Raw genomic sequence first — 144179 nt, 5'->3', positions numbered from 1 at the left:
AAATTCAAATTCAATTATCAGAATCTGCATGAAAAATCAAGTGAAAACTATAAAAATAACATGCACTACTAATTCAACATATATATAAGCGAAAATTCAATTGAAAATTTTGAAAAAGTGATGAAAAATTTAAGTAAACACACCTTCAACATCTGAAGACTTCTTTGTAATCTTCTTCTTAACCATTGCAGAATAAAATACTACGAAAATCGAAAACAAAACAAAATCCAAAGACCTAAAAATCGAAGAATCAAAACAACTTAAACTAACAAAAATCGCAAAAAAAATAAGTAAACGAACCTGAATATAGCAAATAAACTTCGAAATTCAAACGCAGAGAGCAACAATCGATTGTAGAAGAGAGATTGAAGAGAGTGAAAATGATGTTCGAAGAGAGAGAAAATGGTGAATTGAGGAAGAAACAAGAGAGAGAAAGTAGTTTGCTGAATAATGAAGAAGAAAGAGAAAATTTTGCTTTTTGTTAAATTTAAAAAACCTGTCACGCACGTGTGAGTAAAAAAGGAAACAATATTTGTTTCCTTTAAGCAGCTGATTTACACTAAATTAGTGTAAATCCGCCTTTAATGAACATTTGTCTTTTTCGTATGTGTTAGTTTTTTCATTTGTATTACTTGTAGCATATATATTTATCTAATCTAGTAGGTATCTAACCCACGATTAACTTCCGTTTAAAAAAAAAAAAAAAAAAAAAAAACGATTGACTTTGACAACAATTATATCTTTAATTACGTAATAGAAAATTAATTGATAAAACATTTCACAATGTTGAGATCATTAACATGAGCATCTAACAAGTATTTCACAAATGGAAGTATTATTATAAGGTACCAAAAATCCAATGCACGTAACAATTGATGATATGGTAATACTTGTACAAGATAGTTTCTTCTTCCAATAATATTACAAGAACAACTTAATAAACTATGCCAGTAATTATATAAATTGATTTATATATGTATAGGTAGAGATCAAATAGATACAGAATAATCATCAAGAACCCGAATTATATTACCAATCCATGGTAATTAATTCTAATACATACTTCGTATATAAAAAAAATAAGGTAACATAAGTTATATATGGAACACATATGTAATCAATATTTTAAATTAATTCGCGTGCCATACTTAATTATAGCTGTTAAATAATTGCATTGCCCAAAGATCTTCATCAGGAGAAACCCAAAAATTCTCAGTTGTCACAGGATGCATTTGAGGCGCTACAATGTTATAACTTGTAGCCTCCATGGCATGATGATCTATATGAGGGTACGACGATGGTGACATGGAAGGTAGATAGGGTGTATTGTGTTGATTCGATGATGTGCCATAGTTAAGAGGTGTAGATGCTGAAGCATTTGATATCTGGCTCACACACGCTTGCTCGTGGTTGTCGGAAGGGCTCATTTCATGTCTTGATGTTGTACTAGTGCTGCTTACTGCTTGCTTTAGATGTTTCTGAATCCTTGTTCTCCAATAGTTTTTTATTTCGTTGTCTGTTCTTCCTGGCAGATGTTTTGCTATCTTCGACCACCTATATAATCCATTATATAATCAATACTAACATCTTGTAATAATCAATAGTAACAATGTAATGAAAGTCGTAATAATAATAATAACTAATAAGTTGTATACACACTTGCGTAGGACACGCCTAAAACCATTGTATCCACGAAGGTTAATAATAACTAATAATGTAATTTTAACCCAACATAAAAGAAACTATAAAATAAAAATGAAAATTACATAAATAAAAATAAAAAGTTGATAAATAAAAAAAAAATTTATAATACTATAGCTATTTAATAGCAAAAATAAAGTATAACTTTCGTATAATTTATTACTTAAAGAAAAATATGTCAATTATGAATTACATATCATTAAAACATTATATTAGTCATATTCCAAACATCCAAAAAAAAAAAAGTTTGTATCCACGAAGGTTAATCTAGAACCACTAATATAATAAGAGTTCATCAACTAGCTTAGTCTAGTTAAAATGCCTAAAAACTAAGTGTAACTATTTTCTCTTTTGGAACAAGGAATAAATGAATCTCATCAAGCTTTTTCCAAAGAAGGAACAAACGTATAATTAGTAATAACTTGGTGTTAGTAAACTTGGTTATAAAGGAATCTGCATGGAAATTGTGTAGCTACCTAGCGATTGATGACTAGCGAAGCGTGTTGATAATAAAACTATGAGGCTGGAGACGTTCCACGCCACGCCGCGATTGACCAGTACATGTTCACTACTATAGTACATTAGGACGGCATATAGGTTAGGCATCAGCAGTTTTCAAGTTTGTGCAACGTTTTCTTCCATACATTTTAAACTAGAATGCATGCATCAACTCAAAGATTTTATGCAATGTATGTTGGTAGCCTTTACACAAAAAACTACGCTAGGAAAAAGTGGTGGAGATTATTCAACAGGGCCAAACGAGTAAACTAGGTTCCATCTTAATACCAATCAATAATAGTAAAATTCAATGTAACCATCGAGTCATAATAATGTATACTTCACACAAATCGTTGTCGAGGAGACTAATACCATCACTACATATATCTTTTGTAACCAACATACCATGACTCTATGTTATGACCATGCCGTCGTCAATAAGCAAAGTTTCGATTCTCACACGACCAAAGTTTCAACGTACCCTACAAAAACCATCAATCATTCAATGACTCTATAGGCTTGCACACGCGCTGTCGAGCTAAGCCGTCGCCATAGAGTGAAACTAAGCTGCACGTAATGATGCAAATGGATGTAGTCCATGTAGATATGTTTGTGTGGGTGTTATTCCAACGGGAAAATTACGATCCCGGAACTAAAGGAAATGGACGCGAGAAAAATAAAATGATAAATAGTTGAAAGTTTGAAGAATTACTTTTTCCTAATTTCTGCCTTTTATTTTTTTACCACTTTTGGTTAATCGTGTAAATTTTCTAAAAGATTGAGGATGGGATATTTCAATGAAGGTTCAATGCAATGGAAACTAATCATAATAAGATAGAGTTGTCCCGTTACCTCAACCACTCATATGACATGTTTTCTTGTAGTTTTTTGTTTTTCGTTTTTGTTTTTTTTTTTTTTTTTTTTTTCTGAAAAATTTTAAAAAAAGAAAAATAAAAACTTGAAGATAATCCAATTTACTATCTTAGAGTAAACATCTAAAATTTATAATTTATTTGTGTGCGGATAACCTGTTATAAAATTACAAATTCTTTTATGCGGTCATTCAATCACAATATTAGCAGTACTTCACACATAAGACATATATTCAAAGATGGAAGTCAAGGTAACCAATCAAATTGGGTCAACCTGGATGAGGACTTGCACCAATGGAAAAACAAGTTGTTCAACCAAAAGGAGAGGGAGTACTCGTGTAGTCATGAATTGAGTGAACAAAAATGGTCACATCATGTGGTTGGCTGACAGTTTGACACGAAATTTCTTTTTTTTTTTCATAAATTTTCCAAAAAGACGAGTATACATTAATTTATTGTAAAATGGGATAAAGTTTTGTTAAAAGTATTTAAAGTTACCCTTTATACTACAAAAGTTATTATTTTTTTAATAATAAATTTTACCTTACAAAAAACTTATAATGTATTCGATTAATCATATTAGTATCTATAGTATGTAATCACGTATCTATAAGAAATCTATACTAATATATTAAAAGGCGTTCCTAAAAAGGTCTATGTGCCATGTAGACTCCTCATTACGCCACGTCATATACTCAATTCCACAATACGCCACATCACCAACTCAATTTCTCAATACGCCACATCACCCATGAAACCAACAATAACACTATATGATGCCTCAACTAAATTAAAAAAATATATGGATAAAGAGGTTCGAACACTCAACCTCTACGAAGGAAAATCATTGTTTAACCATCTAAGTAATTGTCACTATGTTAAAATCTTGCACACAATTTTATGTTATACTACAAAAGTATTGAAAACACATACAAACTATTTAATGTCTTTCAAAAAATTAACAGTTGCATAACTAAAAAAAAAATAGCTACCCAGGACAACGCCCGGGCTATACACTAGTTACACATTAAAATAAAATTCAAACTAACGACAAATTAAATGTTACCCTTTAAGTGGTTAAAGTTACCATAAAAATAGTTAAAAGTTATGCTCAAACCGACCGTTTTACAATAAAGTTAATATACACCTATTATACATAGAACTTATTGTATTTTTTTTTTTCCTTATGTATAGACCACAAATGAGGGGGTAAAGACATATAGTTTAAGTCAATATCAAGAATAGAAGAAAAAGACGCAACAAAAAGAGGTACTAAAACATTATGGCAGATTTCTACATCAAAGACAGCCGAGAACGAAGTATTTTTCCTTTATTGTATTTCTTTTTAAAGTAAAGATTAATTATCATGTTTCTATTCCAATGGTTTATTTTGCCGTCATTTTAACAGCCGTACTTGATGCAAATGTATTTAAGACACAAAAAGCTGTCACTTGTACTTGGTTACTGCAACTTGTAATAAAATCTATGTCACTAAATTCTACGGATTATTAGAGTTAACCACTTTCATAACTTGTAATAAAATCAAAAGTTTTCTTGTTTTGTTCTTAGATGAGATTATCCTTAATGTGTTTAAACAAAGACTAACAATAACGACCAGACAATGAGAATAATAATATGTAACAATTACGATCATAAACCAAACTTTTATAATTTTTCTAATTTGTATTACATGAATAATTCATCTATAAACCACTTTAACGATCTGAATGTTATATTTAACTAATTTAAGTTATAACTATTCATTTCAAGTCATTATATTTACTCGTAAAGGCTATATATGTACATTATTTCTCTAACAAATAATATTAACAATAATAATTGTAATGGGGTGGAGTATAATTATTATTATTATTATTTGCCCTCAGAAAATTATATTAGTTTTATTTTTTAAAAAAAATTGATGTTATTATCATATTTTGAGTTTAATTTTGATTTCTTGTGAATGACTTGATGAGTTTTACTTGTACATAGTATCTACTCGAGAAAAAAGTGAGGGAATCCATATTTGTGTAAGCATTTATAGAAGAAAGTCAAATACTCTAGATGAAAAAGGAAAAAGAAATAAAGGAAAATATAATTACAGTGTACGATGTAGCCACTAAAAACATGCATGACAAAGATGCCAAGACCAACATGAGTGCAATAGTCTATTTCTAGCCAAAAAGAAAAAAAAATATTATAGGCATCATTATTGATGCATGGCCTTGTGTGGGAATGATAGCCAAGAAATATACGCGGAAGTACTTCATGAAGGAGCGTTTAGAATGATAAATTAGAAAATGAAAGAATCAAATATGTGTTGAGAAGTCATCCAAATATGTATCTCAAAGCCGACCTTTAATATTTAATTTTGAATTGATTATTGTTCATTGTTGGGATGGTGTTGTTTTTCGATCTATTGTATTCCATATTAGATTATATTGAAGATTAAAGAGGAAAACATTTTTTTATTGTAATAGTGTAATAGATAAATGGTAATATTACATACTCGTAATAAATAAAGCAAATATCTAACATCTAATAGAAAAATATTAGATATACAAAATGATAAATTGATTTTGTTATGACTGCTTAAATACACCATATTAACATGATCTCAAACATTCTTTGTTACTTGCATTCACATATTTAATATTTACTTTAATTGTTTCTTAATCAACTCGTCTATTTTAGATCCTGCTTAAATTAAGATTCTACGATATTTAAGTAGGAAAAAAAAATATTTGAAAGGACTGCTAAATATGTATTCTTTTGGTAAAGGTGAAAAAAAAAATTAAAAAAAAATGGTGAAGAAATATTAATAGCCATTATCATTTTAAGAATCACGTGTTAATTTTTTATTTTTTTTTTCGTGATGTTACTTTACTTAGGAAAGCACATGTTACATCACATGCATGTGATCCCCTCAATGGGAAATAGCACATGTTACACGTTGATCACATCAATTGTAACCTAACAAACGAATACATGATTTAGCTTTTAAAATACAAATCAAATTACTAGGTTAATCCATAGTCTTAATCATCCAAGCTACATGATATGCTTAATTATATTTGTAGAGAAAATCATAGTTCATAATAGATTTAAATTCAATCTTTAAATATATTTATACATTTCAAGATTTTCCTAAAGGAAACTTTAAATTAATATGAATGACTAAATTAATAAATACTTCGTATGTAATGTATAGTGCTCTTTTGAAGTTGTTATAGACCACAAAAAGAATGCTAATACGATTAAATAGTTGATTATACTACCCTACTACATATATATGTTTAGTTATTTAATTAAGTTATAAAAGAGTCAATAATAATAAAAAAAATAATAATAATCATCATAATTTAATAAGAAAAAAATTAATTAAAAATAATAGTAGTACTACCGTGCCTAAGATGCACGTAAGTTTTTAGCTCTGCATTTGATATGAGGTTCCCTTGAGAACAAGGTGTATTTAGGTAGTGAACTTAGCCATAAAACCAAAGGAAAAAAAATATAATGAATTAATATGCATGATCTTTACAAAAAAAAAAAAAAATGCACGCATGAACGAAGTAGTGTACCTGTTACCCCATTTAGCATGCAACTCCATGATCAATAGCTCCTCTTCAGCAGTTATATTACCACGACGAACATCCGGCCTTAGGTAATTCAACCAACGAAGTCGACAACTTTTTCCTGTACGTTTAAGGCCTGATATGAAATTACACGTACAAAAACTGTATCAGTACGTAACAAATTTTTTCAGGTACGTATAAAGCCTAATTTAATTAAGCTTCTTAAGGTAAATTCAAAATAATAACTATAGGTTAAAAATCATAACATCGATAATACATAACAATCGGAAAAAACGTACCAGCAGATCGAGCTAAGGAATTCCAAACACCTTCACCATGATTAGCAATATAATTAATGAGAATTAAGTCTTCTTCCATGGTCCAAGGACCTTTCCTTACTTCATTATTTTCATGAGAATTGTTTGTATTTGAATCCATTTTTAAGGAATTTGAAGTAATTAAAGAAAAGTAAATAACAAAAGTATGGGCAATAGCTGAGAAGAAAGGTAAGAGAATAGAACAAGCTAAGCTAAGCAAAGGTATGATGCATGTGGGCAAGAGACATATAATGAATGTTAGGACCAGTATTTATAGAGGAAATCTAACCTCATTTTTAAAACTTAATTAAACCTATGCTACTACTTTAATTAAATTCATGTGGTAGCTGCATTATTATAAGTGAATTTATGGTCCATATTTTTTTGTATTTTGTATTAAACTTGATTTATTTTAATTCTGTTTCATCTTGCTTTTTCTAACTGGCAGTCATTTTTTTTTTTTTTTTTTTTTTAAAAAAAAAAAAAAAAAAAAAAAAAAAGACTAGCTTTGTTTTGCACCACGTATAATTAACTTAGCTTAAGATTTATTTTCATTCTTTTAGGAAATTATAAGTATTTGTGAATAGCTAGCACCTTTGTATGACAATATTATTTTTGTTGTAGAGTTGTACAGTTACAGAAAAATGGTGTATAGTACATTTAATTTAATCATTGGTCTTGTACTCTTGTATACAACTCTGTGAACTTCCGCAAAAGTTTTAACCAAACTAATCTAGCTAATTCACATACATGTACATGGGTCATTGTTCAAAATGACCCAGTTACACAATTTGGAAGCTTCGTATGTTTATCAAAGATTTTTTATTAATAAAATGTCTCTCTGCACATTGAAGCTAAGATTTCTAATGGGAAAAAAAATTAAAAAAATGAAAAGGAATTGATGAATGTTCATAATCAAATCTATGCATTGAAGTTATATGTATGTACGTTTGATATAAAACAAAGGAAAAATAATGTAGAAAACATTTAAACGAAGCATGATAACTTATAATATGATATAGGGTGAGCGTGAGAGAAAAATACAGTTAATGGAATAGTCTACTTCGTATGAGTTGAGTAAAAAATTTACACTGAATTTTTGTGGACATTTAGAATAAAGATTATTTGTGGTCCGATTACGATTATTAAAATAACTGTGTAAGAGACTAAGAGTTAACCTTGATGCATTATATGAGCACATAATTTCATTTAACTTCATAATGCCCAATTTTCCTTATTACGCAAGCAGTTGCCAATTTCCACAAAATATTAACACTCTATTTTGTTCCCTCCATTTTTTTAAACCTATTTCAAGCTGATTCACTATTAAAAAATCGTCATTGTTGCAGTCTTTCTTCAATTTCTTCCTATTTCTGCCTTTCCACTCCTTTCAAATCATTAGTTCGTACCAAGTGCAGCAACGTGCTTGAGCCGCCGTGACAGGTTTATTGATGGTCTCTCTGCTTCAAATTCATTCAAAGAAGAAATTGCACAAAATATGTACAAGTTGCCATGAACACAATCTACTAACAGTAAAATGGTAAAAATCTATAAGCTCCGACATTGGTCTGCTTTCCTGAATCTGCATCCACTAAAAATCATATCTTAACAGTAGCTCAACTGCCATGAAAGATCTGGAATTTCATATGGAAACTTGACATCTTTTAATGCCAGTATTAGTTGGCTAGTTGTTGTAAGACTTATAAACCGCCTTTGTGATATTTGATCCTTTACTAGCTTAGTTGCTTACATGGAGGACCTCCTCTGCTTCTCATAGATGCACATTCTAATTGCAGCACCAGAGAATGTTATCTACAAACTTTCAGCTACTGCATCAAAGGCCGAGGCTATCTCAAGGATAACACCTGTCACCTTGGTAGCCTACAGAGGAGTCCTTACAATCATCTGCTAATTGCACCAAATTCAACTCAACCCCCTAGAACTCTTGTGCCGATAATAATAATAACAATAACAATAAAGATGAGGAAGTACTACGTAAATGATAATGCACTTTCTCAACCTGACAATTTTACAAAAATGCATATACACTCTTACATCATACATACAAAAGTTTCACAGATTGAAAGTTGTATTTAGAATAATAATCTGATAAATCATGGATGAGTTAAATTTACAAGTATTTTATTGTTGGGCGATGAATGTCATCAACACCAATCAATCTTACAACAAATTACTGTGATGCACGAGTACGGCCGAAGTGTAGCAGTTTCCCGTACCGGGGACGGGTACGCCAAAGTGTGCCTACTAGTATAATGGGAATTTTGCAGTTGGCATCTTTATTATTAATCAGGTATAAAATTGCCAACTTCCTGCATATCAACATATCACAAACAAGCAATGGCTGTAGTGATTTTCTAGATTCACTCTCTGGGTACAGGCCTCATTGCTCCAGAAGATACTGCTGGGTTAAAATATGCTTCCTCAGGACCAATTTGAAGCTAAGCTCTAGTTACTTCCAAAGACCCTACACATATGCATCGCACTCCGCAATGCATAAATCAACCCATTATGGATCAATCGACCACCTAACGAACAGACCTATAATAAGTTTGTGGTAGTACCATCCTGAATCAACCCCTTACACCTTCCAATTTTGTTCATCATCTGCTAGAAAATGAAAAAAAGCAACATAAATTAACAATGTTCACTTCCTCATCTTTTGTGCATTTTTGATATGCTGCATGAAAACAGAAACAGGAAAACGCAGAAATACAATACCCAAATGTTTAGATAACGTGGAAACAATAAAGAAAAAGGTTTCCATCAAGTTTTATTGAAATTATGAGTCTCCAGTTTAAGTGATGAAAATATGAACTTTATAAGAGTTTTAGAATATCAAAACATGTTTGTTGGAGGGGGAAAGATTATTTAAGAGTTGTTTCCTACAGATTAATCAAGACTACCAACAAAAGTTTGTATAAAGCATTGCTCTGAATATCAAAGACCAACCAGCAATGTTTCCGGAACACTCTTGCATTAACATACAAAGTCTAGGTAAACTTAGATGGACTTGCAATCGCCTAGGTAAACTTATATGAAATCGCAATCACCTAAGGGTTCTAGTATTGAAACTTGAGCACTAGAAAGGCTTCAATGAAAGAAACACAGATTTAACTAATACAACTTATTTCTCATAAAGGTCTACCATAAACATAGCCATGAGCTTTGTCTATATAGCCTTACAGCTTGCCTTATGTCTCCGAGTAGTAGTAGGATAACACACCCCAAAAATAAATAGGACCTTAAAGCCCAAAGTCTAATTAAACAACTTGGAAACCAACTATATGGTCCTTATCAACATAATTAAAACCAAGTAGCTCCTAAATGCAACAGATAAAATAATGGCTAAGCTCAACTAAGTTTAATTGGAACAACACATAAAAGGAAGGTAGACTATTCCATTTAATTCCAAACCTAAACCCAAAGTATCAAGCATTATAGTTATGGGTTCATAAGACAAAGAAACATAATCGTCAGGAACAAGAAACGTTTTCCCGGAATGTGCAGTCCTGGGATGTATAATATCGTCTCACTTCATCATGCAGACCATAATTATCACTTATCAGGGGCATAATATCAAATGTATTTCATGTGGAGGCAGTCCCAATTGATATCGCATATCAACGAAGCTTGTTGATATAATAACATTTTCAAAATTATAAGAGTTGCTTTTTAGAATGTATTGATTGTTTAATGGTTCTACTGAGTTGGACCCCGTTATTTGACTTTGTTGTCCCCACCTCTCTCCCTTTGACAAACAATGGAGGAAAGAAATCAGAAGACCCACAATCCCACCTTTCTCCCTTTGACAATGGAGGAAAGGAGCCAAAAGAGAAGACCCAAATTCATTTGACATTGGAGGAACGAAGCGAAAATTGAAGACCCACCTCTCTCCTTCACAAGCATTCTCTCTCTTCTGCCTCATTAATTTCCACCGACCACCGTCACGCCCAATAGCTCATCAACCCGACACGCCTCCATACTCAAAGTACAAGGTGGTATTCTCATCTCAAACACTACCATTTCTGGCGGCTTCGACGCCGAATTAAACTAAAAACCCTAAGACAAATGGAGAAACTAAGGGTATAATTAACCCCAAAGGGTAGGTGTTTCACTCCTCCATTGTTTTCTGTCTGTCTTGCTCTGCGCAATTTCTCCTTCAATCCCTTGACTGAAATTAATCAAAGCTCCCATTGTCGTGGAAAAGGAATTGAGATTTTGGACAACTTGTCGTTAACTTTGCTAACTCTCAAAACGGGCAATGAAGAACAAGATGTCTAAGGCCAAGATTATTTGCCCGATTTTACCCCCATTTAATTTGTGAAAAGACAATGCCGCCCCTATATCAACAAGTTTGGTTGATATGCGATATCAACTTGTATTTCCTCATTTCATGTGATATATGTTAAGGTAAAGGCTAATGATTTCTAGGGCTAACCTAAATGAGTTCATTGCAATACAATACTGCCTTTGTTTCCCTAATAGCGCACCATCTTGACTTTAGACTATTCACACCATTGACTATATATTGTGATGTATATGCAACAAAAGATATGATTTTGTAGATTTCATTTAGATTCTTCCCAATTTATACTTAAGGAGTAAAAAAATGTCAACAGCAGAAAAATATATTGTTTTCATTTGGCCAGAAGTTCACATTAGGTTATTCAAAAGATTTCAAAGAAAATATCAAAACAGAGGTCTCTCCACACATGTTATCCAGATGAACTATTACTCTGTACAAAAGGTGTTTCAATTCAGAGTTATAAGTTTCAATTGATATAAAAAAAATTCTAGTCTTTCAGGCATAATAAAACACCTGAACTAGTGAACTGTGAAGATGATTATGAAGATACTTTTGGCTTTTGGGTGGTCAGTTCTGACATAAAACAATATTCTCAATTTGAAATCATCAGTATTCTTTTAATTTCTTCTCACCCTGCCTCACCAAGCAAAGCTGACAGAATTCATCCATCCAACATAGGGGGTGATTTATCTATTTAATTTTTATTTATAAAAAAGAAAATTAGAGGCAAGGCCTCCATTTTAGAGCGCAGTAATTATACTTATGTCAAGAATGAGTGCCAGCTAGAAATTAAGGAAGAATTGACCTTAACTCAATGAATTGATTTTTCCAGCTAAAAACCCCCTACTTACACCCTCTACACTTCTACAGCTCTACCTCCTATACAGTTCTTTTGCTGGCCCTGCATCAAATGTGTGTTTTCTTTTGCTGCCATTTAATGTGTTGAACTTTGATGATCATTATCAGTATCTATGATTTTGGTAGTCTTAAAGTTTGCTCGAAGTAGAAGTACAATAAAGAAGCTGAGCTTTTTAGTCATCTACAATAAGGCAAATTTTACCTGGTAAGAGATACTAGCTGGTAAAAAGTGAAATGAGAAAGGTTAATTTAGATTAATCTGGCCTATCTAATATTGAATGCATACACAAAAGCACTCACACACGTAGATGAGGGATATATGAGCCTATGAGGGCTGATAGATAATTGATATCTGCCACAGAGGCAGCTGCTCATTCGGAAAGACCCAAAAAAAACTAAGCCGCAGCAGAAAAAACCATAAGCTAGATTTGCATATTCATATGATGGCATAAATGAAAGCATAAAGTTGATCACCAAAAGAATCATCAAAAATAAATAGAAAGTGATAAAACACAATATACAACCCTAACCTGAGATGTGTGTTTTCAACTTCTTCCTCTTCGCACTAGGTTCACCAACTCTCATCTCGTCTACCGAAACATTTTGCAAGGGATGATACTTCATTAAATTTAGCTGTTCTTTTGCTACCTCAAGCCTTCGCTTTTCATCTCTCTAATAACAAACAATAATAAGTTCATGGCAACCACTTTAAAACAATTCATTAATGAAAACAACCCACACTTTTGATGCAGCAAAACAACTCTTACATAATTCTTCTCATGCACAATAAGATGCTGCTTACAAAGCTTCAACTCCATCTCAAGTGCATTGATACGCAAATCAACCGGAACAGCACATTGCTCCACTATTTCCTTCTGTCTTCCCCGGACAACTTCTGGCTGCCACACATTCAAAGCTACCGAAGCTTGCCTAGAAAACGCCAAGCAACCCAATAGAATCCATCAATTGACCATAATTTGTCAATCTTTAAACAGATATAATCACAAAAAACAATGCAAAGTCCAGGAAAAATGAAGAACTACTAAAGAAATCGATACAACATCGAATCACAGCATTACCGAAAACTCGGTTTGCACAATTCCTCATTCCATAGCCCTTTATCACCTGCTCTAATTCACAATTGTCTATAAAATCTACTTAATAGTTCGTATTTTTGTTGCCACAATTCGCTTAAGTAGTTAATACTGTTTCTAATTTGATTCAAACATTTCAATCAAATAATAAAACAAGAAATTAATCATTACCTGACTCTACGCAAATTCGACAACTCGAAAGCAACCGTCTTCATTCTATCACTTTCTTCTACCAAACGAGTTCGCAATTCCTCGATTCTCCTAGAATTCTCAGTAATCCGACTCTCAATTCTAAGCACAGCTCGCTTATGAGCAGCAACCCTTTTTGCCTTATCTTTCTCATACCTAAAATTTTCACAATTCAATCATCAATTGAATTCAAAACCATAGATTTGAAAAATCCAAACAATTCAATTCAAAACCCTAGACTTCCAGGCAGAGACCAAGATTTGTAGAGTGATTTGGGGGGAATTGAAGAAGATGAATTGTTGTTGTTGTTGGTGAGGCGAAGAGGGAAGTCGGAAGAGAGCAAAGAAGACCAAAGTGAGGGTTCGTTGGATAATCGATGAAGGCGTTTACAGGAGATTGCGATGCAGCACAACTCTTTGAAGCTGAAACCATTGTTGTTGTGATTGTTTGAAGTTTTCACTCCCATTTCTAGAATTTTCCGCCATAGTTCGTCAGGAAGCTCCGCCATTACTGTACTGACTTGCTTAGGCCCTGTTTAGTTTGACTTATATTTACTTATTGTATGCTCTGATCTGATCTGAATGTCATATTTGATCAAATTTTAACCTTAAATATAGGATAATTTATACGGAAAAAATATATCAAGTGGGGTCTTGTTAGATTCGTAGTAATATGTTTTTTTATTAATATGTGATTTTTAGAATTTTTTTCATTACAAAATTAAAGATAGTTAGTGATAAAAAAACTGCACATAAAACGATTATTTGATTTGAACTCATTTTTTCTAATCTGAACTTATTTTTTCGGATCTGATCTAAAATTATTTCTTTATAAATAAGTAAAAATAAGGTGAACTAAACAAGGTCTTATTCGACTTGTATCTCAAGTTTCAAATAGAGTTTAGTAATGCCTATTGCCTAATGCTTGTTTGCGGTTTAATTTCAGTGTTTCTTTTGCTGTACCAAGGGTAAGGACTTGTTTTCTTCAACTTATTTCAGATACTTATTAATTATTTCTTAATAAATTCAGATATGATCAGACTAGATAAGAAAGATTCAAATCAGACCACATCAGAACTTTTGATAATCATTTACTTATCGTTAAATATAGTTAATTGCGTATTAAAAAAAATTTATAAAAATTACATTCAATATTTGAAAAGTTCAAAATGAGACGAATCTAACAAGATTCATTTTTAATAATATTTTTCTTTATAGATTAGTACTCCATCCGTTCCCATTTGTTTTTTACGTTTCCATTTAAGGTGTTTCTTTTTATTCTTTACATTTAGTATCCTTCCCTTTTTAGTCATAAATTTTGGACAAAATTACACTTGTTTTACAATATCAATACTTAATAGTCCTTACTATTCCATGTGCTATTGTACTTTTTGTATTATTTTAATGGTTTTTCAATACTTATTATTACTTTCTCTTTCATCTACTTTCTTCACCCCACATGCACAACATTGTTTTTTTCAATATAATTGTACTTTCAATTATTGAAATATTCTAATATGTCCCTACTTTACACAATTTCTTTATAACTGTGCATAATTCCAAACATAAAAAACATAAAGGGAACGGAGGGTGTATTAAAATGCGGTTAAAGTTTAGTCAAATTGTCAAACCAGATTAGACAAGATTAGATAATAAAAATTCAGATCAGACCAGATCATACCTTTAAAAAATCAGACCAAATCTACTTGTTTCAGGTCAAGAGAACAAAGTCCTAATTGTTATTGCTTATGTGTTCGTAATAATGAGGGAGTTCATAGACAAATCAATATTTCCTCCATTCTTTTTTACTTGACCCGCTTGACTTTTACACTATTTACCATCCATCCTTTGTCCGTCTTTTCATGAATAATAGATAAGGAAAAACATATTCATGTTGGATCTTTTTGAATTCCTCTTATAAGTACTATCATAATGCATAATTTTTATAATTTTTACTAATAGAGAATTAAAGTTACTGATCGTTAAAGTTTTGCATTGGCAAGCGCGATAAAAGAAACACGTCAAGTAAAAAAGAACAGAGAATGTATATATCAGTGGCAATTTCGTAAATAATACTTCCTCCGTCCCATAATACTTGACACAGTTCTCATTTTCGTCCGTCTAACAATACTTGACATGTTATTAATAATAAAATGGGACTACAAATAAAAAAATAAAATATTCTCACATGTTCTCTCTCCTCACCTAACCCCGCTCTCACCCCACTTGTATTTTTCTTAAACTTCGTGTTCACCCCAACATCCCAAGTATTATGAGATGGAGGGAGTAACAAATTGAAAATGTTAGTTAGAGGTAAAAAATTACTACTAAATATTTTCATTAGTACTTTTCATGCTCCCAAACCCTAGTGGTACTGGACACTTGTTAGCAGTACTATTGAGAGGTGAAAAGTTTGTTGTGTAAGTTTAGTTGTGCAAAACTATGATGCATTACAACTCCCTTTGTAATATTAATCGCAACACTTTTCTTTTAGGTCTGTTTTTACAATAATTCTAACATCTTCTTATTTCACGACAAGTAACTCTTTCTAAAACTCCGGCTATGACCGAAACAACTGCTTGTGCAAAATACAAGAATGAATAATCAGAGTTAACACAAAATTAAAAAGAGGACTCCTATGACTAGTTTAGGAAATAATAATAAAAAAATGATTAAAAGTTGCAGAGAGATACTTCGTGGTGGAATATAATTAAAAAGACGAGGACTGCTATGAATATTTTAAGAGATAAAATCAGAAATGAGGTTATTCGCAAGAAAGAAAGTGTCACAGGCATTATTGTAGACAAACTAAGAGAAAATCGCCTGCGTTTGTTAAGGCATGTAAGACGGAGAACCGAGGGTGCATTAGTGCAAAGAGTGGAAGAGTGGGACTATGGTGGGGTTAAATGAGAGAGAGGGTGATTGAAAATGACTTGGTTGGAAGGGGTTAAGAAAGATATGAAGTATATGGATTTGCATGAGGGTGAGACATTGAATCATAAGGGATAGAGGAGGAAGATTTTTGTTGATGACTACTCGGAATAGTCACTTTTGGTTCGTGTAGCCGACCCCACTTATGGGATTAAGGCTTTGATTGGTTGATTAAAATATGCACACATAAGCACATAGTTTCGCATGATACAATGAAGTCCCACAACCTAGCTAACCAAGGATCTATGTTCGTACTAATAATCTACTAAATTGGGTGTCAAAAAAATACCACGGTTTGAGAAAGCAAAGCAGCCTACCATGTGGGTTTATGCATGTTTTCGGATTGCTACATGAGCTCGTGATAGGGGATATATTACTCGAACACTAACCCAAATCAAAAACAATTTATAACCTTCACCAAACACCAAACTAGTTTTGTAGTCCCTCATGAGAGTTATGTCACCAAGACTGGTCCTATGCGGTCTGTACCTGCAAAATACGGAGACTCCGGTTGGTAGGAGCTCCGCTGCCGACGATCAAGTTAGTATCGGTCGAAGAATACGAAAAAGTGCGAAAAAGGTAAAAGTGAGATCTTCTCGGATTCCGAGATCAGGTGTTTTCTCTGATGTGATAGAATGTAGGTATGTTGTAATAATTGAATGTGTTCCCAAAATGGGGGAAATCTCCCTATTTATAGGGTCATTGCAATACGTGCTCATTAGGTCATTTTGACCTAATGGGCTGCGCCATATTTGCGGCTTTTCTCGGGAATTGGGCCTTGAAGGCCGCCATTCCCATTTGTCATCTAAAGCTGACATGTGTCAGCTGGGGAGTGGTCCACGTTGGACCTATCCAAGGATGACACGTGTCCCTCTCTGATTAGGCCATGTGTCTAGGGTATTTTTACCCTAAACATTTTCCCCTCATAGGGGTGACGTGGCAGGCCACGGGGCGCCTGTGACACGCATCCCCCTGTAAGTGGTGAACATTAACAAACGGTTCACCTTCGGTTAAAGTGACGAAGATGCCCCCGTTTTAACCCTTCTATAAATAGGGTTTTACCCCCCTCCTTCTCCCTCATTGTTGACCCATTTTACAAGTCTAGAGAGAGAAAGAGAGAATTTTCTAAAGAGAGACACTTTGTTACCGCCTGAAGCTGTTTTCCAGAAAGTTTTCCGTCTGCAATTTGCGTGGACACAACCAGTCACCGCTTAAGACATTTTCCAGAGTTCTACAGAGGTAACCGTCTCTCCCCTTCTTATCCCTTTTAAGCTTTTACCGTTTGTATTATTATTCTTTTTTCAATAAAATGGATTCTCCATCGACACACACGGCACAGCCTAGGACTGTCAGCCGGTCTCCTGGTACGACTGAGTCTAGAACTGAGGGTGCCATTTATGGATGATTGGACCTGCTTTGCTCATCTCCAAACCCCACCGTCTTTGTGTCTATGCAGAACACAATGGCAAGAGTAAAACAAACGGTTAGAAAGCCTAGGAGAAGAAGGCACGATATGGAAGTTCCAGCTGATGAAGTTACCCTAGATGGGGAATGCGAGGAATCAGATGAGTAGGAAGGTTCTCCGCCTGGGGGTACCCTTTCCACTCCCAATGATGGGATATTGGAAGAGTCAGACAGTGAGGGATCCGTCTCCGCCTCTACCTATAGTGAACCAGATCAAGGGGATGGTGACGAGGCCTCCCAAAGATCAAAAGGCAGAGGCTTTTGGGTCTGGTCAGGCTGAGGCCGACTATGAAGTTAAGAGGCCAGCTAAGTCACTGTCTATGACCAATCCCACCGAAACACACATGACCGCCAGGGACGTTGCTGCCCTAGAAACAAGTTTTAAGGGGTTTTACAATAAGTATCCCATTGGGATAAATTGGGAAATAAGAGTGCCGCCTGTGGAGGCGACTGTGGTTTGGGAGGACGACGTAGAGCACGCCGACAACTATTTCGGCTGCTATGAGTCGGCAATCACAGACGGACTCCGCTTCCCCCTTCATAGAGGAATAAGGAGGATCTTGAAGGGGTACGAGCTAGGTGTCTGGCAGCTCACCCCTAATTCTTGGATAAATATTCTAAGTTACATCGCCGCCTGCGAGTTCCAGAACATTGAGCTAAGCTTCAAGGATTTTCCTCATATGTAATACATGAGTCGGGCTCCAGGCCGTTGGGGAGCGTGGTTACTTTAACCACCCATCCCAAGTACATGATGACTCTAGACAAGTTGTCTAAGTGGACCAACTGGAAGGATAATTTGTACCTCATCTCTTCCCCCACTTTGGCACAAAACCAATTTCTTCGCCAGTACAATAAGGACCCGGCTCTGCTAGGGAAGAAGTGTGCCCTTTCTCGGATCTCTGGAAAGGCCTGGACACAAATAATGGAGCCGGAATTCTTTAAAACAACCACCGAACCCTTAGACGATGGAACCCAAATAATAGTGCCCAAGAACTGGGTACCCCATCCGGACTTTTTGAAAGATCAGGCGTTTCTCTCCGCCTGTGGCTTAAGTACCATGTTTTTAAAACGTATGCAGCTGTGTTTTGCAAACGCTTTAATACTTGCGTTTTTTGTATCTCTATACTTTATAACCATCCGGTTTCCTTTTGTAGAGGACGCCTTGAACATGGTGAACCCGGAAAAAACACCGGCTAAGTCGCCTGCTCTACTCAAAAGAGAGCAATTGGAGAAGAAGAAGAAAGCCTTGGATGCCAAGGATGATGGGGTAAGTTCGCTTGGCCTTTGAAGGCTACTTTATGTCTTTTTTACGTTGTGCCAGTTGTAACTCTTTTTCCTTATCTGCAGAGTGGGAGCAAAACTATCCCTCGCTCTCTTTCTAAGATGTTCAAATGGCCTCTGCCTGGGGGTGAACGTGAGAAATCCCCAGCTAAAGGTAGGGAGAAAAATCCTTCCCAATCTACCTCAACTGCTGTGCCCAACCAACCAAGACCTACAACCGGAGGTAAAAGCCCGGCTGTATTGAAGGCTCTGAGTGAAAGCTTAGAGCAGGCTAGCAAAATGCCGGACGTCTCTACGACATCGAAGGGTAGCTTGCCACCCAATGCTGCAGACGGCACTGCTACAGCTGGAGAAGGAGGAACCTCTTAGCCTAAAAACCAAGGTAAGGAAGATTGCTTTGAACTCCCATGGCCGCTTCACTTCATACGAGTCAAAACCCAAGCTAGCTCATCGGGAGAATTGCTCAGCAGCCGGCACAATATGGGTGACGCCTGTGCTGCTTTCTCACCACATCCTTCTTATAGTGCAGATGTCTATTCCATCCGGCCTGATGTTCAGCAATTTTCCAAACGGATGATGAGGACTCCTACTAGGTCTGAAAAGGACCGGGTGCCTGGAGTGCAATTGGTCAATTTTAACCAAATCCAGCCCTGCTGGCTGAGGTAACTGAGCTTAACTCAAGTTTTTTTTTCTTTTTTTTAACCCCCCCTCTTTTTTTTACCGTCTGTATTCTATAGGCGATGCTGAGGGTAGACGGGCTAAAGACTCCGTTTAGGAGAAAACAGGAGAAGGTAAATGATGCTAAACAAAGGGCCACGAACGCTCTCAACTCTACTCAATACCAAAATACCATGAGTGAAATTGAGATTAAAGCTGTGGAGTTGAAATAAGAGGAGCTGATGAAGACTCTGACGGCTGCAGTGGAGGAGGCCAACACCAAAGCCACCAACCTAGAGTCGGAGTTAAAAAATGCAAATCTGATCTAAAGGCTTTGGAGGAGGCAGACAAGGAGAACACCCAACTTAGGGACGAAAACAGCCGGCTCAAGAATGAAATTGTTCAGATGAGGAGCGAACATCAAGAGGAGATTTCTAAGGAGCAAAACCGGCTGGTGGCTGAGAACGAGAAAGACACCGAGGCTCGCCTGAAGCTGGCAAGGGATCATGTCCACCCTAAAGCCGACTAGGAGTACTTCAACCTGAGGTACCAATACGCCACTGAGGTGTATGATGCCTAACAGCTAAATCAGGCGGTTCCGCCTCCTTTTAAGGAATGGGCCTCACTCCAAGGTATTAAGATTGCCTCAGACGAGGAAGATGAGGAGGAAGAGCCAAACGATCAAGCTCCGGTTGACCCTTACCAGGCTCAACCTGAGCAAACTGAAGCTGACCTCCCGGCTAGCCAAACCCAGACGGTGCCTCCTCCCCAGCAGCCTTAAGTTTTCAGCGGCAGTATGCCAAATGTTTTCTCCGGCCTATGTGCCATGTATTTGAATGTGATTAACAATAATTTTTGTTTTTTCTCGAATGGTCATCCGGTTAACATTATCTCTCCCGACCACTTTGGTCGGGTTTATTTAATGGAATACTGACTGAGTCGGTTTGTTTGATTGATTTGCTTCAGATTCTGCAATTTTTACATCTTTGGATTTTCACATATATATTTGAATTTTTTCCCAACTTTTTAAAAGCATGCGGTAACTAATAGACCGGCTGTGCTTTGCCCTTGGGCGGATGTGTGGTTGGTTTCAACCCAAATACACAGCCATCCAATCGTACAAGCGGTTGAGCCGTTGGCCCAGGCGGTTTGAATAGCTACATTAAACTATTCTTCCACCATCTACAGGGTTTTTAATCTAATTATACCCTATGTCCGTTTTCCCCATTGGGAGGACTTGCATAATTTCGGAAAATAATCTAAGTTAGAACTTCGATCGGTCACCGACTAATGTCTTTAGACATCCGGTTCTTGCAGCCTTGGTTGTTCTTTTAAGATTACATTGGTCAGACGACTATGAGTTGGCCAATTAGGCCGTTCAATTTCGGTCGTTTGTATGCGTTTATAGAGCAATGTGTCATCCAAATGGGAGATGCTCTCTACAACGAATTCACCCGGATAGGCGTCGCCGGACACCATACTCGTGTTGGAGCAAACGAATTTATAAATTTATATATCATTCAGCGATTGGCCTCATGGCTTTTTAAGACATTTTCTTAGCCACTATATTCTTAACTTAGCTTATATTTTGAATATAGGAGTGGGCCATTTGTGAGTTACACAGGTGGCGCTTATGACATTACGCATGCATATAAAGCAACGAAATAAAAGAATTGAAAACAAAAAGCAACTTCTTCATTGATAGGCTTTTTATTTACAAAAATTTACAAGTCTCGGGAGTAGTACTTTTTCAAGTTGTCTACATTCCAAGTTCTGGGCAACCGTCTACCGTCTGGGGTTTCCAGGCGGTAGGTGTCGTCTCTTACTTCTTCATAGATCCGGTAGGGACCTTCCCAATTAGGAGTTAACTTTCCTTGCTCATTGGCCCTACCGGTTGCCTCCATTTTGCGTAACACAAAGTCACCCACTTTCAAGAGCCGTTTGTGTACTCTCTTATTGTAGGCACAGGTCATTCTTAAATGGTAAATTTCATGACGCAAGGCGGCACTGACCCTGCGTTTCGGGAGTGAGTCCAATGCTAGCCGCATGGCCTCCTAGTTTGCCTTTTCATCGTATAGCGTGACTCGTAGAGTCGGCTCATAATGCTTGATGGACAAGACGGCTTCGGCACCATAAACCATGAGGAATGGAGTCTCACCAGTTGCCCCTTTTTTAGTTGTCCGGATTTCCCATAGGACATGAATTAATTCCTCTGCCCATAAACCACCGGCCCTTTCAATCTTCTTTTTGATGTCGTCTGAGATGAGTTTGTAGGCTTCAACTTGGCTGTTTGCTTGGGGTTGGCCGACTGATGCAAAACAATGTAAGATCCCTTGATCTCCCAACCAATTCTTGAGCTGAGGCATCTCAAACTGAGGGTCGTTGTCAAAAACCATAGACATAGGTTGTAATACCCCGTATTTTTATACGTATTTTATTTAAAATAAGTATTTTGTGAAGTATTAAAATAATTTGAAATGTTTTATTTACGGTATTTTAATTATTTATTTTAAATAAGTTGGAAATATTTTATAAAAGGAAAGTTTATTTAATTAATTATTTTATTTAAGTTGGGGTTTAATTTAGGAAAGTTTTATTTTAGTAAAGTTTTATTAGGAAAGGGATTAGGAAAGATTAAAAAGGGAAAGTTTAGGAAGAAGGGTTTCTAGAGAAAGGGTATAAATATTCAACACTTGGGCAAATTAAATTTTGCCCAGAGTGGAGAAAACCCAAGGTAAAATTTCTCTCCCTTCTCCTTTACTTTCTTTTCTTTTTTTTTTTTCTTTCTTTTTTCCCCTTCCCCTTTTATCACGGCCGGCTGGATCCACCACCACTCACCATCGGCCGCCACCACAGCCACCGGCACAAGCGCCAGCAGCCGCAGCGACACCGGCGGGGCGCGGCAGCAGTCCAGCCGTGTCGTGGTGGCTGCTGCCTTGCGGTTTTTCCGAAAAAAAAAATTAATCTTTCTTTTTAATTTTTTTTAAACCTTAGATCTAATTATTAAATATGAGTTTTGTGACTAATATTATGATGTTTGATTATAAGTAGTATGTAATTTAATTTTCAGATTTTAATTTTAATTAAAAAAGCCCCAATTTTGAAACCCTAGATTCACAAATTATTAATTGTTGAAGGATTATGATTTAGGGTGGTTTAAACCTTTGTTTTAAGTGTTTTAAAGCTTAATTACAGCAAGTTTTTATATAAATATAATGGTGGAATTTTTAGTAGTACATTAAAAATCAAGTTTCTTTAAGGAATTTTAATTACCCATTAATTGGGATTAAAGTGTGATGTTTTAAATATAATTTCAGCTTATTTTAATTAAATTATGAGAGCTTTAATAATAGTATACATTGCTGGAAATTTGTGTAGAGAGGATTTTAATACTCTTTTATTATTTTAAATTGTAGGAGACTTCGAAGTGAGTGATTTGTATTAGTCGTGGCGATATTAGGATCATATTCAAGGTACGTTCGCGTACTTGGCATATTTTTTATGATGAAGTAGCATGCTAGATGTGATTAATTGAATACAAGTAGTATCATGCTAGATTTGGAATGGAAATTGTGATTTGGTTGTTATTGATGATTGAATTATGAAGCATGATTTAATTGTGATGGATTAATGGTTGTAAAATAATAGTTTGGAATGTTGAATATGAACCACACTTTTATTTATGGCATGATAGAAAGCATGTTTAATTAAACTAAATGTTTAATTTGGTTTGGAATATTGAAAAGGAATTTTGTCATGGTTCATATAATTTTTATTGATGATATAAGCAAGAGGAAGGAGCTATGTAAGTGTCTATGTACACGAGGTATAAATTGTATGTTGGTGCCGTAGTGCACTTAAGGTGTTTTTAACAACGAGGGATAGGATTTGTGGCGCATTATGCGTTTAAGGTGTCTTTGACACCGAGGTAGATTTAAGAAGGGTTCAACATTCAATATTATGTGGTCACTAATTGTTTGGATAATTATAATGTTTGATTGTGTTATGGTTTGAGAGTCATCACCAAGTTTAATAATATGTAAATAACGTAAAGTGAAAGAGATTACACACTAAAACTCTTGGAACGTATATACCTTGAGTATGAACATATGGGGAGAGTTATGGGGTTTTATATTTAACTATAACTTCTACTGGGAGTACAGGACGCTGTATTTTCCTTTTATTATTATGCGCAGGAATTCCGCCACTTACGAGTGGTTCTTTTATACTGGCACGGTTAGCTCCCGTGTTAGTACCCCTTTATTGGGGCAGGTTAGGGGGAAAACCCGTTCGATGCGTAATCAAAACTAAATAAATTATTTAGTTACTTAGTTGAGAAGCTTTGTGGAATGTTGTATTCTTGAAAAACAGGTGCAACAAGGTAAGTTGTGTGTTAATAGGTAAATGCATGTTAGTGTGTTTAATTACGCTTATGTACTCAGCTGTGCTGATTGTGTGTTTGTTGGCCTTGTCTTTACCTTGGCCCTATGATGACCCATTTTTAATGGAGAGTAGTGGAAACAAGTAGAGAGAAGCTTTTCAGGTGATGAAGCATATTCATGATGGGCATGAGTAAAGAGCGAATCATGCTTGTTTCCACAGGTTTATGATGTGTTATTGCTTTTATTTATATATTATGATATTTCTATTGCGAGACTTACATGAAGGTTTTAAATTGGATTGGTTTGTTAAGGGCCTACAATGGTTCCAAGTTGTAGGTTTGACTTTGTTCTACTTTGGTTTGACTTTACTTTCGTGAGTTGACTTTTTAAGTTGAGTCGTTTTAAAATATTTTAAAGGAGAGTCTTTCGCTGTGTGTCTTTGATAGTTACCTTAGCCGTTTTCACGGTGGCGGTAATATCTTAGATTTTCCTATTTAAAGTTTTAAACAGGGAAAAAAAGGTATTTTAAAAGAAAGGAATTTCTAGGGTGTTACAAAGTGGTATTTGGGAGCTTTGGTTGAGATTTTATTACCACTAAAACCAAACACGTGTTTTAAAGTGTTTTAGTTTTAAACTTGGCCAAGTACTTATTTATTGGTGAATTTTGTTTATAGAATTATTTTATTTTATTTTGAGAAGATCAAATATTTTATTTGATTAAATTAAAAAATCCGCAATTTTTTTTTTAAAAGGGGGGTCCGAATTTTTTTTTTATTTTTTATATAGGTCCGAATTTTTTTTTATTTTAATAAGTGTTCGAAATTTTTTTTGGGGGGGAAGGCCGAAAATTTTGGTCTTTTTTCAGGGGGGGGGGGGAGGGCCGGTTGATGGATAAGCTTGCCAAACCTTTGGTACTTGTCACATTTTTTAACCATCTCCATGGCGTCCGACTCAAGAGTGGGCCAGAAATACCCCTGCCGCCTACTCCTGACTGCTAGTGATTTGCCGCCTATATGAGAGGCGCGTTATCCCACATGCAATTCTTCGAGAACTTCCTGCCCCTTTTCTAGGATAACACACCTCAGTAGAGGCTTTAAAAAACCTTCTTTGAAGAGTTCTCCATTACTCATCTTAAAGTTTGCAGCATGTTTTTTCATGACAACCGTTTCCTGTGGTGAATAAGGTAGCGTGCCGTCTTGTAGGTATGCCCGGATACCATCCATCCAGGTAGAGCTTCGGTCAAGTACTCCAATGGGCTCTTCTTCAATAATACTTCGTTTCTCCATTACTTCCCAGAAGACCGACCGAGGCGTATTACAGGAGGCGGAGGATGTCACTTTTGACAGTGCATCCGCCTGATTGTTTTCAGATCTGGGCACCTGACTCAGATGGAATTCTTCAAGTGTCCCAGCTTCAGCTTTGACCGCCTGAAGGTATTTGATCATACCCAGATGGGTGGCCTCATAGTCACCATGGTATTAGATAATGACCAACTGTGAATCAGAGCAGGCGTCAATTTTGGTTGCACCTGCCGCCTTACACATACGGATGCCGGCTAGCAGGGCTTCATACTCTGCCTCATTATTTGAGGCATGAAACTTAAACCGTAGTGCATACTCATACTTGTCCCCTTCAGGAGACTGACAGATAACGCCTGCACCACATCCGTTCATAGTTGAGTTCCCGTTTACATACACTTTCCAAACCTGATCAGTATTATCCGGTGCAATCGGCCTTGTCATTTCGACAATGAAGTCGGCGAAAGCCTGACCCTTCATTGCCTTTCTTGATTCGAAAGTGATTTTGAGACTTTGCATTTCAATAGCCCATTTGAGCATCCTACCGGATGATTCCAAGGTTATCATTGGCCGCTTGAGAGGTTGGTCTGTGTAGACTAGCACCGGATGGGCCAAGAAGTAAGGTTTCAAATTCTTGACCGCCATGTAAAGCGTAAGGCTAAAATTTTCAACCATGGGGTACCGTACTTCAGCATTTCTGAGTACATGGCTTATGAAATAGACCAGAAACTGAATGCCGTCTCTCTCAGTAAGGAGAACAGCACTGAGGGCATGATTTGAAACAACTAAGTACATGTAGAGCGTCTCTTTGGGCAGAGGGCTAACAAGCCTTGGCAAAGACTGTAGATGTTCTTTCAATTTCTGAAAGGCCGCCCCAGCATCATCCTCCCACGCGAACCTTGTCTTCTTCCTGATTGCTTGGAAAAAATAGAGGCACTTGTCACCTGACCGACTGAGGAATCTTGTAATACCCCGTATTTATACGTATTTTATTTTAAGCAAGTATTTTGTGAAGTATTTAAATAATTCGAAATGAATTATTTATGGCATTTTAATTATTTATTTTAAATAAGTTTGGAAATATTTTATAAAAGGAAATTTTTATTTAATTAATTATTTTATTAAGTTGGGATTTATTTTAGGAAAGTTTTATAAAAACGAAAACTTTACAAAAGTAAGTTTTATTAGGAAAGGGATTAGTAAAGATAGAAAGGGAAATTAAGGTAAGTAGGGTTTTTAGAGAAAGGGGTATAAATATTCAACACATGGGCAAATTAAACTTTGCCTATAGTGGAGAATACCCAAGGTAAACTTTCTCTCCCTTCTCCTTTATTTCTTTTTCTTTTTCTTTCTTTTCCCCTTCCCCTTTTTGCACGCACCACCGCCGCCCACCACCACACTATCGGCAGACAGCCGCGCGCCACCACCAGCAACTGGCAGCAGCAGCCGGCTGTGGTGCCGTGGCTGCTGTCCGGCGCACCATTTGAAAAAAAAAATTATTCTTCTTTTTTATTTCTTTTGTTTAATCCTAAATCTAATTATTAATTATGAGTTTTGTGATGATTTTATGATGATTGATTTTAAGTATGATGCAAATTAATTTATAGATTTTAATTTTAATTAAAAAGTCCCAAATTTGAAACCCTAGATTTGTAAATAAGTGATTATTGAAGGAATATGATTTAGGGTGGTTTAAACCTTTAATTTGAGGGTTTTAAAGTATATTTACAACAAGTTTTTATGAATTAATATTGCTTGAAATTTTGTTAGTAAGCTAAAAATTAAATTTCTTGAAGGAATTTTGACTACCCATTAATTGGGATTAAAGTAAGAGGTTTTAAATTAATTTTCAGCTTGTTTTAATTAAATTATGAGTGGTTTAATAAGAGTATATATTGCTGGAAATTTGTGTGGAGTAGATTTTAATGCCATGTTATGATTTTGGATTGTAGGAGACTTCCAAGTGAGTGATTTCTGTTAGTCGTGGCGATTTTAAGATCGTATTCAAGGTACGTTCGTGTACTTGGTATTTATTTGGTGATGTAGGAACTAGCTAGGATTTGAATAATTGATTCCAAATAGTATCATGATAGATTTTGATTAGAATTTATTATTTGGTTGATGTTGGTGATTGAATTATGAAGCATGGATTATTTGTGATGGAATATTGAATGGAAATAATTATTTTGGCATGTTGTATATGAACCACACTTTTATTATTGGCATGATAGAGAGCATGTTTAATTAAACTAAATGTTTAATTTGGTTTGGAATATTAAGAGGAAATTTTATTATGGTTCATATACTTTTTATTGATGCTATAAGCATGAGAAAAGAGCTATTTAAGTGTCTATGTACACGAAGATTAAATTATATTCTGGTGCCTTATTACACTTAAGGTGTTTCTAACACCGAGGGATAGGAATTGTGGCGCATTACACGTTTAAGGTGTCTTTGACACCGAGGTAGATTTAAAAAGGGTTCAACATTAAATACTATGTGGTCACTAATTGGAATATTTAATTTTTTTGTTTTTTTTGAAAAAATTGGAATATTTAATTGTTTGGATAATTATAATGTTTGATTGTCTTATGGTTTGAGAGTCATCACCAAGATTAATAACATGTAAATAACGTAAAGTGGAAGAGATTACGCACTAAAACTCTTGTAACGTATATACCTTGAGTATGAACATATGGTGGGAGTTATGCGACTTTATATTTGACCATAACTTCTACTGGGAGTATAGGACGCTGTATTTTCCTTTTATTATTATGCTTAGGAATTCCGCCACTTACGAGTGGTTATTTTATAAAAGCACGGTTAGCTCCCGTGTTAGTACCCCTTTATTGGGGCAGGTTAGGGGGAAACCCGTTCGATGCGTATTCAATGCTAAATGAATCAATTAGTTACTTAATTGAGAAGTCATGTTGTATGTTGTGTGCTTGTAAACAGGTGCAACAACAAGGTAAATTGTGTGTTGATAGGTGAAAGCATGTTAGTGTGTTTAATTACGCTTATGTACTCAGCATTGCTGATTGTGTGTTTGTGTGTTTGTTGGCCTTGTCTTTACCTTTGTGCTATGATGACCCATTTTTAATGGAGAGTAGTGGAAACAAGTAGAGAGAAGCATTTCAGGTGATGAAGCATATTCATGATGGGCATGAATGAAGAGCGAATCATGCTAGTTTCCATAAGTTTATGATATGTTTATTGCTTTAATTATTTATTATATTATGCTTGTGAAACTAACGCAATGATTTTAAGTTGGTTGGTTTTGTTAAGGGCCTACAATGGTTCCAAGTTGTAGGTTGACTTCGTTTTACTTTGGTTTAACTTTACTTTCGTTTGGTTGACTTTTAAGTTCAATTGTTTTGAATGTTTTTAAAGATAGTCTTCTGCTGTGTATCTTTGATAGTTGCCTTAGCCTTTTTCACGGTAGCGGTAATGTCTTAGATTTTCCTATTTTGATTTTTAAAAAGAGCAAAATAGGTATTTTAAAAGAAAGGAATTTCTATGGTGTTACAAAGTGGTATATGGGAGCTTTAGTTGAGATTTTATTACCACTAAAGCCAAAAACGTGTTTTAAAGTGTTTTGTTTTGAAACTTGGCCTAGTACTTATTTAATTGTGTATTTCTAAAGTGAGTTATTTTATTTAATTTTGTTTTAAGAAGATCAAATATTTTATTTAATTAATTTAAAAATTCGAAATTTTTTTTAAGAGAGGTCCAAAATTTTTTTTATTTTTATTAATTGGGGACATCGAATTGTTTTTTTTATTAAGGGTGTCCGATATTATTTTTATTTTTTTATTATTTTTTTTTAAAAAAAAGGGGGCCGAAATTTTTTTTTGGTCTTTTCGGAGCTTATTTTCGAAAATTTTATTGAAGAGGAGTTAAAAATATTTTTTTTTAGTTTGTTCATTTTGCAGGAAAGCAATGATTGAGGTAAATATTATGTGTTAAAAGCTTTTAAAAGCATGTTGGTGAGTTTGGGTAGGAAAGAATTTGGGCATATAAGTTAGAAATAATCATGTTCTTGTGTGCATTAATATTTAGGTTGTGATGTTTAATCATGTGAATGAATTGCTTGTGAGCATGTAATTATGTGATTTGAAATAAGAAACTTGTTCGATTGAACATTGAACCTAATTCATGCAAGAACTGTATTATTTTTGCTTTCTTTGGAAAGGGAATTCTTTTCTAAGTCTTTTTCTTTATAGTTAATCGAACCTACCTAGCAAAAACACCCAAATTGGTACTCTTGTCAAGAAAAACAATGAACACCCCTATGATTATGTAGAGAAAATTCGCTACTATTGTTCTTACATGAGTAATGTCCTCAGAAACAAACTTTATGACCTTCCTGGTCTTATCTCTACTATGATCGTTCATTGCCTTCTGGATGAACCTCCATATCTTGCTGTTAAAGCAAAGTTCTCTGATTTCTACCTTCCGAGGGACATCCCAAACTACTCCAAGCATAAGGATTTCTTTGGTCAGTGGTATCCGGATTCTTGATTCTTCATTACTTATCTCATTAGGGTCGAGAAAGCCCATTGTCAGTGTATTCATATCCCATATCCAGACTACTACTATGACAATCCAGTGGGGAATAATCCCCCTTCTTCTAGCCACCAGTCAGGTAGTTCTTCTTCCACGGGAAACCAAGCAAGGGCAAATGGAGAGTAAGAGGAGGGAGAAGCGATGCAAGAGATTAACAACACTGTTGGCAGTTCCTTTATGGAGATTTCTAATCCAAATCCAAATCCACCTCCAACTCCAATAATAATTGATATTTTATCTGATGAGGAGGAAGAGGGAGAGTTCGTTCAAGTGGAGCTTGAACCAGAGTCACTTGAACCCATGGAGGAAACAGATGATCCTGAGTTCGATCTTGGAAGCTACAAATAGTCCATAGATAGGAGGGACAATGTTCAAAAAGATTATATCTTTATGTTTCATTTCATTAAGGATTCTTAGTTTCATTTCCGCTTATCATTTCTTTCAGTTTTAGTAAAGTAATAAGTGGCATGACCACAGTGAGTCAGTGAGCTTATGTAATGCATAAGTTTTTAGAACTCATTTTATTTCAGTAATTCTATTCATTTCCTTTATTTATTAATAAAATTCTATTTATTTCCTTGTCAATTAATTTATTTTATTGATAATTAATTCATTTCACTTCCCAAAATTATTCATTTTATATCACTATCCCAATGAGCCAATCCTCAATCAAAAGCATTCCAATAAATTATTTCTAAGCTATGGGAGTTTATGGGAATCATTTTTATTTATCTATGTGATGCTTAATGTATGGTTGGTTAGCAATCAATAATTGATTGACAAAGCTACAAATTTAAGAGAATTTTTAGCTCTTGCTATCCCAATTTGTTAGCTTCAAATTTATTGTGAATGTTTCAAGGGTGTTAATCATAGATGAGTGTATACCTTGAGAGCTAAACAAGACCATATTTAATATAGACCCTTGTTTTAATTCAGGCGAAGAAAGATGGCAGGGGGAAGTGGTAACAATAATGATGGAGGAGAGTTGAGTGAATTTGTGAGGCAATTGGCGGCTGTTGCCCAACAGTTGACAAGGAATTCAACTAATAATGGGGATGCTCAAGGAGAGCTTTTCAAGAAGGTGGCACAAAGCAAGCCACCAACCTATCAGGGAGAGCCTGACCCTACCATACTGGAAAATTGGTTAAGGGAGTTTGAGAAACTGTTTGGGGCAGTTGGGTGCCCAGAAAATTCTAAGGTGGGTTGTTCTCTTTATTATCTGAGAGGTGAAGCTGACCTTTGGTGGCAGCAAAACGAAGCTACCATTAGGGCATTACTTGGATTCAATTGGACTAAATTCCAGGAGAAAGTGAGAGATAAGTTTTACCCTAGCTTCTTATAGAAGCAGAAGGCTGAGGAATTTTCAAACCTTAAGATGGAGGAGATGTCAGTCACTGAATACTACACAAAGTTTATCGAGCTGTCTCGTTTTGCTGAAGAGTCTGTTGCTACTAAGAAGGCAAAGGCTAGGAAGTTTTAAAGTTTTTGACTACTGATTTGCAGCTGAATTTGTGTGGTCAAGTGTTCGAAACCTTGGATGAAGTGTCTGGGAGAGCCGCACACCTGTATGCACTAGAAGTGAAGAAAAAGAAAGAACTAGCTGAGATAGAAGGGAAGGAGAAGAGAAAAGAGGTGGAGCAAAGTTCTAGGAACCAATAGGGTAACTAGAACAACTTTAAGAAGTAGAAATACCACCATAACAACAACTTCCACAACAACAATAATTCCTAAGGTAACAATCGTCAAGGAGGACGAAACTTCAATGGATGGGCTAGGAACTATAACCAAGGGAATAACAAGAATGAAAGGCGTTATTTTTGCAAGAGGTGCAAGAATAACCATCCTGGGAGGGATTGCGAAGGCAATCTGGTTACTTGTCTTGCTTGTTATAAACTGGGGCATAGGGAGTACGAGTGTTTCTCCAAAAATCCTAATGGGAACAAGCAGAATAATAATTCAGGAGGGACCCAAAGAAACTTTCAAGGGAACAACAACAACTTTTCTGGGAATAAGGGAGTGCAGTAGAATGGAGCGAAGGGCAACAACAATAGTAATGGGAATAATCAACAGAAAGGTGGAGCTATAGGGAAACTGAATGTGTTGAGTAGGCATGAGGCCGATTCCACGAAAGATGTCATCACCGGTACTTTTTCTATTAACTCTTTTCTTGTTAAAGTTTTGTTTGATTCTGGTGCTACTTTTTCTTTCATTTCAAAGGGTATTGTTTCGAAACTTAAAGACTGTTTGAAAACAGTAGAAGTAGTAGACCTACCTATAACCATTCCTACGGGTAGGGTAGTGAAATGTACCAAAACCTTTAGAGACGTGCCTTTAGAAATTAAAGGGAAAGTATTTCTGTCTGACCTCATCGAGTTTGGATTGAGCGGTTTTGATCTCATTCTGGGAATTGATTAGTTGAGCAAGTACAGTTCAGAAATCCGTTGTCGATCGCAGAAAGTGAAAATGAACACAAGTGAGAATGAGTCAGTGACTTATTGGATGCATGGTGAAACCAAGTGCCCAAGGTTAATATCCGTGCTTAAGTTGGCAAAGTACATTAAGAAGGGACATCCAGTGTAATTTTGCAGTGTGAGAAACATGGAGTTTCTTAGGTTTAGCAGGGTATTATAGGCATTTTGTGAAGGATTTCTCGAAGATTGCTAAACCTATGACTATTCTAATGAAGAAGGACAAAAATTTCGAGTGGGATGACAAGTGTGAAGAAGCATCCTAACTGTTGAAACAGAAGTTGATTACAGCACCAGTGCTTACACTGCCAGACGATAGTGGGATCTATGATGTGTTAGTGACGCATCCAAGAATGGCTTGGGATGTGTGCTTATGCAAAATGGAAAGGTGATTGCATATTCATTAAGGCAGTTAAAGACTCATGAAGTAAATTACCCAACTCATGATTTGGAATTAGTTGCAATCATATTTGCACTAAAGATTTGGTGGCATTACTTGTGTGGGGTGAAATGTAGGATTTATACAGACCGTAAGAGCTTAAAATATATCTTCACTCAAAGAGATTTAAACTCATGCCAAAGAAGATGATTGGAGTATACGACGAATTATGACTTAGACATACAGTATCATGAAGGGAAAGCGAATGTAGTTGCGTATGCTCTAAGTCGTAAAACCAGTCACAGATTGAATACTTTAATAGTGGACGATGAGTTATGTAGATAGATGAGGAAAATGAATCTAGAAGTTGTAGAATGGGGAGTGCCAGCAGGCATACTTACAAACCTAACCATCTAACCAACAATATTCAATGAAATAAGGGAAAATCAGGAAGGAGATGTGAAGTTGGATAGGATTCACGAGAAAATAAAACAAGGAAAAGCTACAGATTTCAAAATTCATGAAGATGGGAGTTTAAGGTACAAAGGTCGATGATGTGTACCGCAGAAATGTGAGGAAGTTAAAAGAAAGTTAATGGAAGAGGGCCACAATACACCATACTCGGTGCACCTAGGAATGGATAAGCTATACAAGGATTTGAAAAAGGTTTATTGGCGGCCTAGAATGAAGAATGATGTTGCGGAGTTTGTCGTAAAGTGTTTGACTTGTCAAAAGGTAAAGATAGAACACAAAAGACCCCAAGGGACTGTGCAATAATTAGAAATTCCTGGATGGAAGTGGGATTATATCTCAATGGACTTTATGACTTGCCTCCCAAAATCAAAGAGTGGAAATGACACCATTTGGGTAGTGGTGGTCATACTTACAAAATCTGCAGTGTTCATACCAATGACGGAGACTTGGAAGATGAAGCAACTTGCAAAATCTTACATCAAATATGTTATGAGGTTACATGGAGTTCTAAAGGAAATTGTGTCTGATAGAGATTCCAGGTTTCTTTCAAAATTCTGGAAAAGTGTACAAGAAAACTTTGGTACAACACTTAAGATGAGTATAGCGTTTCACCCTGCCACAGATGGACAAACGGAGAAAACCATTCAAACCTTGGAGGACATGTTGAGAGCTTGTGTTATAGACTTCCAAGGGGGATGGGAAGATAGCTTGGATTTGATTGAATTTTCCTATAATAATAGTTACCATGTGAGCATAGGCATGGCTCCATTTGAGGCTTTGTATGAAAGAAAGTGTCGTAGTCCCATTTGTTGGAACGACATAAGTGAAACAATGATTTTAGGGCCTCGAATGATCGAGGATACAGTGAAGCTGTAGACACCCATTTGTGTCTCCCCAAAACCAAACCCAGTGATGAATACCTTTTGCGTCGAATGATTATCGAACAAGGTGAAAGTGTGAAAGGTCAGGTGTTGCGGTAGGTTTTTATTAAAAATTCTTTCTTTCTGTTTTCGAAAAACAACTCTATTTTATGAAAATAGCCAATCCAGTTTATCTTGGTCCACGACAAGGGTCCAATAACAGTGTAGTTGGATGGGGCTTGCAAAGAGCTTTCCAATGATATATTATAAGCCCAATTCCGATGAATAATGAGGAAGTTATGGCCAAAATACTAAACTGGACCCGGTTTGATCTTTACATGTGGCCCGATGATCTAGGGGAGGGCCCAATGTTAATTATTATTCCTAAAGTTATTAGAATTAATTATAGTTTTCTAGAATTCTCTATAAGGTTCTTTTAAGTCCTAATAAAATTAGAATTAATAATTATATTCTGATAACTTTTACTTGGAATAAAATATTATTTTATGAAAAATACGATTTCAGTTTTCATACGGTCTTTACAAGTCAATTTTGATTGATAAGTGGACTCCGTGTTTGAAAGCGCGTAGGAATCCAGGCTGTCGCCAAACGACAGGCCTGTTGCCATGCGACAAACCTTGTCGCCATGCGACAGACCTTGTCGCCATGCGACAGACCTTGTCGCCATGCGACAGACCTTGTCGCCATGCGACAGAGATGGTTTTACAGCGATAGAGTGGAGTTTTATTCCTTATCAAATTCTACCTATTTCCAGACTGTTTTCTTATAAATAGGGTCCTGAACCTCCGTGTTTATTCATCAACAATATCAATTATCATCAATTCTCATCTACAATCAATTCTCATCCACAATCATCAAAAAATCAACTCTCATCAAGAATTTCTTGATTCTCTCTCTCTTTCTAAACCAACCTTTTTCACAAACACAATTCCTCATACATTAGTTCTAGACACACCTAGCCAAGTTCGAAGTTGCTTTCGCCCTAGACGTGAAAGGTTATAATTTCTGAGGGTTTGGTCCCAAATCTCTATTTCAATTATTTAATTTAATTGTTTAATTTTATACTTTTTCTTGAAGCTACTAACGCGTGTATTTTGTTATTAGAAAGAGGTACGAGGCATCAAAGTATGTAATCTTATTGCTCTATTCTTATAGAAAGCATGTTTAAATTTGTTTAATTCCTAGCATCATGTTAGGATGTTATTATTGCTTTCTAGTATCATGTTTAGGGTGCCTTTTACTCTTTTCTAATATCATGTTAGTATCATGCTAGGTCTAAAGCTTTGATCTTTATTGCTTAGTGACATGCTAGGATTTGTTATTAATCTTGTTAGTATCATGCCTAGGATGTTGCTATTATTATGCTTTAGCGTTGATATGATAATGGTTATGATTATGATTGTTAATTATGATTATTATGATTGATTATTATGCTGTTTGATGTTTATTATTTTTATTGCTTGATCACGCCTTTTATGCATGTTTAAAGGGAATTTGTACTTGTAATCACGCTTAATAAGATAATTAATAATCTTGTTTAGGGCTAATATGATTATAATTCAAGTGATCGCCAATAATAGTTTCGCTTGAGAATTAAATTCAACCAACATAGATAAACAGGTTTAGGGTTAACCTATTGTTTGCATGTTAGTCAGAAAGTGCACATGAATACGAAAAGAATGAAGTAGAGGCCTATTTAGGGCAGGTTCAATCTCTTTTAGGTTGTATTTGTACCTTCATCCCCGAACCCTATTTGGTTCAAGACCTTTTGGAGTTGACGATCTCCTGGATCGTTAAGGGGTGTAACCTTCACCCTGTGAACGGTTTACAAGTTCCTAAAACTTGTTGGCGACTCTTTTGCTCTAGCTTCTTTCCCTTTGGACGCCACCATACTTAAGTGTATGATCACAGTGGGGTTCAAGTTTGGGGTAATGCTTGAAATATTCCCTATAGAAGCAAGTAAGGGAAATTCAAGCAACTCAAGATCGTTAAAAGAGCTACGCGGATTTGAAGCGTAGAGAAGAGGAGTTTGAAGTTGGTGACAAAGTGTTGCTGAAGGTGTCACCCATGAAAGGAGTGATGAGGTTTGGAAAGAAAGGAAAGCCTAGCCCAAAGTATATTGGGCCATATGAGATACTACAAAGGATAAGCAAAGTAGCTTAAAGTGCATGATGTATTTCATGTGTCTCAATTAAGAAGATATATCCCTAATAAGTCTAATATATTTCAACCTGAAACCATTGAGTTAGATCAAAGCTTAACCTATAAGGAAAGACCTGTCAAGATTCTTGACAGTAAAGTGCGTAGTACACACAATAAGAATGTTAAGATTGTGAAAGTGTTGTGGGCTAACCAAGAATATGAGGAAGCCACTTGGGAAGCCGAAGATGAAATGAAAAAGAAATACCCAAAGTTTTTTCAGGTATGTTGAGTTACGGCGACGTAACTCGTTTTCTTTAAGGGGGGTAGAATGCGGTATTATTTTGCGCTTTTTCTCTATATTTTTAGTTATTTTTGTGCTTTTTGCACAATTTTAACGAGTATTTTAAGTAATTGTGATCTCAAGGAGACACAAAAAGGTAAAGGTATGACAAAAAGAACAACAATATTATACAAAGTGAGGAAAAAGTTTGAATTTCGTTTCACAAGTTTCGGAACGAAACTTCTTTTAAGGGGGGTAGACTGTAATACCCCGTATTTTATTTTAAGTAAGTATTTTGTGAAGTATTTAAATAATTCGAAATGAATTTTTATGGCATTTTAATTATTTATTTTAAATAAATTTGGAAATATTTTATAAAAGAAAAATTTTATTTAATTAATTATTTAATTAAGTTGGGATTTATTTTAGAAAAGTTTTATAAAAACAAAAACTTTATAAAAGTCAAGTTTTATTAGGAAAGGGATTAGTTAAGATAGAAAGGGAAATTAAGGTAAGAAAGGTTTCTAGAGAAAGGAGCTATTTAAGTGTCTATGTACACGAAGATTAAATTATATTCTGGTGCCTTATTGCACTTAAGGTGTTTCTAACACCGAGGGATAGGAATTGTGGCGCATTACACGTTTAAGGTGTCTTTGACACCGAGGTAGATTTAAAAAGGGTTCCACATTAAATACTATGTGGTCACTAATTGGAATATTTAATTGTTTGGATAATTATAATGTTTGATTGTGTTATGGTTTGAGAGTCATCACCAAGATTAATAACATGTAAATAACGTAAAGTGAAAGAGATTACGCACTAAAACTCTTGTAACGTATATACCTTGAGTATGAACATATGGTGGGAGTTATGCGACTTTATATTTGACCATAACTTCTACTGGGAGTATAGGACGCTGTATTTTCCTTTTATTATTATGCTTAGGAATTCCGCCACTTACGAGTGGTTATTTTATAAAAGCACAGTTAGCTCCCGTGTTAGTACCCCTTTATTGGGGCAGGTTAGGGGGAAACCCGTTCGATGCGTATTCAATGCTAAATGAATCAATTAGTTACTTAATTAAGAAGTCATGTTTTATGTTATGTGCTTGTAAACAGGTGCAACGAGGTAAATTGTGTGTTGATAGGTGAAAGCATGTTAGTGTGTTTAATTACGCTTATGTACTCAGCATTGCTGATTGTGTGTTTGTGTATTTGTTGGCCTTGTCTTTACCTTTGCCCTTTGATGACCCATTTTTAATGGAGAGTAGTGGAAACAAGTAGAGTGAAGCATTTCAGGTAATGAAGCATATTCATGATGGGCATGAGTGAAGAGCGAATCATGCTAGTTTCCATAAGTTTATAATATGTTTATTTCTTTAATTATTTTATTATATTATGCTTGTGAGACTAACGCAATGGTTTTAAGTTGGTTGGTTTTGTTAAGGGCCTACAATGGTTCCAAGTTGTAGGTTGACTTCGTTTTACTTTAGTTTAATTTTACTTTCGTTTGGTTGACCTTTTAAGTTGAATTGTTTTGAATGTTTTTAAAGATAGTCTTCCGCTGTGTATCTTTGATAGTTGCCTTAGTCGTTTTCACGGTGGCGGTAATGTCTTAGATTTTCCTATTTTGAGTTTTAAAAAGAGAAAAACAGGTATTTTAAAAGAAAGGAATTTCTAGGGTGTTACAAATCTCCCTAATGCCGCCAGACAACCGGTAATTTTCTGAACTTCTTTGACAGTGCGAGGTGACTTCATGTCAATTACTGCCTGTATCTTCTCTTGGTTGGCCTTTATCCCCCCTTCGATCGATCAGGAATCCGAGAAAATTCCCAGACTCAACACCAAATACACACTTCGTGGGATTGAGCATAACCTTATGCCGCCTGAGTGTGGTGAAGGTTTCTCGGAGGTCAGCTAGGTGATCCGTTTGTAGATTAGACTTGACTATCATGTCATCAATGTACGCCTCTACGTTCCTCCCAATTTGATTAATGAAGAAAGTATTAATCATTCGTTGGAAAGTAGCAGGCGCATTCTTCAAGCTGAACGGCATCACAGTATAACAAAATAACCCCTGATCAGTGACAAATGCCATCTTCTCTTGATCTTTTTTCCAGAGGGGAATCTGATGGAAGCCTGAGTAGGCATCCATAAAACTCATCAAAGCATGCCTCGCTGTAGAATCAATCTTTGGGAGTGGGTAACTGCCGCACAAACACAACGTTTGTAACCCATTTAGGGAAATTACATGGTCGAATGAACTAACCCTCCGTCTAACAGTTTTTTTACCTCAGCAGCTGCCGCCTGACTTCTCTCCTCGCTGCGATTTCTTTTCTTTTGCCGGATGGGCTTCTTTTTCGGATCAACGGCGAGTCTGTGGACTGTGAGATTCGGGCTGATGCCTGGAATCTCTTCCACTTCAAAGGCAAAGATGTCTTTTAATTCCTTCAACTGAAAGTGTAAGTCTGCACCTAACTTTGCAAAAGCAACCGTCCCCACCTTAACAGTTCGCTCTCGACGGCTGTCATCTAGAAGAATATCAATGTTCTCCAGCCGGCTAGGGACGGAGTTCATCTGACCGTTCCCCAGTCAGTAATTGCTATTTCTTCTCCTTCTTCACCTCCACCAGCTGAGCAGATTTTCTTTTCTTGGCGCCTGGTGGGGATGAATCAGGATCCTTGACATCGTCAAGGTCTATTGGCTCCGACCCCTGTCTAGCTTCCCCAACCGTGGGTTTGACGTCTAAGAGATAACACTCTCTATCCGTCTTCTGATCCCCGTTCAGGGAGCCAACAGAGCCATCATCCCTTTCATATTTAAGCAGCATGAGAATTGGGATGATGACGGCCTTGCACTCATTCAGAGTGGGACAACCTAGAATAAGGTTATAGGCGGTCAGCTCCTCAACCACCAAAAATCGGACGACCATATGACGCTCTTTACCTTTCTCTCCCATCCGGATGGGTAGATTTATTCGTCCGACTGGGTGCACAACTCCTCCACCAAAACCAACAAGAGGGTGGGAGACGTCGCGCATATTGTCTGCTTTGTATTTTAACCTGGACAAGCATTCATAGCTGATGATGTTAGAGGAGCTACCAGTGTCTGTCAAGATCCGGCCAACCAGCTGATAGGCGACCTTGCTCTCAATGACGATTGGGTCATCATGCGGCCGACGGATTGAGGCGCGGTCTCTTTCAGTGATGACGACCTCAAGAAATTTGCTCGTAGACACCTGAGGCTCATCATCAAGGTTAACATCCATTTTCCTCAGGTGGTCCTTGTTGTGCCGGATGGTAGGGCCACCACTCGTGAAACAGCCTGCTATGGTGTAGATCGGATCTTTGTCAGCGTCCAAGCTACTTGTAGGCTGGACAATCCTCTTGGACGACTGCTTTGGATTTGCGTTGGAAGTCACTTTGGACTTCCAGATGTATGATTTCAGCACCCTCTTGTCAGTTAGACGGTCCAACATCCGCTTGAGGCTATAGCAGTCGTTGGTGTCATGGGCAACATCCTCATGGCAGTATTTATTTTTGTTCCGCGACTGGGCGGAACTCTTCATTGGATTCGGCTTCTTAATGGTCAGCCGGTCCTTTATCTCCATGAGGATGGAGTGGAAGTCTTTGTTAAACTCGTACTTTGGAGCATACAGTTTAAACTCTTTCTTCTTTTTCTAGGACGGTTGATCAGATTCATTGACCGCCCAGACTTCTTTCCTCTTTTTGCTCTGTTTAGCTTTAGGAGCCGGCTGAGCAGACCGATTCTCCTTATGTTTGTCAGACTTCTTAGAGTCTGACTGATTATTGGACGTGTAGAGGACAATTGCTTTTATAAAGCTTTCTGCCTCCATCAACGCCTCTTGGAGGGTGAATTCCCTCTTTCTGGGGGAATGGAACTGACTGTGAACTCTCCAATTGTGAAGGCAATAGTGGAAACGCTCTTTCGCTGTGCAGTACTCCTGAAGACATAAGCAAGCAGGGCACCCACGAGCTTGCTGCAATCCTTAGGGACATTGGTGAGCTGCTAAACCGTGGCTGCAGCTTCTGTTTTAGCTATGTCCCAAGGGAAGCCAATGAGGTTGCCCATTATTTAGCAAAGCTGGCTAATGACATGGATGAGAACGTTAAAGATCATGCTACTTATTGTGTCAAGGATATAAATGAAGAGGACATTGTTGACAGCAGGGACTGATTTCAGAGCTTGGGTTTTAAGATCAAAGGATCTTGCTTTTGCAATTGACTTATCTTTTCTTGGTGGAGCTGTGCTCTATTTTGTTGTTGATTTGTTGGCATTTAGAGGATACTTTATGCCTCCCTTAAACTATTGTAGCAGGATGATTTCTGAGTAATTTAATTTAATCTTCCCTTTTTCCTTAAAAAAAGTACATGAGCAGGAAATTGTTACAGGTTGAACAAATAAGGGAATGAGAGATATCTAGAGGTTGAACAAATTTTCGACTACAAGCTACAGTTTATGAATTAAAACCACAACTTAAGAAGATGAAGAGGAGATAAACCGCTACCTTAAGCACTAAAATGTAGCTCAAGTATAGTACTTGGTCTACAGATGAAGAGGAGATTGCTGAAAAGTTTGAACTGAAGTTTGCTAAGACTCTTAACTTTGAATTGTAACTCTTTAGTTGATTCTTGAAGAGAAAGGAATGTAACAGATTCATATATTCTGTTACTAACATTTTTAGAATCTGGGATGTTAGTTAGGAAGTTAGTTAGCTGTCAATTTCAAATCAGCTGTCAAATTATATTTCAAGGCCTTAGCACTGAAGCAAATTTATACATTACAATCTGATCAAAACTAAAATTTCATCTGCTCTATCATCCACAGTAGTCAGGTTCTTGCTCCCAAGCAAAATTGGCTTCGCCACCCACACAACTTCCAATATCTACACTCAATGGATCAGTTGCTAACTACTGCCGGAAAGAATGCATCTGACTGCCATCTCTGATATCCATAATATTGGAAAAGAACTTGGGAGTTGATTGTTCGAACTGTTGACAACACTAGGGTGTCAAGCCTCAAAAACCTGAAAATGTTAAAACAGTTGATAAGTTTTCGCAACAAAGAAATTAATCAGTACAAACTCTGAAAACTTGAGTTTAGTTGTGATTGTTGCATACTCGGTAAAGAATTTCAGCCCGACTTATTCTCAATGGTGATGGAGACTACACAATCTTCTGCTCATTTTTGCACGTGTTTCATAATCATATTATTGCCAGGACACTATTCTTCCGTCATATTTTGTGCATCTTTGTATAAGGATTGGAAGAGAACTGTGGAAATATACCTCTCACCGAAACTTGGGAATATGACCTGCAACATCTCAAAATTGTTAAACTTGTGCCAGGAAGCAAGTATTTAGAAACCTAAATGCATGAAACATTGATTCTAAGAAACAAAAACATGGTATCAAAGCCTTGTATTGTGAATAATGAGTTATTTTAGCCACAGGGTATCAAATACTCGCATTGCAGGGTCAACGACAAAATATTTGAGGGGTAGACTAAAGATAGCAAAGATGCATATGTGTACATCCTGGCCAATGCATTCTCGTCTAAAATTATTTTATACATATTCTACTTTCCATTTGTCACACTATAAGGTCTGGTATTCAGGTGTAGAAATATTTTAATCTATACATGCATTCATGCTATATTCTATCAAATGTGTTGATGGGTGCCCTTGAGGTGATAGAGTTACTTAAATTGAGGAACGATAAACCTCCACTTGGTAGTGTTTGTCCTAGTTAACTTTTCACAAAGATTTAGAACATAGGGAAAGATCCAACCGGGAATAACTTGATACACATTGAGGGGCCGTTTGGTTGGGAGTATTCATCAAAGGGAAAGGGAATCAACTGCCTTTATTCCCTTTGATGATGTTTATTAGGCATTTTTTTCCATTCCCTTTATCTTACCCATTCCCCCAAATTCTTCCAACTTGATTCCCCACCCCCTTGGGTTTTTCCATTCCCTTTCCTTAGCCACCACCACTACACCACCATACCAGGATTACCAGCCACCATCCTACCCAACCCCAACCACCCAGCCACCCTTGCCACATCTCCACTGCCCCTCGTTGCCCCGCCCCACCCCCAAAAAAGCTTTCCCCTCCCTCGAAAAACTTCCCCCACCCCCGCAAAACCCTAAATACCCCCCCTCCCCGTTAAACCGTCGGCCGCCCCTCCTCCCACCCTCGAAACCCTAGGGGAATGCTATTCATGGTATAACAATCAAAACATCACAATACTGAGAAAATCCTTTAATTCATGGACATAAAGTCTGTCTTCCCATCTCAATCAAATTATACTCTGTGTAAATACCATTTACATGTTCAGGCTTCAGCCATTCAAATTTATTTCAAAATTCACGGAGATTCATATTATGATCAGTGGTCAATACATAAAAGAATTCTAATTATCAGGACAAAGGACTCTTAATCCAGAAACTTTTTAATAATTACATTCAGGAAGGAGATCTGGTGGTCCCACAAAGTGAATCTTTAAACTACTCTGAATGTTAGCCACTAACAATCTGCTTCGTATATTTTACAAAAGGCAGAAGACATTAAAGCAATTTTTTATTTTTTGACAAACACACTAAAGCAGGTTTTCCCTCCTAAACTAAAGAAAGAATAATAAATGACACATTGAAGATGTAATCATGGGTCTTTTTTAGTAGGCATTAATTAATATTACAGTGACATAATGCTTATTCTTTTCGAGCTGGCCAGGTTACTCATTCTGAGTAACAAATCTTGTTACTCAAGTGGTGAAGTGGCACGTTCTATTATTAAAAAAAAAATTTAAACCCATCTTCTAGCTTCCACGACTCCATCACAACCACCAACACCACCACAGCCACCACCGCATCTCCATCACAGCCACCACCCAAAAGCCATCACCATCTCTCCGCCTTCCTCTTCGTCTCCCCTTTGTCCTCTTCTACCTCTTTTCTCAACAATGGCCCCACCCCCCAACGCTGCTTCGGGGCGAAACAAAAAAGACACCCTAGTAGCAAAGAGTGTAAAGTAGGGTCAAATCAACCCCTTAGGGAAAGCTATTATCGTGGCAGCATTGTAGGAGGGGGAAGGAAATTTTTTGGAGCCATGAATCTACATCTACAACTACTACTATGAGCTAGTTTGGTAGAAGGAGGAAGACGGAAAAATATCTGGGCTTGACTATTTTACCCTCAACTTACACACTGGAATGACCTCCATATCCCTTGAGTAACATTGATTGTAACTCAAATCGAGTAAGTTGCATTTTCCCATTCTTTTCATATATAAATTAAAAAACATGCATGGCTAGGGAATTTCTAGTAACATATCAGAGCATTCAAGTACCACAAGTCCTTAATAACTAAATAAAACATATTTGTGCCTTTCAAACCAACATTTAGCTGGCTACCATAACAACCAGGACACAATTTAGCAAAACTCCTTTGCTCTTATAAAAAATACAAGTAATTGAAGTTTGTTAGGCGTTCCAAATAAAAATAAGAAAGTTTGCTTACTCATAAATAGCTGCGCCCAATGTAGATTGTGTACCAAATTAATAAAGGGAGTGGTGAGAAAATAACACTTACAACAATTAGTTTTCCAGCATTTTCAGGCCTTTTCGCTATTTTTATTGCAGCAGCTGCTGCTGCTCCTGAAGATATTCCAACCTGCAAGCAAGAGTGTGATTCCCCTAAGGTAGCCCTCTATATATTATTTTGATTATCAATGGTAGCCCTCTATTATTAAAAACTTACATCTGTGGCCTTACTTTTTATTTTATTTTGATTGACTTGGGCGCTGATTGACTTCATAATTTCCAATGCAGTCATATTTATTTTAAAACTTAGGCGTTGACTGACTTATAATTTTGAATGAAGATATTCCAACCTACAAACAGATGTAAGTTTTGACAATACAGAGGGCTATCGTTGAAATTTTCCAAAAAATTTATACAAAAAATAGATGAAAAATAAAAAATGAATACAAAAAATGGAGAAGTCGAAACATTATATTAGGAGATTTAGGTGTCCAAATGAAGAACTAGTAAACATTGACATTTAAGGAACGCCTCTACACATGTATCAAGAAAGAAGTTCTTATAAAACAAATTTAAAAATCGATAACATAACATTACCTCCTTTTTTAATTGCAATGTTTGAGTTTTCAAGCTTGCCAATACACATTTTATATCATTATTATCTTTAATTACACTTTAGTAAAATTTATAAAAAGTTAATATATTGAAAGTATAAATTGAGACGAATTTAACAAGACCCCACATGACTGTTTTTCAAGCACATAAATCACAAAAGATGATAGGCGTGTGTGTGAATAGTGTAAATTATCAAACATTGCAATTTAAAAAGAATGGAGGAAGTATGATTTAGTCCTACTATGCTAACCAGTTTCTTAGTTATACCAGTAAACCTTCCTCCAAAGCCAACCTCCTTGCCATTTCAACTGCTTCACCATTAGAAACCTTCAAGTTTCCAAAACCATACATTAGTGAAAAAGTCCAATAAAATTGCCAAAAGAAAATTCAAAGAAAATATATCCAAGGGGTCAATTTATAAGCTAAAAGATGCATGAAAAAGGAGAGTGTAGTCAAGTAATTAGACGACTCAGATATATACGTAGGGATGTCAATGGGGCGGGGCGGGGTGGATATTGGCCTTCCCATCCCCATCCCCACCTAAAATTTTCATCCCCATACCCATCCCCGTGGCGGGTCCAAAATTCATCCCCATCCCTGCCCCGGCGAGTACAATTCCAAAACCATCCCCGTCCCGCCCCACCCCCCACTTTGATAACCATCCCCACTAAATCCCCACCCCTAAGACCCGCCTAATCCACACCTCCTAATACACAATCTAACATAATTAATATAGATTCAATCAATCAATCAATCAATCAAAGCCTTAATCCCAAAAGTGGGGTCGGCTAACATGAACCAAATTTGATTATTCCGTGTAGTCATCAACATAAATCTTTCTCCTCCATCCCTTACGATCCAAAACTTCATCCTCACGTAAATCCATGCACTTCATATCCTTCCTCACTCCTTCCAACCAAGTCATCTTTGGTCTCCCTCTTCCTCGTTTAATCCCTCCATGGTCCCACTCTTCCACTCTTCGCACCGGTGCACCCTCGGGTCTCCGTCTTACATGTCCAAACCAACTTATATAATTAATATAGATTACCAAAAAAAAAAAAAAATTGTTAATATTACACACTTTTTTAGTTATTATATTAATGTACTACAAATTATTATATCTACTATTTAATTTTACATAATTTTTTTTTTATAAAATAGTACTCAAAAGTATATAATTTTGTTTTTAAAAATATATAGATGTGGGTGTGAGGTGGGGATGAGCCGGGTACGAAGTGGGGCGGGTGGAGTGGAGCGGGGCGGGGATGGGGCGGGGACAATGTAAAATCCACCCCGCCCCATCACCCATGGCGGGTATGATTTTTATCCCCATCCCCGCCCCACCATCCACCAAACCAAGACCCATCCCCGCCCCACTGGGGCGGGTCTGCGGGTCTCCTACTTGACCCGGCCTGTTGACATCCCTATATATACAACTATACAAGACCAGAGAAATAATGATGCACTACACTTATGAAGTGTAATTTGGTGAAACTGGCTTATAGGTCTATAATAAAATTAATAGCTTCTATAAACACTTCTTAGCTTATCTTCTTACCATATGTCCATCTCACTTGCATCCATAAGACAATTGAGAAATCATATACGGTATCTATGAGATGTATGACTCCCAATTGTGGTATAGACAGAAATGGAACAAAAGGAACAAAGCATGACAGATATTTTCTTTCCCTGGTGTAGCGCCACTCTCACTATACACATCCCTTTCTACTTTTCCTCATGACTAGCAACACAGCCACTTATTTTTTGTTCTCATCTCCCCTAAATCCTTTTGCCCTAATTTTCAACTCTGCATTGCACAGCAGACTCAACCACACTGAATAATACCAATTTATATGGTAGGTTCTAAGGGGTATACAAGACTATATAACCCAAATACTCATTGTAGAGAAAACAAACCGCCAAATTTAATAACCTTCTACATCAAAAAAGTTCCTAAATAAATTTAACACTTGTATTGACGGTACATATGGTAAGCAGTCAAAAATTGCGGCAACGGTAATGGATTTGTATGTATTTTGCAAGGAAATTTAATGATCATCATCATGTCAATGGAGCTCCACCTACAAGCGGGTGTTTTTGTACACAATTTTTCATTAACACACAATACCATAACTAAAATGGTAAAGGATGTAATAGAAATTTGTAAAAAAAAAAAAAAAAAAAAAGGTGTTTGTAGAGGAACTATCATTATCATGCACATTGGCATACAATCTTCTTCAAAAAATTATTTATATAATCATTGTTATTATCACTGTTTTATTATAAACAACCAGATGGGCCGTAGGAGCATTAGAATGTTATATTATAAACTATTGGAAGTGGATGCAAAGGATATAGAAAAGGAAGAGGATGTCCAATGTGTGTGTGAGTGTGTGTGTGTGAGAGAGAGAGAGAGAGAGACAGAGACAGAGACAGAGACGGAGATGAAAAAAAAAAAAAGCTGAACCATTTGGCTTTTACTTAAAAAAAAGAGGAGCCTTGTTTGTTTACTACCAGCAACCAAATGGGCTGCATAAGTAGTGGAATGTTAGATAATAAATAAATGGAAGCAGATGCAGAGAAAATAGAAAAAAGTAATAGGATGTCCGAGGATTAACTTAGAAAAGGGGGAAATGTGATGGGGAAAGTGAGAGATGAAAAAAAAAGAGCCATTGGCTTTCACTCAAAGGGAAAGAGGAGCCTTGTTTGGATGGATGTCCCATAATATTTTTTAGACACATGAAACGATATCCTGCCTCCTCCCCCCCCCCCCCCCACCTTTTCGCCCAATTCATCCCATCACCAACACTCGTGTATATATTTACGTATTATTTTAAACACTGCTACATTTTATTAGCAAATTGATACTCCGCAACAGAAAAGACGTCGAAAAGGGAGGGGAGTGTCAATGTTTGAAAAGGCACGTTTCTGCTGCCCAAGTGCTAAGAAAGATCTGAACGAGACACCTTTAATGAGTCATACTGCAGGCATTTATAAATAAATTCTACACAATGGCAGGAGACAGATTTCCAGCATGGCTTCATTCATGGATGTGCCACTGAAATCATTCCTAAATTCTCCAACTTCAGAAGCATTCAACAGATACTTGTAATATCATCATAACTTACAAGACACTTAAGTCTTAACAATTTTAGTTCGTATAATTATACAATGAGGTTAGGCCCACATAAACTGATTAACCTAATTGTGATTTAAGTACAGCATGTAACAATGTCAAAAAGATACAAAGATCACAAGATAGATTAAGAGAATGAAGAGAAAAATGCAAGTGATAATACCTTCAAAACTTCATCAAGTAATGGAATATCCAATATACTAGGAACATATCCTGCATCCACATGATAAAATTGAGCTTAGAGCGTTATAAGCAGAGGGGGGAGTGGACAAAAACAAGCACCCGTTTATATTATGGCTTGCACTACTAAATTAATATTAATAGATAACATAGAAACACCATGGTGAAGATGAGGCATGAATCAAGGCAATCACCTGGGTTTTCTCCGGATATCACACCTCTTTCAGCAGGTTCTACACCGATGACCTAAGTATTTGTAACAAATTATCAATGTTGTCATGTTCGATGGGCAAAATAATGTTAAGAATAACAAAGTAAAGAAAATTGGAGTATAAATATAAAATAATTGTAACAAAAGGTGACTTTTAGCAAATGTAGGCCTAAGTAGTAACCAAAATGCATAGTCAATAACAAGTACCCAGGATGCTAAATGTTAACTTAAATCCTTAGCAAGATAAATGAATTTGGAAGACAGCATTACAAGCCATAAAGATGAGGGTTTAAATTTTGTGGTTTTTCTACCGCTTAAAATTCCCATGATTTCATCCTATTTGGCAACTGCCAAAATAAGCTTTGAGCCTTAGACCTTCCAACCGGGAAATGACTCAAATGATTGCACCATTGATTCAATGACTTAAGATTTCACGAACAAACTACTCATTCACTCAATGCTAGTTGTTTCCTTTTCTTGCAACTAATTGCATCATTTTAAGTCCTTAAGGTTATTGTAATTACCAAAATCACACAAGTTAGGGGGCGTTTGGTTTGTGCAAGGGGCAAAAAAACGAATACAGAAAGGGATACAAGGAGAAAGGAAAGAAAAACCCAAAATTTTCAAGTTGCTTGCTTCTACATAGAAAAGGGAATTAATATTTACAGCTCCTTTCCCTTCCTAACAGTCACCACTTCTGTTCTCTCTCTTCTTCACTATCATCACTTTCCTTCTCACCCTACCTTACTCACTGTCATTACCACAAAACTCACCATTAACCAATTGTCAAACTATCATTATCAATTAGCTGCAGTAGATCACAGTAGTCGCCATCAATTCAACTGTCATTGTCTATTGTAACTGTCAAAATCAACATTATGGGGGTCAAATTTATATAGAGGTTACAGATTTAGGATGCCTGGTGAGTAATTTGATGGTGAAGGTTAAGTATTGTTCGTGGTGGATAGCAAAGAAGCGGTAGCGTTAAAATAAGTTTCTCTCTTACTTCAGATTTCGATGGTGGGTAGTTGTCAGTCAAAATCATGGTGGTCATGGAGTAAAAGCAAGGCCACAATGTTTCGGTTGGACCGTATTGCAACAGATTTTCAATTGTCAGAACCGACATCGTCCATATCAAAAAGGCATATTTCAAAAACCTGTGACCTCGTCTGAATGAAATGTTCCAACCCTAAATCACCCCGCACTGAACATTACATCCCTTGTTTCACTCAAAAGCTAATTCCTATTCATAAAATTAGTGAAAGATTCTCCATGTCTCCCCACTTGTGACTATAATCACTTACTATTCTACTCTAACTATAATAGCGTACAAGTATTATAAAATCCTAATTGATGATACTATGAAAAGAAGTTTGAATCATGACAACCATGACATACAAGCCTCGATCAATGCATCATATTCGTACCTGCAACACTACAATTATTTCCGCGATCATAATTGAAACTATATTTTCGTAACCATGATGGTGGGTTGATTTTAATGGTGATTTAAAGGATTTTCATGGTGGCTGGGTGTATTTTGTGGTGGTTTAGTGGTTCTCACGGTCAGGTGGTGGGCTTAGGTGATGGAGTGGTAAGATGATCCAGTAGGGTGGTGCTGGTGGTTTATCATGGGTGGTCAAAGTAGTGGTTAAGGGTCAAGGATGTGTCAATGGACTTTGAAGTTTGAACAACAAATGGATTCAAGGCTGCTGTTTCCTTTCCCATATTCAAACCCCGAACAAATAATGTCCATTTCTGATAATATGCTACTGACCTTAATGTCTTTGTTCACCATTTTCAAATAACGTCCAGTGCCAGTGACAGTTCCACCGGTACCCATTCCAGCGACAAAGCTGTCAACACTACCCAAAGTATCTTCCCATATTTCTGGACCTGTAGTTTCAAAATGGATCTGCAGTAGCAAGATTTATCAAAAAGCTAAGAGTGAATTATGCAATTTAATATGCAAAATCTAATGATAACAACAAGCAAAAGTCATTTTGAAAATACAAAAAATGACCTTCGTATTGGCAACATTATCGAACTGTTGTAACATGTAAGCATTTGGAGTGTTTAAAACAAGTTCCTCAGCCTTCTCAACAGCACCTTTCATGCCTTTTACAGGATCTGTTAGAATAACTTCAGCTCCAAATGCACGTAAAAGAATCCGTCTTTCAATATTTATATATGCGGGCATTGTGACAATTAATTTATACCCCTTTGTTGCTGCTGCAAAAGCAATTCCAATTCCTGTATTTCCACTTGTAGGCTCCACCAATATGGACTATTATATGCACAGCAATAGCAAGAAATATAAGAATGTGAAAGAATAACAAAGCCATAGTGAACAAATAATCACATGGAACAATTAGTGATTACTTGATGAGAAGTATAATTGACTCATGAAGATTGGGTAATGAACTGTAGAATAACACACCTTTCCGGGAGAAATGGCTCCACTTTGTTCAGCCTCTGATATCATAGCACACCCAATTCTGAAAGATAAAATACAGATATGAAACAAAATTTGATGCAGCTAATATTGTATACAAGGAACAGACTATTATGAAATTCATTAATGATACAGTAATATATAACATGACCGCTATGTTGATCACTTTCAAAATAACGATAGTGATCAGGAGTATATGAATTGCATAATTGCGACTCAATAACTTAATTAACAATGCATTGAAAATTGGTATATAATGTCATGAAGAATCAATTCCCCCAAATATAAGCAGGATGACGACTTTAAAGATAAAAGGTTATAACATAAGTCACATGACAAGGAAGTTCAAGATTTGGAATAGGTGACACACTCACAGTCCAAAATATCATAAGCTAGAAATATCAAAAGCAAAGAAGTGAAGATTTAACCAGCCTAATAATTAAATATGCTTGAAGTTGGCTGCAAATCCAAAGGATGAATTTTAACTGTGCAAGGATAGACTAAAAGACTCGGCCAATGCTAAAGGCACACTCTCCTATTTCTTGAAAGTTGAAACCTCTTGTTTCTTATACTATACAATTTTTATCAGTAAATTATAACAATAAATAAACAAGCATACAATGATGAATGTTAGATGTACAATTTCTACTAGTTTGGTTTGACATGCAAATTTATGGGAAGTTGAGTTTTCTAAAAAATGGACGCATGTGGAATTATCTGTTGACAATGACATAGGAAATAGAAATTCCTAGGAATTCCATCTTGCACAAATTGGAGGAATTAACTTACCTGCTCTCACTAGGTAAGTGGGAATTCCCATGGGTATTAGAAATTCCCACATCCAACCAAACAAACCTAAGCATTTTCTAGAAAAACAAATTTTCAAAGTGTATTGGAGATTCCTACAAAGTCATAGTTCCTACATGTAATTAAAACAACCACAAGAGTCTTGACACCTTTTGATTGACATGCACTAGTGTATGGCTCTGCATAGATTTCACATGAGGTTTTTCCTCCTAGACCTTAAAAATTCAGACCAGCAAACCTTAAATAAGGTGAAGTGAACATACCCTAAATGTTGCTGATAGATGTTTGGTTTATGCATATGAATGGAGAAGGAAATCATAGGGGAAAGAATAATTAATTCTAAAACTCACATACGAGCATTTGCATGTTCAAAAATAGCTAGAGTTTCAGACAATTACAGAGGAAAAAGGCAAGAAAAATTGTGTCCAAAGTAGCCAATAACACTGCAATAAAGAAACTAAGTTGGCAATATACCAATGTTAGTACATTTGGTTCTCAATAACCAGAGACTGCAAGAACAGGTACAACTATACAAAAAAAATCAACATTCAAGAACAATGCTCACCTGTCCTTTACACTTCGGCAAGGTTCCATGGATTCAAGTTTTGCAGCAACGTTTGCTAAACAGCCTTCAGTTACTCTATTGAGATATATCATTGGTGTGCATCCAATTAACTACTCAAAAATAAAGAGATTGATTATTAAGTACAATATTTAACAGCAAGATACTAGAAATTTAAGCTGCAGGCATTTTCAGTGCTATAGCTTCCAAAGCGACTGATCAGGTTGGAGCAAATGCACCAGAACAGAGGCAGAAGTTATAATAAAAACAGCTTTTATTTTCCTGAAAACATATGTAACTACAACAAGAACCTGTGCATAAATGCACACAGAATAGGATGAATGAATATTTGAAAATAATATGATTCACTAAGACGTGTGACTATTGTTGCATTTTACACATAGTACAATTTACAAGTTATATCTATATTACTCTGACTCTTCACTTCTTTTCAAGTACTTGTCTCAGGTTTACAACACTCGGACTTGAGAATGGCACTTAAACACTTCATTTTGGACTAAAAGCATGCAAATATTTATGACTGCATTAGACACTCAAACAGTACCCATGTCCAACACTACTAGTTGTATCCAAGTAATATAGACCTTATCAAGAGAATAAGCTTCCTACACCTCTCAAAAACAAATGCTAAAAGAAATTACTACTTGCATTTGTTTTCCTCACTTCACAGCAAACTCATGATAATCAATAGTTGCTTGCGAAAACCAATGTCACATTCCACAACAACAACAACAACAATATCATAGCCTCAATTCCAACGATGGGGTCACCTCATATCGCATTACTCCAAACCCATCACTAAATCAGACACATATAAGAGTTAACAATATGTAACAAAATCAACATTACACAGAAACTAATTCAGTAATTCCAAAATAAAACCGAAAGCGAAAGACGGAAAATATTTTTAAAAAATAGCCACCACCTGAGTGACATCTTCAGCTATATTGACAGTATCAAGGTCCGGTGCTCTAGCTTGAGTTTTACTGTGGGTGACCAAAGAACTCTTACATTTCTTCAATTTAGAGGGTTTTAGAGTTAGACTAAAGGGTTTTAGAGGTGTTGAAATTGTCAATGAGTTCAACCATGGTGTTGCCGCCTTGTGCTGTGGTTTGCAGCACCAAGAAATGGCTGAAGATGATGATATAGCCGCCATTGATGATACAGGATAAAGTTCCTGAACCACATTTTGAAAACAAATTACTTATTTTTTATGGATAAAAGAAGTGCCACCATTTAAGAAGTTATTTGTATTGCATAATTGAAGAACATAGATGAAAGAAGAAAGTTGTTACCTCTTGCAAATTGGACTTCCTTTTCTTCAACTGTGTGACTTATCCAACTTCTCAAAGTCTTTCAAGTATCAACATAGGCGTACTTTTTTCTTTTTTTTTTTTTTTTTTGACGAAAAGGGTTATGTACTTTTTTTTTTTTTTAAGGAAAGCGCCATAGGATCGGAATCGGTATACAAGTCGGGTTTGGGTCGAGTTTAATCAAGTCTTATGTCGAGTTACTTTAGCTTGTTGAATGATTTCTAAGGTTTATCACTGGTTCAAGACCAGACAGGATTGGATTGATTTGAGGATGGGAAATCTAAAATATATGATCATCCTTAAAATGACCACCACTATTCTTAAATCATATTGGTTGATTTTTCCTTTTATTTTAAATGTTTGGTCAAACCTTTTTTTTTATTTTTTTAATTATTTTGATCATTAACTTTATTTTGCAAAATTATTCCAGATTTAAAAAAAAATAATAAAAAAATAAAAAAAATTCATGATTATTTTATTAAAATCACCTTTTAACAATTTAGTTCACATATACTACCACTTTATTAGGATATTATCAAAATAGTAGTATATGGAATACAATTTAATTATGATAATAAGTACGATAACTCAATGGAAAAATTGTCAAAGATAATACAAACTTTGAGCAGTCCGCTAAAAACAAGTTAATCTTTTGATTAAATCTTAATAACTAGGGTGGCCTACGCGCTCGATGCGCGCAAAGGGCTGACTCTTGCAGAGAAGTTGTATTGGCGTGTATTTACACCTTTGATTTGGGTGGTAAACCTGATAATTTTAATACGTACTATTTGGTATATTTGCCTATGTGGTGGCTTTGTAGAAGTATAAGAAAGCTACCAAAATCTTTTATGAAAATATTTTGTAAAACCTCAAAAGTTTGATAGTGTTATTTCAAAATTATTTTAAAATAATATTTAATTGATTTGCATCCCTTCATAACTTAAGCAACAATTGTTAGTTTAGAACTCTTAATTGATTTGCATGTTTCAATAATATATACCTAATATATTTTTTTTCAAATGAATTTTTTGTGAGCTTTATTCATACGGAGTAATAACATGTTTAATGTTCGTTGCAGCTAAAAGCTTAATAATGTAACTTGTTTAATGTTTTATGACCATCTAATAACTATATTTATATCTAATACTAAAGCAATAACCACTTTGTTATATTTTCCTCTTAAATTCTCTCCATAATTAATACCAGTTTCTTTTCTACCATCAATTTCCCTTGTTTTTAGGATTTTTAAGTTCTTTATACATCTTGATAACAGGACGATTTACAAAAATAATGTAATTTAAAAACTTAATTACGATTTTGGGTTGGAGTAAAACTTAATTACAAAATTAGTGTCCACGTAGGATTGGTAAGAGGTTTGTTTTATTTTTTTATTATTTTTCAAGGCAAAACCTCTATTAACTATCGAAACCGCTATCTTAATATTTAACAAAACCGTTATTTGTCAAATTCATTTAACAAAATCACTATCTCACTACTCCTATTTACTATGGGTTAATTGCTCTCACTATCTCACTATCAAACTTAAAGAACCGAATACTTTAAGTAAAGAAAAGATAATTGTTTGTCAAAAAAAAAAAAAAAAAAAAAAAAAAAAAGAAAAACAGAAAATTGCAGCTCAATTGCTCGAATCTAAGCTACTGAACATTACAACTGAGAGGGGGAAAGAATTAGAGAAAACTAATTCTAAACGTAGTTCTAAAAGAAACAGTTGGTCACATGCACTAAAAGTAAACAATGGACTAAAGATTAAATAATGAATATTTATGCCATTATGTGATCGTGGCTAGTTCCTAGTATAGTTGGTGAGCTTTGGCCATTTTACCATTTTTGGTAGGATATAAATTTGGGCAATGATATAATTACACCAACAATCCTTTCCACAACTCCACAGATTGAATACTCAAAATTCCACAAAACAATTTCACCAACTAATCCTATATATATATATATATATATATATAATAAATATATACAATGATGAGTTTAAAAGTTAACCAAAACAAGTCTAATTGTGAAAGCTAAGATTAAATGTGTCAACTGGTCTGAGTCTGATCATCAGCTCCATGAGACCTGAATAAAAATATATAATAACATTAGTATCACATTAAATATAGATGAAATAGCCTAAAAAGAATGTATAAAAATTAACTTTATTAAATGTCTATACGTACCCTGATTTTCATATACAAAAAAAATTATGAAAAACAGTATGAGTTTAACCTAATTCCAAAATAAATAAATAAATAAAATAAAATAAAAAATTTGAGAAAAAAAAAAAAAAAAAAAAAGACAATCGTACAGCATAATTTGAATGATTTTCATGGTAAAATTCATCTTCTTGTTGAATTTATCATACTAATTTTGACAACATGATGCAACAAGGTAATTGATTTTACCAAACAATAAATTGAGAAAGAAAATTAGGGCAAAAATAGCCTTTTTTTAAGTACTGTGGGTGATAGCTTAATGACGACGGCAATAACAGTTTCTACTCAGCGCAAGTAGGCTGCTCGGTGGCGGAGCTGCTTGGTGGTGAGCTACTCGGTGGTGGACTGCTTGGGGAAGCCAAATTGCTTTGCAATGGTTCTACTCCGTACTTTTACAGTAAAAGAAGTAAATAAAATTCCTTTCAGGGAAAAAAAAAGTAAATGCTTATACATTATAAAGAAGAAGTAAGATAGCGTTTTGTTAAATACTTCGTATTAAGATAGCGGTTTCGATAGTTAATAGTGGTTTTGCCTTGAAAAATAATTAAAAAAAATAAAACAAACCTCTTACCGAGCCTACGTGGACACTAATTTTGTAATTAAGTTTTACTCCAACCCAAAATCGTAATTAAGTTTTTAAATTACATTATTATGGTAAATCGTCCTTGATAACATCTGTTCAATGTTTTTTATACCTCTTGATAACATCTGCTCAAAGTTCTTTATACCTCTTGATAACAACTGCTCAAAGTTCTTTATACCTCTTGATAACATTTGCTCAATTTCCATAACGTTGTTTATGTGCCATCAAACAATGTATATTTCAAAATCTTATAAACCTTAACAATTGTACAATTAAAGGATGATAAGATTGGAAATAAAATGAGCAACCACAAAACAAATCAAGACAAAATCAATTTTTTGATGGATTTTGAGGTTAGGAAAGGGGAGTGGATGAGTTTTTGGTGGTGGGGATGTGGAAGAAGGAAATATCCTCTCCCCTTCTCTCACCTTAAAACCCACTAAAAATTCAATTTTGTCTTGTTTAAAATGAACACCCCTTAATGATTGTATTATTACAAAATAATCAAAAGGTTGTATTATTAAAAAAGAATGGGCCAAAATTAAAGTTGTATAATTTTTAGCAATTTTTCCCAAAAAAAAAAAACCAACCCTCTCCCTTAATAGCCACCTACCCCCCTGCTCCCCTGCCCCTTCCCCCTTGCAGGAGACACCAGCCCCGATATCCATACCCTTCCCTCTCCCTTCCAATCCCCGACAACCACCTACCATCAAAAACCCACGCATCCCACACCAAAACCCCCAACCATGCTCATAAACTTCGTCAAAACTCAAACTCTTCGATATCACCACCGATTCGGTATAATCTCTTGATTTAATATATTTTAATGTGAAAATCATTTTTGTTTGTTTTGGTCAAGGTTTCTGTTTTTTATTTTGAAATTTCTGGATTAAATTAGCTCACTTTAATTAATCAAATGATAAACAAATCAAGGAAAACAACAACAATGGCGATTCTCCATCTCCACTACCATCATCACAACAACAACAATCATCGAATTCAGAGATCTTGAATGTGAGAATTTCATCACCACAAACTCCAATCTATCCATTTTTTGAGGGTCGGGGAAGGAGCGTTTTGGGTTTTCGGTGATGGAGGAGCGAGTTTGTGGGTTTTTCGTGGGGAGGGTAGTGAGAGGTGAGAGCAGCACTGCTTATTGTGGTTGTTCGTTTGCGGTGAGGGTAAACGGTGGCATAGGCGCGATTGTTGCAGTAGGTGGTTGCTTGAGGTGTTAGATGGTGAGAGGAGAATGGGAGGCTGCTACTATTGCTAGGTTTAATTTGGTGGTTGTGGCGGGCAGCAGCGTGAGGTAGGTTTGGTGGTTGTGGATGCAGGGATTTAGGTGTGGTGTAGGAGGTGGTGCAGGAGATAGGCGGGTACCGATGACCTGGTGGGGGTGTAATACCCCATATTTTCATATGTATTTTCCTAATTAATTATTATTTCATAAAAATGGTGTTTTAGTAAATTAACTTACTATTTGAATTTTGGAGCCAAAATAATATTTGAATTTGGGCGCCAAAAATATTTTGAAACCTAATTATTGTTTTTAGATTTCGATAAGATTTATTATTCATTTATTTTATTTTAAAAACTAGATTATTTATATATTTCGAATATTTTAATGAAAAAAAAACTATATTTTATTAATAATTTAAAAAGGTCTAAAATTCCAAAATTGTAGCTGAGAATTTCGGATTTTCTATGTATAGAAAATCCGATTTTCTTAGTTATTTTATTGGTGAATAATTGATATTTATTTAATTAATTATTTTATACAATAAATATTATTTACACAATTATTTTTAATTCCTAAAAACTAGCGAAACAACTTCCTAAATTATACTAGAGAGGTCCGAAAATATGAGCTATGGAAGCTCAATATTTTCGGCCCTCTTGTATGATTTTTGGGGGAAATTATTTTGATAATTTGTATTTATAATTATCTCCTTAAAATTTCTTATTTCCCTTAATTCTATTTTTCCATCTCCTAAATATTTTATCATCTTATTTTCCTACCTTATATTTCCCTTGATTATTCCCCAATTAATCTCCCTTATCATATTATTTTTCAAGACAACACACCTTCCATATTTTTATTATGCACAATTTCCTTAATATAAAAAATTTCCATATTTTTTTATTCACTTCTCCAAGTAATTCCTTAACTCTTTTTGCCATAATTTTTCCTACATTTTTCTACCATAATTCATGCCTATGCTAGCCTATAAATACCCCTCTAATTCATGACCAAATACTCACACAAATTCTCTTAACTCTCTCTTATTCTCTTCTCCTATTTCTTTTCTTTTCTTTTCTTTTTCTCCTCCTTTTGTGCGCCACCACCACCGGCCACCTTGACCACCGCCGGCTGCCACCTGCACCGACCACCACCACCACCGGCAGCCTCCAGCTGCCACCCTTGCCGCCACCTTTCTCCTCTTTTCCTTTGGTTGTCTACCTTTTCTTTTTCTCTTCTCTTATTTAATTAATTATTATTATAATGGGAGATTTATAAACATTATTATGACTAGTTTTAATTAAATAAAATAAGATTTTAATGATGTTTATGAGAAAATAATTTAAAAGGTTCATATACATATAATTAGGGGTTTTTAATTTAATTGTTGTGATTATTTGTTAACCTTATATTAAATAAGGTTATATTTATTTGTAGGGTATGCTCAATCAAGGTTCTTGAGGTTCTTTTTGTGTGGTTTTGCTAGCAAGGATCAAGGTACGTTTAGGTGGCTAGATACCTTTGAAAGTGATTGCACTACTAAAATTCGGCCATTTTGCGACCGTTTTTCTACGACCGTCATGGAAACGGTCGCAAAAAATGATATTTTCGCAAAAAATGATATTCTCAAACGGTCGCAAAATTACGACCGCTATTACCGGTCGCAAAGATGCTTTTTTATTTTATTTTAAAAAAAGGTATAAAAAAGGTCCACTCCTAACCCTAATCAGTTGATAGCCGCTCACTCTCTCTTTCCTCTCTCTCTCCTCACGCCTCTCTCCTCTCTCTTTCCTCCTCTCTTCTTCTCTTTCCTTTATCCTTTATCTGATCTGTTTCCTCTTCTCCTTCTTCTCTTCGTCTTATCCCCGATCTCTTTCCTCTTTTCCTTCTTCTTATTCTTATGTCTTTATGCTCCATTAACCGGCGTTTTCATCACCATTTCCTCCATATTTGTTCTCTTTTTCTACATTATTTTTTCTTTATTTTCGATTTCGAATTTTTGCAACAAACAATTTGGGTGTTCGGATTTTCGTTTAAAGCTGAACAATTTTGGTGTTCATAGTCGAATTCGACCATGAAAATTCCAGATCTGGAGTTTTCATGGTCGAATTTGACCATAAAAACCCAAAGAGGATGAAATATTTGTTAAGGTATGTTGATTTCTCTGGAAATTTTGGGGTTTTTTTTTCGAATTTCCATGTTTGGTTTTGTTTGATTTTCGTTAAATTTAGTTATCATTCATTTTTATGATTTTTATTTATTTTGTTTTTGTTTGAATCGATAGTTTAGAACGCTTTTCGTTAGTTTTTGTTTGATTTATAATGATTAAGTTTTGTTCATTTTGGTTTTGATGTTCATGATAAATTTGTTTAATTTTTGTGATTTTGATTCATTCGTTTTTTTGTTAAATTCGTTAATTTTTTTTTTTCGTTATTTTGATTTTTTTTTTATATAATTTTTGTTTATTTTGACTTTTGAATTTGATATTCATATGAATTTTTGGTTTTATGTTTAATTTTACAATTTTGTTGGTTTAGTTTTGTGGGTCTTTTTTTTTATATATTTATTTTTGTGGGTAAAAATTTGGGTGGCTGGTGCATGGTGGTGGTGGGTGGAGAATGTTTAAGGTGTGCGGTGGTGGTGGGTGGAGTTGGTTCGTTTGGGTAGGATTTTTCGGTGGGGGCTGGGTGGAATATGCAGACAGTTGGTGGTGGTGGGTGGAGTTCGCTTGGGTGGGACCTAACGGTGGTGGAGTTGGTTTGGGAGGGAGTGGTGGTGACGCTGCTGCCTGAGAAGTATAGGCAGTGAATGACTTTTTTTTTTTTTGTTTTTTTTTAAAACTTTTAGCGACCGCCATAAGCCGTCGCTAAATTCAAGATTTGCGACCGTCCATATGGCAGTCGCAATTCTGAGTATTTGCGACCGTTTATAGGTTGGTCGTTGAAAATAGTAAAAACGGTCGCAAAAAATCTGTGACCGTCAAACGGTCGCAATATTGTTTTTTTGCGACCAGGAGAATAACGACCACCATGTTACGACCGTTGACGGTCGCAATTATGTTTTGCGACCGTTTTTGCTATTTTCAGCGACCGTTTGAGGCGGTCGCAATTTCGCCGAATTTTAGTAGTGTTGGTTGAATAACATGTTTTATATGATTTTCATTGGTGATTGAATTAAATTGATTTGAATTATGATTTATGAAATAAAGTATGATTTTAATATATGTTTTAATAAATTGATCTTGATATTATGTCTTGAATAATAGAGTTGTGATTTGTGAAATAAAATCATGTTTAAATAATTAGTTTTAATAAATAAATTGAGGATTGATTTTATATCATGTCCTGATTGATTAAAATTATTGATCATGTTTTAAAGGTTTGATTTTGAAATCATGTGGAATTAAATAAAAAGGAGTTTGAATTATATTGGAATTATTAAAAAGGATTTATTGAATTATTATTAAAGCTTTATAAGCATGTTAGTAATCCCACTATGTGGATTTGGTTGATAAGACTTTGGACTTTGTATAACCGAGTCTTTATTTCCTCAAGAATAGCCTTATAATATAAGGAGACTAGCTTGGGGGGTGTGCATACTTGGGTGAGGAATTGGATTTAAAAAGGAATTGGTTTTAATAATTATTATTGAGTTATTGGAATAGTTTAAAATATTGGAATTGCTTTTGAATCATGAATTTGAATTATTGAATTAATTATTGGAATTGATTTTAAAAGCATGTTTGCTAATAAATTAAGTTTAATTATCTTGCACTTATCGTACTTAGCATATTTTGCTAATTCGTATTTCCTATTTGTTTTGGTTTGCCCTATTTACCTTAATGGTAAGCAAGTATTGACTAATTTCAGGTTAAGTCAATATGTGAGCATATGGAGTCCCGGGAATGTCTTCATCTAGATTAGGAATGTTGGTCTTTGTCTTTATTTTGAGTACTCATGACAATGGATACTATTTAAAGTTTTATTAATAAAAGAGTATTGAAGTTTCCGCTACAAAGTATTGGTTTTATTTAGTAAGTTTGGTAGCCTTGCGTAATCACGTGGCGGTAATACTCCTAAGTCTATCTCTACCGTATAATTATACGTATTTTACTAGTATTTCCGTAGAGGGAGATTTGGGGGTGTTACAAAGTGGTATCAGTTTTTCGATCCTAAAAAGACTAAAATTTGAGTAATAAATAAAAAAAAAAATTGTGAGCTGACTTAAGAGGGCATATAGGATAAATAGAGTTTCACATTGTGTGTGAAAGTCAAAAGGTTTATTTTTATATAAAACTATTTTCTTATTTGTGGAAAGATGAATGAGAAAAGGATTCTCGAGTTCTCTATGGAGGCCTATAATGGGAACGCCTCTCTGTCTAGGAAAGGCTCGCCTCGACGCTGTAGGTAACTTTCCTGGGAGACGCGGGCTCGACTGTCCTATATCATGACTCAAGTACATTATTATTATTTTTCAAAAATAAAAAGAATTGAAATTATTTGAAACTTGAGTATGTGATTATGTGTGCATTAAAGTTGGTGTTAAAACACCTTAGGGTATGTGTAAGAGGTCCAAAATTTTTTAGTTATTACCCATGGTTGGGTGATCTTGAGTGATACTTGGTTGAGTTATGAATTTCTTATTGCAAACGGATTTTGAATTGAATTGGTTATGTGATTTAGCATTGAATTGATTGTTTTGCATGTGTATGTGAAACGGATGGAAAAGATTGATGAAATGAGAAAGAATTACTTTAACTTGCACTACTAGAAAGATAATGGAGTAATAGTTAGTGAGTTCATAACTGGAATTGTCACTTTGGCCTTAACCCTTTTTGAGAATAATAATCTAGAAGCCTTGACCCAACCACCTTGGATGATTCTTTTGGCCTTAGCCCATTTACCTAGAATCAAGAAATATCAACCTCTCTTTGACAAGTATGGGGATGTGATCAATAAGAATGGGATGTGGAACGAAAAGCATCATCATGAAGGGAAATGGTTAGCAAGCATGTCTAGCCTTAAGAGGGACTTACACTATGTGGAGCATAAGTATGAACCTAGGAGAAAAGTTGTCAACATTCCCAAGCCTTCAAAGGATTTCACCTTTGGAGAAGATGACCAAATGTACTACCTGAATGCCCAATTACCTTTTTCTTATCGGAGGGAGTTTCATGAATTTGTAGAATCTAGTGATGAGTCCATACCACCTCTTGGTAGGAGCAAGAATTACTCTTCTCTTAGCCGTACTCCAAGTTATAAACCTCCAAAACGTCCTAGCCCAAAAGTCCATTTCCATGTTGCAAAAAGGCCTTGAACTCGTGCCCAAGCTGCCAAAGAAAAAGCATCAAGTCCAAATGCCCATTGTGTTGACTAATTTCCATGCTTTTTGGGCATGATTACTCAAAATAAAGACAAAGACCAACATTTCTAATCTAGATGAAGACATTCCCGGGACTCCATATGCTCACATATTGACTTCACCTGAAATTAGTCAACACTGCTTACCATTAAGGTAAACAGGGCGAACCAAAACAAAATAGGAAATACGAATTAGCAAAACATGCTAAGTATGATAAGTACAAGATAATTAAACTCAATTTATTAGCAAACATGCTTTTAAAATCAATTCCAATAATTAATTAAATAATTCAAATTCATGATTCAAAACCAATTCCCATATTTCAAACTATTCCAATAACTCAATAATAATTATTAAAACCAATTCCTTTTTAAATTCAATTCCTCACCCAAGTGTGCACACCCCCCAAGCTAGTCTCCTTATATTATAAGGCTATTCTTGAGGAAAGACTCAGTCATACAAAGTCCAAAGTCTTATCAAACCAAATCCATATAGTGGGATTACCAACTTGCTTATAAAGCTTTAATAATAATTCAATAAATCCTTTTCAATAATTCCAATATAATTGAAACTCCTTTTTATTTAATTCCACATGCTTTCACAAATCACAACTCTATTATTCAAGACAAAATATCAAGATCAATTTATTAAAACATATATTAAAATCATACTTTATTTCATAAATTACAATTCAAATCAATTTAATTCAATCACCAATGAAAATCATATAAACATGTTATTCAACCAATCACTTTCAAAGGTATCTAGCCACCTAAACGTACCTCGATCCTTGCTAGCAAAACCACACAAAAAGAACCTCAAGAACCTTGATTGAACACACCCTAAAAATAAATATAACCTTAATTAATATAAGGTTAACAAATAATCACAACAATTAAATTAAAAACCCCCAACTATTTGTACATGAACCTTTGAATTATTTTATCATAAACATCATTAAAAAAAATGATTTTATTTAATTAAAACTAGTCATAATAATTTTTATAAATCCCCAATAATAATAATAATTAATTAATTAAGAGAGAAGAAAATTAGGTAGAAAACCAAAGGAAAAGAGGAGGAGAGGTGGAGGCAAGGTGGCGGCTGTCGGTAGTGGCTGGCGGCGGCAGGTGGCGCCATGGGTGGCTGACGGCGGCAGGTGGTGGTGTACGGTGGTGGTGGTGCACAAGGAGGAGAAAAGGAAAAGAAAAGAAAAGAAAATAAGGAGAAGATTGAGAATAAGAGAATTAAGAGAATTTGCATTGTGTGAGTGTTTGGTCACGAATTAGAGGGGTATTTATAGGCTAGCATAGGTATGAATTATGGTAAGAAAATGTAGGAAGAATTATGGCAAGAAGAGATAAGAAATTACTTGGAGAAGTGAATAAAGAAATATGGAAAGTTTTGATATTAAGGAGATTGTGCATAATAAAAATATGGAAGGTGTGTTGTCATGAAAAATAATATGGTAAGGGAGATTACTTGGGGAATAATCAAGGGAAATATAAGGTTGGAGAGTAAGATGATCAAATATTTAGGAGATGGAAAAATGGAATTAAAGAAAATAAGAGATTTTAAGGAGATGATTAAAAATACAAATTACCAAAATAATTTCCCCCAAAAATCATACAAGAGGGTCGAAAATATTGAGCTTCCATAGCCTAAAATTTCGGACCTCTCTAATATAATTTAGGAAGTTATTTTGCTAGTTTTTAAGATTTAAAAATAATTGTGTAAATAATTTTTATTGTATAAAATAATTAATTAAATAAATAACAATTATTCACCAATAAAATAACTAAGAAACTCAGAGCTACAGTTTGGGAATTTTCGGACCTTTTTACATAATTAATAAAATATAGTTTTTTCTTTAATTAAAATATCTGAAATATATAAATAATCCGGTTTTTAAAATAGAATAAATGGATAATAAATCTTATCCAAAATCTAAAAATAATAATTAGGTTTCAAAATATTTTTGGCGCCAAAATTCAAATATCATTTTGGCTCCAAAATTCAAATAGTAAGATAATTTACTAAAATACCCTTTTTATAAAATAATAATTAATTAATTAATTAGAAAAATACGTATGAAAATACGGGGGTATTACAAGTTACTATTTATAGTTTTCTTAATAAAAGAGTATTGAAGTTCCGCTGCAAAGTATTGGTTTTATTAATAAGTTTGGTAGCCTTGCGTAATCACGCGGCGGTAATATGCCTAAGTCTATCTCTACGATATAATTATACGTATTAATACCCCAAAGTTGCATATAATACGATCCGGAGGTAGTATATAATTATTTTAACTATTAATTAACTATGATTAAAGGTTCACTCTTTTTTTTTTATAACTATTTTAACTATTAATTAACTATGATTAAAGCTTTACTTAGGAGTTAATTAAATTCTTAAATGAATTAATAAAAATAAAAAAAATATTACGGGTTATATTGTTTGTAGGTAAAATATCATGTTTAAAGCGGATACTCACGAAAATTTGTATTATTCAGAAAAAATTAAAAGATTGACTTGTTTTTAGCCAAACACTCAAAGTTTGTATTATTTTTAACAATTTTTCCTAACTCAATTTATTAAATGCGTGATTTTTTTTATTGGCATATTGTAAGCTTTGTAACATAATTTTGGCCTGACAATCTATTGAAGGAATTATGTCTTCGATAAGTGCAATTACTAGATATATCAAGGATCACTATTATGGAGATAATAAGTTCGTTATTTTGGGTCGTCATTATCTGTTGCTAGACTATGATCAATGATCTTTGGGCTAGTCAAATAGTCCAAAGCCCGCTAGAATGGATCCTATGAGGTTACACTCAAGGGTATTGGGTTAAGCAAGTTAGAGGCCCATTTATGGACCTCATGAGCAAGTAACTAATCATGAATTGGATTGGGCTAGCATAGTTAGATTAGAGTTAGGTTTTGGGCTTTGTCATGGACTCTTATTTAGAGATGAGATCTATAAATAAGATCCATGCCTAGTGTTGTATGTGACATAACAATTAACAGCTGATTGTGAATCAAGCAACCAGAAATCCCAAAACCCTCACACTCTCTCTCTAACCCACGACTCTCTCTCTCCTCCCCCTTGGACTCACGGCCGGCCACCCCTAGTGGCGCGTGTGGTGGTTCGTGGTTGGTTCGTTGCTCGTTCTTCTCCTTAGAAGGTCAATTGAAGGGTTCAATTGCAACTAACTAGCATTAGTGGAGGTCTTAATCCGCGCCTGTGGACCAAGTAGAGGAATCACGTTTGAGGTTCTTTGTCTCCCCTGTTCTTGTTCGATGACACGTGGAATCACGCTTCAAAGGTATTAATTCTAATTCTTTATGTGTTATGCATGATCTTGGGATTAGGTGCTATATGTATATGATTCATGTTTTCCGAATTCGTACCTATAAACTCCTACAGTGGTATCAATTATCCTATGCATGTACATGTATTGAATATTAATTCTTTGATAGTCCACAATTTTAATTCAATTAGGAGAGAGAATAATTTAATTATGGGTCAATTATTATTTTAAATGTGATTTAACAATATAGAATCATTAAAAAGTTGTTTAATTTGCTCCAAATTAGCCATCAAAGATCCAAATTTTGCCCCTTAATCACTCGAAAAATTCGAACCCCTCACCCTAATTTTCGAAAATTCGAAAACCTAAACCCTAATTTGTGAAATTTGTGTTTTGGTTTTGATTTAATTCGATTGTTATGTGTTTATAGAATTTAATCTATTTGACACCATGCTAAATTATGAATTTTTCATGATCAAATTATTTAATTTAAGAGTTAAATTAAATTGGGGATTAATTTCATGAAGAACCCTAATTTCAAGATTGAATATGATTTAATTTTGAAATTAATTGGACCACATTAAGATTAATTTAATTTTACAAAATTGTTTTGTTTTTATTTAAATTAAAAAAAAAAAGGGAGGGGGTTTTAAAGCAGCGGCAACCGCGGCTGGGTGGCGCAGTCACGGCGGCTGCCGCTGTAGGTGGTCCGGAGGAAGGGCGCGGCGGGGCAGCAGGCGGGTCAGGTAGGGGCAGCAACAGCAGCACCGTGCAAGGGCTGTGCGGCACTGCTGCTGTGCACCGCTGCAGTGTAACGTACACCTCACGGTGTACGGTCACTGTGGCCGGCTTCGGCTGGCCACACCACGGTGGCTGGTGCATGAATTTCAAAAAAAAAATTTAATAAAAAAATTAGATTTCAAAATTAAAATTAAAAAGATAAGTTTTGATTTTGAAAAAGATAATTAACAAAGTTAAGGTGGTTAATTTTGTTAAGTTTGGATAATTATGGAGCAAAAGATTCTATTTGGATAATAATTGATTTAATGAGATTATCCCATAATTAATTTTGGATAATAATTGATTTAAAATATGTGATTGGCTAGGCAATTAGGATAAAATCTCCTGAATTAGTTAGGATAATCATGGAAAATAAATATGATTTACCTTCCATAATTAAAATATGATTTGATTCTATCTCTTACCTAAAATAAAATATATGATATTTTATGATTGGTTAGAAATAATATATGATATTATCTAATTACAGTAATTAATTAATTAAAATATGAGATATTTAGAGCCATGTTTCCTTAATTATGAACATTCGATGTTGTAGTTTAGGAAAGCATGATGAGTGATTTGTTATGTGGCACTTTATAATGTATGATGTTATTTATTGCTATATATAGACTAGTATGGCCCATAGATTCTAAATACGATCTACGCATCATTTCGTATTTTTGTAATCTAAATACGGTTTGCGTACCGTTAAGTATTTTTGTAATTTATTTTATTTTATTTAAGTAGTAGATAGAATAGAATAATGTTACAGGTTGCAGTTGATCCAAGAAACCTATGGAGTGGAGGCCCAAAGGAATAAGATGGATGAGATCCATGAAGATTCAAGTGGAAGCATTTTCTGCTTTATTAGTTTTCTTAGGATTAAGGGGCCATACTATGTCATGTTTTATTTATGCATTAGTAGATTATGCATGTTTTTACTTTATGTTGATTGATGATGCGTTAGAGTTCACTAAATAATCACAACATAATTGAATCTAGGTCCCAGTAATATTGAGGTTGCTTTTCCAATTGAATACCCAACAATCCTTAGATCATGAGTGATGGGTCGGCCTCAGCAGAGTGTCACTTGTTATTGTAGGTAATTTGGGGTAGATCACGTTCTACACATTTAATTGGTTATACTCAACAAGGTTACCTAAAGCGTTTAGAACCTTGAAGCTAAGTGTAATAATTAAACATGTGATGGTTAATTATTCAACCAAGAATCACAAAGAGTTGTAATTAGTAAAAAGTTTACTCACCTTGAAAATGTAATGCTTGATGGTAGGGCCTCAGTCCGGTCAACTATTACACAAATAAAGGGTCTTGGAGTCATTTAATTCAATAAGGATCATTTTAATATTGAATAAATGCTTTAAAGTTACCAATTTAAATCGTTTATGGTACTTTAAAATTATTAAACATAATTAATGAACTTTGCTTCATTTTGTTTTTGTTTGTAGATGAATAACTATAATGACAACACTATTTTGCCAACGAAACTAAATTTAAGGCTAAATCTCAGAAACTTCAGGGAATGGGAGAACGAGTTGAGAAATGTTCTCATAAGCCAAAAGCTTGAATCTCGTTTATACATACCTATTGAGGGCAAGTATACTGAAGGTTGTGATCCTGAAAGGCATGCGAAAATTGTTTCGGATGCAGAGAAAGTCAGGAATCTCATTTTATAATCTATTCCAAATTGTTGGAAAAGAAGGTTCAGGCAATATGAGTTAACCAACTTGTGTGAATGTCTTCGTGCCATCTGTCGAGGTGGCATTGGGGCATTAGGAAGTGGAGGAGGAAACTTCAACGACTACAATGTAAGAGAGGTCGTTAATTCGATCCCTCAGATTTACTACTCCTGGACTGACAGCATAAGGTATGAGACTTACAATGTCCATTGTAAGATAATGGCTAAGAAACTCATGCCTGGTCAGTCAGTAAGGACCCATGTCAATGAACTGATTGATTTATTCAATCAGATGGACGTCCTTGGGAGACCGTTTGATGATGACTCCGCGCATGACATAATCTTGTTCTCACTCCACGATGGATTTGATATAGTCAGGCTTACTCATAATGATGAGGGCTCGACGGTGACATTAGTCAACCTTTTACTCAACCATGCCGAGGAGTACCTGAAAAGGAGACAAAGTGAATGCTTCTATTGTGGTAATTGGCTTTGCCATACACTAGGGTGTCCCCATTACACACCAGTGAAAATTGAAGGTAAAGAGTTACCTAATGTTTTTGTTGTAGAAATTAATCTTACTTCTTCTTCAACTTGGGTATTCGATACCGGTTGTGGTGCTCACATTGTTAATAACATGCAGGGCCTAGAAGGGAGTAGAGCATTAGCAAAAGGGGAAGTCACACTCCGAGTAGGAAATGGAGCAACAGTTGCTGCACTTGCTATTGGAGATTATCATTTAAGACTTCCGTCTGGTTTAATTTTGGTTCTTAATAAATGTTATTATGTTCCAACAATTACCAAGAACATTATTTCAGTTTCAATTTTAGACACTGAAGGTTTTTCTTTTGAAATAAGAGACAAGTGTTGTTTTATTTCCAAAGAAAATATGTTATATGCTAAAGCGAAATTATTTAATGGCTTGTATGTCTTAGATTATACAACTCATATCTACAACATAGATCATAAAAAGCAAAGAACAGATGGATCAAACCCAACTTACCTATGGCATTGTAGGCTTGGACATATTAACCAAAAGCGCATCCAGAAATTACATAAGGATGGACTCCTTTCAACATTTGATTATGAATCATTTGAAAATTGTGAGTCATGCTTTCTTGGAAAAATGACTTAGTCACCCTTTACGGGTGTAGGTGAAAGAGCAAGTGACCTTTTGGGACTCATACATACGGATGTGTGTGGACCAATAAGTTCAAAAGCTAGGGGTGGATTTAGTTACTTCATTACTTTTACTGATGATTTAAGTAGATTTGGTTATATTTACTTAATGAAGCAGAAGTCGGAAGCCTTTGAAAAGTTCAAAGAATTCCAAAATGAAGTACAAAACCAACTTGGGAGAACAATTAAAGCATTACGATCTGATCGTGGTGGTGAATATTTAACCCAAGAATTTGATGAACATCTGATTAATTGTGGAATACTTTCACAGTTAACCCCTCCAAGGACGCCACAGTTAAATGGGGTGTCAGAAAGAAGAAATAGGACCTTACTGGACATGGTTCGGTCCATGATGAGCTTTACTGATCTTCACGTATCATTTTGGGGATATGCACTAGAAGCAGTTGCTAGAGTATTGAACAGAAGCCCGTCCAAAGCAGTTGAAAAGACAGCATATGAAATATGGAATGGAAGAGTTCCAAGTTTGTCTTTTCTCAAGATTTGGGGATGTGAAGCCTATGTAAAACGTTTACAAGGCGACAAACTACACCCTAAATCAGAAAAGTGTTTCTTTGTGGGCTACCCCAAAGAGACAAAAGGGTATTACTTCTACAATCGCGAAGATAACAAAGTGTTTGTTGCTCGCGATGGTGTCTTTCTAGAAAAGGAATTCCTCTCTAGAAAGCCAAGTGGGAGTAAAGTAGTTCTCGAAGAAATTCAAGACGAGCAACAAATGGATGTGGATAACACCACATCAGAGGCGAGGGCGCATAATCATGTGTCGGAGCAAGCTAATTCAACTAGCGAGACTCCTATCGTCCCACTTGAATCTAATTCTTACGAAAATCTTCAAAGAGTTGAAGAGAACATTTCTATTGTTACTCCTACCCCACGTAGGTCTGCGAGAATCAGAAATAAACAGTTTGTTGAAGTTCTTTTAACTGAGGATTCTGAAATCTTCTTATTGTAGAATGAGGAACCTACAACCTACAAGCAAGATTTGGCGAGCCCCAACTCAAATGAATGGCTTGAGGCCATGAAATCCGAAATGGAATCGATATCTGAAAATGTTGTGTGGACCCTGGTGGACTTGCCTAATGGGGTAAAACCTATTGGTTGCAAGTGGAATTACAAGATTAAAACAGACAAGGATGGAAATGCCTACATCTATAAAGCAAGACTGGTTGCGAAAGGGTAAAGACAGATTCATGGTATTGACTATGATGAAACCTTTTCCCTAGTAGCAATGCTTAAGTCCATTCGGATTCTTCTAGCGATTGCTGCATTTTCGATTACAAAATTTGGCAGATGGATGTCAAAACTGCCTTCTTGAATGGGTTCTTCATGGAGGAAGTGTATATGACACAACCTGAGGGTTTTGAAGATCCAGAAAATCCTGGAAAGGTATGCAAGCTTCAGAATTCCATTTATGGATTGAAGCAAGCATCAAGGAGTTGGAACCTTCGTTTTGATGAAGCAATCAAACAGTTTGGTTTTGTCAAAAGCGAAGAGGAACCTTGTGTATACAAGAAGTCCAGTGGGAGCAGCATAGTTTTCTTAGTCTTGTATGTAGATGACATACTTCTCATGGGGAACGACATACCAATGCTTGAGTCAGTCAAGGAATGGTTGAAGAGTTGTTTCTCCATGAAAGACTTGGGTGACGCCGAGTACATCTTGGGAATCAAGATCCATCGAGATAGGTCTTGAAGAATGATTGGACTGAGTCAAGAGACTTATATTGATAAGATTCTTGATAGGTTCAAGATGGCAAAATCCAATAAAGGATTTCTCCCCATGTCTCATGGCATTATGCTCAGTAAATCTCAATGTCCGGTTATGCCAAACGAGATGAGACGTATGGCGATTATACCTTATGCTTCGGCAGTAGGGTCGATAATGTATGCCATGATTTGTACAAGGCCGGATATTTCATATGCTTTAAGCATGTGTAGCAGATTTCAGGCAAATCCAGGTGAAGCACATTGGACAGCTGCCAAGAACATCCTTAAGTACTTGAGAAGGACTAAAGGAATGTTTCTAGTATATGGCGGCGAATATGATTTGGTTGTCAAGGGTTATACGGATGCGAGTTTCCAAACAGACAGAGATGATTTTAAATCCCAGTCTGGATACATCTTATGTCTGAATGGAGGAGCAGTGTGTTGGAAGAGTTCGAAGTAAAGCACTGTCGCAGACTCTACTACAGAATCAGAATATTTAGCTGCCATTGAAGCAGCTAAGGAAGCAGTTTGGATTAAGAAATTCCTTATTGAGATGGACATTGTACCAAGTGCTCAAAAAGGGATTGAGTTATATTGTGACAACAATGGCACCATTGCTCAATCAAAGGAGCCTAGGTCACACTTCAAATTGAAACATGTTAAGAGGAAGTATCATCTCATTCGAGAAATCGTTGGCAGAGGAGATGTCAAGATGTGCAAAGTTCATACGGATGAGAATATCGCTGATCCACTTACTAAACCCCTTCCATTGCCTAAGCATGAGAAACATGCTAATGCAACTGGATTGAGGCTAATGATGTAATTTAAGTTGTATTTGTTTTTAGAGAAAAACTTATTACATATGTAATACATTCATTGGCAGAATTATGTTTAATCAGAAATTCATCATTTCTCTTATTTAATTATGGTTTTATGATTAAATAAAATGTCCAAAATAATTATGGATTGATGGGCTCATCAGGTTGATGACCTAGTGAATGAAACCCCACAGGTGAACAAAATCCATATATTATTCTTGTTCCTAGTCAAGAGTCATTAAAGTGGACATAAATGATCTCTTTAAATGGACTAGCATGTAAGATTGATTGGATAGCGTTGTTTCTTGGGCTATAGGAGCGTAGTGAAGCTCGGTCAATCACATGGATATGCATGAATGATGCATGATCGAACTATAGACCTACTCTGAAGCTCAAGTATAGAGCTTCCGGATATATTAGTGGATTCCTTTGACATGAGTGGAACATTGATTCCATTCAATGATTGATGTAACTGTGTACATTCAAACGTCTTCCCGTAACTGGAGATTATAAAGGGTGTTTCCTGGTTACTTCATGATTTGAGTGGGAGCCTTGGTTGCCACAAGATTGGATTGAGTCTACCTATTTAATTAGGAATGTGTCTTGGCCCCTTGAAGAGGGAGAATTCAGAAAATGCATGGCCGTGCTCAACTGGATTACATAGTAATCATTTGTTTTGTAATTCTAACTCAGTTTTTCAAGAAAAGATTTGTAGATTGATATGATCACGACATGAGATGCAATCATACTATCAAATCGACACACATTGACGTGAGGAATTTGAATATTGCGCACTTGTCTCAGACAAGTGGGAGTTTGAAGGAATTGTCTTCGATAAGTGCAATTACTAGATATATCAAGGATCACTATTATGGAGATAATAAGTTCGTTCTTTTGGGTCGTCATTATCTGTTGCTAGACTATGATCAATGATCTTTGGGCTAGTCAAATAGTCCAAAGCCCGCTAGAATGGATCCTATGAGGTCACACACAAGGGTATTGGGTTAAGCAAGTTAGAGGCCCATTTATGGGCCTCATGAGCAAGTAACTAATCATGAATTGGATTGGGCTAGCATAGTTAGATTAGAATTAGGTTTTGGGCTTTGTCATGGACTCTTTTTTAGAGATGAGATCTATAAATAAGATCCATGCCTAGGGTTGTATGTGACATAACAATTAACAGCTGATTGTGAATCAAGCAACCAGAAATCCCAAAACCCTCACACTCTCTCTCTAACCCACGGCTCTCTCTCTCCTCCCCCTTGGACTCACGGCCGGCCATCCCTAGTGGCGCGTATGGTGGTTCGTGGTTGGTTCGTTGCTCGTTCTTCTCCTTAGAAGGTCAATCGAAGGGTTCAATTGTAACTAACTAGCATTAGTGGAGGTCTTCATCCGCGCCTGTGGACCAAGTAGAGGAATCACGTTTGAGGTTCTTTGTCTCCCCTGTTCTTATTCGATGACACGTGGAATCACGCTTCAAAGGTATTAATTCTAATTCTTTATGTGTTATGCATGATTTTGGGATTAGGTGCTATATGAATATGATTCATGTTTTCCGCATTCGTACCTATAAACTCCTACACTTTTTTCAAATATTAAAAGGTATTTAGACTTCAATTGTTAAGCTAACCATATATATAATTGTTGATTAGCTATTTTTTTGGAGAGCAAACCCCAGTTTCTCATATTGATAAACATAATTGTATCTCAAAATGGCATATTGGTGAATAAGAGCAACTTTTTAAATATTTTATTTTATTTTTTTTGTACTTTTTTGTTTCTAATCTTTCGTTCTCCCTCACCTTCGGTCCTTCACCAGTGTACTCCATTGAACCACCATCAATCATAAACCACCATCATCGTTTTGCTCATAAACCACCATCATCTTCGTCGTCCTCTATTTTCTTCAACATCCTTAGACTTTCCGGCGGCTTCGCCGCCAAATTAAATGAAAAACCCTAATAAAAATAGATAAATTAGGGCTTGGTTAACCCTTTAGGCGAAGGTTCGACTTCTACCTTTATCGAAGATGTTCGTGCATTCTGATTTCTCCATTGAATTTCATTGATGGAGGTGAAAGAATGGAGAACATATGGAGTAAGGAGAAAAGACGGAAGAAGAGAATGCCAAATTAAGACCAATTCACATAATTAGCCCCACTTATATACCCAAAATGACAGAAATATCCCTTTGAGATGTTAAACTACTAAGCAATAAAACAGAAATTACTTATCTCTTGATGCGTGAACCAAAGTGACAATAGCCGCGTCGTGGAGAACCACTGACCTAAAAGACGATTCCGCGCTACCTCCCGGTGCAGTAGACTAGAAGCGGTCGCCCTCCAGGATAAGCACGGCGCCGGAGTTTATGTGCACTCACAAACCCGAATGGAACTCAGAATACTTGCCCAGAAAACAGAACAGAAAGAACTCGTGTTTAGATAATTTTAGAGAAGAGAGAAGACTGATTGTGTTGTTGTATATTTGACTGGGAAAAGCAACAAGTATATATAGGCAGTAGAAGGGAGACAAGAAACATAAAACGAGGAAAGAATTTGGCTAATAAAACGACCAGATTCATTAAGCCAATCAACAACAGAAGCAATAGACAAGGAATTGAATCAGTCAGCTACAATCAAGGGATTAATGACTGATTTAATTCCGTAACCCCAACAGTCAGAAAAGAATAATCCCAACAGGCAAAAAGGAATATTCTGTTTACAAAGAAAAGGAAATAAAATTTCTCCAAAAAGATAACAAGAACCCACGCATTCCCCAAGACCCAAGTCCCGAGGCCCGAGGCCCGAGCCCGACCCGGCTCGGTGCGCGCGTGTGTGTGGAGTAACACTTACCTCCCACTCACTCAACTAAGTAGTGCTAAGACACTACAATATAAAAACAAGGAAAAACCTTTTCCCCCAACCAATGTGGGATTTTCCCCTTTCATTTGTTTTTTCCCTCTCTCTTGTTTTTCCCCAACTCTCTTATTTTATATCAAGAACTTCCAACATGAGATACTTATCATGTTTATTTATCAATATGAGAAACATGAATTTACCCTTTTTTGGAAAACATTATTATCGTTTTATTTTTGATTCTCAAAAATCACACTGGTGCCAGATAAAATGAATAATTCATAGGCCGTGGTTTGTTGATATTTAATTAGTTGAATCATATTTCTAAATAAATACTTCATGACATAAGTTTGGCATATATCATTTCATAATGTAATGACGTATAATGTATATCCTTCTGTTGATAATAAAACACATTAAAGAAAATGAACAAGAAATGACCTACTCCAAGTCTCATATTTCTAAATAAATACTTCGTGATATAAGCTTGGCATATATCGTTTCATAATGTAATGACATAATGTATATGGTCATAACCTTCTGTTGATAATAAACATGTTAAAGAAAATGAAGAAGACATGACCTACTCCAAGTCTCCAATAATAAGCATTCATCTATTGCTCCTCCAAACCACAAAGAGAGGAAGGATAAATTAGCACAGCTGGAAATAAATGGAAGAACAAGAGAACACGGACAAGACGGCAATGACTGTCCTCGGTCTGGATACCACCTATCTGTGTGTCGGTGTTCTAACGAGGACGAGAAAAGACTCAAGACGGGAAGTGGTGAACCCCTACCAGCTTGAGACACCTTCTCGCGCTATACCTATACTTGACGGTGGCTCCATACGGTATCAAAAAATTCTCATAGCCGTTGAAGTCAGAAAGTTTAAGTTGACCGTTTTAAATGTGAAAATTGAGAGGAAAACTAGAAACAAAACTACATATTTACAATATATTACACTTAAAACTTAAAAGATTATCACTATATTTACTGATTCTACACATAACAATGTACAATTTATTGTTTATGTACATATATATCAGGACTGCTGAGATGATACTGCTTCCAAATAAAGCACTATGGTATGATGGTAACAATTGGAGGAGCACATACACAAGTATTATTTCATTAAGATAAGAAAGTGAGTAATACTCCAGCTAACAGACCCGATAATCTAATCAGAGTTACAGGCATCGTCGTGCAATCCTCACTTCCCCAGTCCTGCTCTTCTGAGTGGTGAACTGAGTAAATTAAATATTCAGCACTATCTTAGCCAATTTGTGATACTTCAATTGGAGTGCTGAATTATCCAACACCAAACTTTATGAAGTTCAATCATAGGCTACTAGTCCAAAGCAGCAACAGTTGACGTGGTCAAAACATCACTTAAAACGAGGATGTTGTCCTGAAAAATGATCCATAGAGAAGAATAATTGAATACATATATCCTTTCACTTCAAACAAGAAAATTAAAAATCAAGAGGGACATACGAACAAGTTTGTTAATAAAGAGTACTCTCCTACATTAGACTCGTCAAGAAGTTTCCGACACGGATGTGTACAAAAACTTTGACCATGTATTGACCCTGTCCAATAAAAACCCTTTTGCATCAACCCTAACCCTACACCATTAGATTACCTTGTCTAATAACCACTCTTAATACAACCTATACAAATACAACTTTGACTTACATAACATAGATCACATCTTACATTGATTTGCATGATAAAACTTGATAGTAAAATTAGGGTTGCATTACAACAGCACCACCCGCTTTAATGCAAAACAAATAAAAAATCAAGAGCAATGAGTAAACAATTGAAGCGTGATGAACCTAAATAAATAATAAGCTAACCTCCTGACCAGGTCCAGGGTCGGTCAATATTTTTGCACATTCCGCCTCATGCTGAAATATTCGGCCACTGAACAATATCAAAAGAAGCACATCATGGATCAGGAATCAGCATCTTAGGCATGCAAACTGAATTACTGGAATTACAGTACAGGATGATACACCTACCAATGATTACACCATCCTTTTGTATACCATAAGCCAGCAATACATCGAGGAAATCAACCAGTCCCCTACTCAATTGGCATCCCTCCCCTGTCCATAGCTTCTTGCTCATCTTCTTAGTCTTTATAAAATCTTATTGTCTCCAAAATATTACTGCAAGACCATGGAAGAAGGTCACAAACATTGATATAAGTCAGAATTATACATGAGTGCTTAAAAACAATAAAAATATATCATTCCAAAACATAGATATAGGTAATAAAGCATGCTCATAATTTTGATGTTTTTTGCAAGATTGAGCAGTAAAGGACCAGGATGAAAAGGAAAAAAAAAAAAAAAAACCCTTTAGTTACTAGAAGCATGATAAAAAAAACAACTAAACATTAATAAAAGTGAAAGAGCACTCAAGCCTCATCTTATATATGCAAATAGGTTTGGAAACTCACGCTGGAAATTCTCCTCTGTATGCGAGTAACATTTCTTCTAAATAGAACTGCCAAGGGCAATTCTTCCCATCCTATGGATTGATCAAGACGCAATTTTCTTTTCTTCTGCTTCGTTACAGCATTCTCCTTACTTGAGCAAGCTGAATCCTTAGGGAGAGTCTCATTGCCATTATCAGATGTTCTCAATTCCATTGCCTCACAGTTGTTATCCCCAAGATTAGTCTTAGCTAAAGAGCTCCTCCTTGGTTGCAGTTTAGAGAATCTTCTTTTCTTTGTCTTAGGAACTATATTCGACATTTCTACCTTTTCTTCACGTATCCTCAATAGTAAATCAGAAAGAGTGGACTGACAATCCAGCATTTCAGGAACATTATCCTGACTTGTGGAATGCACAAGAGTAGCTACATTCATCTCAGTATCATGTATGCCAGTAGCCTGGGACCCACCACAATGACTAATCAGAGGTACCTCCTTCGATCTTACTCCTCGAAGCCTTCTCGATCTGATGCGGATTGGAATGTTCCTGCATGCCAGCATAATAGAAATGATTAGAGGAAAAACTAAATCCCAAGTCCAAAATGTGATTCAAGAACGTTTTTTTCTTTTTTTTTTTTTTGACAGGCAACCAAAGCAGATTCAAGTACTTCTAATGTAACATTACACTGAACAATATAGACATACACACACAAACCATGAATGCATACACGTCATTTATTCACAGATATTTACATACTTCTAGTATCTTATGTGCTCTAGTTAATTTGCAGTTACAGTCACCTTTAGACAATATATATATACGTTGAAAGAGAAAGGAAGGAAAAAAGATAAATACAGATGACTTACAAGGTCTCCGATTCACTATTATCATGTAATTCTGGAATTTCACTGCATAGAAAATTGACATTAGCAAAGACCAAAAGTACTTTTCAATACATTAAGATCAAAAAGATAAATGACTGCTCAAACATTATACCGTGACTTATTGGGTTCTGCTGCAAGACTACAATTTCTAGTCTTTCTTCTTTCTTTAGAACCAGATCTAATGGCTCTTCTTTTCTCATTCGTCCTACGTGCATCATCACAATCATCATTGTGCGTAGTTAATCTATCCCCTTTTTTACACTTTCTTGATCTAACCCCTTTTGGACCACGGCTGTGTTTTAGGAGCAAGTATAGTTGCCAAACAATTAGAGATTTACATTAGAATCCTCAACTCATGAATAGCTGAAAGTTGTGAAACAACAGCAAGGCAAAGATATATATATAGGGGAAGGCTCTTGTGAGAACTCATATATGTGAGAATTTTTCTTATGTGAGAACACTCTTTATGTTTTAAATTTTTACTTTCTAAATTTTAAATTTGATGTTCTAAACTTTTTCCTTAGGTGTTCTAAATTAAATCAAATGTTCTAATTTAGTACTCACATGTCCTAAACCATAAATTAATTAAGTTTGATGTTATAAATTTTAAATAACTTGTTCCAAAATTTTAACCTATATGTTCTAAATTTTAAAACATGTGTTCTAAGATTTTTAATTATCTGTTAGATTTTAAAGCGCATGTTCTAATTTTTACTCGTATGTTCTAAATTTTTTTACTCACATTTTCTATATTTTATATCAGTTGTTCTAAATTTTTATTCACATGTTCTAAATCTTAGATTAAATGTTTTAAATTTTACTCATATGTTCTAAATTTCACACTCCCTCCGTGTTTTAATAAGTGTTACAATTTGACCGGCACATAGTTTTAGGCAATTTAATTGACTTAAATAAAATAAGAGGTAAGTGGGGTAGTTGGAGTTTTTAAAAAATTATAAAAGAGGGATAATGGGGTTAATAGTTTATTAAAAAATAATGAATGTGAGAAGAAAAATATAATAAAAAAAAATAATAGTGGGTTTAGGTGGGGACCATGACAGGAGAGATATATAATATTTAAATGTAGTTTATTGACATAAAAAAAGTGTAACATTTATTAAAACACGGCCGGATTTGGTAAGTGTAACACTTATTAAAACACGGAGGGAGTAAAGCAGATTTTATAAATTTTTAATCACTTGTTCTAATTCTTAAATCAGATGTTCTAAATTATTACTCATATGTTCTAAATATTTACTTATATGTTCTAAATTTTAGATTAATTCTCAAATAAGTATGAATCCTCACATATGGACCTATTCTCACCGGATCCCTCCCCTATATATATATATATATATATATATAGGAAGGGATCCGATAAAAACCCCTCCTTATATAAGAACCCTTTCTTATGTAAGAACACCTTATATTCTAAACTTTTTCGTACGTTCTAAATTTTTTTAAGCTTATGTTCTAAAGTTTTTCCTATATTCTAAATTTTTTCTACTTATGTTCCAAATTATTTCCTACTCCGTATGTTCTAAATTTTTTTAAACTTATGTTCTAAATTTGTTCCTATGTTCTAAATTATTTTTTCAGCTTATGTTTTAAATTTTTATCTATGTTCTAAATTATTTTTTCAGCTTATCTTATAAATTTTTTCCTGTGCTATAAATTATTTTTTCCTATGTTCTAAATTTTTTCGGTTCTAAATTTTTTTTCCATGTTCTAAATTTTTTTCTATTTTTAAAACATAAACTCCTTAAAATTACAGAAATGTCATTACTAAAGGATCATTTTAGATGGTTAGATCAAAACTAATATAGGGCTGAGATTGGTTCTTATATAAGATTGGATTCTTATATAGAGGAGGGTTCTTACATGAGCCTATATATATATATATATATATATATATATAGCATTAACAAAAGCAGCAAAGAACCAGCTAAGAATGCACTTACCAGGAAACACTAGTTGGATCTGCTTTCCTACTTTTCCTGCATTTAAATTTTATAATTGAGTCAACAAAAACTGAAAGCTCTATACAAATTGTGAATCAGCTCGAAAATCAGCGTTGAAAAAGTATACCTAGACTTGCTTTGTTCTTGGGTTACATTTTCAATTTCCTGCCTATTAGTTGAGTCAGTGATACGCAATGGAACAAAGTCATTCGCCCCAAGAGTAGGACGTTCGGACTCCCTATCCACAAAATTTGATATAAGAGCAGCCTTCTCAATATCTTTAGCAGCTTTAAGTCGTAGAACATCATTAGGAAACAACCTCATCCATCTCCTGACATATTTAAATAAAATAACAATCAGAACCGAAACTCATATCACAAAGATTACAGGAAAAAAAAATATTATTACTATAGATAAAATATACACATGCCTATTTGTGAACCAGTGAACGTATTTTCGAACTTGATTTATACATGCTAAACTGAACTGAACTTATTTTAAATTAATTTACTTATAGTGACACTTAATAAATAAATGAACAGAACCTATTCTTTGTCAGCTTAAAGCGTTAACAAAATAACATGCTTAAAGTTTGAGTGTGTCTTTATTGCCAAAAGAAAATCAACTTCATATTTAGGACTTATTTACGAGAGCTGTCTAACTCTCATTCCATCTTCCCCACTAGCATTATATCCATGGTACTAAATCTTGCCCACATCATTGCATTATTTGTTTTTAAACAAAACCCAAGAGTGTTCAGAGTGTGTTTTGTGATAGCCTCTGCTTTCTAATGGTTATATTGAATGGAGATTGGTTTTGTACACATAGCCAAAAATTCTTATACATTATTCTCCGATTACTAGCTGGAATTCATCAATTGGAAGAACTAGTACAAAGCAAGATCAAACTCATAATTGTAGCACATTCCCTACAAGTTTTAATGGATTATCAAGGAGTCCCAAGTAATGTATAACTTGTCAGGTAGGGCTGTAAAAAAAGCCCTAATTACCATATTACAGAAGAAAAAAAAGACTTAAATACAAGAAATAAATAAAATTGAGAACCCAATCGGTGAAAGTCGAAAAGTAACTACAATGGAAACAGTGTTTGTATTTTTATTATTTTTTTACTCTCTCCCATCTCACTCTCTCTTTCTCCGTCCCACCACCATCCACGCCATCCTCCCAGACTAAATCGACCCACGCACCCACCAGCCACCACACCATCGCACCATGGTAAGTTGAACCTAAATTGCACTTTGATCCATCACATCCGTCCAAGGTAATGTCTTTATGAAGTATCAATTTTTTCAATTAGTTGAAGGTGTTATTTGGTGTTTGCGGTGAATTGTGTGATAACCTATTCATACAAAATTCTATCTTTTTAATTAGTTAAACATAAATCGCACTTTAATCAGTAACATCCGTCCAAGGTAATGTCTTTATGAAGTATCAATTTTTCCAAGGTGAAGATGTTATTTGGTGTTTGAGGTGAAGTGTGTGATAACCTATTCATAAAGAATTTTATCTTTTTGATTAGTTATCACAGTAGTGTTTTGGGAGATAGATTAGGCTGAAAATGAAACAAGAAAGAAGAAAATATGCAAACATGACACCCTTTTGTAACGTTATGTTACTCGAATCTTTGCACTTGGACATGGGTAGAATACTTTGACATTTCATTTTGGAACAAAAACATGGAAATTTCTATAACAAAAATAAAAATAAAACAAAATAAAAGCCTAGTTGGACACTTGTACACATACCCACGTTAGATATGGGTAACTGAGTTCAAGTAACATAGTATTAGAGACTAAATTGAGCTCTATACCGTTTTGTTTGGATAGCAAAGAAGGAAGGGGAGTGAAAGAAGAGGAAGGGGAGGCAAGACCGGAAGAGAAAGGGAGGGGAAAGGTGAGCTACATTTTCCCTCCAAATCTCTCCGATTATGGAAGGATAATGCTTAATAAAAAGAGAGAGAGAATGGACCCCTTCCCTCTCCTTCCTCTTCCTATCCCCAATCCTTTACCCAAAAAAAAGAAATTGCCTTCCTACCTTCCTCTTCTCTTCTTATCCTTCCATTTCTTTTGGTCCAAACAAAGTGTACAAGTGACCTCTCTCAAGCTACCTATTATCAATTTCTGTTTGCTTGTGCAATGTGTAATTTTTTTGATTTCTTAGAGCTTAGAAAACTACTTTCTTGAGTGGTTAAAGTGAACATATTTTAAAATATAAAAAATTAATGAGTATAATATCTAGGAAAAATTGTCATGAATAATATGACCTTTCACTGGTGTTCCAAAAATAAAACAACCTTTTGATTATTCCAGAATAAACGACCTTTGACTCTAATCTTCCATAAATAGGGTGTAACCGATTGGTAACCTGTTTAATGGGTCAATGTGACACATGTCACTTCCAAAAAAAAAAAAAAAAATGTTGTTAAATTTTTTTTAAAACAATTGCTGTTAATATTTTTTTCTTTCAAAAAAAAACATCCCTAACGGTCCTTCACCTTATCACAGCAACCCAGCCACCACCATTGCTTCCCCCACTTTCACCTTACCAACAATGAAACCTGAAAACACCTCACCATTTGCCACCATCCTCACATACCAACAAAAAAAAAACCCTTCTTCACCCTCATAACTACTAAAAGTCGTCGAAAATCTGGGTTTAAGGCTGAATTACGAGGGATTTTTATGGGTTAGGTTTGCGGGTGATGGAGAGGGAACGAGGGTGAGTGGGGGTTTCGGAAAAGGAAGGAGAGAGGGGAGGTGTTACAGGGAAGCGGAGGTCGGAAATGGGAGGACGAAGAAGGTGTTGGTGATGTTGGAAACGGGAAGAGAAGGGGAGATTGGAAATGGGAGGGGAAGGGATAGTTGTAGTCGGAAATAGGAGAGGAAGGGGGATGGATGGTCGGAAAAGGGAGGGGAAGTGGTGGGGCTGGTCGAAAGGGAGAGGAGAGGGGCAGGGAGCTGCCGGAATTAGTGGGTGGGAGGTTTTTTTTAGTTTTTTATAAATTAAAATCATTTTTTACAAAAATATTTTAAAATTAAAATAAAAAATTCTAACTAATTATAATGTGACACATGTCCTTTTGAAACCTATTAAACTAGGTAACCGGTTTTTTATCCTATTTATGGAAGATCAGTGGCAAAGGTGGTTTTATTCCGGAATAATCAAAAAGTCATTTTATTTTTGGAAGACCGGTGAAAAGTCGTAATATTCTTGATAATTTTTCCTAATATCTATTGCAAAAGAGTAAAGTCTAGAAGAAACAGAAAAAAAAATCTCCACAACATACCTACGGCACTGGTTATCTGTTCGTAAAGGAACACATACAGCAACTTTTGACCAGCAGTGCCCATGTTCTTGTATTGCTTTTATTAACCTCATATCATCTTCTTCAGTCCATTGACCCCGGTTCAAAGATGGATCAAGAACATTAACCCATCTACAAGAAGAAAAAGCAAATAGATATTAGTCAGAGTAATATTAACATAAATAAGCTCCAAAGCCAAAAAATTTACCTTTCTCTACACTGTGCTTGGGTTCTTCCTGGAACAAACGAGGCTATTCTGTGCCAGCTTTTATGGCCAAAAAGAGTGACAGCAACCTTTAAGCGTTTATCTTCACTAATACTCCATGTCCCTACCCGTTGTCTTGCTGGAAGCAAAGTTTTGTTCCACCTAATTTCCGAAGATGAAACAAAAAATCAATCCACCAACTTTTCAGTTAAACCAATAGATTCAAATCAAATAAGACAGCAATGTAAGGGATCCCAAAAGTAAGCAATTGCAAGATAAATTGGAAATAACCAAAAGGAATCGGGTCCAAATTGCACACAGACAAATTATCCTCTCAAAATCTTGATCTAATACATCATTAATTTTAAAGCCATAACCATAGCAAAAAATGAAATCTAGAAATCCCCCCTTCATAACTCCCAAATAAAAAATAGTCCTTTTATGTATGTATCTTAGCTCTTGAGCAAATGAAATCAATACACTGTGGTCATGAGGTGACATTCTTTAATGTGTTGAGCATAAGCAGTCTGTGAACAAAGACAGCCTAATGCATTTATATGGTCTCACACCCAAGAAATGAAAACAAAATCAACCAGATGTATAATTAGAGCAGCAGCTGAAGATCATAGTTATACTAAAGCAATCTAGAGACATTCGAGTGTATGAGAAATGCAGACTCAACATAGAATTGTTTACATTTTTACTGACCTATTAGAGCATTGGGTACCTGTCCGTCCTTCTAATACAGAAGCAACAGCTTGCCAATTACTCTCCCCAAAAGACTCCACAGCACAACGTAATTGAGCATCTTCATCCTCTGTCCAGTCTCTTTTTAATATGCTTGCATTAAGACTCCTTTGATAACGTGCCAAACACTGAAAAGGAGTCCTATTAGTTTCCAATTTTTCAGCAATATCACTCCAATTATGGATTCCATTCTTTTGAATGAGAAGCAAAAGATGCTTGTCCTCGTCTGATGTCCAGTTATCTCGGTTGATCACACAATTTTCATTATTTAACCACCTGCATGTTTTAATCAACAAATAATCAACCACTGCTATAAGACAGGTTATAGCATGCAACAAGACAGCAACAAGAGATTAATTCTTCAACTTAATGTTTTAAAAAATTTCGGAGTAATATTGAAGTGAATTCATGCACTAAGGGCTTTTGCTCAAATTTGTTACTTAAGACAATGTAAGATTCAAACTGGATTATTTTTGGTCTTTTAGACTTTTCCTCTGAATTTAAGCCAGTTTTTGGTCTTAACATAAGACAGCATAGGCACTGCGCCTTGCACCTTGGTAAAGGCGGCCTAAACACCACGTCTTCTGGCACCATCTGGAGAGCACTGTGCCTAGCAAGGTTGAGGCAATTTGGCTTCTGCCTTCACTAGCTTGGCGGCTAGGCATGCCAAGGTTCTTATAGAAACTAAGCATAAATCTATGACAGATCATGATTTAAAACATCAAAGAGGAGACAACAGGAAATGATATCGTGAATGGCCACTACCAATGTCTCTTCACTAAGAAGTAAAACTACTAGAAGCTCCTCCTATAAAGAAGTATTCGCAAGAATTGAAACTAATATAGGAAAGTTGGGAAAAGTAGGAGAGGAAAAAGTTGATTGATCAAAGATGACATTGATTTTTCTTCATTCGATATATATGTATTGGGACAATCTTCATCCTCCAAGAGGTTTTAAATGTTTAACATGAAGTGAATAAGCAATATTAGGTTGTGATGCAATGGCATTATTTGAAATGGTAATTTTATGGTGTGCAATTGCGACGAAACTCCCACGTCTTTTCTTGAGCTTTCATACATCCTATTCTGTTCCTAGCAAAGTAAACTATCTAGCATCTTGACAAGATATAAACCACAAAGGCGGCAAGGATTTTAAGAGTTACCCAATTAGGGAGGTTCAAAGGAATTGAAATTCTACCATTTCTTAATGATATTTATTCATTATTCAAGTGGTTCAATGTCTATGTATATTTGGATGTTTAAACAATAAACGTTTAATAAAGATTCAGATAAACCATTTTCTTTTGCTAGAGATTATGTGTACAAGGAGATGAAGTGATTATAGTTTGGTACAATGGTGTGTTATTAAACAAAGAAGCAGAGTTAGAAAAGGAACTGCTAAAAACTAGCTAATTATGGAAGTTTAATTACCAAACATGCCTAAAATGACAAACAAACTCTTTAAACATATATATGTATAAATAAGCTCCCACCAGCCAAAGAGATGCTCACCTTGCCTCACACTCTTCTCTAGAGCGACGTGGGAACATAGAAGCCAATTGATTCCAGTCCACCTTTCCTACAAAGTCTTGGATAATTTCCGGAGTAATTTCAAGTTTTTTTATTGATGAAATCATACCATCCACTCCATTGTCAAAGCCAGAAATAGCACTGGGACAGAAATCACAGCGTACATCATTAGTAAGAGCTATGATACACCAGTTACACACTATCCCATAGAAGAATAGGGAGTACAATTGCACAATAGAATGAGACTATAAATTCAGTTTGATGTGTAATTCAAATATATGATGAAATAAAAGAGACAGAAAGGAGCAGAAAAGTAGTTGTTCCAACACACACTTGCCTTTTCATTTAAACATTCAACCAAAAGTGATACGGCATAAATCTATAAGCACAGTGATTCTGTTCATTTTCTTTTCATATGTAGAGACAACAGGTATTAGCTCCAGCAGCGTGAACATACAAGATAGCAAAGAAACAATTCACAAACAAAGATACCAAAGTTTGCAAATCAGTTTGTAAGAATATATAGACAGCAAGAAAATAATACGATATGGGGCACAATTTTCGTCAGGACGATTAAAGATGGAAAACTATCTTACAATTTTATATGAGTAGATCAAATCATTTGTTCAACGAAACGAAAAAAAGGCTTTTGAGAATGTTACGAGTCCACATGTAACAAGAAAACTACATACCTTATTGCATCAGCAGATTTATTGAACAAACTTTTCTGGAACTGGTTACTGATTTCCTTATTAAGAAGTTGTTTTTCATCCTTTGACCATTTCTCCCGATGAAATGACAGCGGAAAATTCTCCATAGCAGCCTTGTACAAAGCAACATGAGAGTTCTCCAATGGGCCATATAACATTGCAGAAGTATTTTTTTCGGAACCCTGTGAAAAAACTCAAGTCAATGGAAAATAAACAATGCAGAAAATTTGATATATACTTGTATGCTTTTGTGATTCAAAAAATGTCTTCGTAAATTAATTCAAGGGTTCAAGTGTTGAGCAATAACCAGCAAATCTGAATCGTATATCAGTTTTAACACAGCTACCTGTTACAAGTAATTGAGTTAATAAGTTCACTCCTCCCATCCAAACCCAACAAAATATAATGACTCGCTTCTTTTTGAAGATTGGTGAATATATTTGACATAGTAAAGAGCTTTTATTTAATCAAATAGATACAAAATTGCCGTGTGGCAAAAAAGACAAACCTTTGTATTAGCTCTCTGCTTTGGAGCTGAAACTAGCTGGACACGAGCATCCTGCTTCTGAGACAATGCTCGACCAATTTTTTTCTTGCACTGCACCTGGAAGTCTCGAAGTGTTTTCAGGCGCTTTTTAATGTCATTGATTTCTTCCATCCTAGCTTCAATATGAAGCATCTTGCTTCGTATAAATTTCTGAGAGGACCTGTTTTTCTTTATAGCTTCCATAAATGTTTGTGCGGACATGGGGAAGCTGGAGGTGCAGTTAGAATTCTCCACATTCTGAAAATTCTCAGCAGCATCCCAAGTGTCTTGTCCAAATACACCTTGATGTACATCCAAGAATTCACTTCCCAAAGATGTGCCAACGGCATCACTTTTGTGGAATGATTTGTCAACAGAGTTATCATCCTTGCTTGCCATTGCATCTGAAATATTGATCATCCATACAGTCAATCAACAATGGTGAAAATCAACAGCAAATTCAGTTCATAATAACTAGAAAGTACATCCGATATCTCAAAAACGTAAATTAAATCAGTACACAGCTCATCACAACAGCACAGATTCAAGGCAATCTAACCATATTGTCAAATGAACAACTAGCTAAGTTTAAAATAGAATCCCAAGTGAGAAGATCATTAAGCTTAAACTATTAATCGTCAATTTCACCTCTACAAATTTAGTAAACAATGCCACAATACAACCAATTCTTTAATCATGTCGAAAAATAGCATTAGCAAATAAATTCAAGAAAAACATCATACCAAAATAACAACAATGTATAAGTATGCAAGCAACAAACTCAACATAAGTTCGATATAGAAGTTAAAAGGGCACAAACCATCATCACCAGCAGCATCCCCAGCACCGGCGCCACAATACCGCGAAAAGCGCTTCTGAATAGCACGGAGGGTTTCGAAATCATCTTCATCATCATCAGACAAAGCAGGAGGTAAACTCATAATGGGTTTCAAAGATAATGGCTGAGAAATATCATCCCCACACCCATACTGCTCCTTTATACTACGAACCAATTCCAAGTCGTCATCTTCGTCATCATCATTGTCATCGGAAAATTCATCGTTATCGGCAGTGGCAGTGGCGCCACCTTCTGCGGCGGAAGGCGGTGGCTGCGGCGGCATACATGCCCTCGAAAGCGCTCGAATCTCATCATGCAAGAAATCATCATCGCCGTCACTGCCGGATAAGTCTTCCTCAAAATCATATTTGCCCATGAATTTTGCTGGAAAATTAGGAGCTCTAAAACCTTGAATTGCAATTTCAATCGGAAATCAAAATCAATTGAGCCCTAATTACAACCCTACAATTCAAGTAGAATCAACCTTAACTTCCGCAATTGAAACCACAGCAACATTGTAAGATTTTGAAATTCTAGAATTTCGACAGTGAGGGTTTGTAATTGGTGGGGGTGGCCGTGGTTTGTAATTGTATTGGTGAAAAAGTAATGCCAGGGTTCCAGAATTTGAATTTCAAGGTATTTATCGATTATTTGGGGTAGAAATTCCCAATTTATGTGAAGTACTCTATGAAATGGTATTTTTTTTAGAAGGAAAAAAATATATGGGCTGTATATACGAATAAAAAATGAAAAAAATTAACAATAAATAAATATTTATTATACCGATTTACTCGTGAATTGTTGATAGATTTCTTACTTAATATTAAAAAAGAAGTATATTAAATGCTTATATGCAGTCCTTTTTAGAAAAAAAAAAGTATTTTTTGTAAAAACAAAAAAAAAAACGTTCCTAATCTAGGGTTCTCTGTCCTTCCCTAGGGTTTCGTCTTTCGTGATTTTCTTGTAGTTTTTCTGTTAGTTTGATTCCTTGATTCATATACTGCTCTACAATAACGATGGCGGATGACATCATCAAAGAATGGAAGAAGTTACAATTAACAGAAGAAGAGAATGTGGTAATCGGGGTAAACCATAATGTTTCGAATGACGATAATAACTTGAAACTTGAACCAAGTTCGATTGGCGCTTGTTGGAAGAATGTGTATCGTGAAACCTTTTAATGTCGAGCCCATGAAAAGAACCTTGACAAATGTTTGGAGAATGAAAGACAACATTGTGATTAAAATGTTGGATACCAACCTTTTTGTTTTCCAGTTCTCTAAGGAGGAAGATAGAAGAAAGTTATTGAAGGAATGTCGTGGTTTTGGATCGTAAGTTGCTACTACTTGGAGAAATAAACGGTAACGAACAACCATCTGAAATTGCAATCAATCGAACCCCTATGTGGGTGAGGCTCATAGACGTTGCTTTCAATAAGCGAAGTGAAGGCGTGTTGAAGGAAATTGGTGACTCCTTGGGTGGTCTTATCGAACTTGATAAATCCGATCCTCTAGGCTTGGGAAAATTCATTCGAATTAAGGTGATGGTGGATGTTCATAAACCTCTGAAAAGGGGGTTATTCTTATCGTCAGGAGAATCGAAACAGAAGTGGATTGACATCAAATTTAAGAGGTTAGTTGATTTTTGCTATTATTGCGGGTGCCTTGATCATACCAATAAAGAATGCGAGAAGAAGGATGTGGAGGGGGATGCAAATAAAGTCAGAAATCGTATTTCAATACGGGCCGTGGATGAGAGCGTCTCCATTGAAACTCTCCCAAACTTCACAGGCTTCTAGAGATATGGAGAAGAAGTTTTATGATAGATTATGCTCGAGTAAGGGTGGCCGTAAGATTTCTTATAGTGATCCCGAATCTATTAAATTGGGTCGGGGTGGGGGCAGTGAGGAAGCTTAAATTCGCCTCACCAACCTCAACTGATAATACTAGCCCTCGTCAAAGAGAAGTTACGTTGATGATGGTTGTTGATGAGCAAACAAAGAAGAATGTTCTTCGCCGTAGAAGTGTGGGTGCTATTTGTCATGCTGAGACAAATAGAGAATGCGAGTGACGGGGGTAATAATGTTGATGAGGGAAGGATTAAAGAATGGCAGGGGGCTATAGAAATCAGTGAGGTGTCCAAAACTATGGGATGTGAGACATGTGTTGCTGTCCAGAATATAAGGGACGGAGTAAGGCTGTAAGGTTAAAACAAAAATGTTACTGGGAAAAGAGGTTGGAAGAGAATTGAGAGGAGTGGGGATGGGGATGGGGATGGGGATGGGGATTTTGAGATGTATGACTATGAGGGGTTGGGTGAAAGTGGAGTAGGGGTAAAAAAAAAGGTCAGGGGCTGGTGAGATCATGGAGAATAAGGTGGATTTAGGTGGAAAAAATTCTAAAAAAATTAAAAACTCATGAAATTTCAATTGCCGGAGGCGGGGTAAACCAAGTAGAGGGGTGTGGTGAGTCCAACCCCTTGAAGAGCAATGAAAATTCTGAGTTGGAACTGTCAAGGGCTTGGCAACCCTTGGACAGTCAAGGCTCTCCGTGTTGGAGAGAAAAGCCAAATATAGTTTTCTTGATGGAGACTCTGATTGATGAGGATAAATTGACTAGAGTTCGTAATAGATGTGGTTTTACAGAGGGAATATGTGTTAGTAGTAGGGGTAAGTCTAAAGGTATGGGGTTTTGGTGGAGAGATGTGAATGCTAGGGTAAGTACTTATTCGACTCATCATTTTTATTGTGGATGTTTGTGATCATGAGGACAATCCTACATGGAAAGCGATTGGTGTGTATGGGTGGCCGGAACAAGAGAATAAACATCTTACTTGGGCAATGTTACGAAGAATCAAATTAAGTAGTAGTCTCCCATGTGTGATGTTTGGTGATTTCAATGAGATTGTGAGCTTGGAAGAAAAAGAGGGCGGGGTTCCCCGTAGTGAGAACCTTATGGATGCTTGTAATGTCATCTATGACTGCGGTATGAGAGACTTGGGATACAAGGGTAGCATTTGCACATGGAAGAAAGGAAATGCTCTTGCTACATTGAAAAGGGAAAGACTTGATCGCTTCCTTACGGATGGGGCTTGGTGTAACATGTTCCCACATTTTGAGGTCCGCCATTTCCCAATTTATCGTTCAGATCATGCACCAATTCTTCTCAACACGGTTAACTATTATGAGCAAGGAAGGGAACAAAAATCCTTTAAATTTGAACCGTGGTGGCTATCTAATAAAGAGTGTGGGAAGGTGGTTGAAGAAGCATGGCTGGGCAATGCAGGGCTTCAAGTGGCTGGCTGAATTTCTATGTGACCTGCTTATTTAACCAATAGGCAAAACGTTGTTTTGGAGATTTAAAGAAAGAAAAAAAAAGAATGCTTGCTTAAGGAAGTCCAAAAACAAGACCCTGATGCTAATTAATATGCTTGAACAGTGCAACCGACTTTCTAAAAAACTTGATGAGTTACACCGAATGGAGGAATCGTATTGGTTTGCATGGGCTAGAGCAAACGATCTCGGAGACGGGGATTAAAAACATAGCATATTTTCATCAAAAAGCAAGTAATTGCCGTTGAATTAATGGCATAAGGGGTCTACATGATGATGATGGTGTATGGAGGGAGAAGGAGGAGCTCAAAGGGACCATTGCCGCATACTTCAAGACTCTATTCAAGATTTGCAATCCCACGGAGTTTAAGCCTGCTCTTGCGGGCGTTGATACTGTTATTACTGAAGAGATGAATGTGAAGTTGTGTGAGGAACCAACTAATGACGAGATCAAATTTTCTCTCTTCCAGATGCACCCAAACAAGGCCCCCGAGCCCGATGGTATGCACGCTCTCTTTTATCAGAAATTTTGGCATATTATTGGGTTTGATATTTGTTTCTTTGTGAAGAATTGGTGGAGAGGGGATTTTTCGTTGGATGAGATTAATAAAGATTGTGTGGTTCTAATTCCAAAATGTGAAGATCCTAAGCGTGTTTCGGAATTCAGACCAATAAGTTGTTGTAATGTGGTATATATTACTCGAAAGTACTATCTAATAAGTTGAAACCTTTTCTAGATAAAATCATCACCATTAACCAGAGTGCTTTTATCCCGAAAAGATTAATTACTGATAATGCCTTAATTACTTTCGAGAATTTTCATGCCATGAAGAGAGGCGGGGAAGGTAAGGATGGGACTATAGCTCAGAAACTTGATATGAGCAAGGCTTATGAAAGAGTAGAATGGGGCTTTTTGGAAAGAGTCATGTATAAAATGGGGTTCCGTGATAATTGGGTTCGGAAGATTTTGGATTGTCTCTCCAGTGTATCATTTGCTTTTAAAATAAATGGGAAAATTTCTGGTTCGGTTGTTCCCTCTCGGGGTCTTTGACAGGGTGACCCAATCTGCCCCTATTAATTTCTCATTGTTGCAAATGCGTTCTCATCAATGTTATCAAAAGCTGCAAATGATAAATTGATCCACGAGGCTAGAGTTTGCAAGGAAGCTCCCAGGGTGTCTCATTTATTTTTTGCTGATGACATCCTACTTTTTTCTAAGGCTACTGTTAGTGAGTGATCGGTGACAGCTGACATTATCAGTAGATATCACTACTAGAAATAGGTTGATTTCCGACAGACACGAAATTCTGTCGGAAATATCGGAAATTCCGACGGATTTTTATTCCGTCGGTTATTTCCGACGAATTGTTAGTTATTTTCGACGGATTTTAACAATCCGTCGGAAATTTACAACGGAATATAAATCCATCGAAATATCTGGGCTTTCCAATGAAATTAAAATTTCCGACGGAATTAAAATCCGTCGGAATATTCCGTTGGAATATAATTATATATATATATATATAAAAAAAACTCTTCCTTGTTAAAACCCTAAACCGCACGTCCTCATTCTTCCCCCTTCATTTCATCTTCTCTTTCCTCTCTCCTCCGCCCCCTCTTCTCTTCCTCTTCTCTTTCTCTCTCCTCCACCCCCTCCTTCTCTTCCTATCCGCCCCTTCAATTTCTCTTTCTCTTTCTCTTCCTCTATCCTCCTCCTCCTTTTCCTATCCACCATCTTCTCCTTCTTTCTTCTCTTTCCTCATTTCTCTTCTCTTTCTCGGTGTAACACCCCCAAATTACTCTCCAATAATAATTATTATAAAACCTGGTTTAAAGGGTAACTTGGGAATATTACCGCCACATGATTACGTAAGGCTTAACAGAGATTTGCAGCGGAAGAAAAATAATTATTCTTTATTAATAATAATAATAGTAATAGTTTTGAAACACTTCTGGAGCAACTAAAACACTGATACTATGTTTACTAATTTAACTAGGTGATCACCGCCCATCGTTCCCAATGCAGCATATAATTCACATCGTCTGATCGCCATCACCTATCTACTCATCATTAATGATAAGTAGGGCCAAGCCAAAACAAAAGTGAAATACGTATTAGCCAAAATGCTAAGTACATACAAATGCTAGACATGTAAAATCGATTTAGTTAATTAAACATGCTTTCGAAAGATCCGACTTTAATAAATCATAATTTATTGAAACCACTAAAAATTCCACAATCGACATCTTTCAAAGATAGTTCCGAATAGAATAGAATACGGGTCGAAACCTCATTTTCGTAAATCATTTTTTCACCTAAGGGTGCACACACCCTAAGCTAGTAACTCCTTTACATAGTGCTATCAACGGAAAAGACTAGGTCATACATAGCCTATAGTCTTCAATTTTATCTCCACATAATGGGAGTCATAAATCAAAATTATCCAATAAATAAATCCGATAGATAAACTTTCCAATATCCCATACTCGGGATAATTTAAACAATAAAACTTCATTTTAAACATTTTGAATATCGGTACAATTTTATAATCAACCATATAAATATTTAAACAATTAAAACATGCTTTCGAAATGTATTTCATAATCATTCAAACATGGTTCGAAATCACTTAACATGTAAATCATGTTGCATATAAAGGTCACTTTATAAAAGATCTAGCCACATGTACGTACCTTGATCTTTGCACACAAGTACGAAACTCTTAATTACGGACTCTAAAATCCTCCTACAACAAACCAATAATCCTAATCAAATACTTTTCAACTTATGAACACAAGACTTAACATACCGACTTTACTAGTTGTGCATGAACAATTTATTATTTAAATCCCTAAATAATAATAATAATAATAATAATAATAATAATAATACCGATGTGTGTTGTGCTACCGGATGGGTGTTCCATTATTCTCTGTCTCAACGTCGTGCTCTGCTTGTTCTCGGGTTTTTACTGGGGATATTTTCGGCTACCACGCGGTGTCATGTGCTGGTATTGTGGGTATTAAACATCGGCATAATGTTGTTCGGGATACCCTTGTTGATATTTGCTACAGATCTGGGATTTCAGTAAGAAAGGAGGTTGACATAGGATTATCTGGTGGGAATGACGGGGCCCTCAGACCTGCCGATATGTTACTTTATTCATGGGATCGTGGTCGTGATGTATGTGTCGACTTCACAGGGTCTTCTCCTTTGACACAGACAGGGCTAGCTGACTTTGTTTCTGGACGAGTTGTGGCTGATGCGGCTCATCGGAAGCGGGTTAAGTACGAAGCTCGTTGTAAGGCGAATGGATATGGTTTCATTCCCTCTCCTTTTCTTCTCTTGGGGAATTAGAGAAGGAGGTTGTTGCGTTGCTAAAGCGAGTTCAGAGGTTCTCGACAACACAAGACATTGGGGCTCGTGCGGCAACTCATATCTTCACTAGGGTAGGCTTTGCTATAGCTAGAGGAGTGGGAGCCCAGATTGTATCTCGGCTTCCCACTAATTTATTGTAGGTTGTATGACTTTTGTTTTTGAGATATAATAATAATAATAATAAAAGTAGTAGTACTATACGTAAGTAAGTAGTACTAGTATAACTATATATGTGAATAGTAGTAGTAGTAGTAAATGTTCAAGTAGCTAATAATAATAATAATAATAATAATAATAATGAAAAGGTGGTAGTAATGATACGTAAGTAGTAGTATGTATGTGAGTAATAATCATAATAATAATAATAATAATAATAATAAAAGGAAGTAGTAGTAGTACGTAGATGTAGGAGTAGTAGTAATAGTAGTGTAGTATGTGGTAGAAAGTTTGAGAAACATATAGCTTTGTTTGGGACTTATGGTTAGCAACACAAGGAAGGAGGGGCTGCTTTTGGTGTTTGGTGGTCGGTGGCCGACGGCAGCAGGTGACGGCAATGGTGGTAGTGTCATGGTGGTTGGGTGGCGGTAATGAAAGAAAGAAGGGGATGAAGAGGAAAGAAGGAGGTAGTTTGGAGGAAGAAGATGGAGTAAGATTTGCCTTACTTCATGGCTATTTATAGTAGTGGTGTTGGTACTATTTCAACCTTCATCAATGAAGGAGGCAAGTGGATGGGTAGTTTCCCCTCTTGCAAACATAGATCCATAAATGTTATTTTTTATTTTTTTATTTTTTTATTTTATATATATATATATATGTATGTATTGAAGTAAAATGCTAACTAATGGGTAAGTTGACGTACTGTTTTTGTGTTGTACTAGTGTACTACACATATGAATTGAACTTGTGTATAAAAAGCGAATTTGGTACTTTGTCGTCTGAATCGGGTACAAAGTATTAACGGTTGAAAATTTGATTTGGATACGACAAATTTTAACTTGACTCGTATAATTAAAACCTTTATAAAAATAAAATCACTTTCGTAAAATCATATAAATATTTTTGTATAAAATATTTTGGAAAAATCCATAGTTAATAATAAGTAAGTGGCTTAAAAATACAGGGGTTTTACAGTCTACCCCCCTTAAAAGAAGTTTCGGATCTCGAAACTTGAGTAAAAAGTTGGTTAAATAATCCAAGTTAGTACAAATTGACTCATGCACAACTTATAATGACTCAGAACGACTCAAACTATGAATCAGGCACAACACATAACAACTCAAAATGACTCAAAAACTAACCAAAAAGGGCTAAAGCGCGAAACTCTATTGCATTCTACCCCCCTTAAAAGGAGTTATGCCCCCGTAACCCGACCACTGACCTCAGAAAACAACTCTGGATATCTTTTCCTCATATATGCTTCGGCTTTCCAAGTAGCTTCCTCGGTTTTATAGTTTGACCATAAAACCTTGACTATCTTAACGTCCTTGTTCCTAGTGCTCCTCACTTTACTATCCAAAATCTTCACAAGTCTTTCCTCATAAGTCAAGTTCTCGTCCATCTCAATGGTTTTAGGCTATAAAACATGGGAAACATCTGGTATGTACTTCTGAATTTGGCTCACATGGAACACATTGTGAACTCTTTCTAGCTCCTTAGGCAAATCCAACTTATATGCTACCTTTCCCACCTTTTGGATGATCTCGTACGGTCCAATGTATTTCGGGCTTAACTTTCCTCACTTCTCGAACCTCATCATTCCCTTTATCGGAGATATTTTCAATAAAACTTTCTCACCTACTTTGTATTCCTCATCCCTTCTTTTCAAATCTGCATAGCTCTTTTGACGATCTTGTGCGACTTTTATTTTCTCTTGAATTATCTTTACTTATTTCACCGTCTCTTCGATCATCTCTGGCCCGAGTGTAACTGTCTCACTTATGTCGTTTCAACATATCAGGCTTCTACACTTCCGCCCATACAAAGCCTCGAATGGCGCCATCCTAATGATTGCATGATAATTGTTGTTGTAGGAGAATTCTATCAAGTCCAAATGGTATTCCCATGAACCCTGATACTCCATAACGCATGATCTCAACATATCCTCCAAAGTCTGTATTGTTCTCTCTGTTTGACCATCGGTTGCAGGGTGGAATGCAGTGCTCATCAACAACTTAGTCCCCATAGCCTTTTGTAAACTTTGCCAGAAGTTGGATAAGAACCTTGAGTCCCTATCCGATATGATATCCTTGGGCACACCATAGTATTTCACTACAAATTTCACGTATGCTTTTCCCAATTGATCCATTGACCATGTACTCCTCATGGGTATGAATGCTACAGACTTAGTTCATCGATCCACTATGACCCAAATAGTATCATTCCCTGCTCGCGTCTTCGGTAAAGCTCCCACAAAATCCATAGAGATCGAATCCCACTTCCAACTAGGCACCTCCAAGGATTGAACTGTTCCGTGTGACCTCTTATGCTCAATTTTAACCTTTTGACAAGTTAAGCATCTAGCCACAAATTCTGCCACTTCCTTTTTCATGTTCGGCCACCAGAATGTCTTCTTCATGTCCTTATATAACTTATCCTGTAATACCCCGTATTTTTATACGTATTTTATTTTAAATAAGTAATTTGTGGGGTATTTAAATAATTTGAATGAATTATTTATGATATTTTAATTATTTATTTTAAACAAGTTTGGAAATACTTTATAAAAGGAAAGTTTATTTAATAAATTATTTTATTAAGTGGGGATTTAATTTAGGTGTAGACACCCAAATGTGTCTCCCCAAAACCAAACCCAGTGATGAATACCTTTCACGTCATTTGATTATCGAATAAAGTGAAAGTGTGGAAAGTCTAGTGATGAGGATGTTTTTATTAAAATATCTCTCTTTCTGTTTTTGAAAATATTTCTTTTTTACTCTATTTATATGAAAATAGCCAGTCCAATTTGGTTTGGTCCATGATAAGGGTTCAATAATAGTGTAGTTGGATTGGGCTTGAAAAGAGCTTTCCAATGATATATTATAAGCCCGATTCCGATGAATTATGAGGAAGTTATGGATTAAATTAAATTAGGCCCAATGATTTTAAATGTGGCCCAATGATCTAGAGGAGGGCCTATTAATTATTATTCCTAAAGTGATTAGGATTGATTTTGATCTTCTCGGAATATCTAGAAGGTTCTCTTTAATTCTAATAGGACACTACTAAAATTTGGTCAAATTGCGACCGTTTTTCTACGACCGTCACTAAAACGGTTGTAAAATTTGAAATATGCGACCGGTTTTTATGTGGTCGCAAAATTGCGACCGTTTTCAGAACGGTCGCAGATTTGCGACCGTTTTTGGGTATTAAGCGGTTGCAAATATATTTAAACATTTTTTTTTAAAATTAAATACATGTGAAAAATAATCCAAAATTAAATTAATTCCTTTGCGACCCGCTTTAACAGTCGCAAATTTTGAAAATTGCGATCGTTTCTAAAACGGTCGTAATTTTGCGACGGCTAAAAGCGGTCGCAAAAGTGGTACTTTTTTTTAAAAAAATTAACAAGTATAAAACGGGTGCACCCTAAACCTAGTTTGTTGAAGCGCCGCTCCTCTCTCCTTTTTCCTTTCTCTCTCCTTTTTCTTTTCTCTTTCTTCTCACATATCTCCACTTCTTTTCTCATCTCTTTCTCTTTCCTCATTTCTACTCCTTCTCTTTCCTCATTTCTTTCTCACGCCCCCATCTCATTCTCTTTCCTTTCTCCTTCTATTTCCTTTGTCTTTCTTTCTTTTCTGCACTTCTTCATTCTTTCTATTTCTTAAATTTTCGTCATTAAACGAATAGTGGTCTAGGGACTTTCGTCAACAAACGAAGTTTGGTGTTCATGGTCAAACGAAGTTTTGTGGTCGAATTTGACCATGTAAACCTAAAGAAGAAGAGGTATTGGAAAAGGTATGTTGTTTTGTTTGAAAATTTCGTTTGTTTTGTTTATTTTCGATTTTTATGGATTGATTTTGTTATCTAATTAAATTTCCATTTAGTTTGGTTTTGTAAAATTTTTTTTTCTATTTTTGTTTGAGTTTTGGTTCGAATTCGTTAATTTTGGGTTTGATATTGAGTTTTCATTGATTTTGTTCGAGTTTTCATGAACTTCGTACATATTTTGTTCGAATTTCTTTGTTTTTGGGTTTGGTTTCGAATTCTCATTAACTTTGTTAGAATTTTCGAGGGTTGTGGGTTTTTTTTAGATCTGTATTTTGTGGGTTTTTTTCTGGGTTTTTTTAGATCTATTTTATGAGTTTTCATGTTCGAATGTTATAAGTTTTTTTTTATTTATGTTCATTTTGGGTTTAATTTTCATTTTAATTTTTTTTCGTAATTTTTGGGTTTATTTTTGTTTGATTTCAGTTTTATTTTCGTTTTGATTTTGGGGTTGATTTTGTGGTTTGTTTTTGGTGGGTAATTTTGTGGGGTTTGTATTGTTAATTTTGATTATGGTTTAATTTCTAGTTTTTTGGGTTAAGATTGGCGGTGGTGGTGCATGGGTAGAGGTGGTTTTGGGTGAGAGGTTGTGGTGGGTACGGTGTGAATGCAGGCTGGGTTTTGGTAGTTTGTTTCTGTTTTTTTTTATTTTTTTTATAATATTTTAGCGACCGCCTATAGCCGTTGCAAATGTCAGTTTTTGCGACCACTGCTCTACCGGTCGCAATTATTTATATTTGCAACCGTCTTACTACCGGTCGTTGAAAATAAAAAAAACGGTCGCAATTATTTTGTGACCGTCATCCAGTCGTAATATTTTTTTTTTGTGACCACGGAAATAGCAACCACCGCTTTACGACCGTTGACGGTCGCAATTATGTTTAATGACCGTTTTTGCTATTTTCTGCGACCGTTTGTGGCGGTCGCAAAAACCTTAATTTTTAGTAGTGGGATTAGGCTTGATAATTATATTTTTTAAAAGATGATGTTTTATTTTGAATAAAATATGTTAAATCTGATATTAAATCTGCTTGGACGCAGAATTACCTGTAACCAATTTAAAAGGTGATTCCGCGTGTGAAAACGCAGTGTACTTTTGAACCAGCGCGAGACGACAGAGTCGTCGCCTGGCGACGAGCTTGTCGTCTGGCGCTGACTCCTGTCGTTGGCAACAGGAGGTATTTTATTCCGAATATGATTTTCTTTGATCCCGTGCTATTTTTTCTATAAATAGGGGTCGAATTTCCCTGTTTTCAATCACCAACAATCATCTCTCTCTAAAAGCTAGAAGCTTTCTCTATTCTTTTTCTAAACCTTCCCTCTCTCAAAATTCCCCATACATTAGCTCTAGACACACTTAGCCAAGTTCGAAGTTGCCTTCGCCATAGACGTGAAAGGTTAATAATTTCTGAGGGTTTGGCCCCAAATCTCTATTTCAACTATTTAATTTAATTGTTTGATTTTATTATTTTTTCTTGAAGTTACTAACGTGTTTATTTTGTTATTAGAAAGAGGTACGAGGCATCGAAGTAAGTAATTTAATTGCTTTATTGCTCCTTTGATATAGAAATCATGCTTTGATTATTTTGATTCTTAGTATCATGTTAGGATGTTATATTGCTTCCTAGTATCATGTTTAGGGTTAACTAAAATTTCTAATATCATGTATATTTTATTATGATGCTTCCTATTCCTTTTCTTAATATCATGTTAGGAATAAAGCTTTGATCTTTAATGTTTAGTGACATGCTAGGGTTTGTTATTAATCTTGTTAGTATCATGCCTAGGATCTCGCTATTATTATTATGCTTTGAGATTGAGAATATTATTATTATGATGATGATTATTTTATGTTGCTTGATACATATTTTTGTTGTCATTGCTTGATCACGCCCTCTCTTACAGGATTAAAGGGAATTTGTACTTGTAATCACGCTTAATAAGATAATTGATAATATTGTTTAGGCTAATATGATTTTAATTCAAGTGATCACCAATAATAGATTTGTTTGTGCATTAAATTCAACCAACATAGATAAACAGGTTTAGGTTTAACCTATTGATTGCATGTTAGTCAGAAAGCGCACATGAATACGAGAATAATGAAGTAGAGGCCTATTTAGGGCAGGTTCAATCTCTTTTAGGTTTGATTTGTACCTTCATCCCCGAACTTCCAGTCATGGTTCCAAACCTATTGGAGTTAACGATCTAACGATCTCCTGGATCGTTAAGGGGTGTAACCTTCACCCTGTGAACGGTTTACAAGTTCCTAAAACTTGTTGGCGACTCTTTTACTCTAGCTTCCTTCCCTTTGGATGCCACCATGCTTAAGTGTATGATCACAGTGGGGCTCAAGTGTGGGATGCTTGAAATATTCCCTACAGTTTTTTGGCGACTCCACTGGGGAGGATTTCTATTTTAATTCCTAAAATTTATTTTGGCAATGATTTAGAATGAGTGGATGAGACTCGAAAAGTTCTAACTATTTCATGTGCGTAATTTTGATTGACATTATTGGCATAAGCATAAAAAGGTCCGCATTGGAAAGACCATCCGAAATGCGTCAAAAACATAGGATTTTTACACGTAGGAATCTAGGGAAATATCTTTCACAACTAAAGTCGAAAAATGCTACGAAAAAAACTAGTAAATTCAAGAACAGAAAGCTGCCGAGGCATGTAGGGATCAGCGCTGAGAAAACAACGTCAGCGCCAAACGATGGCGCTGTCGCTTGGCGACAGTCTTGTCGTCTAACGACAGTGCCAGCGTCTGGCGACATACGCTATTTTCTCGCGCCGAATTCTTCCAATACCGAGCCAGAAATCCACCTTCTTGTTTCGACTAGTTTTCTAGTACTGTTTGCTCGATTTTACTTCCTGATTGAGTTTTTCCCTTTTTCTGAAACCCATATGTGTTCTACATATGGCCATAACCCTCTAGGGATTCACACTACATCAACCCAATCGAACGCTCCTGGCAACGAAGGGTACATCCGAGTTTGTTGAATTCACCAAACCGTGGAAGTGAGTTTAACTCACGAGGTCCCATCCACTCGCGCCAACCCTTCCAAAGGTAAGGCTTCCGCGCGGTGCATCTGGACTCATAACCATGGACCCTCTTTGACTAACCCATATCCCGAACTTTAGAGAACTAGAGCCATGGTTAGGTTGCAAACTCATTGCATCATATCGTGACTATATGACTACTTGTGCATTATTTGTTGTGCATATCTTATATGTGTTTTCCCCTAACCGTTTGTTTGACTTGTGTATGAGTTAAATTAATTAATGACTAAAGGAATTTACTAATTTAATCAATTAATTAATTATAAATGATTAAATTCTAATAAATCGATCAAACTTGACTTAGTACAACTTTTAAGCTTGTCCCTTTAGAGCAAAATACTCGAAACAGTCCCAGATCGATGTTCCAGAATGGCGCAAAGATTTGGACTGTGGCGCCACGCGCTAGAGATTAGCGCCAGGCGACGATCTCTTCGTCTGGCGCTGACCCTTAGCGTCTGGTGACAGTTCTGTCGTCTGACGACAGCCTGTACTTTAGCTCGAGTCTTCACGACGAGTCTGATTAATCAATTTGCTAAAATAGTTTAATCGTTTTGTTAATGGCAATAATCATGATCAGTCCTTAATTGAGTCTAGGCACATAATCCCATGGTCTCACAAAAGAGTCAAAGTATGTCACTCACATTCACTATTAAAACACATACATAATATGTCACATTTTGACCATGTCTAGAGAGTCTTCTATGTGCGTATTTTTCGTCATTTTTTTAGGGGGGTAAGTCGGATATTAATCCTCCAATTAAACCACACTTGTTTAAACCCTTGCTTGGTCTTCAAAAATACACCCTATTTTTGCTTTTTTTTTTGTTTTTAAAATCAATAAAGTCAAAGTCAAATTCGAGTCAAGTCATTAAAACAAATAAATGGTTTAATTTACAACGCTTGGTCAAGAAAGAAAGGGCGGTTAATCAAAGACAATACATTCGTTCAAATACTCTTTTTTGATAAACCCATCACTCGGAAAAGAAAAGCTAAGAAGATCATGGCGTCTCAAGAAGAAGTTAATGAACTCAAAAAGGATGTAGCCAACCTAACTGAATTAATGAAGAATATAGCTCTTCAAGTCAATGACCCTGTGAGGCAACAACAAATGGAGCTCATGTAAGAAAGCTTGAGCAAAATATCCAATGACTATAGATTCCAGGGCATAGCTCACAAGGGGTCTCATTGGACAAGGAACTTCTTCCGCAGAAGTTCAGTGCCAGTGATATCCCTAGGTTCAAGGCAACAGATAATCCTTACTTTCGCTTAAGAGCGTTCGAGACAATAATGAACATTAAAGGGATAGATAAGAAAATTTTTCATACACTGTTTTCTTTATCACTCGAAACTGTTTGTCAACAATGGTTCTTTTCCCTAGACATTGTAAATGCTTTTATTGATAGGTACAAGTGTAATATTCAAGTTGAAACTGATCATAGGGAACTTGAGATACTTAAACAAAAAGAGAATGAAGGTTTTACTTCTTTCTTTAATAAGTGGAGGGAAACCTCTGCTAAGATGATTGAGGTACCGACTAAAAAGGAATCTATGAGATTGTTCATAAAGAATCTCCAGGAAAAATATTCTAAACATCTCAAGTATCAAAGCAACTTGAATACCTTTAAGGCCGTCTATGACATTGGGATTAATATTGAAAACGACCTTGCAAAGCAAAAAGCTGCTAACACTAACTCCAATAGTGGCTGGAAAGGAAAGAAAAACGACAATCTTTCTTCTTCCAAAACCACCCACTTAAACAATGTTAGCACCTTTAATCTAAATGAAGTCCTCACTATGAATAATCAAGGACAAAAGAAACCATTTAGGAGAAACTTTACTCCTATTGGTATGAGTTATGACACCGCATTTGACCATCTTCATGCAAAAGGTCTTATAACTCCTATTAGACCATTTGGGGATCCACCGGTCGAAAAGAGAACGGCTAATTGGAACCCCAATGCACACTGCAAGTACCATCAAGGTAGGGGCCATCTTACCGAGAATTGCTGGAAGCTAAAGGAAGCTATCCAGGACTTAATCGACAACAATAAACTCCCAGTGCCTCCTGCAAGTAAGAAGCCAAGCATCAACACTGCACCACTTTCTGATTCCTTGGCCATTTCTGATGAGGAAAATTGTGGTGACCCCTCATCTTTGATCAAACCAGTCGAAGAAACTCATGCCCTTGAAGAAGAAGAAGAAATATTCTTCGACGCCATGAGTGAACCATCCCCAATGCAACAACCGCCCACTAAAGAGGATATATTGCTCCTCGTATATTCAGTAGAGAAATTCGTAGGCATGTGTAGAAGGATTCTTGAATGCATAGAACAAGAACAAAACAAACATGTCAATAAAGAGGTAACACCAACTACGAAGAAACCATTCTCTATTCAAGTAGTTGAAACACCCAAAAGGAGCCATAAGTCCTACACTCTAATTGGGACCACCTATGCGAATATGTTCAAAATGCTCTCCAAGAGTGGCAAGATTAAACCTCTCGAACCGAGACCATTTGAATCACTAAAGAGGACGGATAGGTTCTACTGTCCATATCATCAGTCAGGGGGACATACAATAGAACACTATTTTAAATTTAAGGATTTAATTCAGAAACTGATTGATGATAAAAAGTTAGTCCGAATTCCACAAGAGAAAGATGCTACCATTAATGGAGTTTGGGACAGTGACGATGAAGTCGTCTACCTTAAGGATATAGAAGAGACCCCACTCTCCACAATATATCTAGTGGACGAAATTTGGGATGAAGAAGATTCGCCCATAGATGTCCTCACAAGATCCGAGAAAATGCTTCCTCCCATTACTGTGCAACAACCTATTCCTACCATTCAGCAAGTTCCCATACCCATTATAGAAGACAACGATGTTGTCAAACAATTAAAGAAGACTAAAGTTGATATGAATGTATGGAAACTCTTAGCTACATCCCATCAACATAAGTTGGCAGTAATGAATGCTTTGGACAAAATAGGAATAGATTCTGAAACCACTCCTGAGGGATTGATTAACTTTCTCACGAGTGATCTTCATAGTACCATTAATTTGATTACCTTTTTTGACAAAGACTTACCGCCAGAGGGTGATCAGCATAACAAAGCATTAAGGCCTTGTTCTCTTCACCTTAAAAAATTAATATTAAGTAAAAATAATTTCAGTTCAGTAAAAATAAGTTCAGTTCAGTAAAATTAATTTCAGTTCAGTAAATATAATTTCAGTTCAGTAAAAATAAGTTCAGTTTAGTAAAATTCAGTTTTCTTAAAGAAGAATTATAACTGAAAATCAGTAAAAATAATTTCAGTTTAGCAAAAATAATTTCATTTCAGTAAAATTAATTTAAGTTCAGTAAAAATAATTTAAGTTCAGCAAATATAATTTTGTTTCAGTAAAAATAATTTCAGTTCAGCAAAAATAAGGTGAAGAGAACAGGGCCTTAATCTCATAGTAATCTGCAAGAGAATGAATGTTCCAATGACTCTTGTAGATAATGGATCAGCAATTAACGTCTGTCCACTCCGAACTGCGAGAATGTTAGGGATAAAAGATGAAGACTTGTCTCCGTCTACACAAAGAATAAGAGCCTATGACAACACTCGCCGCCAAGCTCTTGGGACTATCACCATGAATGTAACGGCAGGAGTCATAGAACATGCTACTACTTTTCAAGTGGTAGACATTAAAGCATCTTTCAACCTATTGTTGGGACGCCCTTGGCTTCACGACCTAAAGGCCGTCCCTTCATCAGCAAGTGAAGGCTATAGTTGGAGGAATCCCTGTCACAATTGATGCTTCACCAATGAGAATCAAGGCTATCGAGAATCCTATCATAAATGTGGAGCACGATGAAAATGACGAAGACCTGTGGGGCTTTAACGAAGAGGTCTTCTTAATTGAGGAGGATGAAAGGACCCCTCTTCCCTACAACCTCCACTTTAACATGACGGTAAACGCTATCCTCAAGAAAAAGGGACACTTTCCTGGAATGACCCTCGGAAAGAAGAAAGGGATAACAAAGCAAATAGGACTACCTGGCCTCCCTAAATTGGACACTTTTGGACTTGGTTATGAATCGACTCCGGAAGATCTTAAGAGGGCCTAGGAAAAAGCTAACGCACGTAGGAATGCTCGTACCCAAAAGAAAGCAATCCCAATGGATCGATATCCTCTTACACTAAATGGACAATTCATAAAAGAGGGAGAGGATTATCCATGCCACAAATTCCCTGAACCCTTTGTCAAGAATGGGATAAGACAACCTGGGTTCGAAATATTTTTGGATTGTAATTTTCTAGATGATGTCCCAACTCCCATTCATAAAGAAAAAGCACCCCCATGCTTTGAATTTAATGTCATGGGACTTCTCTTTGGGTATGAGAAGAATGAGCCAACACATATCGAAGACAATTCTTTGCCCATTCAAACAGTACTACAGAGTGATAACTTTGATCCCTCCAAACTTATCGCTCCAACAGAGGGTCTAGTTCAAGGATGACGAAAGACTGTGAAGGTTACTACTCCAAGTGGAAGAAAGATCTCCATAACAACCGGACAAGGACCAATGTTCGATGAATCGTCTGAGTCAGAGTCTTCCCCTATCGAGTCTTCTAAGTCTTTAGTCGTAGCACCCTCTCCTAGTTCTTCTTCCTTAGCACCTTCCCCTAAAATAGTTAATAATCAAGTCCCAACGGACATAACTTTATTCGATGTAATGGTTTCTGAATTCAATAACATGTCTTCTTTTGATTACTCCTCGTGTCATTCTTTAACTCAAGATGATGAGCATTGCTTAACTAACAATGAAAGTGACAAAGAAATAATTAAAGCAATGGAAACTCTTGAAAATAAAACACCAGTAATTGAGGATAATGAAACGGTTGACATCTCAAAAGATTCAACCATTAAAAGAGAAGTTAAAATCGGACTAACACTTAATAAAGATGAAACAACCGATTTTATTAATCTATTAAAAGAATTCATCGATGTATTCGCTTGGTCATATGAAGATATGTCAGGCATTAATAGAGAAATAGCTCAACACACAATTCCACTAATTCCAGGAATGAAACCTGTAAAACAAAAGTTACGCCGAATGAAACCCGACGTAGCCCTTAAAATAAAAGAAGAAGTACAAAAACAGATAACAGCAGGTTTTATCAGGGTAGCCAAATACCCCGAATAGATCGCAAATGTAGTCCCAGTTCCAAAGAAGGATGGAAGAGTACGAATGTGTGTCGACTATCGAGATCTAAATAAGGCAAGTCCAAAGGACGACTTCCCTTTACCACACATCGATATTCTGGTAGATAATACAGCAAACCACGCACTTCTCTCATTTATGGATGGATACGCAGGGTATAATCAGATCCTCTTGGCAGAAGAAGACATGGAGAAAACAACGTTCATAACACCTTGGGACACTTACTGTTACACGGTGATGCCATTCGGGTTGAAAAACGCGGGTGCCACTTACCAACGAGCAGCAACTGCTTTACTCCATGTCATGATGCACAAGGAAGTCGAAGTCTATGTAGATGACATAATTGTGAAATCAAAGGATCGCCCAGGACATTTGGTAACCCTAAGAAAATTCTTCAAAAGGTTAAGAAAATACAACATGAGGTTGAACCCATCCAAGTGTGCTTTTGGAGTCACCTCAGGAAAATTCTTGGGATACGTCATTAGCTCTAGAGGAATAGAGATAGACCCAACCAAGATCAAGGCAATCATGTCAATGCCACCGCCCAAAACCGAGAAGCAAATTCGGGGATTCATTGGCCAGTACATAAGTAGGTTCATATCTAAATTGACAACAATATGTGAACCAATATTCAAGAAGCTTAAAAAGAATGTACCAGTAATATGGGACGATGAGTCTCAAAAAGCCTTTGAGAAGATCAAAGCCTACCTCGCTAATCCTCCCGTATTAGCACCAGCACTCCCAAGAATCCCTTTTAGGTTGTACTTAACAGTCACCAAAGAGACAATGAGGGCTATGCTCGCACAGGAAGTAGAAGGAAAGGAGAACGCCATCTACTATCTAAGTAAAAAGATGCTCAAGTATGAAATACGCTATAAACCACTTGAGAATTGTGCCTAGCATTGGTGTGGCCCACGACCAAGTTAAGACATTACATGCTCATTCATACGGTCTTCGTAGTATCTCGAATGGATCCACTCAAGTATCTTTTCGAGAAATCTACACTAAATGGGCGAATATCAAGATGGATAGTCAACTTAGCCCAATTTGATGTAAGATTTATGCCCCAAAAGGCTATTAAAGGGTCCGTGGTTTCAGATTTCTTGGCAGATTTTCCAATAGAAGATTCCACGCCTATATATGAGAATGATTTTCCAGACGAAGACTTGATGGTCATAGAAGATGATACGTGGACTCTCTACTTTGACAGAGCCTCAAACCAAAAGGGATGTGGTGTAGGAGTACTATTGGTATCACCTAAAGAAGAACATGTTCCAATCTCCATAAAGCTAGATTTCGACGTTACCAATAACGCTGCAGAATACGAAGCATGCGTGGTAGGCCTCGAAACAACATTTGCGTTGGGAGTAAAGAAACTTCGAATTTTTGGGGACTCTTCGTTGATCATCAATCAAATTTCCAAGAGATGGAAAGTAAGGAGTGAAAGCTTGGCCCCTTACCAAACCTACCTGGAAACTCTCACAAACCAATTGTAAAAGGTGGAATACACATATCTACCTAGAGAGAAAAATCAATTTGCTGATGCCTTGGCAAGACTAGCCTCAATGGTTAGGATTCCTACGGAAATTGAGCAAATGCCCTTAACAATAGAAAAGAGGCATAAACCGGCTTATATCCAAGCAATAGAGGATGATATGGTAACCCAAGAAGAGAAGAAGAGGAAGAACCTTGGTATAAAGACATCCTCAATTATGTCATAAAAGGAGAATATCCACTCCAACCTGATAAAAGAGCAAAACAAGCCTTAAGACTTTTGGCTTCCCAATATGTGCTCATTAACGACGAGTTACACAAAAGGGTACCTAAAGGTCGATCTCTTCTATGTGTAGGCAAAAAGGAAGCCCAAAGGGCTATGAGAATAGTCCACGAAGGGGTATGTAGAACACACGTAAATGGCAAAATGCAAGTCCAAAAGATAATGTAACACCCTAGAAATTCCTTTCTTTTAAAATACCTGTTTTGTTCTGTTTAAAAACTTTAATTAGGAATATCTAAGATATTACCGCCACCGTGATAACGGCTAAGGCAACTATCAAAGACACACAGCGGAAGACTAATTTCAAACCCTTTCAAAACAAGTCAACTTAAAAAGTAAATCAACGAAAGTAAAGTCAAACCAAAGTCAAACGAAGTAAAATAAAATCAACCTACAACTTGGAACCCTTATAGGCCCTTATTAAAACCAAACCAAATTCAAAACCTCTTTGTTAGTTACGCATAATAATATTATCATAAATAATTAAAGCAATAACACATCATAAACTTATGGAAACTAGCATGATACGCTCTTCACTCATGCCCATTCATGAATATGCTTCAACACCTGAAAAGCTTATCTCTACCTATTTCCACCACTCTCCATTATAAATGGGTCATCATAGGACCAAGATAAAGACAAGGCCAACAAACACACAAAACACACAATCAGCAAAGCTGAGTACATAAGCGTAATTAACACACTAACATACAATTTCCTATCAACACACTACTTACCTTGTTGCACCTGTTTTTCAAGCATACCACATTCAATAAAAATTCTCACTAGACACTAAATAATTTATTTAGCATTGATTACGCATCGAACGGGTTTCCCCCTAGCCTCCCCCAATAAATTGAGGTTACTGACACGGGAGCTAACCGTGCCAGCATCAAAAACCACACATAGGTGGCGGAATTCCTGCGCATAATAATAATAATAATAAAAAGGAATATACAGCGTCCTGTACTCCATTAGAAGTTATGGTTAAATATAATACCCCATAACTCCCCCCATATGTTCATACTCAAGGTATATACGTTCCAAGAGTTTTGGTGCGTAATCTCTTTCACTTTACGTTATTTACCGATTATTAAACTTGGTGATGACTCTCAAACCATAATCATTCAATCAACAATAATTATTCAAACAATCAAATACATCAATTTAATTCTTGAATAATTAGTGATCACATAATATTTAATGTTGAACCCCTTTTAATTCTACCTCGGTGCCAATGACACCTTAAACGCATAAAGCGCCACAAATCCTATCCCTCGGTGTTAAAAACACCTTAAGTGCACTAAGGCACCAACATACAATTTATTCCTCGTGTACATAGACACTTATATAGCTCCTTCCTCATGCTTAAAGCATCAATAAAAATTATATGAACCATAATAAAATTCCTTTTCAATATTCCAAACCAAATTAAACATTTAGTTTAATTAAACATGCTCTCTATCATGCCATAAATAAATATGTGGTTCATAAATAATATTCCAAACTATTATTTTCCATCCAATAATCCATCACAAATAAATCATGCTTCATAATCCAATCACCAATGACATCCAAATCAAAATTTCCAATCCAAATCTAGCATGATACTACTTGTAATCAATCAAACACATTTAGCATGCTATTACATCAACATAATTATGCTAAGTACGTGAACGTACCTTGAATACGATCTTAATATCGCCACAATTAATAGAAATCACTCACTTCAAAGTCTCCTATAATTTAAAATCATAAAAGAATATTAAAACCCACTCTACACAAATTTCCAGCAATATATACTATTATAAAACCCCTCATAATTTATTTAAAATAAGCTGAAATTATATTTAAAACATTATAATTAAATCTCAATTAATGGGTAATTAAAATTCCTTAAAGAAACTTGATTTCTAATGCTTTACCAAAAATTCCAGCACTTTATTTTAATTAAATCTTGCTGTAATTTGGTCTTAAAACACTTTAATCAAAGGTTTACACCATTATATATCATAATCCTTCAATAATTTATAAATCAAGAACCTAGGGTTTTAAAAATTGGGGCTTTTTAATTAAAAACATAATCTGAAAATTAATTAATATAATACTTTTAATCAAACATCAAAATCAAATCACAAAATCCATAATTAATATTTAGATCTAGGATTAAATTGATTTTTAAAACAAAATTAATAATAATTTTTTTTTATTCGAAAAAGAGAGAGAAGAAAAAGGTGGCAGCCACCACGCTGGCTGCGGGCGCCGGTGGCCGCCTGCTGCCGGCGGCTGGTGTTGCTGGCGGCGGCAGCCACCTGTTGCTGGTGGCTGGCAGTGGTGGTGGGGGTGGCCGAAAAAAAGAAGGGGAAGGGGAGAAAGGAAAAAGAAAAAAAAGAAAAAAAAAAGGAAAAGGAGAGAGAAGTTTACCTTGGGTTTTCTCCACTCTGGGCAAAGTTTGATTTGCCTCATATGTGGGATATTTATACCCCTTCTCTAAAACCCTTCTCCCTAAACTTTCCCTTTTTAATTTTCCTAATCCCATCCCTAATAAAACTTTACTAAAATAAACTTTCCTAAATTAAACCCCAACTTAATTAAAATAATTAATTAAATAAACTTTCCTTTTATAAAATATTTCCAACTTATTAAAATAAATAAATAAAATACTTTAAATAAAACATTTAAATTCAATTAAATACTTCTCAAAATACTTATTTTAAATAAAATACGTATAAAAATACGAGGTATTACAGATAATGCGCGAAGGGTATTATTGGACTACCATGAATAGGGACTGTCATCAATATGTCAAAAGAATTACTCCTCCAGGAACAGGAGGTCATGAATACATGTTCCTCCGTCTCTCCTCTACACCTATACATCACCATGGCCATTCTCAACATGGAGAATAGATATTATTGGAAGAATTACTCCTCTAGGAACAGGAGGTCATGAATATATACTAGTAGCAATTGATTACTTCACTAAATGAGTTGAAGTAAAATCATATGCTAAACTCACTGCAAAACATGTAGCACTCTTTGTCAATATGGAGTCCCACATGAAATGATAAGTGACAATGGAACTTACTTTCAAGCAGAATGTGACGAATTATTACAAAACTATGGCATTAAACACCATCATTCTTCTCCATACAGACCTCAGGCAAATGGTGCAGTTGAGGAAGCTAACAAAAATTTAAAGATGATCATCGAGAAGATGACAGAAAATTACAAAGATTGGCCTGACAAACTCCACTTTGCTCTGTGGGGTTATCGAACGTCAATTCGGTGATCAACAGGAAATACGCCATTTTCCTTAGTCTATGGAATGGATGCCGTACAACCTGTAGAGCTAGAAATACCTTCTCTACGCATTGCGTTAGAAAGTAAACTCGATGAAGTAGAATGGACTAGAGCGAGATATGAGGAGCTAATTCTACTCGATGAAAAACGACTAGAAGCTCTACATCATACGCAATGCTATCAAACTCGTATGGCTAGACACTTCAACAAGAAAGTCAAGACAAGAAATATTAAAGTAGGAGACTTGGTGTTAAAAGCATTAAGGAAAAATGTTTTAGACCCAAGAGACAAGTTTAAACCCAATTGGTCTGGGCCATATATTGTCAAAACTATCCTATCAGGAGGAGCTGCAAAACTAACTGATATGGACGGCAATGAGTTCTCAAACATGACAAATCTTGACCAACTTAAAAAGTACTACCCATAATTACTTGAGTAGGACACTCAAGAGAGCTACGTTTGGCCTGATTCCTTATGAAAGGATACGTAGGCAACCCTTATAGGGTGCGGCCACTTTAATTTTTACAAACCTCCTATTCCAGCAAATCAACTCAGAACAATTAGCGCGAAAATTTGCAAACGCATCCCAGAAAAGTTGTTGCCTGACAACAGATGACAGCGCCGGCCGACAGCAGCAGCGTCTAGCGACGAAGCTCAGCGACAGGCGACGAACAACAGCCTCTGGCGATGAGGTCAGCGCCAGACGACGAACACCAGCGTCTAGCGACAGACCTAAATTACAACGCCAATTTTTCTGCATTAAGCTGGCCGAATTTCGGTGTATTTCGAAAATTTTCGACTTCCATACTCGAATATTTTCAGAAAATATAATTAAGTGTTTTCATTGCTTTAATGGAGATTATAATGTAAATGTTGATTTAATTTAAAAAGCTAAAAATTGCATTAATAAAAATAAAGTAAATTACATTATTGATGGAATTTAAATGAAAGCTTAAAAAATAAGTTAACTTAAAAATTAAATTTGTCTAATAAGTTGAAAGTAAAGCAATGCTCTAATCTTTCTTCTCTTTCTTTGCTCTCTTCCAATTCTTGTCAGCTTCTTCTTCCTCATCCATTACTTTTGCTAACAAGCATCCTTTGGAGGATCTGCATTCAATTTTGGTGTTAATAGTTTCTCCCTTAGCCATTACACCATATTTCTTCTCTACCCATATCTTCTTTTCTGTAGAATCAACCTTCCTTTTCTCTTTGCCCTTAGTAGTGTCTTTCTTTTTAGGCATCATAGGAGTTTTAAATTCAACCTTTTCACCTAAGCGTTCCTTAATAGGAGCTATCTTGTCCCCCAGACGATTCTTCACATTGGTTTTATTTTGATCTTTCTTTTTGTCCATTTTAGACCTATCAAGTAGCCAAAGCTTCACATCCTTGGACAAAGAAGGAGGAGCCTTTTGGGTGATTACTTCCCATAAAGGCCTAGCACTCTAGTAAGCATCAAACCTCTCTACTTCTTGTGACACAAGAAATTCATAAGGACGACGAAGATCTCTAGAAGGAATGGTTTGAGCAAGGCCATACTAACTTTTTATCCTACAGGGGTAATAAAAAGTCAACTTAGATAAGCTTGGAAGACGACAGAAGGGTTGCTTGTTGACACCAACCATCTTCTCAATTCTTCACCAGGGGATGATCCATTTGATAGCAAAATCACAAGAAGCAAATATTTTACTCAACTCCAGGCGACCCATCTTTATGGAAAAGCGTTTCTTTCACCTAACAAAGCAATTTGGTGTATATTTTTCATTATTGTCAGGAGGACTAATTAATTCTAGCCTCTCCATTAGCCACATCTGCAAAAATTCAATGCAAATAATTAGTATAACTATACAAAAATATATATTTTTTATTTTCGTAATTAAGAAAATTATTTTTCTACCTGTAATAAAATTGGAGAGCCTCGAAAAGGTGTTTATGGATTTTTCTTTAATTCATCTAAACTGAGCATAGTCTCTCCAACAATTAATGGCATTGGATTCCTTCCTGATTCAATTTGTTCCATGACAGACACTAAAATTGCTTGACCCTCACGATTATTTCCACTGGTGAGGAGATATTGGCTAAACATGCAAAAGAGAAAATCTCTCCTCCGATAAACATGAAAAGACTCAGAATATTGTCTATCAAAGTAGTGGCGTGAAAATTCTTTTAGATTTACTACAGTTCCATCTACAATATTTGTTAGATCCATGGCTTTAAGATTAAAGAAACGCTCAAAATCTTTATAATAATATTCCCTCATATTAGGAATTACCACAAGATCCATGGAAGGAAAGCCTAGAATAGCACCAAATTCTTCCGGTAAAGGACTAATTTCATCATAGCCTAATCTAAAGCAATGAGTATTTGGATCCCAATATTCTAAGGCGGTATGATTAAAATCTATATCCATGTCTACCCCCTTAATACCATAAATACCTCCCAGATGAAAGAAATCAAGCTCTTTTCTCTCTTTAGCAGTCAAAGATCGGCACCACTCACGAGTAAAATCACTAAAACTTTTAGACATAATTGCTTAAAGAGAATTAAAGCTATAACTATTATTTTAATCCGTTCAAAATATACAAAATTCGGCAAATTTAGGGGCTATTTATGCACAAAACTGGTACAGTTTGTTTTCCAAAAGGATTCGGAGAAAAAGTGTGTCGCCAGACGACAAGGACAGCGCCTGGCGACGAGGATTGTCGCGTGGCGACGAGATCAGCGTTTGGCGACGACGTCAGCGTTTGGCGACAGAGAGTCGGTTCGACGACAGCTTTCTCGCGTTATGCAAATCATATGTTTTTATTGATTACGACTCGATTTTGTGCATTGACTTTACGGTTTTATCCCTTTCAAACGCTTTTCGACTAATTTAAGCTTAATTAATTTTAGGCTTATGGTAGTCAAAATTTTATTTTTCATTTTTGTTTTTGGGGGAGAAAATCGGATACCCTCCATTAATAATAAAAATGACGGAAATTTTTTGCACAAAAATTAGTCAACATTTTTTCACACACTCACATGCACATAAAATAAAAAATAAAATATAAAATAAACATAATAAATTTGTATATACAATATGTCTAATATAAAAGTCATATAATACAAATTAGCAAAGTCCTACAAGTCAAATAAAATAAATACAGGTACAGCTACGGTGCCGGAGGACGCAAATGGGGAGGAATTCCCAAAGCATCAAAAAACAATGTAGATCGTGGGGTGTGCTCCTCACTAGCTCCAAGCTCACCCTGACGTTGAATCGCTAATGGCTGAGGCTGCTGTGGCTGCTGCGACGACGAGCCAACCTCGTACGTCCCACCACCCCTTATAGGAGCCGATGTCACGCCTCCTTGGCCTGTCGGCCTAACAGGTGCACCCTCAGACGAAGAGCCTGAACCCTCCGATCTCTCGGTGGGAGCCGTCTCCGACCGGCCACCCTCGCCCCTGGAGGAGGTACGGCGACGTCTCGAGCCAGACCCGGATCTCTCTCTACTAGCCTCGGGTCTCGTCTGAGTATGTGGCGGAGGAATAGGCTCCGCCTGCAAGAATAAATCAAGTCATATGCAAAAATAAACAAATAAAACATGTGATATGGATAAGAGAAATACCTCTGTAGCAATATCGTCACGACGACAGGAGGCTCGGTCCCTCAATCTCACCAGCTGGTAACGAAAGGCGTCCAAACCCCTCGCCATCCTCATTACCACCTCGCGAGTAAACTATCAAGAGAACAAAGTCGGTAACAGTCAAAGATATATAAGTGAACAATGAACAAATGACTCACCCAAGTTTGATGTCGGGGAATAGACTACGCTATGAAATGATGTTCTGGAGGAGCTAGTGGAATCATCTCCTCGACCGGGCCATACATCCCCTGGTAGGTGATGGATACCGGTGGAGGAATGAACTCTGCACGAGTGTCCTGGCAAAACAACTTTAAATTGTTAGTATCTACTTGGGAGCTATACAAGGAACAAATGCACAAGATAAAGAATACCTCCTCTGCTCCCTCTAGCAAAGCAGGTGGTGGAGCCAAGAGCGGCAGTAGTACCTCTGTGTAGCATAGCTCCGGACGAGCGTGAGTCTGCCAAGGTGTACCCTCTGGCGCCCTACTCGCCAAGGTCCTCAACCTCGCCTTATCGAATATATGCCGAGGAGGGCGAGCGGGAACAACAAAAGCCTCCGAGGAGTGTTGAATAGCCACTCTCTCGCCTAGATACACCACAGCATCATACGTCCCCTGGAGGTAACGACGCTGAGCGGAATATTGCGCAGCAAGTGCAGGAATGTCAAAATCGGCCCATGGCCGAAACACTACGGCCGGTTCCTACAAAATGCATGCTCATAAGATAAAATCCTACTAAAGGTATAAGAAGGCAATTATTTGAGGAACATACCGAGAGGACCAACTCTCGAACGCGCCTAGTAGTAGCATTCGCACTGTGACGGCCTCCCCAACAGGCAGCAACGGGAAGCTCACGAGGTGAAGGTCTCGCTGGCGCAAGAGACGGAAAGTACTCGTAGAACCAACGCTATGAAGATAAAGAAATGTCAATGAGTGCCAAAATAGATCTAGAGCTAACTTTAAAAGAAATAAAGTGTACCTCTACGACTCTCCGAAAGTTGGAAAGTGCGATATCTCCCTCGAAGGAACTGTGACGACTGGAAAGTCGCAGTCCGACTAGGAAGTCCGCGTAGGCCAGGCTGGCCCAATCATACGACCCGACCGTAGGAAGGTCGCGAAGAGCAGGCAGGTAGTAGAGTAGCACTCGACTACCTCTGTCAGGTGAAAAGGTCCCTGACAACAGGATAAGTGCGAAGATGCGCACCCGCTGCTCTAGGGTGGTCGCGTTGTCCTGAAAGGCCGCCATAAGCGTGGTCCGACGAATGCATCTAGAGCTAAACTGCGTCGGATCAACCTCAGCACGAGCCCGAATGTTGATAGGGCCCAACAGCTCCAATACCTCTGGAGAAAAGACAGAGATCTCGCTATCGAAAGGAAGCGGGACCGAAGTGAACTCCAATCCCGTGATAAGACTGAAATCAGTAGGGGTAATAGTCATCTCACCCTAGGGAAAATGGAAGGTGTTGGTGGTGTCCCAAAAGAACTCCACCAAAGCTCAAACTACGTAGTGGCTCTATTCGAAAGAGTACATAGCCTGAGCGACTCGCAACAGAGGTTTCAAGCCACATGACTCCCACAGAAGGCGAGACCATTATGGTCGCGGAAGTATGTATCGTATAAAGAGCCGATGGTCGTGTTGGCAAAACCATGGCTACAAACTCGCCCGCTATGTATCCCTCAACGAACGCGCTCCGAAATATGAAACTCAGGCGCGAAATATAGAGTGTGCTCGTCCCACCCTGGAAACCTCCCTAGAGAAGAAGAGGTCCCTACGCCGGCGTCAACGGGATCGTCCTCCCGATGAGCCTCCCTAGAACGAGAACTCGAACCTCGTCTTCTAGCCATGCTATGTTATGAAAAATAACAGAAAATTAAGGTTCTATAGTATCTAAGGTTCACCTAGCCGCATGATACTATGTTCGCAAAAAACAGAGTACGTAGTACTAAAATAGAGCATGATTTCAATTTAAGCATAAATGGCAATTTTCAGCAATCAAACAATTTCTTGCAATACTATGGCAAATATTGTGACAAATTTTGACAAGAATGGCTAGCAAAAACACGAAGAACAAGTCACATTGTTCTCATGAACTCAAGGGGTTCAACAATGGCAATTTGCCCATTTCTTCGCCAAATTGAATAAAACAAGTCTCAAAATGCTCTAAACATGATATATAAACATGATCAAGCAATTTCAAGGCATAAAATTCAACGAACGAACCGAATTAAGCATAATTGGGTTCGATTATTTCGGATACCCGCGCATAAACATCTCCGAATACAGCAAAAACTGAGATAAGTTTGAGAAAAACTTACATGGATCGGGAAAATAGATGAGATGAGCTTTGATTTGCAACAAGTTTGAGCGAATTTGGTGGACAAACGAGCAAGAACGCCCAATTTGAAGTCTCGAACGCAAATGAACAATAGCAACAGCAGTCACGACAAATGAAGAAGAAAGGGGTTTTATTTCGAAAAACCTGACATCAGCGCCAGACAACGAGTTCGTCGCCAGGCGCTGACCTTCGTCGCCTGGCGTCAGAGCTAAAACCTGGCGACAGTGTGTTCCAACATGCACTGGTGCGACGACGGGATATGAGGCCCTCATAAATGACTATGCGGACCTTATGCAAAAATTTCGGGTTCCTTGGTACGCCAGTTAGCCCCTATAAGCAATTTGACATGATTAAGTAATCGGCTCGATTACAATCACAGTAGGTGACCGACCTGATAAAAGATCGTCTCACTTAGCTTAAAGCGCCTAAACATTGGCTCATCGCAAGCACCGACGTAATGGTTCACAAGCAGCAAAATGCGCCGACATACTGGCATCGCGAAAATATCACAACAGCAAAGTTCAAGCAAGCTTTAAGGATCGACAAGCGTTGGTCTTCAGTAATTTTCTTCGAAATATTATCGCAAAACTGAGGATGACTTCAAGCGAAGTTATCTTCGACGGCGTTCCCTAGGATGTGGAAAGTTGTCAGAAAACTGAGGCTGGCTTCAAGCGAAGTTATCTTCGACGGCATTCCCTATGATGAGAAAGGTTGTCAAAAAGCAAGAGGTGGCTTCGAGCGAAGTTATCTTCGATCGTATTCCCTAGCTTGCGGAAGATAGTCACAACGCGGCAGAAGATCACTTCAAGTGAAGTTATCTTCGATGGGGTTCCCTAGCTTGCGGAAGACTATCACAACACAAATTGAAGGCAGTTGCAAGCGTAGCAATCTTCAGACGATATCCCCTAGCTTGAGGAAGATCGTCAAACAAAAATCGGTTACTCTAGAGACATGTGCTCGACGGTGCAAGATACGCGTTTCTTAACTCTTTTATCTGTTCAACTAATGCTAGTTTGCAGGTATCGGCGTTACAAGAATGATTTAGGATCGCAGAACGTTCTGAATCATTCTCCGTCCTTATCGTTACTTTGATTTTTGTTTTCGAAACTTGCGTTTCTCCAAACTCAGTCAAAGTGGGGACTTCTGTAGACACCCAAATTTGTCTCCCCAAAACCAAACCCATCGATGAATACCTTTCACGTCATTCGATTATCGAATAAAGTGAAAGTGTGGAAAGTCTAGTGATGAGGATATTTTTATTAAAATATCTCTCTTTCTGTTTTTGAAAATATTTCTTTTCTTACTCTATTTATATGAAAATAGCCAGTCCAATTTGGTTTGGTCCGTGATAAGGGTCCAATAATAGTGTAGTTGGATTGGGCTTGAAAAGAGCTTTCCAATGATATATTATAAGCCCGATTCCGATGAATTATGAGGAAGTTATGGATTAAATTAAATTAGGCCCAATGATTTTAAATGTGGCCCAATGATCTAGAGGAGGGCCTATTAATTATTATTCCTAAAATGATTAGGATTCATTTTGATCTTCTAGGAATATATAGAAGGTTCTCTTTAATTCTAATAGGATTAGGATTGATAATTATATTTTTAAAGAAAAGATGTTTTATTTTGAATAAAATATGTTAAATCTGATTTTAAATCTGCTTGGACGCAAAATTACCTTTAACCGATTTAAAAGGTGATTCGCGTGTGAAAGCGCGTTGTACTTTTGAACCAGCGTGAGACGACAGAGTCGTCGCCTGGCGCTGACTTTCGTCGCCTGGCGACGAGCTTGTCGTCTGGCACTGACTCCTGTCGTTCGCGACATAAGGTATTTTATTCCGAATATGATTTTCTTTGATCCCGTGCTATTTTTTCTATAAATAGGGGTCGAATTTCCCTGTTTTCAATCATCAACAATCATCTCTCTCTATTCTCTCTCTAAAAGCTAGAAGGTTTCTCTATTATTTTTCTAAACCTTCCCTCTCTCAAAATTCTGCATACATTAGCTTTAGACACACCTAGCCAGAGTTCAAAGTTGCCTTTGCCAAAGACGTGAAAGGTTGATAATTTCTGAGGGTTTGGCCCCAAATCTCTATTTCAATTATTTAATTTAATTGTTTGATTTTATTATTTTTCCTTGAAGTTACTAACGTGTGTATTTTGTTATTAGAAAGAGGTACGAGGCATCGAAGTAAGTAATTTAATTGCTTTATTGCTCCTTTGATATAGAAATCATGCTTTGATTATTTTGATTCCTAGTATCATGTTAGGATGTTATATTGCTTCCTAGTATCATGTTTAGGGTTAACTAAAATTTTTAATATCATGTATATTTTATTATGATGCTTCCTATTCCTTTTCTTAATATCATGTTAGGAATAAAGCTTTGATCTTTAATGTTTAGTGACATGCTAGGGTTTGTTATTAATCTTGTTAGTATCATGCCTAGGATCTCGCTATTATTATTATGCTTTGAGATTGAGAATATTATTATTATGATGATGATTATTTTATGTTGCTTGATACATATTTTTGTTGTTATTGCTTGATCACGCCCTCTCTTACAGGATTAAAGGGAATTTGTACTTGTAATCACGCTTAATAAGATAATTAATAATCTTGTTTAGGCTAATATGATTATAATTCAATTGATCGCCAATAATAGATTTGTTTGTGCATTAAATTCGACCAACATAGATAAACAGGTTTAGGTTTAACCTATTGATTGCATTTTAATCAGAAAGCGCACATGAATACGAGAATAATGAAGTAGAGGCCTATTTAGGGCAGGTTCAATCTCTTTTAGGTTGGATTTGTACCTTCATCCCCGAACTTCTAGTCATGGTTCTAGACCTATTGGAGTTAATGATCTGCTGGATCGGTAAGGGGTGTAACCTTCACCCTGTGAACAGTTTACAAGTTCCTAAAACTTGTTGGCGACTCTTTTACTCTAGCTTCCTTCCCTTTGGACGCCACCATGCTTAAGTGTATGATCACAGTGGGGCTCAAGTGTGGGATGCTTGAAATATCCCTACATTAGGAAAGTTTTATTTTAGTAAAGTTTAATTAGGAAAGGGATTAGGAAAGAGTAAAAAGGGAAAGTTTAGGTAAGAAGGGTTTCTAGAGAAAGGGGTATAAATATTCAACACTTGGGCAAATTAAACTTTGCCTAGAGTGGAGAATACCTAAGGTAAACTTTCTCTCTCTTCTCCTTTATTTTTTTTCTTTTTTTCTTTCTTTTTCCCCTTCCCCTTTTTCAGTTCACCACCGCCGCCCACCACCACCAGCACCAGCCGGCAGCAGCGGCAGCGCCACCAGCAACCGGTTGTGGTGTCGTGCTGCTATCCGGCCACCCCCTTTTAGAAAAAAAAATTAAATCTTTTTGTTTTTCTTTTGTTAAAATCCTAGATCTAATTATAAATTATGGGTTTTGTGTTAATTTTATGATGATTGATATTAAGTATGGTGCAAATTAATTTTCAGATTTAATTCTAATTAAAAAAAAAGCCCCAATTTTGAAACCCTAGATTCATAAATAATTGATTATTGAAGGATTATGATTTAGAGTGGTTTAAACCTTTAATTTAAGGGTAGCATAATTACAGCAAGTTTTTATTAATATATATTGCTGGAAATTTTGGTAGTATGCTAAAAAAATCAAGTTTCTTGAAAGAATTTTAATTATCCATTAATTGGGATTAAAGTATGAGGTTTTAAATAAATTTTTAGCTTGTTTTAATTAAATTATGAGTGGTTTAATAAGAGTATATATTGCCGGAAATTTGTGTAGAGTGGATTTTAATGCCATATTATGATTTTGGTTTGTAAGAGACTTTGAATTGAGTGATTTCTATTAGTCGTGGCGATTTTAAGATCGTATTCAAGGTACGTTCGCGTGCTTAGCATATTTTTTATGATGTAGTAGCATGCTAGATGTGATTAATTAATTTCAATTAGTATCATGCTAGATTATGATTGGAAATTGTGATTTGGTTGATATTAGTGATTGAATTATGAAACATGATTTATTAGTGATGGATTATTGATCTGAAAATAATCGTTTGGCATGTTGAATATGAACCACACTTTTATTTATGGCATGATAGAAAGCATGCTTAATTGAACTAAATGTTTAATTTGGTTTGGAATATTGAAAAGGAATTTTATTATGGTTCATATAATTTTTATTGATGCTATAAGCATGAGGAAGGAGCTATGTAAGTGTCTATGTACACGAGGAATAAACTGTATGTTGGTGCCTTAGTGCACTTAAGGTGTTTTCAACACCGAGGGATAGGATTTGTGGCGCATTATGCGTTTAAGGTGTCTTTGACACCGAGGTAGATTTAAAAAGGGTTTAACATTAAATATTATGTGGTCACTAATTATTCAAGAATTAAATTAGTATGTTTGGTTGTTTGAATAATTATCATGATTGTATGATTATGGTTTGAGAGTCATCACCAAGTTTAATAATATGTAAATAACGTAAAGTGAAAGAGATTACGCACCAAAACTCTTGGAACGTATATACCTTGAGTATGAACATATGGGGGGAGTTATGCGATTTTATATTTGACCATAACTTCTACTGGGAGTACAGGACACTGTATTTTCCTTTTATTATTATGCGCAGGAATTCCGCCACTTACGAGTAGTTCTTTTATACTGGCACGGTTAGCTCCCGTGTTAGTACCCCTTCATTGGGGCAGGTTAGGGGGGAAACCCATTCGATGCGTAATCAATACTAAATAAATTATTTAGTTACTTAGTTAAGAAGTTTTGTGGTGTGTTGTGTGCTTGTAGACATGTGCAACAAGATCAGTTGTGTATTGATAGGTAAAAGCATGTTAGTGTGTTTAACTACGCTTATGTACTCAACTTTGCTGATTGTGTATTTGTGTGTTTGTTGACCTTGTCTTTACCTTGGCCCTATGATGACCCATTTTTAATGGAGAGTAGTGGAAACAAGTAGAGAGAAGCTTTTCAGGTGATGAAGCATATTCATTATGGGCATTGAGTGAAGAGCGATTCATGCTAGTTTCCATAAGTTTATGATATGTTTATCGCTTTAATTATTTTATGAAAGTAATGTTTGTGAGACTAACGTGAAAGTTTTGAATTCGGTTCGGTTTTGTTAAGGGCCTACAATGGTTCCAAGTTGTAGGTTGACTTTATTTTACTTTGGTTTGACTTTACTTTCATTGGTTGACTTTTTAAGTTGAGTCGTTTTTAAGTATTTTCAAGGAGAGTCTTCCAATGTGTGTCTTTGATAGTTTCCTTAGCCGTTTTCATGGTGGCGGTAATGTCTTAGATTTTCCTAATTTGAGTTTTAAACAGAGCAAAACAGGTATTTTTAAAGAAAGGAATTTCTAGGGTGTTACATATCTCCTCCGGGATGCATTGAATAAGGAGAACTATGAGCTTCCTCCATCAACTTTTGCTTCAAATCACTTCGATTATGGGGAATACACCACCTCCCTTTGAACCTCATGCTTCCGTCATTGGCTATCGAAAAGTCCAATACTTGCCCTTCCTCGATCTTTCCTTTAATCTTGTTCAACTTCTCGTCCCCAGGTTGACTTTCTCGAATCTCATCATAAATCAACGGTTTGCTCAACAAGGCACTCAAAAGTTTCTTTACCTCTCCTTGTTCCAATACCTCCAAATTCATCTTTTGGAACTCCACACACAATTGATCTGGAAGAATTATGGCGTTAACTACATGACTTGACTTCCTACTTAATGCATCAGCTATAACATTTGCCTTCCCTTCATGGTATTGGATCTCCAACTCGTAATCCTTAATCAACTCCAACCATCGCTGCTGTCTCATGTTCAACTCCTTTTGAGTGAATATGTACTTTAAACACTTATGATCGGTGAAAATCCTACATGTCACTCCGTACAAGTAGTATCTCCAAATCTTCAATGCAAACACAATTGCGGCTAACTCCAAGTCATGGGTCGGGTAATTCACCTTATAAGGCTTCAACTGTCTTGAGGCATAAGCAATCACCTTTCGATTTTGCATCAACACACAACCTAACTAGAACTTTGACGCATCACTATACACTTCATACTGCTCACTTCCATCAGGCAGGGCTAACACAGGTGCCGTAGTCAACTTTTCTTTTAACGTTTGAAAACCCTTCTCACACTCCGGAGTCCACTCATACTTACATTCCCTTCTCATCAAGCTTGTCATAGGCCTTGCAATTCTCGAGAAATCCTTAACAAATCTCATATAATAACATGCTAACCCAAGAAAGCTCCGAACATCTAACACACTCCTCGGGGTTGGCCATTCACTTACCGCCTTTACCTTTGCTGGTTCAACCGATACTCCTTTGCTCTAGGAAAGCTACCTCTTCCAACCAAAACTCGCACTTTGAAAGTTTGGCGTACAATTGATGCTCTCTCAAGGTTGACAATACCGTCCTCAAATGATCCTCATGCTCATCCCGATTTTTCGAATACACCAAAATATCATCGATAAACACCACGACAAACTTGTCCAAGTATGGCCTAAAAATTCGATGCATTAAATCCATGAAAACTGCAGGTGCATTGGTTAACCTAAATGGCATTACAATGAATTCATAGTGACCATAACGAGTTCTAAAAGCGCTCTTTGGGATGTCCGACTCTGTTATCCTCAACTGATGATACCCTGACCTTAAATCGATCTTTGAAAATATTCCTACTCCCTTCAACTGGTCGAACAAATCATCAATCCTAGGTAGTGGGTACTTGTTCTTGACCGTCACATTGTTCAACTCTCGGTAATCTACGCACAACCAAAGACTTCCATCTTTCTTACCCTGACCTTAAATCGATCTTTGAAAATATTCCTGCTCCCTTCAACTGGTCGAACAAATCATCAATCCTACGTAGCGGGTACTTGTTCTTGACCGTCACACTGTTCAACTCTCGGTAATCTACGCACAACCAAAGACTTCTATCTTTCTTCTTCACAAACAAAACTGGTGCACCCCATGGTGATGAACTAGGCCGAATATATCCCTTCTCCAACAAGTCATCTAATTGAGTTTTCAACTCTTTCATCTAATCCGGGGCCATCTTATATGGAGCCTTTGAAATAGGTTCTGTCCCTGGCACTAAGTCTATGGTAAATTCAACATCCCTCACCGGTGGCATCCTTGGAATCTCCTTAGGAAAAACATCGAGAAATTCATTCACTACTAGAATAGCTTTCCTATCATCTCTATCTCCTTCTTCTATCTTTTGGACACTACACATATATAGTGGATATCCTTTGGCTACACACTTCTTAAGTTGTAAAGCAGATATGATCTTCAACCCTGATCTTTTCCCTTCCCTTCGATAGATTACTCTAACTTTGCCTGGGCCACACAACGTGACTTTTGGGCCTCGCAATCAATTTGGGCCTTGTATTTGCCCAACCAGTCCATCCCCAAAATGACATCGAGATCTTGTAAGTCAAGCTCAATAAAGTCTGACAGGAATTCTACCTTTGAAATGACAAGAGGTACACCCTGATGCATCTTAGTACAACTCACCACTTCCCCTGATAGGATAGCAATATCTAAGGAAACAGACAGCGGACTCTCTAACTTGAGTCTATCTACTAAAGTTCTAGAAATAAAAGAGTGAGACGCCCCTGAATCAAACAAGACTTAAGTAGACATAGTACAAATAAAGAAATTGCCAATTACCACATCAGAAGCAGTTGCTGCCTCACGGCTATTCATCACGAACACACCACCCTTGGGAGCAGCTCCACTATTGTTGTTGGGTCCGGGCTTAGGATTGAATCCGCTGGACTGAGTTGGCTTGGGTTGGTTCTTCCCATCTTGGGGTTTACCCAATTGTTCATCAGAGACCTTCTTGTAACACTTATACTCATGATGACCTAGCTTTTGACAGTAGCAGCAAGTCATTAAGTTTCCCTCACAATCTTTTCCTAGGTGGTTTTTCGCACATCTCTTGCAAAAATAGGTTCTCTTGGGTTTGTCTCCATTCCCTCGGTTCCCATTTCCTCTTTCAAAATTACCCCTGTTGTCCCTTTTCCCATTGAAATTCCCACTCGGGTTTCCTTTAACCTTGGGTTTCTTCTTACTCCCATTGAAAGTCCCACTAGGCTTCCTCTTTTCCCCAGAAAAGTTTCCCTCCAGCTCTCTCCCCTTGATCCCATAAAGGTGAGCTGCTCTCCCATAAACCTCATCTAAGGTTTCAAAGGTCACTCCTCCTAATTTTCCTTAAAAGGTCAAAGTCAAACCTAGCTCAAACCTATGTGCCTTAAGTGCTTAAGTTGGTACTACCTCAGGTGCAAATCTCATTAACTCAATGAACTTGCTATAATACTTATTAATTGTCATGTTCCCCATCTTAAGGTTTGTAAACTCCATACACTTTTATTTCCTCAAATAGGCAGGGTAAAACTTCTCTCTTAAAGCTTCCTTAAATTCAGCCCACCCAAAGTTAGGATTACTCAACAAGTCATCTCTCCTTTGACTCTACCACAAATCGGCTTCCTCTCTTAGGTAATAAACAACATTATTGACTTTTAATTCCTCGGGGCAATTAATAGCATCAAAAAGTTTGTCAAATTCTCTCACCCAATTTTCTAAGCTCACTAGGTCTACTTTGCCAAGGTAAGTGGGTGGTTTAGCTGCAGCTATTCTTTTAAAAACTTCCCCAAAAGCATCAAGGTCATTATGGGATTTTCCCTTATTTGAGTCAATACCGGCTATGTTTTCGGTTATTTTGGTTAGCCTTTTGATGACATAGCTAATTTTGGAACTACTCCCTTTCTTGATCCGTTGCCTTAGAGACATGATCCTGAATAATGTGGTAATTAAGCATAATGAATTCACAAACAAATTACTCATTCATCCAACAAAGACTCAGAGATGTGATAACTTTACTGTTCACAAAATATCTTGAGTAATAAACGTTCATCGAATTAACTAGTAAGTCTAAATTGTCATTTAAAAGCAACTCTAGGTAACATCTCAAAATAAATCGTCACAAGAATTTGCATGCAATTATAACACATAAATCAACAAACACTTCATCATATAATTCACATAAGAGTGCAAATCACCTTACAATCCATTTCCAATTTAGGAATAATTATCGAATAATTCATGAACCTTCACCAATACTACCTTGGAATATAAAAATTCCCAAAAGACCATCAACCTTGCTCTAATTCGAATGTCATCCGAACTTCTACTTTAAAAATATAGTTTGGATGTATGCTTAGTCCATATGCACATAATTCACGTAAAATTTGAAATCACTTTTTGAATACGTTTCAAATCCTTTAATTTTGAAAATATTACATAATTTATTAGTTGAATACTTGATTCATAATATGGATTAATTGGACCAATGAGATCCCAAGTAAGAGAGGTTAGGGTCGACGTTGCCCTAAGCCCAAGTTCTGCCTAGCTAGAGCTCATTGTCAATCCAATAATCCCCACTATTAATCTTTCTTCGTATAAAAATAGAAAGTAGTTTTTTTTACTTAAATATATACTTAATATATACTTGAGAAAAACAAATGCGAAACTCTATCCTATATGCCCTTCTTAGGTCTATCCATCAGTTTTATTTTCCTATTTTAATCTTTTTAAGACCTGAAAACTGATACCACCTTGAAACACCCCCAAATTACTCTCCAATAATAATTATTATAAAACCTGGTTTAGAGGGTAACTTGGGAATTACCGCCACGTGATTACGTAAGACTTAAAAAAGATTTGCAGCGGAAGAAAAGTACTTATCCTTTATTAATAATAATAATAATAATAATAATAATAATAATAATAATAATAATAATAGTTTTGAAACACTTCTGGAGCAACTAAAACACTGATACTATGTTTACTAAATTTAACTAGGTGATCACCACCCATCATTCCCAATGCATCATATAATTCACGTCGTCTGATCGCCATCACCTATCTACTCGTCATTAATGATAAGTAGGGCCAAGCCAAAACAAAAGAGAAATACGTATTAGCCAAAATGCTAAGTACATACAAATGCTAGACATGTAAAATCGATTTAGTTAATTAAACATGCTTTCGAAAGATCCGACTTTAATAAATCATAATTTATTCAAACCACTAAAAATTCCACAATCGACATCTTTCAAAGATAGTTCTGAATAGAATAGAATACGAGTCGAAACCTCATTTTCGTAAATCATTTTTCCACCTAAGTGTGCACACCCACCAAGCTAGTAACTCCTTTACATAGTGCTATCAAGGAGAAAGACTAGGTCATACATAGCCCATAGTCTTCAATTTTATCTCCGCATAATGGGAGTCATAAATCTGAAATATCCAATAAATAAATCCGATAGATAATTTTCCAATATCCCATACTCGGGATAATTTAAACAATAAAACTTCATTTTAAACATTTTGAATATCGGTACAAGTTTATAATCAATCATATAAAATATTTAAACAATTAAAACATGCTTCCGAAATATATTTCAAAATCATTCAAACATGGTTCGAAATCACTTAATATGTAAATCACGTTGCATATAAAAGTCACTTTATAAAAGATCTAGCCATGTGTACGTACCTTGATCTTTGCACACAAGTACGGAACTCCTAATTACGGACTCCAAAATCCTCCTACAACAAACCAATAATTCTAATCAAATACTTTTCAACTAATGAATACAAGACTTAACATACCGACTTTACTAGTTGTGCATGAACAATTTATTATTTAAATAATCCCTAAATAATAATAATAATAATAATAATAATAATAATTAAAAGTAGTAGTACTATATGTAAGTAAGTAGTACTAGTATAACTATATATGTGAATAGTAGTAGTAGTAGTAAATGTGCAAGTAGCTAGTAATAATAATAATAATAATAATAATAATAATAATAATAATAATAATAATAATAATAATAATAATGAAAAGGTAGTAGTAATGATACGTAAGTAGTAGTATGTATGTGAGTAGTAGTCATAATAATAATAATAATAATAATAATAATAGGAAGTAGTAGTAGTACGTAGATGTAGGATTAGTAGTAATAGTAGTGTAGTATGTGGTAGAAAGTTTGAGAAACATATAGCTTTGTTTGGGACTTACGGTTAGCAACACAAGGAAGGAGGGGCTGCTTTTGGTGGTTGGTGGTCAACGGCAGCAGGTGACGACAATGGTGGTAGTGTCATGGTGGTTGGGCAGCGGTAAGGAGGATCTCTGGCCAACTCACGATCAAGAAGAAAAATAAAAGAAAGAAGGGGATGAAGAGGAAAGAAGGAGATAGTTTGGAGGAAGAAGATGAAGTAAGATTTGCCTTACTTCATGGCTATTTATAGTGGTGGTGTTGGTACTATTTTAACCTTCATTAATGAAGGAGGCAAGTGGATGGGTAGTTTCCCTCTTGCCGACATAGCTCCATAAATTTTATTTTTTATTTTTATTATTTATTTATTTATATATATATATATGTATTGAAGTAGAATGCTAGCTAATGGGTAAGTTGACGTTTGTTAGTACTACACATATGAATTGAACTTGTGTATAAAAAGCGAATTTGGTACTTTATCATCTGAATCGGGTACAAAGTATTAACGGTTGAAAATTTGATTAGGATACGAAAAATTTTAATTTGACTCGTATAATTAAAAACCTTTATAAAAATAAAATCATTTTCGTAAAATCATATAAATATTTTTATAGAAAATATTTCGGAAAAATCCATAGTTAATAATAAGTAAGTGGCTTAAAAATACGGGGTATTACACTCGATGTTTTCCATGGTCGAAATTAATGGTTTTTTTGTCAAATTCGACCATGAAAAGTGTAGATCTCGACTTTTCATGGTCGAATTTGGCCTATTTAAACCAAATTCAAGAATTCAAAGCCAATTTCGGTTATTAAGGTATGTTTTTCGAGTCTTTAATATTTTTATTTTATTATTATTTTTTTTTTTTTCATATTTTCAGTTGTTGGCTTGTTGATGTGGTGGGTGTGGATGTAGTGGCTTGGTGCCATGGTGTAGGGATCTGGTGGCTTTTTTTTAACATTTTCGGTTATTTTGTATTTTTTTCGTGGTGGGTCGGTTAGGTTTAGGTGGGCCATGGTGGGTGGTTTTAGATCTGGGTTTAGGTGGGTCGTGGTGGGTGGTTTTAGATTTGGGTTTTGTTTGGGAGGGTTAGGGTTAGGTGGGATGGGTTAAGGTGGTGGTTTTGGTTAGATTAGGGCTAGGAGGTGGGTTTGGTTCGGTTAGGGTATGTGGTGTGGTGTTTCAGTTAAGGTGGGTAGTGGGTGGTGTGGTTCGGTTAGTTGGGTGGGGGCGGGGTTGACAGCGGCGTTTTGGGTGGTTAGAGGCAGTGATACGCTGTGCCGGTGGTAGCGCAACGTGTTTTTTTTTAATTTCATGAAATAATTTTCCGATGGAATTCCTGTAGAAAATTTCTAACAGACTTTTCCAGTGCCGGAAAATTTCTGTCGACATTCCGACGGAAAAGGTCGTTTTTCCTACAACCACTTTTACAACGACCAATTCTAACGAAATTTCTGTCGAAAATAGGTTTTCCGACGGAAAAATTATGTCGAAAATGGCCTGTTTTCTAGTAGTGTATGGAAGAGCATCAGGTTAAAGTGTCAATATGACAAAAACAAATGTCGTTTTTAGCAAAAATGTAATTGAGTCCCGGTGAATGGAAATTGTGGATATTTTGGGGGTGAGAGAAGGTGAGAAACATGAAAAGTACTTGAGATTGCCGACAATCGTAGGGAAATCAAAGAAAGCCATCTTTGCCATAATAAAAGAGAGAATCTAGTGGAAAGTCCAAGGGTGGAAGGAGAAGCTCTTATCTAGGCCTGGGAAAGAAATCTTAATCAAGGCGGTAGCTCAGGCGATTTCGACTTCTATGATGAGCATCTTTAAAATTCCCGAGACTTTGATTGATGAGATTCATGCACTATTGGCTCGATTTTGATGGGGGTCAACGGAGACTTCTAGGAAAATGCATTGTCATACTTGGGATTCGTTGTGCAAGCCAAAGTCGATGGGAAGGTTGGGCTCTCGAGATCTCAAGGTGTTTAACTAATAAGCTCTCTTGGCGAAACAAATGTGGAGACTTTATAATAACCCGAACTCTTTGATTCATGCCATCCTTAAAGCTCGATATTTCAAGAATAGTTCAATTTTGGAGGCTTTTAGGGGTTATGACCCAAGCTACTCGTGGAGAAGCTTGTGGGGTGCTAAGGTGCTGCTGTTGGATGGTCTACATTGGAGGGTTGGAAATGGCAGGGATATCCAGCTCTGGCTTGACTCGTGGATTCCCGGTAATGTGAACCCATTCATGACACTAATTTTGACCTTGAGCTCCGTGTTGCTATTTAATTGACCATCATTGCGGTGAATGGAAACTGGAGATGTTGCATCAATTATTCCCAGAGGAGGTTTGTCTTTGTATTCAACAAATTCCTTTATCTCTAAATTTTCCAAGGGATACTAATTACTGGTGGCCATCTAAACATGGCAAGTTTACTATAAGAACTGCCTATTGGCTTGGAAAGTAGGGGCTTGACCAGATGAGAAATAGTGCAGGAAGTGCTACTGATCAAGTTTGGCAAATTATTTGGGGTTTAGGGGGTCCGCCCAAGCTGTCTTATTTCGTTTGGAATGCTTGCAAGGGTAGTCCGGCAGTAAAACAGGAACTCTTCAGAAGACACATTGCCACTGATGAGTTATGTGGAGGATGCGGTTTGGAAGAGGAATCAATCAGTCATGCTTTCTTTGAATGTGTATTGAAATTCAGCAGGTTTGGTTAGTTCATGACCTTGCTGCAATTATTGAAAACTCTCCACGCCAAGCTCCTTTTTACTAATTGGTTGCTTTAGATGGCTGGGATGACAGACAAAGGAGTGCTTATGAAGGTTCTGACTATTGCGTGGGTTGTATGGTTTTGCAGAAATAGGAGAGTGCATCATAACTCCTCCCTTAATACGGTTTTTACTACAGCTGGCTTCCTTAGAATGGTGCATGATTATGACATTTATGCTGCTAAGATGTTCAAATCGTATGCATGTTCTACTACAGCTGTTGTGAGCAAATGGGTTCGCCCTCCTCCTGGCACTATAATACTCAATGTTGATGCACATATTGGACTTGGGTCTTATAGAAACCTAAATGTGTCTCCCCAAAACCAAACCCAGTGATAAATACTTTTCACGTTGCTTGATTATCGAACGAAGTGAAAGTATGAAAAGCCTTGTGATGTGTTAGTTTTTAATAAAAATCTTTTTTTCTGTTTTTGAAAATCTTCTCTATTTATGAAAATAGTCAGTCCAATTTAGCTTGGTCCATGATAAGGGTCCATTAATTGTGTAGTTGGGCCGGGCTCGTAAAAAGCTTTCCAATGATATATTATAAACCCAATTCCGATGAATAATGAGGAAGTTATGGTCCAAATACTAAATTGGGTCTGAAATGGTTTTTACGACCCAATGATCTAGTGGAGGTCCCATTAATTATTATTCCTAAAATTATTAGGATTGATTGATAATTATCTAGAAGGTTATTTTGAGTTCTAATAGCATTAGGATTGATAATTATCTTTTTAGAAAAAATAATGAATTTGGCTTGAAATAAAACAAGTGTTTTATTTTGATAAAATCTGATTTAAAATTGATTAAAACGGAGTTTTAATTGCTTAATTATATTAAGAAAAGGATTCCGTACAAGAAGCGCGTTTTATCTTTTAATTGTCGCAAAACGACAAGCCTGTCGCCAAACGACAGAGCTTGTCGCCATGCGTGATTCCTGTCGCACGCGACAGGGAGCAGTTTTATTCCGATCCAGATTCTGATTTGTTTCTATCAATTCCGGACTATTTTCTTATAAATAGGGGTTATATTTCCCCGTTTTCGATCATCGACAATCATCTAATTCGATTCTCTCTCTAAAAGTTAGAAGCTTATTTTCTTCTTTTTCTAAACCTTCCCCTTTTTACAAAATTTCGCATTCACAAGTTCTAGACACACCTAGCCAAGTTCGAAGTTGCCTTCGCCCTAGATGTAAAAGGTTGATAATTTCTGAGGGTTTGGTCCCAAATCTTATTTCAATTCTTTGATTAGATTTACTGTTTAATATTATCCTGGAAGTTATTAACGTGTGTATTTTGTTATTAGAAAGAGATATGAGGCATCGAAGTAAGTAATTCGATTACTTTGTTATTTTTTTGATATAGAAATCATGCTTATATTATTTTAATTCCTGGTATCATGCTAGGATGCTTATTGCTTTCTAGTATCATGTTTAGGTTGCATCCTATTCTTTCTAATATCATGTTAGTATCATGTGAGGGATAAAGCTTTGATCTTTAAAGTTTAGTGACATGCTAGGATTTGTTATTAATCTTGTTAGTATCATGCTTAGGATCTTGCTAATATTATTATGTTTTGATGAGAATATTATTATGATGATGATTGTTATTTTTGTTGCTTGATATATTATTATTGTTATTGCTTGATCACGCCCTGTCTTGCATGTTTAAAGGAAATTTGTACTTGTAATCACGCTTAATAAGATAATTAATAATCTTGTTTAGGTGAATACGATTATAATTCAAGTGATCGCCAATAATAGTTTTATTTGTGCATTAATATTCAACCAACATAGATTAAACAGGTTTAGGGTTAATCTATTGATTATATGTTAGTCAGAAAGCGCACATGAATATGAGAAGAATAAAGTAGAGGCCTATTTTTAGGGCAGGTTCAATCTCTTTTAGGTTGGATTTGTACCTTTATCCCCGAATATCCAGTCATGGTTCTAGACCACTATGGAGTTAGCGATCTCATGGATCATGAAGGGGTGTAACCTTCACCCTGTGAACGGTTTACAAGTTCCTAAAACTTGTTGGCGACTCTTTTACTCTAGCTTCTTTCCCTTTGGACGCCACCATACTTAAGTGTATGATCACAGTGGGGCTCAAGTGTAGGATGCTTGAAATATTCCCTACAGTTTTTTGGCGACTCCGTTAGGGAGGATTTCTATTTTAATTCTTAAAATTTATTTTGACAATAATTTAGAATGAGTGGATGAGACTCGAAACGTTTTAAGTATTCATGTGCGTAATTTTGATTGACATTATTGACATATGCATAAAAAGAGGTCCGCATTGGAAAGACCATCTGTAATACGTTAAAAACATAGGATTTTTAACACATAGGAAATTTGGGAAATATCTTTCACAACTAGCATCGAAAAAACGCTATGAAAAATCGGAAAATTCAAAGAACAGAAAGCTGCTGAGGCATGTAGGAACCGACGCCGAGAAAACAGAGCCAGCGCCATGCGATGGCTCTATCGATGTGCGACAGCAATGTCATTTGGCGACAGAGCTATCTTTTGGCGCCAGGCCCTACTGTCTCGCGCCATGTTCTTCCAATACCGAGCCAGAAATCTACCTTTTTTGTTTCGACCGATTCTAGTACTGTTTGCTCGATTCTACTTCTTAATTGAGTTTTTCTCACTTTTCTGAACCCATATGTGTTCTACATATGGTCATAACCCTCTGGGAATTCACGCTCCATCTACCCAATCGAACGCTCATGGCAACAAAGGGTACATCCGAGTTTGTTGAATTCACCAAACCTATGTATGTTTACACTAACCGTTTTTTTGACTTGTAAATAAGTCTAAATAAATTAATTAATGACTAAAAGACTTTGCTTAATTAATTAATATGAGTAATTAAAAAGTCTAAATAAATTGATCAAACTTGACTTAGTACGACTATAGGCTTGTCCTTTTAGAGTAAAATACTGGAAACAGACCCAGACTGATGCTTCAACAATGACAAAAAGGTTTGGACTGTGGCGCAACACACTAGTGTTTGGCACGATGCGACAACTCTGTCGTTTTGCGCTGGGTTCTGTTGTGTGGCGACAATTCTGTTGTTTCGGCGATAGTCCAGTCTTCTGCTCGAGTCTTCACGCCGAGTCTTAGTTTATTAACCAATTTAATTAGTTTATTAACGGCAGAATCTATGATTAGTCCTTAGTTAAGTCTAAGCACATAGTCACATGGTCATGACATGAGCTAAGCATGTCACCTACACTCACTAGTCTTAGCGCACAATTTGTCACCATGACCATGTCTTAGGTTCATGAATGAGTCGTTTTTCCGTCATTTGAGTTGGAGGCCTATTCTATTCCTAATTCTCCCATTTTTCTCTGTCAACATCATTTTTCCACTCATATCATTCTCCTTTTTCCTCCATGATCTCTTCTCATTCATTGCATGTTGAATAGAGTTTGAGTTAAAAATAAAAATTTACCCCTAACTTTCCTTTTTGTCGCACTTGATTGAGGAGAGGAATGTTTAACCAATACAACACTTTTTGTTAAAATATCACTCTTTGATCGAAGAAAAAGGGTCGTAAAGAAGTTTTCTCAAGTAATACCGGTTTCCCCTGTAAATCCGAAACTGCTTATCGTTCTAAGCAAGGTAATCTCTACACTCTCGAAACCCTAGTTTTCTTCATCAAAAGTCGCCATATCAAGCAACCTGAGTACATCAAAAATTCCACCAATCAAGGGAATCCTCCTGTCACCTACGTCGATCGGAAGCCTCTCCTTGATTACCTTGAAGGCCGGGTTCGTAACCGCGATTTTTATGGTATATATGTTGGGGCGTTGAGGAGGGAGCAGGAGAAGCCGCAGCAGAGGAAGGAGGCGAATGTGGGTGGGAATAAAGGGCGGCTTATAGGTGGGGAGAAGGATGAAGGGTTTCATTCGGGGCCGAAAGCGAAGATGCTTAAAGGTGGGGGGAAGATTGGTGAAGGGGTGCCAATTATTTTGGTGCCTAGTGCTTCTACTACTTTGATTACTATTTATAACGTGAAGGAGTTTTTGGAGGATGGTGTTTTTATACCTACTGATGTTAAGATGAAGCAGATGAAGGGGCCGAAGCCGGAATGTGTGACGGTTCAGAAGAAGTTTAGTAGGGATAAGGATAAGGTCATGACGGCTTATGAGGTTAGGGATAAACCCTCGACTTTGAAGGCCCATGATTGGGACCGTGTTGTTGCGGTTTTCGTGCTTGGGAATGAATGGCAGTTCAAAGATTGGCCCTTCAAAGATCATGTTGAGATATTTAATAAGAGTAAGCTGCCAAAACTTTGATTTGGCTTTCTGATGATCACATTGTTTTCTGAAGTGTTGTGGATTGAGTTTTGTAGCTTGTTTCATATAGTTATTTGATGCCAATATCTGTGTCATGCAATTGTTTCTTATGTTTGTATTACTTTGTTGTGTAAGTAGAAATACTACGTAATCAGATTTTTTTTAAAAAAACTCTAGAGTAGAACCTTATTCTTTGGTTTCCTCTTGGAATTGTTTGATTAAAAACTGTTGTATGTATTGAGGCACATGTGGGACTCGTTGTGTCGGACTGTAGTATACGAGCTTGTGTTGAATGTATAGAATAGAACATTAAGCTATTAGAAAGTTGGTAACATTTTAACTGCTGAGGGGAAGAACGTTGACTAATTCCTTGTCAATTTGGTGTGATTGCTCAGTGATGTTTCCTGTCAGAGTTGAGAATAATAACGATGATATCTGAGAGAAACGGGGAAGCTGTAGTAATGCAGCCCTTGGTAATGTTATTGAATTTGAAAATTTTCTAAGCTGGTTACTTCTTGCTTTCTTGGTGAAACTCAATTATAACTTAAATGTCATCTTCCTTGATTACTTTACAGTTTATGGATACAATTGAAATGTAATAGTTTTATTAGTAAAATATGAGTTCAAGCTTTGGGATAAAAATCATAGCATTTTTTACAATGTGTGAAACTGAAGCATTTTAGTTTGAAAGCTTTCAGTGTTTGGTTTGGAGTAGCAAGTTACAGTTGGTTATAGTTATTTTAATGTTATGGTTTGGGCATCTGATCAATTATTTTTTTGATACTTGTTGCCTTATTTTGACTGTATATTTGACAGTTATTGGTTTTTACATGCGATTTGAGGATGATAGTATAGAATCGGCAAAGGTTGTGAAACAGTGGAATGTAAAAATAATCTCGGTAAGTGTGACCTTGCCCTTTATTTACTTTCATATGCATTTGTTTTTGTTTAAATTCCTATTGGTTGGTCAATACTAGTGTATTATTCTAATATCACAAAGATTTAAATGTATTGATACAGATCAGCAAAAACAAACGACATCAGGATAGGGCAGCAGCCCTTGAAGTATGGGGCAAGTTAGAAGAATTTGTAGCACGATCACGCTCTTGAGGCTATCTTATGTGTGAAAATTCTTGTAAGCTCTTTTGGCAACTTTTTAGGCCACCTCATTTTTTGAGAGTTAAATTTTTAAATGACAGGAATTGAGATCCTTGGATTGCTTTTATGGATGTTGTCAGTCTTCTAATAGCATTTGTATGATTGTACATAATGATTTAAGTTTTGTTGTTAGCATTTTTTTTGCTCTATATTGCCCTTTTGCAAGAGTTATGTTTTAGCTGGTTTCTTTAAGTAGCAATTTTTTCTATGTTCATGGGATATTTTACTTTTATGTCAATTTTAAATGAGCATTGTAGGTCTTTTCAATCCTCTCTTGCTATAAGCAATTTAATTTTTGTCTTTAAATAAGAAAACATAACAGGAATAATCTCAACTATGGGAGGTCTTCTCAATTTAATGTCAATTGTTATTGCCGCCGTCGACTTACCATCACCCTACCATTCTCTCTTAGATCTGGAAGTTGGGTGGATTTTGGTCATGTGGGGTTGTTTTTGGGGTGGACAAGGTGATTTATAAGGTGGGCAAGGTAGTTTGATGGTGGGGGTAGGTTGATTTCAAGGTGATTGTGGTGGCTTTTGTGGGGTGGTTGGAAGTTGAGTGAATGGTGGTTTTCAGGGCTATCCTGATGGGGCTTTTAGGGTGGTGTTGGTTGGATGACGACATTGATGGTGGTTGGGAGGTTGATTATTATTGAGCTGTATAGGGTGTGAGACTTGGAGGTGGATAGGGTGCGCTGGTTGTGTTTAGGTTGGTGGTCACTGGTCAGTTGGTGCAGCGGGCTGGTAAAGAGAAGGGTGGTGAGGGCAGGATATGCAGTGGGCTGGTGTGGTGGTCAGGTTGTGGGGCAGCATCTGATGCGTAGGAGAGGAAGAGGATTAACGGATTTTTAAAAAAATTACCTTTTCTACAGGTCACATATCATGTTGAATGATTTTGGAAGGATTCTCCCAAAATTGGTTCTTCGTATTATATTGGGTTGAACAATAGTTGGGATTAAAATGAGAAGACCACTCATAGTTAAGATTATGCCTATTAATCTATACTTGAAATAATACAAATGGATGTAGATTTTATGATTATGCTTGTATACAGGATATAAATATTTGTATTAGGAAATTAATGTGATCTTTTCTAGTAAGACCTATATGTAATAGAGTTGTGTAGGCTACTTTCTGAAGAGATTTTTTTTAGTAAAATAAGTTTATGGTAAGAGGGTTAGCTATATAGAGCTGGGATATTTCATTCACTCAATATCCTTTCCTAGTCTGGAAGTGTTGATATTCTGAGATGTCAAGTTGCAGTACTTATTTCGAGGGGTTAGTTCAGTAGAATATTCTGTGGATGAATTTCTAAAATTCTAGTACAAGTGCCAATTGGTTGAAACTGTTTGTTGCGTTAATTGTGTGTCACATCAATAAATCATTTGGATTTTCAATTCGGACAAGGTTTACTTGCCATCAAGTATTTACGTAATAATACAGCTGATGAGCAGAAATATAGATCAATCCAAAGTGTCCGAATTTGTAATGACATCAAAATGTAGTTATTCATAAGCCATAAAGAAAATTGTAGCACATGAAAGTGTAGCTATAGATGGGAGTGTGAGGTTCAAGGTTGTTTCGTAAGATTCATTCTGACACCCCCCACCCCCCCATCTGCCAAAAAAGGGAAAGAAGGGAAAAAAAGTGAATTTGCTGAGCTAATGTCTCTCATATCCAAAGTAGTGGATCTATATGGAATATTTGTGAACAACTAATCGACATAGTTCCCGTATTATTTATTTTTGGGTCGTGGCACTACCAAATGACGGGTTCTGTCCAGTTACTTGTCTATGGGTCCAATTCTAACATTTGACAATTTACAATTTTATTTGGTTTAAATGACAATGAATGAATTTTGATTTATAATATCTCTTCTCATGCTCATAGTCATATTCATCACATGCTTAATTACAAGGGTAAAGGAAGGTCATAAAGTGCATCTTTGAAGAAGGCCAAACCACCTCATCCCATGCAAAAGAAAATGATTAAATTCACACATAAAGTTTTCAATTTAAGGGAATAGAATTAACATTGGGGTATGTCAATTGGATCTGATTGGGGGTGAAATCTGTGTACTTAGAGGGAATTTTTAAGATATTATGGCTTTCCTTATTGTCGAATATTAATAAAAAGTCCATATTAGTTTGTTTATAAAAATAAACGTATATGGTAGTTGCTTCAATAAATAGTGTTAGGTAGCACACAAACATTTTCCGATTTTATTTCTTCTTTTATTGGAGTTTATTAATATTGAGTGGCTGGATTTATTTTCTCGCCACACCCGCATGCTATGATCTTAATCATGTTTAAGGCTTTTTAATCCAATGTGAATTGTGGCTAAGGTGTTAGTTGGTCATAGTTAAGGACTTGGAGGACCACTTCTTTTGCCTCCAGGTGGTAGATCCTATTACGTTGAAAGAATTGGCATCCCCTAAAATTTGAGCGTTACTTTCAGTTGCTTCTAAATTTCAGGCAAATTCTTGCACTCCAGTCCATTGCGGGAGGCTGCCTTGACAGTATTTGTTAGATCCTTGTGGTTAGGGAGGATGGCATTTGGAGATTGATGGGGATGATGGATCAGAGGTTACTTGCCTCAGGCTTTCTTTTTAGGGTAGGTGAGTGGTGCACCTGGGCAGTGGTTTTCTCATGACGGGGTTTGCGGCAGGGGAACTTACTGTCATTTATTTTTCCTTTATGCCATTGTAGCTGTTGCCATTGTAGCTGAAGTGCTGGATAAATTGTTTAAGTGGGGAGTGTCTTAAGCACTAATGGAGGATTTTTGGGTGGGGAGAAGTCCTGGTGTCCCATTTAAAGTGATAATAATTTGTTTTAGCTGCAGATATTGATATTTTATTAAGAGGGTGCTCACAATTTTGCAGATTATCAAAATTGATTTCAGGGTTAAAGATTAACTATTCTAAATGTGGCCTTGCTATTCTGGAGTTTGCTGCTTTACGGCTATATGAAATCCAAACTTAATCAGTTATTTGGCTTTGGAGGCAGTACTTTTTAAAAACCTTTCTGGAACCCTTGGATATAAGAATTATGATAGTGTTGGATATTGTGAAAGGTTTTCGGAGGGAGACTTTCCTTGCGGCAATCTAGCTGCCTTGCATTCCTCTTTACTAGCTCTCACCTTTTGAGGTTTCAGTTGAGGCTGTGAATAGTATCGAGAAACTTTTAAACTGGTGAGCGAAGAGACCATCTTGTGCTGTTTTGGTGTGTCTTACCATGGAAGGAGGTTTAGTTTCTAAAAATTTAGCTCTTGAAGGAAAGTTGTTGTGGCATCGTGTTATCAAGAGCAAGTATATGTTACTTTATAATGGGTGAGATTTCTTCAGGCTCTGATCATTTCTTCTCATTTGTCAGAAAAAATTTGGGTTACTGATTTATAATATTGGGAAGATGTTTGGAGTGGGGAGCAACTATTTTGTGTATGTTCTTGATCACATAATTTTGTCCGCACTATATGCTGGCAGTGTTTGGGAATTTCACTTACAGGGGCATAAAGACAAGGCAATAGGTGATCGCGCTGTAATTATTTTGTAACTAATTGATCATAAAATTAAGCTGGAATGTTTGGAATAATAGTGTGAATATTATGTGTTGCTGCAGCCTACCTTTGCTCTTCTTGATGGTTGAAGTCTGGACTTATGCAGGAATCTGGCTAGTTTACAGCTTTTTTTTGGTTGATGTTGAGAACCAATGAAAAACCTCCACTGTACAGCTTATGTGACACACTGGTACTTGCTAGTTGATTTCAGCACTTGGGTGGCTTTGATGAGTTTTGAGAAATGTTTGAAGGCATGGTAACAACAACATTATGCCTTTTCAGTTTTGCTATTTGGTGGTCCTATCTAGTATCTATTGAGGTTACCCTGGAACGTGTATGTATTTTGGCCACAGATGAATTGTATTGGGTTATTTAGAGCCCTGTGTTCAATGTTAGTTCTGACATTGGTAAATGGTTTAGGATTCACTGTCAAATTATCAATTTATAAATTTCTCTGTTGGTTTAGGAACAACATTTTTGCGTGATAATAACAGTAGCCCTCTCCAAATTCTCTCATCTAAGGACGTTATAGAAAAAAAAGTGTCAGGAAGTGCCATTCTCATGCTATAATACTGCATTACTGTGAAATTTTGCAATTTTGTTATTTTTCGGAGCACTCTGTTTTCCGCTGTCTTCTCTAGGCACTGTTGCAGTTCGGAAGCATCAGAGCAACCTTTATGAGTTCTGTTTCTGCCCTTCATGTAGATGCTGTTTTTTCTCATAATTCTGGATATCTAGATAAACAGGGCAGGCCTCATATTCTCTTGATTATGGTTACCATTTTAATCCTCTTCTGGTATGTCACTGGTTTGATGTTTGTCATTTTAGATTGACAGGTAGAGCAGGAATGGTGGACAAATGATCTCTTTGTTATTTACTGTAATTCAAAGGCGAATATAGTTGAAGCAAGTAAACAACAAATGCAGGCTATAATCATTAAGGGAGAAATACCAGAAGGAGAGAACATCAGGAAGAGGAATGCAAGAATATTAGGATCTTTATTTCCGGGGAAATGATCTCTGCACCAAGTTTGATATATGCACATGACACGCCTCAAGTTCTAATTTGAGTGGAGTGTTTTGCTTAAAAATGGAGCACAGAAATTTGAAATGGTGTGCGGAAATCACCAGCCTTGTTTCTGTTGCATCTTCTACCTGATGTCGGCATTGAAGTCCATTTTGGGATATGCAGACAGAAGTTGGAGAACCTGTAAAATTTACAGCAAAATGTAGTTAATTTTTATTACCCCTGCTCTGAGTTGAAAGAAGCTACATCTCAAAACACCCAAAGAGGCAAAGCCTTTGACACCGAATATGCACCTGTACATGATGCTGAAAATCAACTTACCTATTAAATCGAAAATGAACTTACACTTTTAACAGGAAACTCAGTATACTAGTAGGACGCCTCTGAAGATGCAAATTGTCACAATAGTTTTAAATAGTCACAATAGTACAAGCAGCATTACATGCTTACAACACTATAAAAAAATATCTAGTAGGGTAACGTCCTTATTGTTAGGAAAATTTTGCCAATAATAAACCCCATCAATTTCATTTTACGAAGTATAGTGTAAGAAACTGTTTTATGGGGTGCCCGACTTCATAATGGTTGTAAAGTATTTTGGCGATGTAAGGATATGACCATGTAGGTGGGGTTATGGAAAGTTTGGTTAACAGTTGGAGGTATGGGTGTTAAATAACTAGACTAGACTGAAAAGAATCATACTGGTTCTAAACATTTTTAAAACCGGTGTTGGACTGAATTAATATTTTGCTTACATTTATGTATAAAAACCTCTAGATGATTATTTTTCTCCTTAATATGTTGAAAAGAATTTAATATAATGATCACTTTTATATTAGGCTTTCGGAAAAGACAGTAACATTTTCTTTCTTGTTTACCTTTCCTCCATTTTTGGTCCGGTCTAGTTTGGTCCTATTATAGTATAATATAACCGGTTTGGCCTCCGGATCTTAAATTTTAAAATATCAGTATTTGACTTGGTCTGGTTTTGGATTGATGAACAACCGTTGCTAGGAGGGTGACTTTGAAAGTTTCAATTCGGACATGCTACTTCAGTCCTTGCGTATAACATCTAGTCATCTACTATTTGTTGTTTAGTGAATGCGAACAATTAACTAATGAATAGATCTTTGCCATAAACCATCTCTAAGATAAGTCGACATCAGACATTAAATATAATCTCTAAGAAGAACAAAACAGAAAGTTAGCGTTTACTAATGTTTTAGAAATTTCAAAGGGTCAATTGTGTATTGCCCTATAATACACGTTAATGTTGTTATGTCATTGAAATGAAGACATCATGCTTACTAAATATGCGAGTACTATTTAAAGAAGTCCGGTACTAGTCGTCTAATCTTGTTTAAGGAAGATAGAGATGGCTGGAGGAGGAGGAGGAGGAGGGCTGGACTTTAAGTCTACACCATCATGGGTGATAGGATCAGCAGTTTTTATGATTGTTGTTATTTCTTTGTTCATCAAAAAATTTCTGAGTTACCTTGGCAAGGCAAGTGTTCTTTACTCTCTTCAACTAATCGACGTTGTTTCAGAGCTGACAATTACTAAAATACGTGCTGTGTTTCATGTTTGTAGTTGTTGAAGAGAAAGGAGAAGAAACCTCTTAATCTGGCCTTGAAGAAGATTAAGGAAGGTGATTTTCTTGATAAAATTTTCGCCTTTGTTTGATTCTTGTAGGATGCTGATAGCTGACTGCTGTCTTGTACAACTTTTTGATCTTGTAGAGTTGATGTTATTGGGGTTTATATCTCTGCTGCTTACTGTTTTTGGAGATAAGATTCATACAAAGT

The 144179-nt window shown here is 36.2% G+C and overlaps 4 protein-coding genes and 2 pseudogenes across 8 annotated transcripts in view; 2 read left to right on the top strand and 4 right to left on the bottom strand.

The window, feature by feature from the left end:
* Positions 1-1148: 1148 nt before the first annotated feature.
* Positions 1149-7064, bottom strand: LOC145566627 (MYB-like transcription factor EOBII pseudogene; annotated as a pseudogene). Its single transcript, XR_014095462.1, has 3 exons — positions 6946-7064; positions 6653-6782; positions 1149-1554 (listed from the first exon to the last, which is right to left on the bottom strand). The product of XR_014095462.1 is annotated as an MYB-like transcription factor EOBII pseudogene (transcript).
* Positions 7065-9007: 1943 nt separating this feature from the next.
* Positions 9008-13964, bottom strand: LOC145568890 (F-box protein SKIP24-like). Of its 3 annotated transcripts, none has more exons than XM_081628266.1 (5): positions 13686-13964; positions 13414-13587; positions 12916-13078; positions 12679-12820; positions 9008-9591 (listed from the first exon to the last, which is right to left on the bottom strand). In XM_081628266.1, the coding sequence occupies exons 1-5, from the start codon at positions 13937-13939 to the stop codon at positions 9563-9565; spliced, it is 762 nt and encodes a 253-aa protein (XP_081484392.1). In that variant the 5' UTR covers positions 13940-13964; the 3' UTR covers positions 9008-9562. The 3 variants fall into 3 exon arrangements, with proteins under 3 accessions (XP_081484392.1, XP_081484393.1, XP_081484394.1); XM_081628267.1 differs by having other exon boundaries at positions 9018-9588; XM_081628268.1 differs by lacking the exon at positions 9008-9591 and having other exon boundaries at positions 12674-12820.
* A 27291-nt stretch (positions 13965-41255) lies between these two features.
* Positions 41256-53577, bottom strand: LOC145568889 (cysteine synthase-like). The gene is made up of 12 exons (XM_081628265.1): positions 53479-53577; positions 53109-53360; positions 52166-52275; positions 50779-50836; positions 50362-50625; positions 50116-50253; positions 48322-48373; positions 48111-48160; positions 45076-45135; positions 44243-44323; positions 41774-41966; positions 41256-41679 (listed from the first exon to the last, which is right to left on the bottom strand). Exons 2-11 carry the CDS (start codon positions 53337-53339, stop codon positions 41877-41879), a joined length of 1134 nt encoding a protein of 377 aa, XP_081484391.1. The 5' UTR covers positions 53340-53360; positions 53479-53577; the 3' UTR covers positions 41256-41679; positions 41774-41876.
* Positions 53578-75992: 22415 nt separating this feature from the next.
* On the bottom strand, positions 75993-89074 carry LOC145568888 (uncharacterized). Its single transcript, XM_081628264.1, has 15 exons — positions 88427-89074; positions 87589-88010; positions 87063-87262; positions 86353-86511; positions 84803-85117; positions 84098-84256; positions 83872-84021; positions 80693-80896; positions 80566-80601; positions 78717-78896; positions 78587-78628; positions 77744-78266; positions 77301-77450; positions 77136-77202; positions 75993-76684 (listed from the first exon to the last, which is right to left on the bottom strand). Exons 1-13 carry the CDS (start codon positions 88818-88820, stop codon positions 77448-77450), a joined length of 2787 nt encoding a protein of 928 aa, XP_081484390.1. The 5' UTR covers positions 88821-89074; the 3' UTR covers positions 75993-76684; positions 77136-77202; positions 77301-77447.
* Positions 89075-135873: 46799 nt separating this feature from the next.
* LOC145567576 (protein CDC73 homolog pseudogene) lies at positions 135874-140234 on the top strand (annotated as a pseudogene). Its single transcript, XR_014095699.1, has 3 exons — positions 135874-136615; positions 137452-137534; positions 137656-140234. The product of XR_014095699.1 is annotated as a protein CDC73 homolog pseudogene (transcript).
* Positions 140235-143601: 3367 nt separating this feature from the next.
* LOC145566625 (MLO-like protein 2) overlaps positions 143602-144179 on the top strand; it is a 7346-nt gene continuing 6768 nt past the window's right edge. Inside the window, exons 1-3 of the mRNA XM_081625984.1 lie at positions 143602-143878; positions 143965-144022; positions 144114-144179. The exon at positions 144114-144179 is cut by the window's right edge and continues 119 nt beyond it. Coding sequence (XP_081482110.1) covers positions 143750-143878; positions 143965-144022; positions 144114-144179 — 253 coding nt within the window. The 5' untranslated portion in view covers positions 143602-143749. The remainder of the gene's footprint in view (positions 143879-143964; positions 144023-144113) is intronic.

Source organism: Chenopodium album, chromosome 11 (assembly GCF_948465745.1).
Source record: "Chenopodium album chromosome 11, dcCheAlbu1.1, whole genome shotgun sequence".
Classification (NCBI taxonomy): Eukaryota; Viridiplantae; Streptophyta; class Magnoliopsida; order Caryophyllales; family Amaranthaceae; genus Chenopodium; species Chenopodium album.
Note: the sequence above shows the minus strand (reverse complement) of the source record. Positions and strands in the feature narration are given on the sequence as shown.

What these genes read in the sequence shown, in the direction of transcription:
- LOC145568888 (XM_081628264.1), bottom strand. Translation starts at nt 88,820, where the DNA reads ATGGGCAAATATGATTTTGAGGAAGACTTATCCGGCAGTGACGGCGAT. An exon ending in CAAGCACAGTGTAGAGAAAG is followed by an intron (nt 84,022 to 84,097) that starts GTAAATTTTTTG and finishes TTCTTCTTGTAG; the next exon opens with ATGGGTTAATGTTCTTGATC. An exon ending in AATAGTGAATCGGAGACCTT is followed by an intron (nt 78,267 to 78,586) that starts GTAAGTCATCTG and finishes GCTGGCATGCAG; the next exon opens with GAACATTCCAATCCGCATCA.
- LOC145568889 (XM_081628265.1), bottom strand. Translation starts at nt 53,339, where the DNA reads ATGGCGGCTATATCATCATCTTCAGCCATTTCTTGGTGCTGCAAACCA. An exon ending in ATAATGTTGCCAATACGAAG is followed by an intron (nt 50,254 to 50,361) that starts GTCATTTTTTGT and finishes TTGCTACTGCAG; the next exon opens with ATCCATTTTGAAACTACAGG. An exon ending in CTTTGGAGGAAGGTTTACTG is followed by an intron (nt 44,324 to 45,075) that starts GTATAACTAAGA and finishes TCTTGCTTGCAG; the next exon opens with GTTGGAATATCTTCAGGAGC.
- LOC145568890 (XM_081628266.1), bottom strand. Translation starts at nt 13,939, where the DNA reads ATGGCGGAGCTTCCTGACGAACTATGGCGGAAAATTCTAGAAATGGGA. An exon ending in AAATCACTCTACAAATCTTG is followed by an intron (nt 13,588 to 13,685) that starts GTCTCTGCCTGG and finishes TGAAAATTTTAG; the next exon opens with GTATGAGAAAGATAAGGCAA. An exon ending in GTTGAAAACACACATCTCAG is followed by an intron (nt 9,592 to 12,678) that starts GTTAGGGTTGTA and finishes TTCATTTTCTAG; the next exon opens with CAGATGATGAACAAAATTGG.